The sequence below is a fragment of the Xiphophorus maculatus genome, chromosome 20 (genome assembly GCF_002775205.1).
Source record: "Xiphophorus maculatus strain JP 163 A chromosome 20, X_maculatus-5.0-male, whole genome shotgun sequence".
NCBI lineage: Eukaryota > Metazoa > Chordata > Actinopteri > Cyprinodontiformes > Poeciliidae > Xiphophorus > Xiphophorus maculatus.
In genome coordinates, this window is record NC_036462.1 from 22,099,580 (window position 1) to 22,241,217 (window position 141,638).

At 37.5% G+C, this 141,638-nt stretch overlaps 11 protein-coding genes across 27 annotated transcripts in view; 5 read left to right on the top strand and 6 right to left on the bottom strand.

Moving 5' to 3' along the window:
* Positions 1-800: 800 nt before the first annotated feature.
* Positions 801-4,886, top strand: sys1 (SYS1, golgi trafficking protein). 2 transcript variants are annotated; one of them, XM_023324865.1, is made up of 4 exons: positions 801-954; positions 2,035-2,293; positions 2,377-2,444; positions 4,238-4,478. In XM_023324865.1, exons 2-4 carry the CDS (start codon positions 2,132-2,134, stop codon positions 4,476-4,478), a joined length of 471 nt encoding a protein of 156 aa, XP_023180633.1. In that variant the 5' UTR covers positions 801-954; positions 2,035-2,131. The 2 variants fall into 2 exon arrangements, with proteins under 2 accessions (XP_023180633.1, XP_005804329.1); XM_005804272.3 differs by lacking the exon at positions 801-954 and having other exon boundaries at positions 2,132-2,293; positions 4,238-4,886.
* A 3,079-nt stretch (positions 4,887-7,965) lies between these two features.
* Positions 7,966-15,281, bottom strand: LOC102217026 (neuritin-like). The gene is made up of 3 exons (XM_005804273.2): positions 14,940-15,281; positions 13,014-13,167; positions 7,966-11,717 (listed from the first exon to the last, which is right to left on the bottom strand). Exons 1-3 carry the CDS (start codon positions 14,989-14,991, stop codon positions 11,489-11,491), a joined length of 435 nt encoding a protein of 144 aa, XP_005804330.1. The 5' UTR covers positions 14,992-15,281; the 3' UTR covers positions 7,966-11,488.
* Positions 15,282-17,009: 1,728 nt separating this feature from the next.
* On the bottom strand, positions 17,010-22,656 carry LOC102217270 (translocon-associated protein subunit alpha-like). Its single transcript, XM_014470720.2, has 9 exons — positions 22,514-22,656; positions 21,192-21,310; positions 21,020-21,113; positions 20,780-20,907; positions 20,461-20,595; positions 19,378-19,454; positions 18,712-18,790; positions 17,837-17,930; positions 17,010-17,710 (listed from the first exon to the last, which is right to left on the bottom strand). Exons 1-9 carry the CDS (start codon positions 22,581-22,583, stop codon positions 17,649-17,651), a joined length of 858 nt encoding a protein of 285 aa, XP_014326206.1. The 5' UTR covers positions 22,584-22,656; the 3' UTR covers positions 17,010-17,648.
* An 849-nt stretch (positions 22,657-23,505) lies between these two features.
* sit1 (signaling threshold regulating transmembrane adaptor 1) lies at positions 23,506-30,259 on the top strand. 2 transcript variants are annotated; one of them, XM_023324861.1, is made up of 6 exons: positions 23,506-25,171; positions 28,911-29,021; positions 29,107-29,140; positions 29,248-29,309; positions 29,394-29,485; positions 29,569-30,259. In XM_023324861.1, exons 1-6 carry the CDS (start codon positions 25,138-25,140, stop codon positions 29,827-29,829), a joined length of 594 nt encoding a protein of 197 aa, XP_023180629.1. In that variant the 5' UTR covers positions 23,506-25,137; the 3' UTR covers positions 29,830-30,259. The 2 variants fall into 2 exon arrangements, with proteins under 2 accessions (XP_023180629.1, XP_023180630.1); XM_023324862.1 differs by having other exon boundaries at positions 23,508-25,171; positions 29,251-29,309.
* Positions 30,260-33,387: 3,128 nt separating this feature from the next.
* LOC102226662 (ammonium transporter Rh type B-like) lies at positions 33,388-35,312 on the bottom strand. Its single transcript, XM_023324847.1, has one exon. It carries the CDS (start codon positions 35,227-35,229, stop codon positions 33,784-33,786), a length of 1,446 nt encoding a protein of 481 aa, XP_023180615.1. The 5' UTR covers positions 35,230-35,312; the 3' UTR covers positions 33,388-33,783.
* A 1,030-nt stretch (positions 35,313-36,342) lies between these two features.
* Positions 36,343-50,272, top strand: arfgap1 (ADP ribosylation factor GTPase activating protein 1). Of its 7 annotated transcripts, XM_023324848.1 has the most exons (14): positions 36,343-36,551; positions 41,224-41,290; positions 41,732-41,841; positions 41,987-42,158; positions 42,856-42,956; positions 43,046-43,132; positions 43,227-43,341; positions 43,434-43,490; positions 43,590-43,622; positions 43,833-43,862; positions 45,274-45,330; positions 45,974-46,033; positions 46,474-46,529; positions 46,983-50,272. In XM_023324848.1, the coding sequence occupies exons 2-14, from the start codon at positions 41,231-41,233 to the stop codon at positions 47,320-47,322; spliced, it is 1,278 nt and encodes a 425-aa protein (XP_023180616.1). In that variant the 5' UTR covers positions 36,343-36,551; positions 41,224-41,230; the 3' UTR covers positions 47,323-50,272. The 7 variants fall into 7 exon arrangements, with proteins under 7 accessions (XP_023180616.1, XP_023180618.1, XP_023180617.1 ...); XM_023324850.1 differs by lacking the exon at positions 45,974-46,033 and having other exon boundaries at positions 46,480-46,529; XM_023324849.1 differs by lacking the exon at positions 43,833-43,862.
* Positions 50,273-51,457: 1,185 nt separating this feature from the next.
* elmo2 (engulfment and cell motility 2) lies at positions 51,458-78,722 on the top strand. Of its 6 annotated transcripts, none has more exons than XM_023324820.1 (22): positions 51,458-51,649; positions 56,893-57,021; positions 57,446-57,486; positions 58,434-58,506; positions 58,595-58,645; positions 60,192-60,361; positions 60,518-60,617; positions 60,998-61,149; positions 62,596-62,674; positions 65,253-65,288; positions 65,634-65,684; positions 66,849-66,971; positions 67,400-67,519; positions 67,627-67,731; positions 67,820-67,928; positions 69,441-69,577; positions 72,577-72,740; positions 72,816-72,928; positions 73,008-73,115; positions 73,240-73,322; positions 73,414-73,491; positions 75,188-78,722. In XM_023324820.1, the coding sequence occupies exons 2-22, from the start codon at positions 56,944-56,946 to the stop codon at positions 75,386-75,388; spliced, it is 2,172 nt and encodes a 723-aa protein (XP_023180588.1). In that variant the 5' UTR covers positions 51,458-51,649; positions 56,893-56,943; the 3' UTR covers positions 75,389-78,722. The 6 variants fall into 6 exon arrangements, with proteins under 6 accessions (XP_023180588.1, XP_023180589.1, XP_023180590.1 ...); XM_023324821.1 differs by having other exon boundaries at positions 56,919-57,021; XM_023324822.1 differs by having other exon boundaries at positions 51,459-51,649; positions 60,998-61,143.
* A 1,620-nt stretch (positions 78,723-80,342) lies between these two features.
* Positions 80,343-92,264, bottom strand: LOC102218372 (leucine-rich repeat neuronal protein 2-like). The gene is made up of 2 exons (XM_005804279.2): positions 91,962-92,264; positions 80,343-83,621 (listed from the first exon to the last, which is right to left on the bottom strand). Exon 2 carries the CDS (start codon positions 83,309-83,311, stop codon positions 80,939-80,941), a length of 2,373 nt encoding a protein of 790 aa, XP_005804336.1. The 5' UTR covers positions 83,312-83,621; positions 91,962-92,264; the 3' UTR covers positions 80,343-80,938.
* Positions 92,265-101,637: 9,373 nt separating this feature from the next.
* slc6a14 (solute carrier family 6 member 14) lies at positions 101,638-108,641 on the bottom strand. The gene is made up of 15 exons (XM_023325435.1): positions 108,562-108,641; positions 107,133-107,263; positions 106,896-107,027; positions 106,203-106,364; positions 105,927-106,029; positions 105,675-105,807; positions 104,460-104,600; positions 104,239-104,374; positions 104,064-104,156; positions 103,856-103,981; positions 103,669-103,787; positions 103,490-103,589; positions 103,268-103,377; positions 102,836-103,003; positions 101,638-102,752 (listed from the first exon to the last, which is right to left on the bottom strand). Exons 1-15 carry the CDS (start codon positions 108,579-108,581, stop codon positions 102,609-102,611), a joined length of 1,818 nt encoding a protein of 605 aa, XP_023181203.1. The 5' UTR covers positions 108,582-108,641; the 3' UTR covers positions 101,638-102,608.
* Positions 108,642-116,404: 7,763 nt separating this feature from the next.
* Positions 116,405-123,532, bottom strand: LOC102218621 (fibromodulin-like). Of its 2 annotated transcripts, XM_023324603.1 has the most exons (7): positions 123,435-123,526; positions 122,381-122,419; positions 120,413-120,809; positions 118,902-119,024; positions 118,647-118,787; positions 117,460-117,727; positions 116,405-117,378 (listed from the first exon to the last, which is right to left on the bottom strand). In XM_023324603.1, the coding sequence occupies exons 3-7, from the start codon at positions 120,776-120,778 to the stop codon at positions 117,227-117,229; spliced, it is 1,050 nt and encodes a 349-aa protein (XP_023180371.1). In that variant the 5' UTR covers positions 120,779-120,809; positions 122,381-122,419; positions 123,435-123,526; the 3' UTR covers positions 116,405-117,226. The 2 variants fall into 2 exon arrangements, with proteins under 2 accessions (XP_023180371.1, XP_005804337.1); XM_005804280.2 differs by lacking the exon at positions 122,381-122,419 and having other exon boundaries at positions 123,435-123,532.
* An 11,787-nt stretch (positions 123,533-135,319) lies between these two features.
* LOC102227178 (lumican-like) overlaps positions 135,320-141,638 on the top strand; it is a 6,514-nt gene continuing 195 nt past the window's right edge. The window contains exons 1-6 of one of the 3 annotated variants that reach the window (XM_023324710.1): positions 135,320-135,699; positions 136,949-137,089; positions 137,215-137,546; positions 138,155-138,479; positions 139,314-139,631; positions 141,541-141,638. The exon at positions 141,541-141,638 is cut by the window's right edge and continues 195 nt beyond it. In XM_023324710.1, the coding sequence (XP_023180478.1) occupies positions 137,241-137,546; positions 138,155-138,479; positions 139,314-139,631; positions 141,541-141,638 (1,047 nt within the window). In that variant the 5' untranslated portion in view covers positions 135,320-135,699; positions 136,949-137,089; positions 137,215-137,240. Of the gene's footprint in view, positions 135,700-136,948; positions 137,090-137,113; positions 137,547-138,154; positions 138,480-139,313; positions 139,632-141,540 lie in introns of those variants that run through there. The other 2 variants (XM_023324709.1, XM_005804312.2) reach the window with 2 other exon arrangements.

The window sequence follows — 141,638 nt, forward strand, 5'->3', positions numbered from 1 at the left end:
GAAGGTAAACTGCGAGGAGAAAAATATTTTAAAATTTAAATAAAACTGATTCCAAAGTTTCTAAAGATGAATGAACTCCAAAATCACACATAGCAAGGGACAATGAAGAGAAACAGGCCACAGAAAGGTGCGTTCCTTCCTTAAGAAGAGTCAGGATTAGGACACAGAATGTCAGATTCCACTGCCAAAAACTGACTTGGAGATCTTATCTAAGGCTGATGTAACATTGACATAAATATTAATTTTAGAAAAATAATGACTATGAAAGAATACTAAGAATAAACCTTAATTAGAGGTAATCAGAATCATGAACAGGGAATGATAAAACAAAGAAATAAAGAAATAAGACTTAAAGGTGCATAAATAAGAACATAACAAAACCATGACAGCAGCTTGCAAATTTATAGGTTTTTTTCTTTGTACTGTTAGATAAAAAAATTTTCAAACTACTCAAAAACAAAGGTAAGGTTAACAATGCCATGCAGTATCAATTCTGTTCATATAAAACACGTCGTAGGTCACAACAGTTAAATATCCTATAGAAATATGTTGTTATTATGACTCTTCATTGAAAAAATAATAATAGAACAACATAATATGTTGTTATTATGACTCTTCATTGAAAAAATAATAATAGAACAACATAATATGTTGTTATTATGACTCTTCATTGAAAAAAAAGAAGCATTTTACCTTAACGAAACTAGAAATACATCTTCCTACTGTTCACCGGTAGGTGGCAGTAAAGCACCACAGCGCTGTTTACCCGCTTTCACAGAACAAGAGGAAGTTTAGTTTAGTTTCCGGGTCTTTTGCTGTGACGTCTTTGTTGTGAACTCGGTTTAGTCCACCATCAATACCTCCACCTCATCCCCGGAGAGGCTTAAACCCCTTTAGAAACCAAAAGGATTGTAGTGGAAATTCCTCCTGACGTGTCCGTGGTCCAGTTTCCAGGTGTGTGTCTTTTTGTCTCTGTCATTTTAAAACGGAAGCTGAAGAACATGCTAGCTCTAATCGTTTTCCATGTTGTTATTGTTGTATAAAACCCCAACGCAATAGTACTTATTTTCTTGGATAAATGTTAGAGGATTTTCTCCTTATTTTCCCCGAGGAATCAGGTCTGCTCGTGTTAATGTTTTAGAGGATAATAGCTGTCTGTATGCTAGCAGCTTTAAGTCATATTCCAGTTCAACTAAACCCGCCAAAAAGGCCCTTTAAACATGTTATAGTAACTATAAAACATTCATTTTAATGATGGTTATGAGTTTAAAAAAGTATCTGGTATTTGGTGGAATGATGATACCAAAACGAATGAATGATTTAGACAAAGAAATTAGGCTCACAACTTTATTTTTATGGTTAATTTTCTCTAATCAACACATGAACACAACAGTAAAAAAAAAAAAAAAAAAAAACAGATAAAAACAAAGCCTCCCCCCTCCCCACTATTTTTGTCTCCCATAATTCCTGTAGAATATTTGACCTTTGGTGTTTTTAATTGCACAGCTCCACATCCTGCGGCTTTACGATGATCCCTACTGAGGTTTAATGTTAACCTTTCTTAAGGTCAATGCAAACTCTACAAGAGCAGAGAAATGTATTTTCTCTCCCAGAGCTGCAAGAGCATCAAGACATCTTTCTGTTCTTGTGGTCTTTTTTGAGAGTTTAGATAGTTTGTTTTGGACACATCATGTAAGTAGAAGTATAAAGACAAATGCATACAACACATGCAGATATGACACAATATACTGCTTAAATGTTTGCTATTTCTGCCACTATTAATATTCCAACATCTACCTTATCAAATTAAAGATAACATAACTTGATAAACATAGATAGTCAGATGTTTTTTCCTTCTTTATGAAGATGTATCATGATGCTACTATTACAGTGAATGTCTTTGAGTTTTTTAAAGAAGCTGTGAGGGCAAAGTGTTTCAAAATGTATTCAACTTACCTGAATACCTTCTACCAGATTTGTAGAGCAACTGCCATAAAAAACTGAGTGAAGTAATGCATTTCATTTTGGATGTAGGTTGGAGGGTTGCAGGTGGTACTGGATGGGCCAGCTGTGGATGCTTTGGGCCAGTTTCCAGCACTCTTTGGGCCTGCATGTGGAGCATCAGTGAAATATGGCCAGCAACTTCCGGAGCTACATCTGGGACCCGGTCCTCATTATCTGCCAGATTGTGTTGATGCAGTGCATCTACTACAGCTTCCTCGGCCTGTGGTTGGCTGGCGTGGACAGCCTTGTGCAGAGTAGTCGCTCCCTAGATCAGATCTTCAGCTATGAAGTAGGTCAAATCCATTCCTTGTTATACCTCTTCTCCTTTAAGCCTGCATGTTAAACGTTTACTCTTTTTTTATTTTTAAATAGGTCCTTGGTTTTGCTACCATGCAGGGAAGGCTCTCGATGATGGCGTTTATCTTGAACTCTCTTACATGGTGAGAAGATCTGCTTTCTTTTTCAGATCATACACAAACAGATGAGAGCAATAAGAAGTTTTCTATTCATTACATATAAAACCACCTTCAGGCATCACAGACTCCTGAAGTCACAACTTTATAATTTACGACTCATGGAAGGTTTTTTGTCTTTGTTTTTAAAGTTTTTAAGGGCCTTCCCTTCAGTTCAGCTTTATAGAACAGTGTCAATTCATAATAAATATTTTACACAATAGGGCAGTTTGGTCTAATCATACAAACAGATTTAAAGTGAGTTACAAACATTTCAGTAGGATCCTTGTCCTAACACAGTCAATTTCAAGTTATTCAAACTGATAAAAACAAACAAAATAACTTTTCTATCTATCTATAAACCTGGCTTATATATAAACAAACTGCTTGGAGTCACTGACTTAAAGCAATCAATCCTTCTTGACCAGCATGTAGCAACAGCAGACTGTTGCTTATATGAAGTTGTTCACTTTCAGCAATCTTTCATACTGAGCCATGAAATAAAAATGTGTCTGACATATGACCAAAAGCACCTTTTGTGATTCTGTGGCAACAAATGAAGCAAAAAGCAGCGGAAGCAAAGTGAATGAAAATGTTTTAGTCGCCATCATGAGGCCGTTTCAGCAGTGTGTATAATAATCAGCTGTCAGGGAAGTAAGTACAGTCAAACAGGCAGGGTTTAGTGTATTGTATTGAGTGTATAAAACAAATCATGAGTGGCTCATGATTTGTTTTGAGCCTGATGGGCCACCGGGCTTAGCAAGCTTTTTTTTAAAATACTTACTTTTTTAAGACTTTATAGTTGGTGTTCAGATTTTAATCTTTCATTCTTCCAATAACACATATTTATCAAGCGATATTTTAAAATTTCTGGCTACTTTAAACATTTTTCAATGCCCCAACCACCGGGCTTAGCAAGTTTTCTGGGGGAAACCTTGAGCAGATATTACAGCTCAATAAACTACTTGAAGCTGTACACAAATATTTAAAAGTTTTTCCACTTCTGACTTGGTTTGTCTTCCACAAACATTTCTTTTAAAGGGTTTCTTTTGTCACTCCTCAGGGAAGTTGTGTCTCTTTCTTCACCTCAGGAGCCCTGAGTGCTATTTTACTGGTGTCATTGATTTAGGAGTTTCTCTCATTTCTCTGTTTTTAAGTTGATAGAAAATATATTTTTCCATGATTTGTTTTGAACATTTTAACAGTGATCAAAGGTTATTTGTGCTACATGAGAGTAGGAAATGACAAACTGTTTAAAAAATGCAAGTAATATTACATAAAATAGAGCAGTGAATGGAAAAGTAAATTGCAGCTATTAAGGATCATGAGCTTCAAGGTCAGCTTTTAAAATGCTTTGTAGTTTCAAGATTTATTACATGCAACACAAAATGCTCATCCAGTAGAGCGAAGATTTGTCTGATTAATGTTTTGCTCTAAATTTATGCAATCAAACGTTTTCTCTTTGTTTGCGAGTCGAGTTTATTCCGTTGCCTTGGATTTGTTCCTCCTCCTCCCACTCATCTGTTTTTAGAAATAAATGTGTCAAGTCTCCTTTGTGTTCACCGTTAGCTCTCCATTTGTCATATAGCAGCTTTTTAAAACCCAAACAGCTTTGAAATAAACTTGGTTAGTCTTCAAAACTAAGTTAAGTCAACACCAATTTGTTTTAAAATATATATATATAAATATATATATATATATATTTTTTTTTACATCCAGCAGCTTTTAAAACCCTTCTTTTCCTGAACTTTGCTGACGATGACTTCTCAATGTTCTGGCAGCGCTCTGGGTCTGTGGTTCTTCATCCGTCGGGGGAAGCAGTGCCTGGACTTCACCGTCACTGTTCACTTCTTCCACATGATCTGCTGCTGGATCTATAACTCCCACCTTCCCTCGGCGCTCTCCTGGTGGCTCGTCAACGTGGCGTGCATCGCGCTGATGGCTGTGATCGGGGAGTACCTGTGCATGCGAACTGAGCTCAGGGCCATCCCAGTCAATACTGGACCCAAATCGAACCTGTGAACTGTTCAGATGTTTTTAAGACCCGAGGAACTCGCTGATAAGGTTGTTTCCATTGTTTAGAAACCTACGTGAACAGACCGACTGAATAGTTATGGATCTTATCATAAAGTTTCCTCCAGCTGACTGGATATTTATTCATAGCTGTTTATTAAATGTTTGGCAGTATTGTCTGTGTTATAATGTTTTGGAAAGCACACTATCATCCCTACAGCTGATTACGGTTTGTACTTTGATTCATGTTGATGTATTTATCATCATGATACTCTGTATCCACATTATCATCCTGTTTCAGTTCCTTCTTATAGTTCATGGTGTATGAAATGTAGAATATAGTCGTTTTTACTCCTGTACATCCTGCGCCCCGTGGAATAAAGTCCTGAACTCTCAGGGTTCTGGTTAATAAAGTAACTATACAGTTCCTAGCTTATTACTGGAGTCCTCAACAGCCACATAATTGAATAGAAATTAACACTTAAAAATTTGGCACCACAATGAATCATATTCATCGTTTTAACACCTTTAATGTGAGATGAATCCTGTAAATTCAACTGAAAAACAATCTGTAGACGCTCCAATAACCAGGTTGCAGATGCGTTCACCCTTAAGCTAATGCTTTGTCGAGGCTTCTGATTCTATGTCAGCAAACAACATCTGCACTAGGTAATATTTGTAATGTTCTCTAAATTTATCTGGTCTCTGGTCCACAGCCGTCTTCATACGGATCCACAGATTTTTCTGTCATATTTAGAGGTTCGGTGAAGCCACGAATCAGTTTTTATCTGGCCACACCGCTCTATTTTTAATTTAAAAATATGTTTGGACTCTTTGCGGAGCTGAAAAGTGTCACCTTTTCATATGTATTCATATTTATCCAACTTGACAAAAACACCCATTTTATCTGACAGAGTAACCCCACAGCATGATACCTCCTCCACTCTGTTTCTCAGGGGGTCAAACATGTTTTCCAGATATGTGACCCTGAAGTTCCAGTTTGGTTTAATCCGATTATTTCACATCCTCCCACAAGGTTTAGAGGTTTTTCATCCACATTTCAGAGTCCAGACATCTGGTGACTGATTGGTTTACTTCTTGTAGTTTTCAATTTTCGATCAAATGTCCAGTTTTTATCACTTTGGTCGCACATTTTTTCTTTAGATGAGTATCTTTACTGTATAATCATATATAGTACATAATGCTAGGACTAGTCTTATGCATGTTTTACATTAGAAATCAAAATTTTATTGCGACTGAAATCAGGTTTGGTTTTGCCAGTTGAGATTAAAGTCTGCATATTCAGACTCATCGCAGGACTTTTTCGTTAAGCTTGCACTGCATTTTTCACAGCTATTATTGTTTGGCTCTGGGTCTGCATGTATTTATGTATTATGCAGAACAGTCTGGCCCGTTTAGGGACACTTTGTCAGCCATCATCTGAGCTCTGACAACAGGGAATACGACAAGGGGGGGGGAAACACGGACGTTTTCTGGAGCAGCGCCTCCCTAATGCTTCTGAGACTCCAACTGAATTTTTTAGTCTTGCGATGCGAACTCAGACGATCTCAGTCTTTGGGGTTTGCAGCTTTGAAAGTGCAGACTATGCAGTGTTTTAGTGTAATTAGAGTGCTGTGTCCCATTTGATCAATATGAACAAGACAAAATCTGAGTTAGAAGCCGTTAGGTCCTTCTGTACAGAACAGCGGGGTGTTAATGTTTTCAAAAATGTATTTTTATATCGTTGGCCAACAGATTCATAACTAGTGCTGGTGTCATCTCAAATAAGACTGTAAAGGATTTCACACTATGTTTTGACTTTAAGGTGGGTCATTTAAGGTTAATGCAATAATATACACGTTTAGACACATTTGAATAAAAATATTGGTTGTTAATAACAGTAATTATTTTAAATGTTTTTAAGTTTACTCATTTGGAGCCAGACGTAAAAAAACACTTTCTATAGCTTGTCCATATCACAGCTCATCATTTGTACAGTGAGCAAACCTGGAGATAAATAAGATCTTTTATGTTTGCTTGATATCCTGACTGGATCATATGAAACATTTGTCATTATCAGTATATAGAGAAGCAATTTAGATGCTACCAGATAAGTTAGCGTCTCATTGTGGGGGCCAATGCTGAAGGCCTTATGGTTCACACATTAATGTTGTGCTTCAAAGAAATCCTTCAAAACATCTCATTTAGATTTGCTCTAATGAGAGACAAATAAATTACAATTTGTTTTCCATTTGCAGGGTTTTAGGCATTGTGTATTCAACTTTTTACAGTTATTTTAAAAATAATTAGCAACATGTTTGAATTGGTAGTGTGCATTTTTATCCACTTAAGGTTGGATTTCAATAGATACAGAATTAGGAAATTCCCAGACAATTTTTTTTTATGTTCAAATCATATAATAAGTAGAGGGTGAATTTTGTTTCTACCACAATGTGTTTTCCAGGAATCGTTAGTGTTCTGAGCTAAACATGATCTGGTGCAGTTCAGTGATCTGTCCCTGTTTTTCCTTTTTAAATAAGCAGAATAACATCCAGGATGGAGATCCTCCTGCAAAATGCAACAAATATATCAGTTACTAAGCAAAAAACAGTTTAAACATTGAATATATATATATATACTGCTCAAAAAAATAAAGGGAACACTTTAAGTGTTAAACACCTGTTTAAGTGTTCCCTTTATTTTTTTGAGCAGTGTATATATCTAAGAGATGTTGGAGTGGTCCAGTCTAGTCAAAGACACAAATGGGATTTTAGATGCTGTTGTGTGATGTAAAGCAGGTCAAAAACAATCCATTGTGGCTGAATTAAAACAGCGCAGTGGGACAAAATCCTCCACATTGAAGAGAAATGTAACATTTTTTTCTGGCAAATGTTTGATGGCAGTTGTTCCTGCCGAAGGTGGAACCAGTTGTTAGGTCAGCTGGTATTTATATTTCGTACAGCATTTCTTCTTAGCAAATCATGATTTTAAAAGGTTTGCTTCCCAATTTAAGAGAAGAAGGTTGGAAAGTGTTTGATTTACAAAAGCACAATCCTAAATAAGAAGAGCATGCAACTTGCAGTCATCACCAAATGAGGTATTTTTGAAAAGAAGTTTTTTTTGTGTATATATTAACATCTACTGATCTTTACATTCATATGTCTCATAGCTGCTGCTGCAGTATTGTTCACCAGGAACGGCCTGGAAATCTAATTACGTTTCAGACGGAGATAGTTTCTCTAATGAGGTGCGCATCATGAACATGTCGTTACTTCTTAAGAGGTTTTTCCGCTACAGGGCGTGATCTGTCATTTTGCCTCTGCAGGACGTATCCAGGTGGAAAGCAGCAGATGGGCGAGCGCTAACGAGTGAAAACTAAAGATATTTGTGATCCTCATTACCAGCTCACTGCTGGCTGAAAATCCGAGACTGTGTGATGAATAAGTTGCAGCAAATTTCACTGTAATGCTCTAAAAGCAACCTGCACACAGACGCCTTGTGTTTAATATTTGTGCTTTATTGTTATAGTCACTTCATTTTCCATATATTGCTTTACAGAGTTTTGTAAATGTGTAAAAAAAGAGAAAACATACTGAATTTTTTTTTTTACATTCAGGAGTTCTTCCTATGATTAAACTCTCTTCAAAACTTACTGTACTTTTATTGTGTGCATGATCACAATCATGTTCATGCTTTCATCAACCGCATACGGAAGGATAAAGATTCTCTCTCAAGATATTGCTCATGCTTCAAAGAGATGACTGTTTTTCTGGTTTTCACCACCAGCCACACAATGGATTGACATGATATTTGCTCTTTTAAAACGTCAAATAAGTCAAATCAACTAGAACAAACATGCTCAGGAGACACTGAGGTGATAGGAGTCTGGATAATACAAATTTGCATAACAAAGGATGCTGTTACAATTCATGCACAGGCCACCTTACGTGACGTCCAAGCTAAAATCAACAGTTTTTCTGACACCTGGTCATAAAATATCATGCGAGAAAAACAAAATCAGTTGCAAACACCTGGTAGGACCGTCTGTATTTAAAGAAATATGCACAATTTTGGTACAATTTGAGCAAACACATGCTAAACAGGTCACTGTCACTTGCTTCCTTTTGCAGTGGAAGAAGAAAAGAAAATGGACGATTGCAGACAACTGCAACATTTTATTTGTACCAGATGAGTGGGAACGGTGTGAGTTATGTAGTTGCAAACTGCAGAACTCAGTTTTATTTATATAAAAAACTTGCATTTCCAAGTGCTGATTGCAGAGTTTTTATTACAATTGTTGGGTCTCTCCTATTGCCATGAATTGCTTTTGCTTTGGAGAAAAAGAGTGGTATTGTATAAATCAGGTGTAACTATTCAATATTTCCTGCCCCACATGGCTTTGTCCACGTTATATAATGCTGCCATGTTTTATAAGTACAGTTTGTGACCGGATGGGCCCCACATGTGTTCTGTACTGATTTTCTTAAACACCAACGTGAGATCTACAGTTTGGTTTTAAATTATTTTTGTTGATGTGGCTGAACTGAGAAAACTCAATGGGTTCTTCATACACACTAAATAATTTCACATTTAATTTCTCGTTCCAATGCCCCGACTTGTATTTTGTTCTTATTTCCACTGCAGGTAAGCAACATTTCACGAGACGTGTCCACAGTCACACTTCAGTTATTATACAGGTAATTATTACAATGACAGCTGTGACTTAAGGCAGGAGGCCAAATAGTTTTACATGGGTGGTTAAAAGGGGTATAACCCTGTACACAACATGTTTGATTTTATTTTCATTTTTAGAAATAAGCAAAATGAGCACTTTGTACATGGCCTCCCTGATTCCTTATTAGCTCTGGTTAAATCAATTTAATCGAATGCATCCACTCATCTGGATCTTTAAATCTTTGAAATACATTTTAGGCCTGTGAGGAAAATTTTCTACACCTTGTTGAGTTTATGCCATTAATAATTTAAGCAGTTCTGATGGGAGATGAGGGAAGTGTGTAACACCTCATTAAATCAGATCCATAAATGTCAGGGCCAAATTTGTATAATTTTTGAATTGCAGTAGGAGCAAACCAAGGGCCACAAATGGCCCTGGGGCCACACTTTGTCCACCCCTGATATATGTAATATATAAAGTATTTTAGTGTAGTGAAAACTGTGCTGCTGATAGAAGTTTTTAAAAAGATAGAGACATTTAAATATTATTTATTCTTTGCCTGTGTTGCTTTCAAGGTATCTGTTGGCATCTGAGAAGAGGTAATTAAGTCCAGTTACTGTTTATATTTAGCTTCACGTGGTATGAAATAAAAATGAGGCCAAACTTTCTTTTGCCCTCTAAAAGTACTGATGTGACAGTAGAAATGAGTCAGGAACCAGAAGCAGACATCACTAGATGGCTCTTGAGTTACCAGGATATGTCTGGATATTGCTCAATGCTCTCATTACTCTAAATAAAGATTATTCAGGACATAGAGTAACAATGCACTGCTTTAACCATGCATGTAGTTATTATACTTTCAGTTTCAAGACAACACATGCCTTTTATTTTCAGAAGGTGAGCTCTCCTACTACTGAGATTCATGTATAATATATGAGCAGTGTGTAAACGACAGTGCAGCTTCCTCCCCAGCAGCACGATTTGGAAAATAAATGTTTGATTTAAAACAGATTCAGATAGATTTCTCATTAGAGAGCTCATTTCTCTAAGTTTGAAGTGTTGTTTCTCTTCCAGATGACAGCACAGGGCAAGCAGCAGAGATATCTTACTTTGGAAGTGTTGCTCCATTTTCATCTACAGTGAAAAAATATCCACACCCCCTGAACTGGTTTACATTTTGTCAAACTTTAAAGCATTAGGATTTAATATTCGGATGTGGCATTGCACCCTCTTTACTCTGACGCCACTAAAGAAGAGAAGGAGGCTCCATCTGTTCTGTGAATGTTTCTCAGGGTTTTCAGAGAGCGCTGCTCTTCACCCTGAACACACCAGCCCTAATGGGAGACATGGTGGTGGTAGCATCATGCTGCGGGGATGCATTTCTTCACAGCATGGAGCTTGCAATACAAATACGGCTTTACTGCGAAGGCCTCAGAGGTTTTATTAGAGGACACGTGCAAGATGAAACAAAGATGTGACACATGCAAAGGTTTAAGGGGTATGAATACTTTTTCAAGCCACTGTAATCTAAAAATACGATATTCACATGTCCAGGTTCTGCCTCAGCTCTGAGCCGAAGTGTAGTGTGTGTTTATCTTAGTGTTTAGAAAAGGCTAAAAATCAGGGAAGTGCACAAACAATAAAAAAAAACAAGCTCGTGAATATAAAAATCAACAATTAGCATTTGCTTACTTCGGATGTTTGATATGTTTTATTCTATGGTTGTTGACTTTTCATCTAGTAAATGTGCATCAGCCAGCCAGCATTCACATATGGGGCCCACATGGGTGGGAAATGGGCCGAAAACAGGAAGACTTCAGGTTGTCCCCTTTATTATTACCTCCATAGGTTTGATGTTGAATTATTTGTGCACAAGGCGAAATCCAACAAACCAACAAGCCACACGGGGCCCCACAAGCCATATGAGACCCACATACACATGTTGGCCAGGTAGTTTAAGCTATTATTTACTTATTTTTGCTAAGAAAATCTAGTTAAAACTTTAAATATCAGGTGTGGTAAACTAGTTTCGGACCAAAGGTCACTTACTATAATGCTTTCCATGTTCAAAAATGCACTTCTTTTTCCCCCGAAGCTATTATTTAATAAAGAAATAGGCTTTATCGTTATCAGAAGACTTGAAGCGTTATCGGCCAAACTAAATTGATTGTCCTGCCACACACAAAAACAGCTCAGTGTAAAAAAAAAAAAATCCTTTTAAAACATTTCAACCTTTTAAATCCTTGGCATTAAGTCTGAGCTCAGACGTACTGGAACTCATGAAAAAAACAAACCACCCCCGTCCTTCCTACCCTCATTCTTATCACTCCCATCCGTGTCCCGTCTAAGCAGAGGCCCCGCTCGGCCCAGTCAGGACCAGCACCAGAGGCAGGACGAGGGCAGCGAGAGGCAGACGGGCGGTGGGGGCGCAGCTGGGGCTGCACAGGTCGAACAGGCTTCCCTGGAAGCGGATCTTCCTGGAGTCCTGCTTCAGGGTCTCCCAGATGGAGCTGACTTCCTGCTGGCAGTCGGACAGCGCCGTCAGGGCGCACGTGTGGAAGGCTTCCCAGTGGCTGTGGGCAAAACGAAGGATGGTCAGAAACTGGACCCTCGGCAGCTTTTCGTGAATTCTGCAGCGGCTGTGGATTAATTTCTGCCAATAATCGGTTGCTCAGATGGCCTCACCGGCCTCGAGTGAGTCAAAGCGAGCTCTGGTTGCCACGGCAACGGCATCCGGGAGCGAGACAGCATCGCAGATGATATTACAAGTGGGCAATTTTCGGCCGTGTAAAAGTGCAAATCTTTGCCTTCAGTAAACTGAAAGGGATGTGGAGTTTGTGCCGAAACAACGTCAGGAGAAAATCGTCCCCTGAATTTCACTACAGCTGCACTGGAGTCATAAATAATTTAGCACAATGGCTTTGTGTCTCAATATCACTCATTTCTCCTTTCTCCCTCTGAGATTACAGCATCTGCTCCTCTCTCTACAGTATTTGCTTATGACATGAATATTTATCTTCATTATTACACCCAGTTGTACTTATTAAGCTGAAATGTTGGTAAAATGATTTAGATTTGAATTCACTCCATCTTTCATATTAAACTCTGAAATCTGTTTTAGTTGTCAACAAATAAAGGTTTCTGCACATGTTTCAGATTAAACTCAATATCTTTTGAGAACTTAAGGCTGCTATCCGTCCTTAGACAAATTTTAAATGAGACATAAACATTTTTATTATAAAAAAATCTGATTTATAGACATTATCGTCCAGTTTTCTCAGACCTTAGAGGTTATTTGTAAAATGTGAAATACCATCAAGAATGGCAGATCTTTTAAGCAAGGAGAGAAGGAAGGAAAAGCACAAAATTGAAGGATGAAAAGAAGAAAAGAAGGAAGGAGAGCAATGAAATCAGAAGAAAGAAATAGAGGAAATAAAGGAAATTCTGGATAATGAATGGAAGAAACAAAGACAAAAAAGAAAACAAGAAGAAGGAAAGGTAGAAAAAGAAGAAAGAAAGATAAAAAGGAGTTAAAACAAGGTGGAAGGAAGAAAAGAAGAAGTGAAATAAGGAAGGAAGAAAAGTAAGGAAGGGTCAAAAAAAGAAAAGGAAAAAAGGAACAAAACAAAAAATGGGGAAAACAAAGACTAAAGAATAAATAAGCAATTGGCTGATTAGAAACATTTAGAAAACAAAAAGGAATAAAGTCTGAAAATGAATGTACCCTTTCTGTTCTGATCCAGATCCTGAAAATACTTAATTCAAGTCACATATTTTTTTCAAACTTTTTAGAAAACCTTTCAGATGCTCACATGTCCCCGCCCGGCCTTTTTAAAAAAAACAAAACAATATAAAGTCATTGTTGGTACCTGCAGACGGCCGCCACTCCCTGCTCACTGGTCACGTTCTCCTGGTAGTTGTCCATGCTCTCCCCCAGCTCCAGGACGCACTCAGAAAAGTCCCGATAAACGTTCTCACAGCTCACATCTACGCTGCCTGCAGGCGCCGCAAGCAACAGGAAAACTGCAAAACAGACCGGAGACAGAACCTGTCAGGTCTGGATAAATAAACCCTACAATCTGACACGTTAACAATATAGAAACCATTAAGTGTGTGCACAGGCTCAAAGAAGCTATTCTTAATGTTTTACCACAAATTAGACTAACGATGCAATTTACTAGGATTTTATGTTATAGATTATAAAATAATTAATAATTTTGCAGAGAAGTGAACAAGATTTTCACCTATTTTTCTAAAAACAACCCCCCCAAAAAACTACATAACCCTAAATAAAATCCAGTTGGTAAAAACCAATTTCCTGTAGATCTTTTCTCAAGATGGTTTGCAAGAGTTTTGCCAGAGATCATCAAGTCACCAAAACCAAGGAAGACAGCAGAAAAAGGTCAAAGTTTTGGAGAAGTTTAAACATTTGAACAGGTTCGGACGTCACTGTTCCACTTGTTAAATTACTTTAAAAGCTGTAGCAGTGGGTGCAGATTTTGCTGCCCTGGGACAAACTTGGAAACTGTGGGTGAATCACACTTTGAGTGGAGATGCACCAGCCTCCCTGAAGAGCAGGTCTGTGTGAAAAGTAATGGAGAGGTTTATTTAAAACTGTAAAGGGGACAAAGTTAATTTGGAAGACATATTATTTGACAAAAATAATAGAAAAAAAAGCAAAATAAGGACTCTCCAGTAATAGAGGAATGGATTAGGAAGAGAGGGAGAGAGAATGGAAAATGAAAGGAAAGAAAGAAGCTGGGTTAGATTGGGAACTCTCAGAGCTAATGCACCAGTGTTTTCTTTTTTTGGAAGACTGAGCATAATGCCAGCAAAAACGTGAAGAGGGATGTCATTTAATCTCTAAAAGATATGAAAAAGGTTAAATAAACAGAAGTAGTTGAAGGATATGACTACATTTTAAAGTTTGAACAGCGCTTCTAGCTGGAAGGATGTGGAAGCGGTGAGCCATGAAAGAGAGCAAAGTTTTTAGCAGAATTTTTTTTTTGTCAATGGGGCCCAAGATCAGCCCAAGCTGAATATTTTATAAACCATAGAAGATATTAACATCGAGACATTAATGTCCTGAATGAGGAGAATATGGTAAAAGTTGAATGGTTGAAATAGCAGGAAGTAAAAAGCAGTGTCAGGAGATGCCTGCAGCATTTACACTAACTAACCTGTGTGACTGAAAGCTAACATTGGACTAAAGCCTGAGCAAACATGGCAGCATCATGGCGTGGGGATGCGTTTCTTCAGCTGAAAAACAAACTAAATTTCATTTATCATCTTCCATCCACTTCCCAAGCATGCATTGCTTAATATTAGCAGCACCACCACTTTAAATCCCAGAAAAAAGCTTTGAAGTTTGTGAGGAAATGTGTGAAAGTTTCAGAGGCGTGAATACTTCAGGCGTGGTCTTGCGCTTAAGCTTCATTCGAGGGAGTCTAAAAACAATGAAGTAATCTGCACACCATCCAGGTTGGATGTTTCCTCAGCTTCGTTATTTACCGCTCTGTTGAATGCAAAACAAATGCTAAGCGCATGGATATCAACAAAAGTGGCACAGGAGTTAAACTATGTTTTTGTTTAAATATTAAGCTGTGAATGTGGTGCAGATTGTGCAGGAGAAAGCTGGAGACGGTGCAGGTCTCATATAACCACTCAGTGCTCAGATAAAGATAACACCCACCCAGCCAACAAAGGGATGGGATGCACGGAGGTAAAAATAAATTAAGACTATAAATAGCTACCTTTCTATGGACAAATAAAACCAGCATCTTGCGCTACTTTACCAGAGGCGATCGCAAGAATCCATCCGATCTTCGTCGACATGAATAATCCCATTTCATCCCATTTCAAGCCAGGCGGGATGCTGTCGAGATGCCACTACTGGGACGAGGAGGAATCGCTGGTTCTCATACACTGAGCAGATTAGCTGCCCATGCTTATTTTATTATCGAGTCTCGATAATAAAATAAAATCTCATGAAGCGTGCAGCTCCAGCACAGTTTCTCTCTCTCTCTCTCTCTTTTTTCCGGCTCCGGCCGACAGCTGACGTTACCTGCCCCCCGGGCGGCGCTGAGCTCATCCCGCTGCCCCCCCCTCAGCTCCGGACAGCTCCCACCTCCCGGAGCCGCTCCAGCCTCCTCTGAACACGCTGTGAGTCATTACCCTTCAATCTATTTATCTGTTTAACTCTTTCACACCCTGCTTTTAATTAGCAGGCTCCGTTCAAAGAGCGGGGTTATCGTCATCTCAGCTTTGTAGTGTTGGATGATGATGAGGATGATGAGGATGATGAAATGTCCCGTTTAACTTTTTCCACATTTATCAAATTACAATCAAAAACTCCAGAGACATTTTTGACCAGAGTCCAATTTAGAGTCCCAAATATTAGCTGACCCTTTGAAAAGAGGCATTTTATATTATTATTGTGTAATTTTTAAAGAGCAACTATTTCATTCCTTTTTTTTAGGTTTTAATATTGTCACTTTCCTAAAATAATGGAATAAGTCTTTTTTGTCATATATATATATACCATCTTTTGGTAAAAAAAAAAAAGTGGTATTTTTTTGTATTCTATGAAAAAAGAAAACAACTAAAAACAGTTAATAATAAAATACATTTTAAAACATCCACTTTTATGGCTTAATTTATGTCCTACAAATAAAAATCACATATTTATGATGTCAATTTTAATACTTTGTGGAAACACATGTTGCTGCAAATACAGCTGCAGGTCTATTAGGGTGTTTCTATCACAGATATTTGACGTTTTTTTGTATACTTTTTCTTTCTAATAACTCAAACTCAGTCAGATTAGCTGCTAAAGATCCTCCATTGGATGTAGGTCTGGACTTTGACTAGGTCATTCCAATGCAGAAATATGCTTTGATCCAAGCGTAATGCTGGCTGTGTGAGGTCGTTGTTCTGCTGTAAGGTGAAAGTTCATCTCATTCGGGGGTTTTGCAGCTTCCAACAGGTTTTCTTCTGGATGATCTTTCTTCCATCTCCCCATAATCTGATCAGATTACAGTTCTCCAAAGCTTGGGTTGTTATTTTATGACCAAATGCTCATAACCAAACAAATACTAGCAGCTATTAACTGGGAAAAAGCCACGAGTCCATCTGTTTCACCACTGGTACAACTGGATAAATGTTCTCTGTCTGTACTGATAAATGTAAATGTTTTAAGGTATTCATCATTTTGTTCTCTTCGCTCCTCTCAAGGCGTTCTTACTTTAAAACATAGTTGTAAAATATAAAACCTTCACAGCTTATGGAACAAACTGCAATGCAGACTTTTCAAATAAGGAATGGAAAATCTCAAAGTAAATGCAGATGTCATTTAAAGCAGTTTGTCGGCTTTATTTTTTCTAAATAATAATAAAAATAATAAAATCTAAAATGCTGCTTTTAGAGCTTTGTTTTATTTTTGGACACATTTCAAAAGTTCTACCTGAAAATAAAGTCGTCTCAAGACCAAATGTCTTTACTTTTGAATTTACTTACTGACTTCATAAGCAGACACAAAACACTGATGTGCAAAATCATCCAAATCAAATATAAAGAATGAAGGTTAAACTATCCGCAGCATTTCTTAAACAGATTTCTGTCTAATTGAAAATGGAAAAAAGTCTGGAAAACCAAATATGTTTAGTCGGTTTTGATACTTCTTGGAAACCTATGAAGGGAAAAAATGTGCTTTAAAAAAGAAACGTACAACTGAACATTTTCTGCATAATTAGGGTAATTTAGTGTTATATATTAAACAAACATTTGTGTACTGTAAGATACACTAAATAAACACAAGCAAATGCAATAGCAGTGTCGTGATAAAGTTAAGACAGAAACAGGAAAAGCACCTTCTTTGTTCTTTTATTGCTTTTTCAAAAGGTGGTTTTATAAAAATGACAGCAAACAACCTGAGAGCTACGATGACGCCGCGTAACGAGGCTGAAATGCTGAAGGAGCCTCCATCTTCGAGGGGGAGAAAATAAAAAAACAGGTAAACAAGCCCATGGAAACGCTGGGAGAAGATTGTCATAGGACATGCAGCTGCCGTTATTACTCTCTTAAAGAAACATCTAAACACAAAAGTCCCGTTTTAAAAGTCACAGTTTTAAAACCAGAAGGACACATTGGTGTTTACCATTCACTCTTTGCAGGGCAGCAAACTTAGGGTGCAAATAAGGCACAGAGGCGCTGGATTGACAGAAACTTGATCTATTCAATAGACAAATTCAATACTTCTGGTTTCAAGTCAATTTATCTGATTTATTTAAACCTCCACATTCAGCTCAGGCGTCACAGCATCCATATGGCAGTCTGCAGATTTCACTGCTTAAACCATGATTTTACAAAAATGCAGCTTTAAAACTTGGTTAAATGTCCTGTTAGTGTTTAAAGGCCGCGCTCTGATGAGAGCCGGTCCATAGGCTTCAAACTGTCGATCCTTAGTGAATGGGAATGTGGCTTTTGCCCAGTATGACGAGTCGGGCTTACTGGTCGACCCCGGCTGCCCTTTTGGTTCGTTTCCGTGGAGATGTTTTCGGCGAAGGTTCTGTAAAAATTTATGAAGAATGAGATACATTTTTTAATCATCAAAAAACTACAAGAAAACTAATATAAGATAGTTGAAACTAATAGTGTGTGGTTTTTATTATGTCTGTAATAACATGCAACATACTCATGGCGTTAAGAGTCTCCTGAGGAATCCAGCTGATGTCTACGTCGTTCACGCCAGTCGTGCCCTTCTCTATTTTCACAGGAAGCCGTTTCCTCTGCAGAGAACAAAACCAAACAGGACATTCATTAGAAAAAGGCCCTGCAAAAGTATCAATAACCTCTGAAGTTCAGTGCGTTTAGTTGGGATCTGTAGACGAAAACAATGTAGCGCAGGATCAGATTGTGGTGAGGAAGAAGAATCTCAGTGTCGAGCTTTTTTTCAAATGAAAACCAGGAAAGTGTTGCAATCAGCTGTTTGGTTTGTTTCCCAGCAAGAGCAGATTTAAAGGTGGATGGAGCTAAATAAAGAGTAGGAAATAAAGCATGCCAGACACTTTAGACTGAGGTAGACGTTCCTGTTGAGGATACTCTGAAAAAACTTGCATCTGTAGTTGCAGTAAAAATGTTGCTCTTCATAGTGTTTGGTGGGGCTAAATAAAAGTGCAAGCCCCACTTTCCAGATTTTAATTTGTAAAGAAACCACAAAGAACAAGTATCCTTGTCCATCCACCTCACAATAAGGCACTACTTTGTCAGTCTATCACCTTAAATCTAAAAAAAACACTGAGGTTTGTGTCTTTAAATAAAAAAAAAAACAGTTCATGGGACATGATTATTTTTGCAAGGTGCAAAGTTTTATAAATAATCTCACCACAGAGGAAATACAGACACGATGTGCAAAATTTGCACAGTCACTGACGTCTTACACATCTATTTATTGCATTTCCCGACATAAAGGAAAGGTGACTTCCTCATCGCATCTACTTCAGTCTGTCAAGTTCATGTGTTGATGCATTCACACAACAAAATAGTCCAAATTACTGAGGAAACGCATACCGTTCTGTTCTCCAGAACCTGATACATCCCAAAGAGTAGCAGGGCCACCAGCCCACCCAGGAACACGTACATGAACATTCTGCAAACACAAAACAAAATGATTTCTTTACCTGATGAATTACAGGCACACTGTAATTAAACAGAGCATTAAAGAGCGTGTTGTTCTTCCATAGACAACCCAGAGAACAAATTGTATTTTTTTTTCAGTGAGATTTGAGGAAGGTGAGATTTATTTGCTCATCTCGTTTGCAAATAACGAGATGAGCAGTTTGTGCATTCTGTAGCAGCAATTCAACACACACATCTCGTTTCTTTGTGCCATTTTCACACCTTTTTGAAGGGTTGTTACAAGCTTTTTAATGTTCTGGGGGAGCTGATGCTGTGAATAAGAGCTAAAAGGACAAATAAAGAGACGCTTGCAAAACTAATGTGACTATGAATAATTTAGAGAGAACTGAGTTGCATAAACTGTTTTAATTGCTCTAATTTGTCCACTAATGAGCATGCAAGGTATTTTCTGAGTAATCCACTGGCTTGTTGTCTTCCTTGTATTTCTACACTTTGCAAACTTTGCAGAAGCAGGAGAGAACGCGCCTTATCTACGTGTTCGTATCTGTAAGTATGTCAGTGACAGGATATGACTGACATGTCAGTCAAAAGCCTTACGTTTCTCCATCCAGTCCCTCTTCTCGCTCCGTTATGGTGACAGTCTGGTTGTAAATGGCCGACTGGAACGTGTTGCCCTAAATAAAAACAAAAGGTTAGACAGGAAATGTGTGTCTGGCTTGATCCGCATCAATTCACAAACACAGCAGAGAGACAAAAAGTATTTTAAAGACTACTCTTAATGTCATTTTAAACCATTTCGACATTATTTGTACTTCTTTTATACATTTCTTTTCACATAATATACATTTCTTTATAGAGAGGGGCCAAAAGTACCAATGAAAAAAATAACTTTTCCAAGTAAATAAGTTTATATGTGATAGTTTAAATGAAAGTGTAATGAATGCGTAATTTAATTGATAATATTTAATGCATAATCAAACATGTACCGTAACCCACAATTCAATTTGTAAATAAAATGACTTTAGCATCACTAAAGGCATATTAAGTGTTTTTTGTCCAAGTACCAATCTCAAAATAATTTCAATCATCTCTATAGCTCATCATTATTGGTCATATGTGTCATAATTTTATGAATGATCTTAACATTTAAAAATTAAATTTTGTATTTAAAGCTTAATTTATAGCTTCACTTATGCATTTCTTCTTTAAATTGAATAATCACATACATACTGTATGTGTGTACTTACATACTTATTGCAACTTATTTATTAGATTGTGACCTTCCTGGTTTGATTCTTGAAATCTGATTTATTTAAATATCTGTGCCATCTCTCTGAGCATTATTAAGGGAAATCAACTCAGTGAAATGTACTACTTGTAAAATGCAACCACAACTAATTATAAAATAAACATGTAAAACGGTGCTGTCAGAACTACTGTGTTCAGACTGGATTTTTCTTTAGTTTCACTAATCACAAACATTTCCAGGTGAGCTTTATTGTACACATTATTGTATGTCAAAATAAAACACAAATAAAAAATAAAAAAACACAAAGCGATGACAACAAAAAGGTTTTTTTTAAAAATAAGATTTACTGTCATCTAGTGGCGAAAGTTTAGATTGTAACCAAATCTTGAGCTGCTTGTTCTGCTAGAACAAGAAACTATTTTTCCCCTCACCTCAGGATCCACGTAGTTGAGGAGGATGACCAGACCAAAGGGCCGTCCGGCCATGGGCTGAGCCGGGATGAACGAGTACTCAAAGGAGGCCTGAGCCTGGGGCTGGACGGCCGTGTTCAGGGGCAACGCTGTGAACTACAGACACACACAGGATTAAGCAATCCTACAAGAAAGAGATCAACTAGAAGACCGTAAAAGGTAAGTAGACCATATTTAGTTCTGTCGTTTGTTTATAAAAAAACTGGCAAATATTTTAGATATGAAGGTGAATAAATACATATAAAAATGTGTTATTATGATAGGCACAGATGTCCCTTACATTCTGAATGTAGAACTGGAAATCTTGTGGATAACGGAAAGAAGCCTCCAGCGACTGAACCGTGAAAGTCTGACCTCCTTTATTGGTGAAACCCACAAGGAACCTCACAATTTCATTGGCTGGAAACTCTGAAAAATACCAAACAGCTACATTTACCAACCAGTTTGATCACCTTATGTATGTATTTTATTTTCCTTTATTATTTTATAAAAAAATAAGAAAAATGAACAACTGAGCAACCTTCGCCTGTCGTGAAGATGATGGTAGTGTCGGCATCGGGGTGTGAAGTTACGAGTTTTTCAGCCGCTTCATCAGCGTCATCTTCACCTCCGTCCTGATGGCAAACACAGAATCGCACCGTAACGTATCAGCGCTTGACATTCTGCAACACGACCACAGACGCGCTACGTACCACGTTTTGAATCTGATCTTCTTCGACAGCCATCTCGTCTTCATCTTCCTCCTCGTCTACTGCAGCATCTGCATCGTCAGCAGCGTCCTCGGCGGAGTCTGACTGTGCAGAGACTTGACCTTCAAAAACAGAGAGCAGCAAAGTGTCAGAACCACAGGAAGGCTGCAGGTGGCTAGCTTTAAGGCTTAGAGATGTGCTGTTTATGTGTTCAGATTAAATATTGCACTCAGCAAAATTCTGGTTATTAGCAGGTCATAAGAAGAATACAGCTTTTTCAAATGAAAGTAATTTTCACTTTAATACAAGAACAAAGCTACTTCGTACAGAAAAAAGTCAAATATATGTTATATAAACCAAACAGTGTAAATATTAGCTTACTTTTGGCTGGATACAAAAGTAATTAGACTTTGGTCACAACTACATTACATGGTTAAATAATTAATAAATGAAAACATTGTTGGGTCCAATAAATAGTATACCAAATATTTTGATAGGTGATGATACAAATTTGACGTCTTATCTATGATTTAAATTCAAATAGAAAATAATCAGAAAAATAAAGACCAATTTGAACCCTGAGCAACACAGTGAGATCCCACCCCCACCTGTTGCTGCCCATATGGCTCCAAATAGGCAAAACTTCCCCCTCACTTAAATAACAAATCTGACTTTTTAAAAATAATAATAAAAAATGTACATAATAATCCTAAATTTGGACAAATTGTTGTGAAAAGTTCAAGCACTCTTCTTAACTTTCTCTTTTATTAGCGATACCAAAATCAGTGGGAAAGTTACCACATTCTAGCCAAACTGAAGGTCAAAGTGTTATTATTTACTGTGTACATGCATCTGAAACAAGGTGCCAGGCTGAAATGACCGGCAGAAAAGCAAACCCTGAACGTGTCAGTGAATGGAGAAAGAAACAAAGTGAGGTCCCCTTCTTATCTATGATGACGTGTCCCAGCATGGGGAGCTGCTGCTGCAGCTGCTGCTGTTTCAACCCCAACATCTCTAAACCCAGAAACTCCACAAACCTGAAATACCGCATAAAGTAATTTAATTATGGGATGATTTTTACTATAATTTATAAGCGATGGTCGTTTTCATTCAATGAGCTGCGTTTGAACTCTGCTATAATGGATTTACAATGAAAATAGGCGCACATTCAGTTGTAGGATCACTTCATGCAGCGGTTCAGATGGTTCCCACTGCGCAGCTTAGTGGATGTGCCACGTCAATGTGGACTGATAACTTTTTCTAAAAGGCTAACAAAAAGAGGGGAGAGACCAAAACTCTGCTCTAAAGAGGGAATAAACACTCACCGACTGATATTAATCCGCAGGGGAAGGCCAGCAGGAAAAGAAGCAGGAGTTTTGATCCGAAACCAAACATTTTATCAGACGTGCAGGCTGAAGTTAGTAACACATCAGCGCCTGGGAGAAGAGAGGGCAGCGAGCGAGCAGGAGGAGGGAGAACAGGAGGAGGAACCGCCTCTGGAAGGCGTGCGGTGCGTTCAAAGGCGACTCGGAAATCGGATAGTTTGTTTTTTCTCCTGCAAAAAATAAAATAAAATAAAATAAATAAATTATTACTATTATTAATATGATCACTCATCACATTTACTAAAGACACACATGGATTAATATATAAAACATTTAAATTAAGAGGAAATAACATGGCCCTGCGACAGACTGGCGACCTGTCCAGGGTGTACCCCGCCTCTCGCCCGGAACGTAGCTGGAGATGGGCACCAGCAGCCCTCCCGACCCCATTAGGGACAAGGGTGAACAGAAAATGGATGGATGGATGGAAATAAAATGAAAACAGAAATCACAAATATAAGTGATATATTTACCAAAAGTCATACCAAGTTTATTCGTGTAGCAGTTCAAAGTAATTTGCACTCACCAATTCTGAAACAGACAATAATTATTGTTTGTTAACTATAAAAAATAAATAAATCATTATATCAATGATTTTGGTATAGTCATAAAAATCATTATATGCATCAAATATGTTGATCAAAGTTCCAGTTATTATTAATTAAATAAACTCTAAGCTGGTGTTTTTAAGTCTTGATTTAAAGGAATTCAGTTGCTCAGCTATTTTGTAGTTTTCTGGACATTTTTTCCAGATATGTGGCGCATGGAAGCTGAATGCTGCTACTCCATGTTTGATTCTATTATACGAATTACTTTTTATTATTTTTAATTATGAATTGTATTCATAATTAAATTATTAATAACTCCAACAGTCTTTGGGTGAGAGGCAGGGTAGCCTACACTCATAGTCAAGACAGAGACACACAGCTCAGACGCTCATACTTCAGGGAAATTTCAAAGTATTAATTCATGTTTCAAAATACAACAGATATTTAATACATATTTAAAAACAATAATTTCTGTTAATGTGAGTTCCTAAGTCCACGCTGAAAAATTAAAGGCAATATAAGTGATAGTAGAACAACATGTGAGACTGAGAATTAGATTTATTTGTTTATTGGTACCTAAAAACCCAGTTTTCACTTTGGTTCTAACTTACATCGACCATCGTCATAACTTACGTTTGCACTGTATAACAGCTTGAAAACACGCTGAGATCTGTTTTCGCACTGTTTCGGTGAAGCTAAATTTAATTGTGGTTTCACAAATCTAGTACACTGAAGTTCTCGGAAAGTTTAATTTGTTGTTTGATTTTAGTTCTCTGATATAATTACAATGTTGGCCACCATCTTATGCATAGCCTTAGTGGCTATGAATCACTAACAATGGCTGTAAAACCCATTCCACTCTTCACTTTTGGGTACAACAGAGTGACAAATCAGGCAAAAGGATGTTTGAAAGCTGGTTTCATGGCAGCAACCAGCCATGACCTCTCTTTAAATGACCTCAGTGCTGGTCTAATATCAGGTCAAAGTAATGCCAGAAGTTTGCTGATGCCTGCAAAAGTATATTTGGTTCCTCTGAGACTTACAAAAGGGACACTTAGCACAATGTTAGAAGCGATGTGTGTATAATTTGGACCCTGTTTGGTTTAGAAAATAATTGCTTCAAAATGTCATTACATTTTCTGTGCCTTTGTATTGTCATTTTTCACATGTATTTTCATTGCAGTTGACATTTTGGTCAACCTGCACTTGATTGTTCAGTTCTTCGGTCAAAGCCTGGTGTTGAAGTTGTTGCTGTTACATGATCTTTAAAAGGTTGAAAGACAAGAGTTCAAATGAGCAATTTAAAACCCCAAATTAAAATGGCACTCATGCAGATGGTGACTACTTTTAGGCAAAGGTGTGAAACCATTAATGGGACTTTCCACATTTGGAGGTCTTACAGTCACAGAAACATTGTCGTCCTAGAAACTTGCAGGGCACATTGATAATCATTTTAAATTGGCGTTGTACGCCTCTAAATGCTCTTTAATCACTTATTCCTAAGCAATTTTCTATCAAATCTAGTCTTAAAATTAAAAATTTCACATTAACTGACTAAGTTGTTTGTCACAATTATCTAAATAAAACAAAGAGTTGATGGTAAGCAAAGCTAAGAAAATGATAATAAATCAGAAAATCACCTCATTTCACTCAGTGAGATAAGATTTTATCTTGTTCTCTTTGCAGTAATTTAGCACACTGCTAATTTCTCTTCCTCTGTCACATGTGCATGCAATGTACATGCAATATGTATTTCTGAAGATGCTCCCTGAGATTCTTAGGTTTATCTTGCCTCTTTCTCCTTTGATGCTCTTGGAGTCTAAAAAAAGCTTGTGGCTTTCTGCAAAAGCATACATCCTGTGACAACCCTCTGAGAAAAAAATAAAACACAGACGAGCCTCCTGCATGCCATCAGAGTGTGCAAACAGAAACATGCATCACACTCTGTAGAGTCGTCTAGCTAGCGAAACAATCAGTTTAAAGAGTTGCTAATTTAATTTTAAAACAGTTTTGACCATGGGGAATTGTAGCCATTGGACACAAACAGGAGGTAAGTGTTGAAAGAAGGAATGTGAGTGATCAGGAGATTCAAAAGTTGAATGTAAAATTTTGTTTAAAAATGCCAACCTAGAGATATTTTGTAATTATGCAAAGAATTTAAGAGACATAACTTTATTTTTAGGGAATTTAATGCCACTGTCACAGAATAGTAGACAACATTACACTTTGCAGCAGGTATAGAAGTAACTTTTTCAATGAATGCTACTTTATTTTAGAAAGTAAATTACTGTCTCTATTGTTTCATTAGCTTCATAGTTTAATCGTCTTTTCAATGTTTCGCACTTATTCAGCGTTGCCAAAATCTTAAATAGCTCTAACAGGAAATTGTACCAACTGCATGGTTATTGTGAAATATGAAACTTTGAGCAAAATGCGTAACCACCTGCCAGCATTTTTTATTGTGCAACTCAAAGTTGTCAAACGTCTCTGTCTGTTTCACATTGTTCAGTTTGCTTGTAGGTTTATGTGGTTAAATGAAATACATTAGTGTTTTTTTGATATAACAAAGTTATTTGAAAATAAACTGTTTAAAATGAAAAGTATTTATTGTGAATTGTGGCACAGCAGATAAAAAGTTATTTTTTATTGCTTACAGAAACAACTGGCATATACATCTTAAGAAATATTACTACTTTTCTGCAGTTGCTTGTAAAATTGTTTACTATTTGTATTGGAACAATGTTATTGGAGAATTATAGCGCAAGTGAAAATATGGACATACATTTTTCCAAGAAGGCAGACAATAAAGCAGGAAGTATGAATGTCAGTGATTATATTACTAAACACTGACTGGGCTTTTTTTTATTGTTTTTTTTTTTTTTCGAAAACATATACGTTCCATCACATCCTATTTTTACCTGAACAATTACATAACTATCCCAAGAAAAAGGATGAATAAAACAGACGGATAACTTGCACATTTCATTTTATAAATACACACCATGCAGTTCATTCTAGGATAGATTTTAAAGTTATGGTTTTTACTCTGGGGACGTTCCACAGAAATCTTTGGTTCTAATAATAACTTGCTTTTAACAAGGTCTAGGCTGCTGTGTGGAGCAGCTGCAGCTCCTGAACTCTGGACCGAGCTGTGCAGACAGTTTTCAGCCATCAGTGTTTTTAGATCACATCTTAGAGCAGACAAGAACTCACTGACGTTTAATACAGCATGAGATTTTGTATCTTTATGTTGTTTATTAATTCACTTGTTTTATTTTGTATAGTTAGGGTTGACCAATGCAGCAGTCGCATTTGAGTCAATTTAAACTTGAAAAATAGGAAAAAAAGAAAATATGAGCTGTAGATCAAAGTACATGGAACAACTCTTGTTTGTTGTATATTTGTGGTTACACAGTTGGTCAAAAATGTTGCTAAATGCCCCTCACACCGACACACACCACTCTCACGCTCTGGTGACATTTTCCATTGAAGGAAGGTCTCGTCTATAATGAAGCATAAGTGAATATAATGCAACCATGTTTTGTAAAGCACAAGTACAAGTGTTTAACATCATAGCAAACCTCTTATCACACCAAAAAAACAAACAAAAAAAAACCAGTTAGCTTACAGAGATTTCAATACACCTACACTATACCAACTTTTATTCTGATACTTTGGAAACCATAGCGTACCTTGAAATACAATTACAGTGCTGAATTAAGCTTTAAATAACACCATACAGTGATCTAAACCTAAATGTAGCCTTTTAATAGCTCAGTAAATTAGAGGAAGATGTGCTCAATTAACATTTTTTTCCATTTCCATTTTTGTCACAATATGTAGCAAAATGAGGACATAAATGTTATTTTTTAAAATATATTTATAATAATAACAACAGTAATAATAATAATAATATCCATGTTTTGTTCAATCATACAGTTTGTTGAATAATGTTAAAGAAATATTTTAAAAATATATAATTTTTATCTATCACAGTCCATGATAGCTAATTGACATGATAGTCAAGTTTAAAAATCTTTATTGGGAATTAAACCGTTCTACTGATTTCTGATTAATTTTCTTGAGTTTCTTGAGTTTGAAAGGCTTCTTTGCCATCACCCTAATCTTTAGGAGGTTCACATTCATGTTACTTACTTTCAGAAGAAATATGTTGGTAAAATGTATAACTTTAAACCTGAGTCTGCCAGGGATCATCTTCAGCTCAACTACCTTAATAAATCAACTTTTAATTTTTTTATATTGTGAATTTATTTTTTCTTGCGTGCACAACTCTTTTGTCTTTCATTTAATTTCACCAGTGGCTATTATATTGTTTTCTAATCTGTATAATTGCCTTTAAACTATTTACATGTGGAATTTAAAGGGTTTTCAATGAAGGTATTCAGACTAGCAAGGATTCTTTTATGCAAATCTCCTTTAATAAGCAAGAATTCCTGTTTGTATTATTTTTCCACTAAGGGACTTAATGTCATCCATTCTTTGTATCAAAAGTTCTTAGCTCTGCAAGATTCATGAGCTCCCCTGCACACACTGCTCTTTTGAGATCTCTATTTATGGCGTTGATGAGATTTAGGCTGTAGTGATTCCTCCAGATCTTTTCTGCTAAGGCCCTCTGCTGCACATTTGATGGTACATGTAGTAATCAGTGTTATGGTTACATGTATTCAGAACAGCTTTCTACAGAAAATGGTGTGTTTGAAGGGAACAAACCCAACACTGACTGCTGACAACTTACCTTCTGTCTTATTTAGGTCTGACGCTGTATAAAGTCATCTTTAAATTTAAATTTGATAACTCTCATAACAAACGGCATGCTATTACAAAATCTGAAAAAAATCAAAAGACAGTTCATTTTCTCATCAGTTATGCTTTAATACATATCTAGATAAATCCAATACACAACAGTAGGATAAGTTCAAGCTTCTGCGTAAAATAGTTTAAATAACTGTCATATAATGTAGTGGCGCTGCAAAACAAATGACAGGGCAGTAAATAACCCAACCCATTTAGAATGGTTTTTCATGCAGGAAAGAAATTCAGCATGATCCGCTGAATTTGTTTTCCCGCAACATCTAAAAAAAAGTTGCTTGCACATCCATGCTTGCAAAGGTTTCTGCGAAACCACATCTTCTTCTGCTGACGACTGAACAGAGCTGTGATGTAAACCATTTTGTCAGGATGCAGACTGCATGACTCTACTACTTAGTTTATCACAGTTTTGTTTCTTTCAGTTCAGTATTTATTCATTTGTACCCCGGGATGAGACTCACCTCTAAATGTTTAAATGGATTTTTATAACTGGCTGCAAATCTAGTTTAAAATTAGAATCTGGATAAATAGTTAATGCAAAAGCAATTACTTATTTTATCAATGTTTGGTTTGTTTGTGTTTTAAATGTTTCCTCTCAATACAATTCCATTGTTTCTAACAAAGGCTAGGGTTGACGGTGTGGTGGATTTATGGTAAACACGGCCATCTCATTGAGCAGGTTGGACATTTCTTGGTAAACTTTGTGTTCTGCCTCTATATCATACAAAGTTTGGGTGCCAGCTGTCATAACAAGTCGGGTAAACATAACAAATAACTAAATATATATTCAGAGTACATGTACAGATGGAAGATTTTGCTCCACAATAGCTAATCATTGGTTCTTCATGTCAGCAGGAACAATCAGCTTGGAATATTTCTGCTGCAAATTCACATGAAAGGAATTCAGTAAGGAAATGTAGCATGTCATACCTAATAGTTGTGCGTTTGCTTTTTCACAGATTGTGATTGGTTGAAATTAAATGCCCATAACATCGTCTATGTCCTCTGTACTGTTCTGGCGCTATCGCTATTGTTTAACATCGCATGCTGCTTGTCAAAGATCTGCTCAGGTAATTATAATTTTTTTCTTTCATACGTCAAAGGAAAAGTTGTATTTTTTTTATGGAGAACATATGATTACTTATGTTGCAACAGGGAAAGGAAGATGTCAGTGCAGGAAGAGACGAAGGTATGTAACTAATGTTTAACATGACATTAAGTCAAGCTCTTTCCTTTCCTTTGACTAAACAAGAAGAAACTCATGGGCCTTTTTCATCCTTTTCTCTAACATTCAAGTAGGAGTTCCAGACAAATGGAGGACAATCCAATTTATGGGAATTTAAGCTACATGGATGCAAGTAGGTACTCCGTGTGTACCTGTGCGTATTCACGTGCGTGTTGGCGGAAATATTTTAAATAAATTGTAATGTTGCTGTCAACAGATGTAGCTGTGTATACAGACCCTGCTCCTCTCCACTCCTCACTGAGCTCTTCATCTTTAAGGATTGCACACAGGGTCCATCCTGACTCACAGGTAGAACCTTTACAGGTTCTCCACTGAATAAAGTATTTATCTGCCAAATACTGAAATTATCTTTATTTTTTGTATCCTTCTAGTCCAAAAGTCAGGAATGCTACGCCAACCTGACCCTGAAACCTCCCAGGCCGCAGTCTGGGCGCATCTCTCCACAGATTCAGGTCTCAGATATCGTGCATTTAGAGAAGCCAGAGGAACCCGGAGAGGAAGAGACGGAAGAACCTGTTACCATAGATGATGCTGTCTCCACCATGTCTGATCTGTACGCCTCCGTGCAAACTCAGCGAGCCAAAATAGTCGACAGTGCGGACGGTGAAGAAGGCTACGCAAACCATCTCTGAGACGACCTGCTGACGCTCAGAGGAGGATGGAGAATGTTTTAAAAGCTTCACCTTCCACCACAGGAGGGCGCTATTTGTCACCACATTAAACTGACAGCCTGTTTGCAGCAGTGAAGTGCATCACTCAAAGTGTTACTCAGCCCTAGGTATACTCAGGACACGCAGACAAACAGGTCTTTACAATTCAGTCTAGTATAATTAAATTAGAATGCATTTTAATTCAAGGTTTAAATTCTGAAAGATAAAACATAACCATCTAATGATACCAACAGGATAACTTGAAGCAAACTGAGAACTACTAAAAGGACCTATTATATCTATACATGTATTAATGTCCTAATTTTAGTTTAAGTGCAACTATTCACTTCTTTATGTTCATTACTTGTAAGTTCTATAGTAATGATGCCTGTAAATACTAATTCTTTGAATACTTTTGTTAAATAAAATATGTTTCATACTGAATGATTTCCATCCATCCATTTTCTAACACCCTTGTCTCTAGTGGGGTTGGGAGGTGCTGGTGCCTATCTCCAGCTAACGTTCTGGGCGAGAGGCGGGGTCACCCTGGACAGGTCGCCAGTCTGTCGCAGGGCAACACAGAGACAGACAGGACACACAACCATGCACACACACACACCTTTAGAGAAACCAATTAACCTGACTGTCATGTTTTTGGACGGTGGGAAGAAGCCGGAGTACCCGGAGAAACACAAGCAGGCACAGGGAGAACATGCAAACTCCATGCAGACAGACCCCGGGCCGGGAATTGAACCCAGGACTTTCTTGCTGCAAGGCAACAGTGCTACCAACTTCGCCAGGTGTATTGCAGCCCTGAATGATTTGTTTAAAAGTGTGACACAGCAATCAATGGCAATAATGGGAATCTAGCACCAGAGAAAGCGTTTTAAGTTTTTCTGCTTTCTTAAAAATGTCAGGGGAACTCAAATCAGGTCGGACATGTTACAAATTGTTTAATTTTTTAAGTGTGTATTACTTTATCGGCAGTGCAGAAACTCATTAGACGTTGCAGGATTATAAAACTTTTAAAGGACCAGATCACTATAAAAGCACTTACTTGCCCTGAGATGTCCAGTGGGGAGAAAAAGTGCTGACTCCCAGGAGTGCGATACATTTCTGCTCCTTCTTGTAATCTTTATGAAGTGCACTATGTGCAGTGTGATAGGAAAATGTTGGAACTAGACAATAATACCTGACCTTTGACTGACAAACAGCCAAAGGTGAAATCAATTTTACTGAGTTGAAACATATTTTAACAAAAAGAAAACAAAGACAGCAGTAGTAACGCCATAATGCTATAATGTGTGTTTTATGTCTTTTCCTGGCTCTCCAATGAGCTGATGGCTCATTAACAATAAATCTCTGCAGAACCTGATGACAAACTGAGGAGGCAATTCAAACATTGGATTCAGCTGTGATGGAGCATATCAGCAAATGATCTGAAAGCCCAGATATGAACTGTCACTTCATATCTTAACTGGATATGAAATGTGTGTACACTTCCTAGATCAAAGAGTATTGCTGATTGCATGTTCAATTTATCACAGCTGCACCTTTATCATAGCAGCAATAGCATTTATCGTCACAATAATCACGGTGGGAGATAGGGAAGTGTAACACACAGGGAAAGAATGTTGTTAGTGCATCTTGTTATTAGTTTAAATTTTGTCTTTAGCTGCAAATATTTTTTTGGTTACAATTGATGTGTTTTAGAAATTTGTCATTCTTGTCTATAGTAAATAAATCTCAAAGACAGACTCAAGGCACAAAGATTATTGTAACTATAGATAATTTATAAAGTGTAGATGATATAGACATGCCTTAGTAAGCTTCATGTAGGTTAATTCAGAATATTTGAGTCAAATGGATGAGTTTAAAGGCAACTTATCAAAGGCTTTCTTGTGCAACACTGAGGGAAAATCAAAAGAAAAAAGATTATTTTGCTTGTGGAGGGATAAATGTTTGACCCAAGTCATACAACTTGAAAGGCAATTCTAACAAACACTATGTAATGTATATACAATTATGACTTTGGAAAAAAAGTATTAAAAATGATCTCTCTCCTCTCTAGTTTTTTAGCAATTATAAATAATTTTAGAAATCCTAAAAGACCAAAACAAGAAGAGAGTTTTGTCACATTTAGCACGAGGCAATGAGAGAGAAATGTTACGTTTCTTTTTATACAGTGGGTGTAAATATCTGGCTTCAAGTATTGTTATAAATGTCTAATTATGTTCTTACATTGTGGGTGTCAAAATTGAAACTCTGGCAAGTGTAACAGCAATCTGTAAAAAAAACATTTTTAATAATTTTAAAAATTATTAAAAATAATTAATTAATGAAAAGTGATGGACAGTTGGAATCACACATCCAAAGAAAACATCAACACACTTTATATTAAAATACTTCAACCAAATGTGTTTGTCTATATGGAAAATTCAGAGCAGAGAACTTGACTGTAACAATGTGTTGTTCATTTTCCAGTGTTCTTAAAAAGACTATTAAAATTATGCAAGAAAAATATTATATTTAGCATGACTACATCCTCAGAGGAGGGATTTTCTAAATATAAGAACCTCACTGCACAGGTTTGAAAAAGTACCGTTTACATGCCCAGAGCTTAGAAATAAGTTTCTATGATTAGATAAGTTGACCCGGTCACTTGAAAAAAGGTACGTAACCTTTGTATTGATAGTACATAATGCAACACCAAGAAGCACAAGAACCAGCTCAGCTCATTTTCATTTACAGCCTTGGATGGAGGAAGATGACACAATGATTATGTTCAGAGTGATTTCTCATTTTATTGGTTTCTCTCCAGGTTCAGAGCAAACAAATTCAGTCTAATGTCTGTAAAGGAAGCTAAGGTTTCTCTGTAGATCTGTTGATGCACCCTTGATTAAAAAAACAAAACCAAACTTTTTTACCCCAATAACAACTAAAATTTCATGTTTCTTAATAGATTTTAGAGCAAAAAATATCTTAATTCTACCTGCTGATTTGTGAAAACATATAATCAACGATACAGACGTGACTCAATTTAATCTGCTGAGCAAGGAGCATAGTTGACATTTTACCAATTCAGTTTATAATTAGTGAGATTATAAACTGAATTTAAATGTCAGGCATAAAACTGAACAGTACTCGATTTGAAGGAAAGTGTCTGGAGAAATTGTTGTGAAATTAGCTCTGTAGAAATAATTTGAAATGAACTGTATGTAAATAAAATAGCTTTTCCTTCTACACATTAAAATATTTTAAGGTACTTGGCTAGTAATTGGTTAATTTATCAAAGGTAAAGGTGAAGACTCAAAGATAAACAGCTGGTTTTCTGAACTCAGCATTGGAGGGAGTATGAGTTAAAAATGCTCAGACTCAAATATGCAACAAAGTGTGACAAAAATATGAATAAAGTGGTACACTTTTGAGTAATATATATGTACTGTACATATAATCAATCAATCAAATATTTTTATTTTACATTTTCTTCTAAAGTAAAATAAATTCAAATGCTGAATTGTTGCAGAGGAAAGACACGCTGGGGGCAAAAGGTGGATTTATTAGAATACATTCTAGTTGTAAAACAAAATTAGCAAGACATAACATCAGGGTGAATGTTAAGATACAAAACACAAGAGTCACAGATTAAATGACATTAAGTATACAAGTAAAGCAAGTAAGTAAAAAAAGTTAGTGGGATATTATACAAACAGAGAAAAACACAGATCATGATTAAAAATAAAAACACTGAACCAAGACTAACCTAAAAACATAACATAAAAAACATGCCAATCTGTTCATTGTACAAACTAAAAGTCAATTAATTACAAAACTCTGCTTCTATAGTTGCAAATCTAAGTGCAACTACATGGAAAACAAACTATGTAAAAATCCTTTTTGCATCAAAACCTGACTTTAAGAAAGAGGGTAGAAACATCAGACTTGGGTATTCAAAGCTTCTGCTTTTTCTGTTGCATCAAAGTTTTCGAGAGTCTTGAGAACCTCTCCACCGTCAAAGTCTGAAGGCACATCGAAGAAAAGCTCATCATCAAAGCAGTACTCATCAGATGGTGACGCCATGAATGGCAGCTTCATGACCAGCCCGGTGAGCAGCCCACCAGCTGCAGCTGCAGCGATAGTGGCAAAGACAGCTGCAACCTGAAAGAGAGCTTGTTCCTGAGCAGTGCGGCCCAGACCTGGCTTCAGCCCGGGAATCAGCTTTTGCAGCTCCAGCAGCTTTGGATCTCCCTCTGGTGGAGCGCGATGGGAGAAGATCTGATACATGCTGGGCCCGTAGGTGTCTTCAGTGGCCATCAGGATAGCACAGATCCCTGCAGTGGATGATATGAGTCCGGTAAGCCCATGCAGATTGTGAATGCCACACTGGTCCTGGATCCTCAGGCGCTGAGCCAAAAAGGGAGTGAGGTATTTGTAGCCAAAGAAGCAGGCAGTGCAGCCTATGATGCCCAGAGCATATGCAGCTACTGGGGAGATCATCATGTCCACAGAAGCCCCAACGGTAACTCCACCTGCCAGTGTCACGTTCTGAATATCTGCCATTGTTAGCTTGCCTCTTTTGTTGAACATCGCAGAGAGGGCGAAGGCGGTGATAGTGGATGAGCTCAGGCCTAAGAATGTGTGGAGTACGGCTCTGTGCTGGTCGTCACCTTTAAATGTGAGAGCAGAGTTAAATGAAGGCCAAAACACCCAAAGAAAAAGCGTTCCCATCACAGACAGAATGTCTGAGTTATAACTCGTGGTCTCTTTGGGGTGTCCTTTATTCAAACTTGGGCGATAGAGGACAAAAGTTACCCCCAGCCCAAAGTAACAGGCAAACAGGTGAATAAGAATACTGCCTCCTGCGTCATTGATCCGTAGATATTTGAGTACAGCCCACTCTGTGACGGCAAAGATAGGAATCTCCAGCAAAGCCATGACCAGGAGCTGAACAGGTCCGGTCTTCCCAAGCACAGCTCCAAATGAGATGAGGACCACAGCACAGGCAAACTCTGCATTTATGAGATTGATAACTCCCAAGTGGATTTTACCATCAGAGTAAAACTGGAAGTACCCTTGAATCAGGATGGCCCACTGGATGGCGAAGGTGGCTGTGAGGAAGTTGAACACCATCCCACCAAAGCCGTAGAAGCGAAAGAAGGCCAGCAGGCAACCGAAGCCCAGGAAGATCATCACCTGAATATCAGCAAAGTAAGGGTAATCCTTATACATTGAGTTCTCCATCGGGTTGGTCTCGTTGTTTTGGAGCTTCGCACTGGAGTTATCGTCATAGGTGACAAAGATGCCATAGAGTGTGATCATTACAACCTCCAGGACCAACACAAAGGTTGGCAAACGCAGCTTCAAGCTTGTTGATGCACTCATGATGATGAATGAGTTCAGATGAGAGACATGCTCCTCCAGTTACTCTAACACCCCTTATATACAATTTCTTTCCCTGAGATAAGAGCAGCTAATGGGTGCATTATACTCCTCATATAAGGCTGGCCAGAGTCTTTAACAAAGCAGCATGTCAGATGAATGAACTTCAAACCTTCAGACTCTTTATGATTATCTTATCTCTTCTTCAGGTTTTTATTTGCCTGTTCCAAACAGCCGCACACTGGTCATATATCTGTACATCGTTCTTCAAACAGTGAACTCCAATTTACTTCTAATTCCTATAATTTTGATTATTTTTTGGGATGAAAACCAGATGGCATTTTGAGTCTAAATGTGAAATCAATAATGAGTTTCACAAAGCAAAGACAATGATTTCAAATTATTATCTGACTCCTGGTCAAACTCTAATAGAATTTGCTAGTCTGTTATTAGCAATTTTGGTTTATTAGACAACAGAATGTCTGATATAAAATTTGGTGTAACAAAAACAGACAAACACACTGAATTCATAGCTCTCTATTATTCTTCAGATGTTAAGATTGATATGTACAGTAATATAAAATATTCAATTATCTATATTACCACTTTTATTTACACATTGCATTACATTATTCAAAGCTAAGATCTAAGTTGAATACATTTGAAAATGTACGTTTTCATAGTTAGACTTTTTTGTTGTGTATAGGGTAAACAAAAGATTTTTTTTAGTATTTTATTGAGTATTGAACCTTCAGGACATCCCCTTTTAGTTATTTGTCCTTAATTTCTCCCACATTTGGTGGCAATATATCATTTATAAAATCTGTTTTGTTGTTAGTGTAGTCTATGTTCTACTTGAATTGTTAATAAACTTTTTTTTTTTTTAAAAACCACTGCCTCTACATAACTGCAACTTTTTCTCAGCTCATGATGACACATATTTACTTCCATACAACGTTACTTCCATACAATGGTTTGCTTCACCGTAAATATACGAATGTTTTTTTTTTTTCGTTAGCAGTAACACATTTAGACCAGCAGGTGTCGGTAGTAAATTTAATTTCTGCTTTATCCTCGCACATTCAACTTAAAGAGTAAGAATTGAGGCTTGTCCCGTGATGCATTGCTCTGCCAACGTATGCAAACAGGAACATGGCCACCGGTTTCTAACGTAGGTGCTTTTTATTAGTCTCCTCTGTGAGCCTCACGCAGCCCGTGACAGCCTGTGAATCTGCCACGGAAGAAAACCCCACGGTAGAGTCCAGCCGCGGAACGTCCACACTCTGAAAGCAGCGTCCTGGTTGTTGTTCATCGGTCCCAGTCAGGTAAGGGCCGGTTAGCTCAATGCTAGCACACAAAAAACCCCTCCAGTCAGTAAAAATATTATTGGGTCTTCGTGCGTTTGGGAATCAGGATTTTAAATGTTACGTGACGCCAGAAATGAGTACGTAACTTTAACCCGAAAACAAAAGAGATGAGTTAAAGTGATGTAGCTTTGTTTCACTAAAAAAAAAAAACCTTGACACGACTACACCAGAGCACCAGCCAAAAAAGAAAAAAAGACAGTGATTTTGACGTCATGTTGCAAACATTACTGAAATGTTTAACATTTTCTCGCCACAAAACTGACTTGTCTGTAAACACTGGATGTTACAGAAGAGCTTTTGATAAAACCCTCAAACAACTGTGTTAAAATGAAAAGCCACATTATTGATGTCTTTACACTGACACACTGATTAATTTATGTTTTGGATGATGATTAAATCAGAAACTGAAAGCTGTTTGTTTTGGTGTATCCGTTTTTTCATACTTTTTTCATAGAGATGCACAAATGATGCTATTTTTGGTTGATACCAGTTTCTGGTTTCCATTTTTGAGGTCTAGATTTAAAAACAGAAAGTAAATAAAGAAAAATATTTAGATTAAAATAAGACAGCCAGACTGAAACGATTTATTTTTGATTTTCTTTTAAAATCATCAACTTTCTTCAAATGTAGTTTTAAAGACGGGGGCTGTGATAAACGATTGAAGCTCATCATGAATTGTTAGTTTCTCTTTATGTAAACTAAAAACACATAGTTAGTTAACAATTAATACTTAAAGACAAATAAAAACAGGTTAAAATATTTTCTGAAATTCGGACGTTATAACAATTACACAAAATAAATGGTATCTTTTTTTGGTGCAATTTTAATATAATTACTGACTCAACCATATGTTGTTTGTCCTATTTAGTTTTAAACTAATTTAGGTAAAATTAACACTTGTAAATAATTCCAATAAGAACATGGATATTTAAGTAATGCAGTTAGAGGAAAAACCAGAACAAAAATCCAATGAAAAGAGTAAAATGTACCTGGAAATATTATATAAAATATGCTAACAAAAACCCCCAAGAAATAACAAATGTTAATACTTTTCCAAATTTCCTGGTTTTTATTTGTTATCGTGTGAACTAGTTTTTATCATATTGTTTTCATTATTCTTGTCGTTAATTAAAACAAAAATACTTTAAAGAAACACACTTTTCTAAACCAATAACATCAACAGAGACTGTTTATCACCCTACTTACTCAAAAGATGAGGATACAACAAAATGTGTATCATCTTTTAAGAATTAGAACTAGATTAGAATTAACATAAGTGCATGAAAACTCAATATTTCACTATGTTTTTGTTTTTTCACCATATTCATGCTTTTGATAGTCACTGATTTTGTGTACAGCACTTTAGGCATAATGTTATAGCATGTTCATTCAATTGTTTTCAGCTGTATGCAGTATGGAAACAATGATTTGTTGATTGTGTAACAAACAAATTTGAAAATTGCATTAGTTGCAATTTGTAGTTGTACTTGCAAAAAACCTTTTCACAAAGAACATGAAACGACTTATTCTTTTACTGTCATCCTGTCACCTTGAAGGACCGGACTGACATTGTGGTTTTAAGCCTGCAAAGCAAAGATTGAGCCATCATCACAATGTGTTTGTGGCATTTGGGTCCATTCAAATATTTCTTTCCCCTTTAACTTTTTTTGGCAAGTGGATTTGGTTTGCACTTTTTTTTTTGACTGAAAATGATCAAGACATGTGGGAATACAGAATAAATAAAAAAAATACAGAATGAAATACCCTGTAGTAATAAATATTGCTGATAACTTGATACATGTCTGCAAAATTGTCTGTCAATTTATTTCTGCTTCAACTACAACCCTATTTAGATTGAAGTAATTAGGAAATTCTGCAAACTCCAGTGTTTTGTCAGAAAACGATTTTTATTGTGTAAATGACAGAAGAATAAAGATTGAAGAAACAGCCGCTTTGTGTAACATTGTTTATAGATTTCTCTAGGGATGCTCCAATCAGGTTTGTTTTCCGATACCGATCACCCATGAGGCCGATCTTTGATACAACAAATATAACAGGAGCAATATTATAGATCTTTTCTCATAGTTGCTCCTGAACAATCTGGAGGAGCATTAAATATGTAAAATATTGTGTAATTTCCAAGACCAATCATTTAATAAGACTCACCCATTTGTCCTCATTTATTTCTGTGCATCCACATGTGAGCAACTGCTTAAATCATTAGAGGACTGCTTGAAAGATTGCATCAGTAATTGCAGAATTAAATATCCTCAATTTGTCACGAAAAGAGTCAGAAAAGCAGAAAGTTCATGAACTTATAAAGTAACCAGACGTGCAACGACATGCTGTTTTTTTTTTTTAATGTACCAGAGAGAAACAATAGTCTATAATGTGTGGAAATGTAACATTTTCTTATGTGCAGTACATTGATAAGGGTCAATTCACAGAAACAATGTTCTGTTGGCGTGATCTGCTACCTGAGCGTGGTTCTAGTTTTTTCTGAGCCTCGCTGTGACTCTTCCTGGACATGCCAGCGAGCTGTCAACTTGCTTCCTCCTCTTCCTGAAATAGATCCAGAGGCAGTCTGTACCGCTGCAGGTCCTGGAAGAGCCTAAACTCTCCAAACTGCTTTCGTGCCCTGAGGATATTAGGAACCTATATTCCCCTACATCCGCTCCTAGTTTCTGACTCGTTCTCATTAATAAAGAAATGCCAGGTTAGGAAGATGCATCTTGTGTCCAAATCTGCAGCTAGAAAACTAGTTATTTCCTGGATGTCTTTTGGATCAGAACTAAAATGTGATGTAATTTATGTCAATTTAGCTCTAATGTTCTGCAGCCAATCCCCATAGAAAGCTTGTCACCCTCTGCAGTCTGTGTGATAAAAGCACCTTGACTTTTCAATTTTAAATTTAAACTTCATTTAAGGGCTAATAAATATTCATTTGTGATAATGAATATTTATGACAAATATTCATTATGATGTTGAATTGATTATTTTTTCTTACATTATTTAATGATAGTTTCCTTTTTCCCACTAAAAGTTACTAAAAATCTTGAAATTGCAAATTTTCCAAATGATCAGTAGCTGCAACTTGTCTTCTGATGAATGTAACATTTTGATGGATGATAAAAGGTCCTAGTAGTTATTCTAATAAATTATAACATTGTTGTTTTCAAGACCATTTTAAACTAATATATTGATAATGCCAGCTCACCCTCTAAAAGACCAATAAACACAGCAATCAAAAATAATGAATAAACCGGAAGTAACAATCACAAACAGCTGGAACCATAAATAAAATGTATTATGATGTCTATGTAAACAAGACCTTGTTGCCCTTCAAAAAATATTAATCATCACAATGGAAATTAATCAAACTCATTTTAATTTATCCAGCAATTATTTGATAAATTAGTTATCGTGATAGGCTTAAGTGCATACCAATATATAATATATTAATTTTGACTATGTTATTTTCAATAACAAACCTACATTCAGCTTCTAAGGAAATTAGGGTAGAGCTTAAGCAATTTAACGAACAAATCTGAAATGTTGGTCTAACAAAAAAGGAGTTCATTCATTGTACAGAGATTGGCTGCTGTAAACAAAGCTCTGGATGTTTTAATAACATTAGCTTTTAGCTGGTTGCCATTGTTAACTTTGGATATATACTCTTCTGACTCTTGGCAGGATGAGAAATATTCTTTGAGTTTTAGGCCCAGGCCAGTTTGCTGGCTAATCAAGCACAGTGACACCATCATCGTTAAAGCAAGTATTGGTACCACATTATCCTGGGTAATAAAATCAGCATCTCCATAAAGCTTGCCAGCAGAGGGAATGATGGAGTGCTCTAAAATAGATGGCTGTATTGATTGTGGACTGCAGAAAACACAGCGGACCAACTTGGCAGATAATAATAATATGACGCCACAAATCCTCACTGACTCCTGGCTGAAGTTATTTCTGCTGCTTGTGAACCTTTTTTCCATCACAATTTTTCCTTCCACTCAACTTTGCATGAATAACATTGTTTTGTGAATAACCAGCTAATAATAATTGGGATTACTGATCTTCTGGAGAGAGTTGATGTGTCTTCTGGACACCTGTCAATTCAATTGTCTTTCTCGTGATTGCGTAGGCCAATGGTTTTCAGTCCTTGTTCTCAGGACCCACTGTCCTTCATGTTTTTACTGTAGCACATAATGGCATGCTGAGGAGGCAATGCTTTTGTTTGATTCAGGTCTGCCAGAGCAGGGAAACATCTAAAACATGAAGGACTGTGGGTTTTGAGGATTAAAAACCACTTTTGTAACATTTTAATGTTCTGTGACACTGAAGATTGGCTTTTCTCTGAGCTATAACCATAATCATTGAATGGGATTAGAAATAAATAGTTGAAATATGACTGAATGTTTTTGAATCTGTGCAGTTTCTTTTTTATTGAACTGCTGATATAAATTACCTTTCAATTATATTCTAATTTTTAAATATACACCTGTACCATCACATTGCTTATGTGCAATTTCAATATGCATTGTCAATGGTAATGACAATGACTAAAGTACTGAGGCAGTAGTTCAAACTGGATATTACTTAGTAGTAAAGATCTGGTCAAACTTTGTTTCAGTGTCATCATGGCGAGTCCAAGGACCAGGAGAGTTCTGAAGGAAGTGAGAACCCAAGATGAGAATAATGTAAGTCCTCACACATTGGTGTATTTGTGTGATTTGATTTCATCCAAGAAAAGAAATACAATTTTACCATACTGGAAACAGAATCACTTTACAAAGAAGCTTGTCTTTGTGTTATAGAGAAGCCATTTGATGGTCCTTTCATCAGTGCCTAAATAAGCCAGTAGTCATTTTGACAGTCATTGTTCTGCCAGTGGACATTTGGTTGGCCATCATCTCTGGCAGACATTTTTCCGCCTTGTAACTTTTGTAAAAAAAAACAAAACAAACAAAATCAACCAAACAAGATACTTTGATTGCATCTAATTTGTATTCTGAAATACTAATACTAATACTGTCAGTATCTTTATTTTGTGAAAATTTAGATTGGGAAAAAATGCTGATGCACCACCATGTACCATTTTTAAAAATTGTAACTGACTTTTTCTAATGTTTTCTTTGCAGCTTTGTTTTGAATGTGGGGCTTTCAACCCTCAGTGGGTTAGTGTCACATATGGCATTTGGATCTGCCTTGAGTGCTCTGGGAAGCACAGAGGCCTGGGAGTGCACCTGAGGTAAGAGGGGTGGAGAACATCATGCTTTTGTTAAATCGAGAAATATAATATTTTAAAATCTGTCTGGCTCATGTCAGATCGTTAGTGATTTTCCTGGTGTTTCAAAGCATATTGTTATAGCCTTTGAGTCGTCCTCTCTCTTCAGTTTTGTGCGCTCGGTCACCATGGACAAGTGGAAAGATATTGAACTGGAGAAAATGAAAGCTGGTGGAAATGGAAAGTTCCACCTGTTTCTAGAACTCCAAGATGATTATGACCCAAACTGGACCTTACAGGATAAGTACAACAGCAAAGCTGCTGCACTCTTCAGAGACAAGGTGAGCGGCACAAAACCAACGTTTTATAACTAAAACTTTCCGTTTGGTCTGGAAAGGACACAGCATGTTACTAAATATTTATTTGTTGGAAATGAAATAGCTTTGTAAACTGTCCTGCAAAAACATTCCCACTCCTTTAACTTTTTTACACTTTATGAAATTACTACCACAAAATGCGACGTGTGACTGAATTGTTGATGATAATCCAAAGAATATCTGATTTCTGTTGTGAATTTTAATTCAGACCCCTTTTAATCGGATTCCTGTGAATAAAATAAAGTAAAATTCCTTTTGGACAACCGCCTGAGTTATGGAAAATTTTAAAGTATTCAATTTGAGCTTTTTTGCTAAGAAGGATGGACAAAAAACTTAAGTCTCTATGTACGAAACTGGTTGAGACATTTCCAAAATACTTGCCGCTGTAATTGCAGCAAAACATGATTCTATGTCATGTTGACTCAATGGAGCTAAATTCAATACAATGCACAGTAAAATTGTATGTTTATTTTTAAATTTTAAAGTATGCATGGGTTTTCGACCATTTTACATCTGTCACTTTTAGATTTGTCACATAAAATCCCTCTAAACTACAATAAAGTTTGATGTAATAACATTTTTGCAAGACATAATAAATTAATGAAATGAGTACACTTTTGTCTTGTGGTCTAAAGAATTCAGTCTTGATTTACTTTTCTAGGTAGCAACATTAGCTGAGGGGAAAGAGTGGTCCATTGATACGTCCCCTGCCAGAAACTGGACTCCTCCTCAACCTAAGTCGGGCCTTTCATCGTCTCACCGGTAACTTGGACAATTTGAACACATTAATGCTGGTTGTTACTGAAACAGAGCAGCCATTAAATTTGTTCATTTATGCTATTTACATCCAGATCTGGAGGATCTGGACAGAATCCAGCCAGTTCTGGTGACAAAGCTTTTGAGGATTGGTTGAGTGACGATGTCAACTCTTATCAAAGGTAAGATTTTTCCTGTCTCATTTCATCCTGGTTTGTTGTGCACAGCAAGTTATGTGTTGGTAATTTCATGTAACGTGCTTTTATTGTTCCTCAGTGGGGGAGGCTACAGTGGGAACCAAGAGAATCGATATGTTGGTTTTGGCAACACTGTAACCCCAGAGAAGAAGGATGAGGACTTCTTGAACAATGCAATGTCGTCAATTTATTCAGTAAGTCTCTGAATATTTAACTTCTTTTGTTTCGCTAAAGACTACTTATTATGCTTTCGTTGTTGTTTAATATTATTTTTTGTGTTTTGCAGGGCTGGAGCAGTTTTACTGTTGGTGCCACCAAATTTGCTTCAATTGCCAAAGATAATGTAATTTAAAATGTTTCATATAAAGCTGGAGTTTAAACGTAACTCCCCTTGAAGACTTGTGAAACTCATTATCTTGTTTCTTTTTATGCACTTATACAGACAACAAAACTGGCGAACCAAGCAACTTTAAAGGTAAGAGTAGCATCTCCAGTAGCCTGGTAAAGCCAAAGATTTCTTTGTGCTTTTCAGTCGATTTTATTGAAACATTGCTTCCAGCTTGAGGAGATTGATGGCATAGACATCCAGTATTTTACTGGCTATTTATTATGCAATGTATGTGGTACATCTTAGGCTGTGATAACAGTGTTATTACTAATATCTCCCTGCCCTCTTTGGACGTAGTTGAGGGGCTATAAAGCACCCCCTGAACCGGTAAAGCAGTTTATAGCTGCATGCTCATTTTTGCACATCATTTATTTAAGGCTGCCATATTTTTTTTAATTTATTTTTAAAGCAAATTTTAAATAGAGAGCCATTGTGCAAAATGTTGCTGTATTACATGTTAATGTGCTTCTGCTTGTTAACACTAAGAGTTGCTTGTGTTGGTGCCTTGAGTTTATGTCCTGATGCAGGAGGTATATTGGGACATAAACGGTAATATTAAAAAAGGATTGCAAATAATTCCCACCCTTATTATGGATATGAGCTACTGTTCACTCACTTCCATACATAATGGGTTATCCATTTATGCATGACTTTTTTTTGTCTTTTACAACCATTACAAGAAATGTTAGACGTAAAGATGTGCTATGGCATGTGAAAACATTTCTTTATAGCCCCCAGGATTATCATGTTACTCTGCAATGCATTCAGTGTAGTGCTGGGTGCACTGAACATATAGAGTAATAATAATAAATTCTTGTCCAGTGTTATGGGCCCAAAGTGTCAGAATCAAATAAATACTTTGCTAAATAAGTATTTACGGGGTTAATTTCTATTTCTATTGTCTATCTATTGTCACATTTCCTCAACAATAAATATTATGGATATTTATTCTCTGCAGCTTCTATGCACCATCTCAGCCTTGTCTATCTCACTTACTGATGTTGATGGGGAAAGGCTGACAAACTGAAATAAATTGATATGCTGCAACTCGACTGTTAACTAATAACTGAAATAATTATACGTCTTTTGGATGTGTAACGGATACAAAGTTGATGAGACAGTTTTTACATCAACTACGCATTAAATAAATTAAAATGTTTACTTACACTTTTTCTGATTTTAGTTTCTTTAGAGTGATTTTATTTGTTGAATTGTGGCACTTTTAGCCACTGAAAGCCCTGAACAACATGATGGGGCTGGGGGAGATCTTTTAGCAATATCATGTCAGAGCCACTGGGAACCAAAGCCTCCTATATAATAAAAATTTGCTAAAGATTCTAAGATAAATAAAAAAAAGACAAATCATAGAAAAGTGTATAATGTAAAGCAGCTTAGAAAGTGAGTGGAATCTTAGCTTTAAAAATATGTTCTATAAAACGTTTTACTTCTCAGAATATATTTGATTACACGTCTACCATAAATGACAGCCTGTGTTTGATGAGGACAGAGATGAATCAGTATGCAGTAAGCAGTGCTGCCTCTAAAAAGCAAGCTGATGTAAGCTTTTTTCTTTTTTTTTCCTTTGCGCCATTACTCCCTCTAGAGCTTTTTCAGTGTCATTGTGAATGCTCGGTGTTTACATGCAACTGAAGGACAAGCAGCTCAGTGTGTTGCGCTAATGTGCATCTTTAATTATGTTTTTATTCAAGTGAACTCTCCTCTCTTGACTTCCAACTAGGCCACAGAGTTAGGACAGACAATAAATGAGAATGTTATCAAACCTACCCACGAGAAGGTAACACTGATGTTTGGAGTCGCTGCTTTGGTGGTGGGCTGCAGTGCTTTTTAGACAAAAACAACTTCAGATGTGAATGTGCTCTTTCCTCCACTGCTCGCCTCTGCCAGTTTTTCTGCTCAATGCCAGCTTACACTAAACGACAAAATCTGTGGACTTTAGTATAAAAATGCATCTTCTGCCAATATCTGTGGATGCCTGCAAACTGTCTATGCCGTCACATTTTGAGTGCTTTGAATTGTTTGAGTAAAATTTTAGGACTGTCTTATTTTAAGCTTCTTAGATTAAAAGTTATATTTCTCTAGTCCAATTAACTAATTGCCTTTAATTGTCTAAGTACAGAAGGATATGAACAATGATAGAGGCATGCTTAATCTGAAACCTATTGACTGACACTTTTGACAAAATCATTTTGTCTTCTAATGTAGAGTTGGCATTACTAATTCTAGCTGTCTGTAGTTATTGTGTGTTTGCTTTATTTAAAACTGTTATTACTTTCTTGCTTTTGACTTCTTAATTGGTGGTGCTATCAACTAAACCAATCACTTTTCTCATCCAAATGTTAACCGCTGCTACAACAGTGTGTGCAGTAAATGAGTGCTTCTGTTTTTCGAAGTTTCTAATAATAATTTGGCTCATCCAGGTCAAAGATGGCAAATTGATAGATGAAATGACAGTCGGCATCACTGGGCTGGCAAACAAGGTATGATGGGCAGACCGCTGCCTCTATGTACTGGTGCAAAACCAGCCTCCTGACTGACTGACGGAGGGCTGCCCCCGTCAAAAAGAGATTTTAGAGCAAAAACTTGCACAAGAAAAGTCTGGACAGCCTGAGGAGGCTGGTTTTGCACTGTCGATAAAAGCCTGAACAATGCTAATTAAATGTGATGTTTTGTTTTTCTTGCTGCCATGAATATTCTGGCGGTGAGTACACTGTAGACCAAAATGTGTCCTGTAATGTTAATAAAACAATTTTTATCTTTTGGACAGTTAAACCATAACGGCAATGTTTAAGTTGATTTAATAACTTTAATGTGTTGTGTAAGTCATGATGTATCACCTTTAAATTCTACTTTACATTGTTCACTGTGTATTTAACAATTGTTGTAGTCGGGTTTTAAACTTGGTCTTACATTTGTTTAGGTTCAGGGAGCTGGAGCAAAATTGACAAACCTGTTTACTGGAAAACCGCAAGATGGGTAATTAACTGTCATATCTTTGCCTTCTTTTAAAGGTGCATTTTAATACATTAAAATGTAGTGAAAGTGCATTTATTTTAGTAATTCTGTGTTAAAATTGAAATTCGTGTATGACATTAAATAATTAGAGGGATATATTTGAAATGTTTCTGTTCATTTCGATTATTATGGCTCACAGATTAGCTGACCAGAAATTAGAACATCAAATAAGACCAATAAAGGAAACTTAATATAGAAATGTTATGATGGTATAGTCATGACAACTACTAACTATTCCAGTTGTCATTGGTAACCTTCACAAGGAGAATAATCCTCAAAAGGTCACTATTGAAGAAATTTGCTGTTCAAAATTTGATATTGTAAAAGTTCCTTAAAACCCTCACCTAAAGTACTTTATTCCAATAATATAGTGTGGTTTTTCAGTTAATATTGTTCATTTTCCCCTGTGTTCAGCTCTGGTGGAGAGAGCTACCAGAACATGGATGCTACTGAGGGGTATCAAGGCAGCTCCAGCCAACCTGTGTCGAGGGATTTCTGGGAAACCTTTGGCAGCAACAGCTCCTTAAAGGAGAAGAAATCTCCCAGCAGTGACAGCTGGACCATGGCAGATAATTCTGCCAAGAAGAGCTCTGACAGCTGGGACAATTGGGGCTCTGAAGGAGCCTCCAACAACAAACACAGCACAGAGGAGAGCTGGGAGGCCTGGGACAACAACTGGGAGAATGCGGATGGTAAGACAAAGAAGAGTCCCTCGAAGCCTGCTGATGAAGCCTGGGATAATGCAGGCTGGTGATTGCCTCATAAACTTACATCACCTAAAGTTTTTTTTTTTTCCCCTTTCCACCTTCTGCCAGTTTCTCTCCTGTTATTCATCTCATTTGCACTTTCTGGAAGAGAGTTGCATTAGCTTAACTCCTGTTTATGCATTCAGGATGAATTTAATCAATGAACCCCAGAGATGATTTGAGCTTATCAAATGAACACCTAAAGGAACTGTTTACTGCCAGAGCTATATTTTATTAGGAACTGCCCCCATCTCAAAGAATCACCTTTATTCAGTGTAGATAAAATCATGACTTCCTGTATGGATTGATAAAATGTTTTGGTTGTAAAGTAAAATAAAGCGGTGTGCCAACAATAAGTGGTTTGGCAATACTGTTGTTTTTCAACACTGAAATTATCGCATGGGAAAAAAAAAATCTGGTATTGTAAATGAGTCACTGTAAATATGACAATATTTTTTCTGTTTAGTCTAATTATTATTTTTGAGCACCTGATGCCCATTTAGCCCTGCAGTCACAGATTTAAAATCAATTACAATGAAACAGTTTAAGAGCTTGTCTACAGGTGATTAACCTATCGGAAATTAAAATCGTGATATGTAACATGTGGATCTATTATTTGTCATTTTGAGTCATCGAGACCCCAAAACTGCTTCAAAAAATTTGAGAGCTGCAGAATCCCTTTGTTGTGTGATTAGGACAAGAAAATGAGACAAAAGGATCCTGTTAAAATTGGCTATTGTTGCTAAGATACAGAAAAAAAAATCTAAAACATCTAAATGTTTCTGTACAATTTGAATTAATTCCTTCTCAATAATAAGAGAAAATTGTTTCTTAGTTAATTTTACTGTTCTTGAGCATCCTCCTGTTTAGCATAGAGTGAGCCTGGACACTTTAAGAGTCAAAACCACCATTAGACACCAAATAAATTATTGGTATTCTCTCATTTTCATAGAAATTGCAATACAAGTACAACTGAAGATCTGATTTAATCATCAGATTAACTGTCCATCATTGTAAAGCTATTAAGATCTATTCTATTTTGGGGCTTTTATGCGTTTTGTTATGTTTAGTTTTTCATTTTTTAATATTTGTTTTAAATTAACACTACGTGTCAAAATCACTCTGTCTTTACCGCTCAGATCAGGGTTCTTTAATTTAACAAACTTGTATTATCAATCAGACATATCATTTTGTCCTCATTTTCTACTTTTATGTTTTGAAGACATTATGGACCTTTGGGGGAAAAATTGTATTCCGTATTAAATCATTTTAAGTGAAAACGTCTTGTTGCAGGGAAGCACTCCTAGTACTGTACGTGTGCATGAAGGTTGTTTCAGAAACTGGATCCAGGGCATGAGTGTAGACTAGATTTTCATGAGGATAGTTTGCAAGCAGCAAATCTGTGAGCATTTGTGACATCACCTCAGGAGGTACTTGTATATTTCATCTCATGGTTACATTTAAAATTAGTATCACTATTATTAACATTCACTATGGCCAGTATGCTTGGATTATCATTGGTCTTTAACGCTTGTGAATTAGTTCAATTGCAAATTGGATGAGTTTAGGTGGCATTTGCACTCAGTGATCATCATAGATGCGGGTACATTACGGAAAGTTAACCTTATAACAGAAAAGCATGATGTCATTGTGAAACGGGGTGTCTGTAGCAAATTTAATTGGACAACTAATTTCCTGTGGGGATTTTCATTTTCTGAATGGCCCAACCAAACCACATTGGAACTTGATTAGTTTTTCTATTAGTGCAATAAAAATTTTTATTTGTATCATGATGAGCATTGTAATGGATGTTGTGCCTCTTAGTCTTTGTATTATTATTATTATTATTATTATTATTATTATTATTATTATTATTGTTAGTGTTAATCAGTCAAAAAATGGCACTGAGTTGTTACAGCTCTTAGGATACAGTCTCGTTAGGCATAAAGTTCTGTTATAATCATAGAAGAAATATTCTTAGAAACTTCAATACAAACCCACTTCCCTACCTCCGAGAAGTCCATTGTTTACAGTTTACGATTCTTATTTTCAAGTCCCTCGGTTTTGTTTTGATGGTTGATTTCAACTGATTATTGTTATTATTTTGTGTGTACGGGGTTAAAAACGTGACTGACGGCAAACTCGAGTCTCCAGTGTTGATGTGTTTTCAGTGTCAATGCTGCGCTGTTTAAAAAAAGAAACCTGTAACAGTCGTCTTGCTGAAACTCTGCAGTCGTGTTTATGTACAGTCATGTGTTAAAGCCTTAAGAAGCCTTTGTAACTTTCTGTTAATGATGGATGTTTGCTTGTGTGTGTGTCTCTCTCTGTTGCAGTGAGGTGTACATTTTAGTAAATGTTGCTCTTATTGTCTGCTACATTACTGGCACATTGTGAAGACCCCGTTACTTCTCCTTTTTTGTCTTTCTTAAGGTGGTATAAAATTGAGGATTTTAAGGGAAGACTTTGTGCTGAAACATCTCACCACTTTTTGTTTTTTAAAAAGACACAAGAGCAGTAAACCAGCAAATGTCTTGCTTAGCCCACTTTTTTCTCCATAAAATACAGAATGTGTTGATAAATCAAATGCATTTAACTACTTTTGTAAAAAGTTAAGACTTTTTTAATCAACAACTGATTATTTTTCACATTACAGTAATTTAATTTATACGGTTTCTCTGAGCATCAGTTGATCTGTGCCTGTGCAACATTTGAGATCGAGTATGTGTGTTTAGCTGTGAAACTAATCATGTCAAAATACTATTTTTGATGTCATGCATGATATTTAAAGTGGCTATGAATACATGACGTTGTTTCCTCAGTGAATTAAAGTACAGTTGTCTGCTTGTTTCACCAGCAGCATTCTTATAAGGTGAACCTGTGTTACCCATCACGTTAGGGCTGTGGATAATTTTTCCTGTACACATGGTTCAGTGTAAAATAAAATCGTATCGTGAGTGATTGTGTTGCGGTGTAGTCATTTCTTGAAATTTATAATTTTCATAAATGAAAATCCAGACTTTTTTTTTTATCTGCAAAGCATTTTATGTTAAAGTACCACATGGTGATTCTTTTATACATATGCATCTGAAACATGGTGTCCACGTATTTAGCCCTTTCGAGCCACATTTAGTGCAAGTCTTGCGTGATGCGTTTACTAGTTTTGTGTTTATAAGGACTGAATATTTAGTCCATTCTTTGTAAAATTACCAAAGCTTAGATGGAGATGATAACCTACGTAATGAGTAACTTTAAAATATTGATCTAAGTTGTTCCATTATAGCTTAGGCTGCATGTTTTTGGTTGTTGTCCTGCTGAAAGTTTGAACCTCTGCTTTTCTGTTCCCGTTGAAGAAAATGATTCCCACAGTAAAATACTGCCACCGCCACCATTCATAATAGGAATGGTGTGTTCAGGATGATGTGCAATGTCAAATTTAGCGTTTTGCTTACTGACCAAAAAAGTTTAGTTTTATCTCCTACTCAAGATGAGATAAAACTCATCTTCTCCCTTTTTTAACAGCCTTCTTTTCCTGTGGTAAAGTACAAACAAGATTTATTAGGAATGGGGTTTTTTTTAACAACTTTCTTCTTGTCACTTTTCCATAAAGACCAGATTTGTGTGCTATGCATAACTTATAGCTTTCCTGAGTACAGTTGAATCTTTGCTTTCCTTTCCTAGCTGGCCTGATTAGTTACAGTCATCTCTTGTTGGGTCGTTTGCAGTTATATTATTTCTATTAAAAATAATAATATTGGTGCTCTGTGAGATATTGTGTGATCTCCCATATTTATCCCTAACCTGTCTATTGTGTTCCTTCATGATGCTGTTTGTTCATTGTTTTCTAACAAACCTCCTTCACAGAACAGCTGGGTTTATACCGACAATCTCAGTATTAGATATGAGATTAAATCGGGTGACAACTACGTATTCAAATATGACTACTTTCCAGATTTTAATTTGTAAAATAATGAGAACTCCATTTGCTTCACCTTGCTGTACTTTTAATAAGGTATTTTGAGTTTTGTTTTGCATTTGGACCAGTAATTTAACCAGCAATGATGCATCCAAGGGAGCCTAAATAACAACCCCGCCTTAAATACCCCTTTAACTGTGGTGACGGGGTGATCAATAGAGAAGTACATGTCTACGTACGAGAGGACGATGTCGGTGTGAGCGCACGCACACGCTGAAAAGAACAAGGGTCTGCCTCATTTGCAGACTGTGACATTTAGATCGTGTCCCGCCTACAAGGCGTGGAGTCGTGTCTCCTTTCCACAAGTCTCTCACTGGGGACGGAGGGATTACCGGGTGGACCATAGATGGCCCGGACACGGGGTGAGTAGCACGGATGAATGAAATTAGCCCGTTTGTACGGCGTGATTAAACCCAGGAGGGGGGGAAGCTGAAAGGCATCATCTGCCTCCTTGACGGAGCTGCATCTTGTCAGCAATGGAGGAGCGGACAGGCTAAAATGGATGACTGTGGAAACATGAGCCGCCTTTTGGGGAATAACGCTGCTGCTCACTGTAACAGCGAGTATAGTGAGCAACAGCATCACTTTCACACAAAGAGAGACGACGTCTCATTGTGAATGCCTGACAGCGAGGCGAGTTGTGATTGATTTCTCCACTGAACACTAGCAAACCTTTGCTGCACCGCTCTTTGTGGTGATCATTGATCCAGTCAAGGCTGGCCGATCACCTGTAATCGATCACAAACATTTCCATAACTTCAGTGGTGCAAGATTTATAAACAAAGCGGTGTTATTTGCGCTTTTAAGAGGACTGTCGCAATCAGATAAAGTTGGCAAGTATTAGGACGTGAAATCAGCTGATTTCTGACTCCAACTGATCCCAATGCATCTTCTCAAGTGTAGATATTACAAAATAAATAAATAAAATACAATAAATGTACCTCTTACCAGAGCACCGATCTCGTAATAAACAACATATGGCCAGAGGGGGCGCAGCTGCATCGTCTTTAACTTTTTATAGGAAGTTTAGGCGCCCCACTCTCCAGTTTTCCCTGTCAGTCAGAATCTCTTTATTTCCAGACCCCTCGAGGAAAGCCCCCCTAGCACATTTCTTTTTAAAGGAATGCTAAAATGGCGACAGAAACATCCGGGCCGCAGTGAAAAGCAGCTGGTGGGGGACAGAGCAAGTCTTTTGAGTTGAGGCCACACTGTTCAGATTTCCTTTCAGTCTGGAGCTCCCGGGCGACTGTTGCTAAGATACCGCAACCGCGCGTGCAGCCAAATTAATATTAACGGGTCGGAGAGAAGAAAACAAACATGGCGGAGGCCCGGAATCTGGTGACAGAACAAGGAACGGGAGAAAAAGTTTCCATCACTTTAGTTTGTGGGTTGTCGTCTTGAGGTTAGGGAAGTTATTGTCCACAACCCACATGACAGCTTGACCGCACAGTTAAAAATACGCAAAACTTTACTCATTTTACAGTGCAGTAAATAAGCATCTTTCACACCATGCCTAATATGACATCCAAAGTACTCTTTGTGATGGTAAAGGTCCTCACATTAATATTGTAATAATAACTGAATTTCAATACATTGCAAAGTTCTAAAAGAGTCCCTTTTGTCTAGAAGCTCTTTTCAAAACACTGGAAAAAGTAGACACTAAATGAATCTGAAAGAATTAGAAATGAGTCGAAATGTCCCATCAGGTTACTATAACCTTTAGGGAACGTTCCCTAAATCTCCTCTGAACAAATCAGTTAATGTTCTTGAATGGTTACCTGAAGGACATAAACATATAACTTTTAGAAAACCTTCAACAACAAAGGTTGAAGTTGTTGAAAATAAAAATTAGTCAGACTAATTAAACTAAATTAAGAAATATAATAGAATATTATATTACACAATTTAAATGTATATCAAAGACATACATTATATCTTTTTTCTACTATAGTCAATTTTTTTTTTACATTTAATTGTTGAAATTAAATAAATAATCCTGGATGTATTTAAATTTTAATCAATTTAGATCAAAACAGGCAGCTACCACTGGAGTGAGAAAAGCTGTGGCATCTGCTTGTTTTCCTGAGAATTTCTAACCTACTTACAGGTTATTAATATTAATACCATATTGCTATTTCAAAGTGCATTAATATTATTCTTGTGAGTATGGACCTTCTCTGCCTTAGCATGTAGAATCGTTCTAAGTGATAAGTGTAGTTTTACGCTAATATGCGACATAATTCTATGCACCACTGTGTACAATGCAGCACCGTGGCAGCAGAATTAACGAAAACTTTGAGACAAGCTGGGGAGAATACTGAGAAAAGCAGTATGCTGTCATCCACAATATTGCAGAATTGCTACAAGGAAGGACAACAAACATTTAATCAGAACTGTTCAAAACAGACCAGTGCTGCAGGTGAAAATGATTTAATGTTGTGATTTGATCTGAACTTACCAAAATTTTAGCAGCTTCTTGTTATGGTTGTCCAAATTACTTATACCTCCTTATTTTACTTCTTTTGCCTTAAAACACTGGACAGATAATTTGTTGGAACATTTATCTGTTGAGTTAATTGCATTTAATATTTTAAATGCAATTAATGCTGTTAATAATATTAAGCAGGGTTCAGCCTATAAGTCAAATGGTAATAAACACTCCCCAAAACAAAAAGAGCCTTCAGTGTCACTCTCACTAAAACAGGATGGCACTATAGGAAAATGACTTTGTATTCTTAATACTACATACTCTCTTGAACCCTGTCACTCACTACGACTATTGACAGAAAATATATTTTCCTTTTGTCTAGAAGCTCTTTTTATCAGAACTATGTAAGTGACGTGTCGGCTCTTAGAGGCAAAATTGAAAAAGGATAGTCAGCTATTGTGCTACGAAGTTAAGACTAGCAGTGAGGACAAATTTTCCCCCACTCACCCAAAACAATCTCTATTGGAAACATTTTCTCTTCAGGATTAAGGGAAGAAACAACTCAAAACTGTGGTATAAAGACACAACACAGTTTATGCAGCAGCTGCTATTAGTAGCTCAGACAGCCATACCAACCAAAGTGACTGGGTATTGTTTGTGAGCATAAGGTTTATCAGATAAGAAAACAATTTACATTTCCAATAATTAGTTGTAGCAACATTATTTTTTGTTATCCGTGTCAGAGCCAACTGAAGGACATAACACTTGCCTCTCATGCTAGTATTTTAACTTTCTCTCCAAACTATAGGCCATGAGAAAACTAACTAGAGATACACTAAAAGACTGAATGGCTTGCCAAACTGTGTCTTTCTCTGTGTCACAATAGACTAGCTGCATGGACTCTATAGACAAACATGCGCATCCGTTCAATCTTTGCACATCTAAACATTCAGCCTCAGATGGGGGTGATGATGTACTGCTTCCTAAACTGTCTTCTCAGATGAGTAGAAGAAGAAGAGATCTGAAAAGAAGGAATGAAGTGATTTTTCAGCAGAATATTAATGGAGATTTTGTATCTTTCTTGTGCATGTGGGATAAATTATTCACACAGGAAAAACAGCAGGGGTTTCCTCACTGTATTTGTTGTTTTTTTTTCTTGTGTTCATGGTCTAATCTGTAGTTTATCTGCCGTGTTTGGTTCCAGCTTAGAGGATTTGTTGTTCCTGTTTGTACTCGTAGCCAACCGGGTCACAAACGTTTGGGTTGCATGTGGACATCCTAAGAGATCTGTAATGGAAAACAGTGGGTAGATGATGAGTTGTCACACAGGCTTCGCAGTGAAGTGGATAGTAGAGTGGACTAGGAATTATGTAGGTGACCTTAAGAGTGATATGGAGAAGAGTGAGACATAACCAATCATTACACGGCCTAATATAACATATTGTGGTAACATAGTTGTTTGGAGAAATAGGAGAGCTGAAGCAACAGTGCTGGTTTGAACCAGAGCAAAAACTGGAAGGTCTAAACTGAATTTTAGCGTTAGCAAATTACAGATTGTGTTTTTTATTTTCCCTGCTTTGTTAAGCCTCCAAGCTAGCTGACAACATCCACTTGAAGAATTTGGTTCAGCCTTAAAGCTATTAAAAGTTATTTAGAGAAACAATTTGTCTTTTTAATTGCAACTAACTCTTATATTTGACACTGATGACATTTTTGTGTCTAGTGTAGATGAGAAGACATCGCTGTTGAAAATTAAATTTTGTCAAGTAGGAATCTGAATTTAAATTTTCTCTTTAGTGTCACTCACTGCTACGATTTAAAGCACTTGTGTTGTATATCACCCAGTGTTCATCTGTTATGCTTTGTTGTGACAGATAATACAGAGAGCACACTTCAGTAGTCCCATGGCTCGGAGATATGGAGATCAAAGCACTCAGGCATGCTTGTTATTCTAGACTTGACAGCTTGAATTTCTATTCCAACTTTCCAGGATGTTTTTATCATGTGGAGCTGGTAATGATGCTGGATTCACAAAAGAGCAAAAATACCTTTAGGACATTGTTTTTCTTTATTTCAAAGTGGATCAAAAGGCATGCTTGTCAGACAGCTCAATCACTGTAAACTGGCAGGTGAGGTTATTTATAGAACAAATACCCAAACTCCTTATAAAGTTTGTGGTGCAGAGCTTAATCATACTGCATCATTGATAATTCTCTGGGGAAGGCAATTATTGTTTTTTAAATCCAACAATCCAGCGGTGATAAAAAAAATCTCAAATGAGCCACACAAAGTGTTTTTTATTTAATCCTGAAACAATCAGAATGCACGGAGCCGTTTGAAGAACAGTAGTTTCTTCTCTCTGTTCCAGAAAACAGTTTTCAAATCATCAGCCGAGCCTGTCATCTTTTATTTTGTCTTCTCTCCTTTTCTCACTCTCTCTGTCAGAAAAAAAGCAAACCCACTTATTTGTGCCAAAAACCTGGTCCCTGTTCTCTTGTTTCTCATTTGTTGCAAAGCTGTTGTTAGAGATTGGGAAGTAGGTTTGTAAAATTCAAGCAGTAATTAAATGTGAGCACTGAAAAGATGCTTTGCCTCTATCAGACATGCACAGATTCTGATTTCTTTGTAAGAACTATTATATAAAAAGATGTAACAACATTGAAAATATTTTTTCCAGCCTTGTTGATGTTTGTGTGGTTCTTAATTTTGTATATTAGGAGCAGATGCGACATCATACTGTGTCTGAAAGACCAGTCATGTAAAGTTATGAATTTAAAACTAAGACAAAATGACTAGAGTTGAGATTTGAGACGGTACTTATATTCGCAATAAGCGATTGTTTTTTTTAGTACGACCTGCCAATCCAATTTTGAGTACAGTAATTCGGATTTATTTTAATCTAAAATCTAGAATGCATACAAGAGAAAATGTGTGCTGCAGGTTATTTGATAAAGGTTATAATTTTGAAGCTAGAATAAAATTTAATTACCAGATTATTGCTTGTTCATCCGTCAAGGCATCTTCCTAACCGCTATCTGATTTCTTTATTAAAGTGCATCAAGGTCTGCGTTGTCAGTTCACATTCGGTGTTTTGACTACAGATACATTTTTCCGTTTGAAAGCCATTGATGAGCTGGTGCTAATTCTCCTAAAATCTCTGTTGATGCTGATCAACAGGGATTCTTTCTTCGTTTTTCCTGTAGGGTGCTTTAACCACAACACACAGGTATGCCACCCCCGGCTGACATTGTGAAGGTTGCTATTGAGTGGCCCGGTGCCAATGCTCAGCTTATAGAGATGGACCAGGTATGTAGTAGAGAGAAACTTTAAATGCCTCTGTTAATTCTTTGCCTTAATTTGCATATGGAAAGTAATTTTAGTTAAGCATTGCTATTTATGTAAGGTTGGAAAAACCTGATTTAGTCTTATTTAGCTATTCTAAGTCATTCTTATCATGACTGTGTGGTGACTATGGCTCAGCGGTAGTCATCTTGCAACCGGAAAGTTGTAGGTTTGATTCTAGGCTCCTCCTGTCACATGTTGATGTGCACGTTCACTTGCACTTAACCAAAGCTGCCTACCAATCTGTCTATAAATGTGTGAGCAGTTGTGAGTGTAAATGGGGAGAGTGTTCAGTATTACTGGAAAGGTTTGGTATAAAATCAGATCATTTACCATGACTGAGACTGATTGTTCCTTTTTATCCATTCATTGTGTTTTGCTTTTGCAGAAGAGACCCTTAGCCTCTATAATACGGGAAGTATGTGATGGGTAAGAATGATCTCACTTAATTTTTTATTTAACTTTTTTCAGATTATTTAAAATGGGGAAATCTTTTAGTTTATTATCCAAAATTGTCAAAATTGCAAAATAGCTTTTGCTTTTTGCAAAGGTTTTAATTATCCATTGATTTATATTGGTTCAGCATGGGGCCAAGTTTAGGATGGGGATCAGTGTTGTCATTATCACAACACAGTTATCATTTATTTGTCAAAGAATAAATGATAACTGTAATAAAAATCCTTTCACTTTGACATAAAATATGAATAAAGTACAAAAGCCATGAGCAAAATGTCAAATTTGAAAGGTATGGTATGTGGTTTACTGCTGGAGTATTCTTATGTAAAAACAAAGTTTCTCTTTTTTAAGCTGCTGGTTAAAGAATAAAGTGCCAGCAGCCAAATACAATGAATACAATTGTTGCACCTCTACCTTTGCTTAAATTCAGATTTAAATTTGAATGGGTTTTCTGTTCAGTGTTTGATAAAATCTGGGTTATATGCCTTTAAGACTCAAACATCCCTTACTGTATGTCAGCATATGCTAAAGTAGATGTTTATGCTTTCATTTATCATTTAGGGTTGTTTTCTTCGTACTTTGGTAGCGTGGTAAAAATGTACAAAACATTTTACATTTTTCCTACCAATCCACCTCTGAACATGCCTGCATGTTCCCACTGCCTCCCTCTGCCACTGGAAGCTGAAAATCCTTTGCACTTTTACTGTAAACTCCCACTGAAAACTCCCTTCACAGTTGCAGTTTGCCTCTCATGTAAATACATTTGCCGGAGAGAATCGCCTGACTTGGCCAACCTTTTGTTCTTGCACTCTCGAGTATGCTGTGCTCTCTAACAGTCACACATTTCGATACTTGTAATTACTCACTTAAAATCAATATTAATGTGTATTTACTTTATCTCTCTATATTTGCACCCTCAGGTGGTCTTTGTCGGGCTCTGAGCAGTTCGCTCTCCGTTATGCTGATGGTCCTCAGCTTTACATCACTGAACAGGTTTTGTTCTTTGTTTTTATTTCCCACCACATTGTGTTAAAGTCACAGTGAAGCAATATTGACCCTAAGTTGCCCCTTTATTTTTCAGAGCCGCGGTGACATTAAGAATGGGACAATCCTTCGATTAGCAATTTCCCCAGTAAGTTTGCTTTGTTTCCACAAGCAGTGCTATAAATTAAACTCCTTACAAATTTCCTTAGAAGAGATTCCTTAGAGAAATTTTGACCTACTTAATGTTGTCAGACTAATTGTGTTTTTTTGATTCTACAGGTTCATCAGTAATGAGGATGGGTGTGGGTGTTGAAGTAAAAAAAAATGTGATCACAGTTAATTAATGATTTAACAATCATTGGGATGGAAGAATAGGGATTGATTATAGCCAGTTTAGGTTGGATAGTTTTTTTTTTAACTTTAATAAATAAAGTCAGGGTCTGAAAACTATATTTTGTATTTACATCAGATCAGAAACATTTAATAGTGGCAAAAAATAAATAAAATAGAAGACATCTGTAAGGGCGGAAATATTTTTTCACAACCATGGAATTTGTTTTTAATTTGTTAGAAACTGTTTAACATACACTTGCCTAAAATATTAATGATAATAGTTTATTATGTAATTTTTGCTTACCAGCAGCCATTTCAAGATTTTTCCCAGACTTTACTTTAGACTGCACTTAAAAATCTTCAATCACTGGCAAGTCCTGCAAATTATAGCTTTACCAAGTTAGCATGGCGCGAGGGGCACAGTCTGCTTTCATAAGGTTACGAGGAGTTGAGGACGTCTGTCGTGTTTAATAGCACTAGTCACCGTCTCTCTGTAATCATGTGTGATTACCTGCTTTTTTTAATCCCGCCCTGCATCTAAGTGCTCTGAGAGTGTAGCTGATACCTCTACCTCCAGTTTAACAAAGGTGCTGAGGATTGCATTCCAGCTTACTTTTTATTTTTAGATGCTTTAGCTCCCCTTTCCACATCAGTTTGCTTGTCAAGTTCACTGCTATACCTTGGGATTCTGCGAACATTCACAGAGCGTTTTGGGCCAAGCCGGAAGGAAATCTACCAGGAGGGAAAACATGACAGATAGCTACAGTCTGTATGCACAGGCACAATGGAAAAACCGCGATCAGGAAAACCAGCTAAACATGAGAGGACACAGTGAACATAACCAAGCACAAAGATAAATCAGAGAATGTAAAGAATAAGACAAAACTGAAACAGAAATCTCTAAAATGTACCAAAAGAAGTAAATATTTGACGCAGAACCATAGTTCCTGGAAAAGGTTCATGCAGTAACAAAATGACTTCCAGAAAATGTCTTCCTGTCTGAACTTAACTGTATCTACAGTCAGAGCAATACGTAATATACAAAAGTTTAAAACAATGTCATAGAAAAGATGGTAAGCAAGAAAAAATCTTTGAAGCTTACTGCAGGGAACTGCAGCAAAAGACATTGGGATATTGGGTTCACAGAGTTTCCATAACAACTGGCTATTTTAAGGCTTTTATAAATGTCTTAAGCAGGGGTTCCAATAATTGTGGCTGGTGCTACAGTCATTGCAGGGGTGTCTTCGTCCTCTGCTGCAAGTGGAAGCATACAATATAAAATAAAGTCCCATAGATAAGTCTCTGGTAAACCAATGAGATAAGATAACAGTAGTATCAGTGAATGTTTTGACTTTTACCAGGCTCGTGCTGCCCGTCAACTCTTGGAGAGGATCCAGTCGCATGGTATTGATGCTCGCCTCGAGGCTCTGAAGGAGCTCGCAAAGTTGTCCGCAGACCCGACTTTTGCTGCAGAGTTCATAAATATGGAAGGCATAGGGACTCTGGCTCGACTTGTCGAGAGCGGCACGCAGTAAGCATTCATTTCAACTACCGAGACCTAACTTCAAGCCCTTCATGTTTATGAAATAAATTTTTTTACTTTGCTTTATTTTTATTTTTTGCATATTTCATTTTAAAGTCTCACCTTCTGAAAAATCCTGGACTAATTGTGAGTTTTCTCTCCAAGCTTTGGGGAAATGTTGGCCTTCACTCTCACTGCGTTCCTGGAGTTGATGGATCATGGCATCGTATCCTGGGATATGATCTCCCTCTCCTTCATCAAACAGGTGCTTCCTCTATTGAACAAACATTTTATGTTACTCATGGCAATTTTACACAAACTCTGTGTAAATGTTCAAGTTTGCGACTTCAAGGTTCGTCTTTCTTTCTCTTTTTCTTCCCGCTGCTGTTTTGTGTGATTCTTTGCCCTTCCGCCCGTTTCACTCACATGCCGGAAATGTGTGGGTGATGTTGCCTAGTAATTCAGGATTTTAATCTGCTGCAGTGTGCATGTAAATAGCTTTCCTCAGTGAACCGCTCTGCAGCCTTGAGACTTACTCAAAGGAAACTTCTTTATGAAGTTTTCTTTTATAAAAATGTTTGAATTTTGTCTTGGTTTACAGTTATTAGCTTTTTAACTTTATGCATTGCTTCTGCATTTCCTCAGATTGCAGGTTATGTGAACCAGCCCATGGTGGATGTGTCCATCCTGCAGCGCTCCTTGGCCATCCTGGAGAGCATGGTCCTGAACAGCCACAGTCTCTACCATCGCGTGGCCCAGGAGATCACCGTGGGACAGCTCATCGGGCACCTGCAAGTGTGAGCACACACACATGCACAGGGGCTTCCTGCACTCTGTTTCGGGGGGGATGAGGGGAAATTGTTGTAACATGAGTTGTGTAATAAAACCGATGTAAAAGTACGATTAGGAGTGACACCAAAGATAAGGATTTTTTTTAGACGAGAAAAGACAAACTATATTAAGTTTGGTAGAACTGGGGGTGTAACGGCTCATGTATTTGCATTAAACCACCACAGTAGAGAGATGTCTCTCATAGGTACACAGAGAGAAGAAATCAGAATGAGTCACAGGTGATCACTCCTCTTATTTAGAGACGAAGATTTGTTTTTATTGCTTTTTTAAGTGCCTTAACTGAGAATGAGTACATTAAGCTACTGTATACAGCACTTTAAACTAAACTAGTGCAGGAATGATGGTAATGAAGACATGCTGGAGGCCACATGCTTTTTTCAGTCAGTTATTTGCAGAGTGTATTTGAGTTTCCAGTGCAAAAGCAGCTGAAAGAAAGAAGTATGGCAAGCTGGGTTGTTGTATCTTTCTCGTTTTCACCCATTATTTGTCATGTAATGTGGGCTTAGCAATGCCTGGTAGAGTGGATGTTTGTTATCACACAAGACCCACAGGAAATGCCATTAGTTTTCCACAAGCGCCACAAAGTCTTAAAGCAATTTTATACCAAGTGAATAAGCCGGTTCATTCCAATTCACCGTCTCTAGTCAGCTCTACATCCAGTTACATGCATTTCAATTTGACTCTAATTATATAACAGTACAATCAGAGTCTGTTGATCTGTGACTGAAAACAGACTGAAAACCGAAGTGATAGCTACCGTTACACCCCTAGTAACTACTTTTACTCTTTTCTTTCTAATTTCTGGCTTCTTGTCTTAATCTCAGTGGTTCTTCTTTAAAAAAACAATCTTGAAATAATCTTATTGCATACTAGCTCTGAGCAGCAGCAGAATATACAGTACAGACCAAAGGTTTGGACACACCTTCTCATTGAACTCAATGAGAAGGTGTGTCCAAACCTTTGGTCTGTACTGTATCTGTACGTATAATCAAGTCTGCTTTGAGTTATCAATCTCTGACTCTTATTAACTCCACCTCAGAAATGCTGCAGACCAGGAGCCACCAGAGCAAGATGGCTCCTCTTAATAATAACAAATTTTGATTGTATTTTTTGAAAGACTGCCACAGGTGTATATGTGAAGAAGATTTTCCATTGTAGGAATTAGACATTTGCAGCACCTTTTAAATGCTGGTTTTGGTTCTTCGGTTGCAATAAATTTATACTAAAATAAAATCTTGGTGTCAAAGAGAAGCTTTTCTAAAAGCCTGCATCAGTCCCTTTTTTTTGTGGTCAGAGTAGTTGCTAGCCTATTTTTTTTAAAAAAAAGATCCTGTATATTTGTGGAGCATGATGCTTCTAACTGGTTGTTGCAATCCTGGACATTTCCTCAGGTCAAATCAGGAAATCCAGACCTACGCCATCGCTCTCATCAACGCTCTTTTCCTGAAGGCGCCAGAAGATAGACGGCAGGTCAGTGAACTGCTCTCAGCAGCGTTGGCTGCATTAGAGAGAATGACTGGATACTTACTGCTGTCATTACTTCATGCTACCTCCTAAAGAAAGCCATCTATACATAGACCTCTGTTTTTTTTGCTGCTATAGAGCTGCAGACATTTGCTCACAGTAGCTGCTAATGTTTGCTAATGTTAGTTTGAGCTAATTGAAATACGTTTGTCTGCAAGTGCTTACATTGTGATTTCTGTTTGGTAGCGACTGCCGTAGTAATATAATCACTTACAATAGCCTTCACTCCCCTTTAAAATGTACATATTTGTATTACTGCAGACTTTTCTGTCAGCTGTAACTGTTTTAATTAGAGATGCACAGATCAGGCTGAAATTGAGGTTTTCTTTGAGGTTTGACACATAAATGTAGACTTTCACTAACTCCGACATATTTTTCCAAATTATTATTCTACATAAAAAAGATAAAAGGTTCTTTGATATTAGAAATTTTAAAGCCAACAGAGAATGTATAAATTGTAGTACTATCCCCATTTATCATGAATGCATACAGGATATTCAATAAACTGTAATATTATTAAAAGTGAATTTATTTCTGTTAATTGTGATGATGTTCTGCTTACAGCTAATGAAGCATCTTAAGATTAGAATATTACATCATACAAATGACAAAGACATTTCTCGTATAAAAATGTGGGTGTAATAATGAAAAGTATGTTTAATACCTGAACTGACATAAATTTGTAATAACAGTTTTACTGATTGAACTTTAGCTTTAATAACATAAAGCTACATAATTTTTCAAGTTTAATCAGTTATAGTTTTACAACTATTTTATGTCAGATCATGATTTTTTGGTTAATGTCAAATTGTCATAACAAAGACATTTTGAATAATGTCAACTTTGTATTAAAAGTGTCATGATTTACCGAATGACACTTTATGACAACAGTCATAAATATTCATGAAGACTTACTCATGTTCATGACAGGGGTTATGTTTATGACGGCGTCATGACAGTCTTATTCACAACCCGTCAAATAAAGTGTTACCCACAATTGTTTACAAACATACAACATAGCACGTCTTTGTATATGACACACTGCTAACGTGCTGGGATTTTTATGCACAACCATCTCTCAGGGGTGCTCAGAATGGTTATAAAAAAGAAATAAAAATGAGCCACAACACTTCTGTGTTGATGCCAGATGTCAGAAAATAATGGGCAGAAATGTAGAATACCATCTCACAGCTGTGTGAACCTCGGAGCAAACAGCAGCAGAAGACCAGACTGTGTGCCTCTTGCGTCAACTAAGGACAGGAAACTCGGGCTACAATGCACACAGACTCACCACAAAAACACATGTGATTCACCTCCATAATTTTAGAATAGAATTGAACAAAATTATTTTATAAAAAAAGCGTGTCTTTTTCTGCTTTCCTGTCACAACTCAATTCTCATTCATTATTGAACACTCATGGCCACAGACCATGAGCAGCAGCAGCAGTTCATGATTGCAGAGGGAGCTTTAGGCAGAAATCACTCAGAGTAACATCAAAAACAGGAAAATCATCTCAAATTATATTTTAAATAAGCAAGGATTTTAATTGGCAGTTGCTCCTAGATTACATAAATCAGGGCTAAAGCAAATCCAGAAATAGAAGATATCATTTATTCAACCAGGTTCTAAGGTAAGATGCTCGTTATTGATTTAGTTATGGAGGGCTGCGCGGTGGTGCAGTTGGTAGCTCAATTGTTTTGCAGGAAGAAAGACCTGGGATCAAATCTCAACCTGAGGCCTGTCTGCATGGTGTCTGCATGTTCTCCCCATGCATGTGTGGGTTCTCTCTGGGTACTCCGGCTTCCTTCCACTGTCCAAAAACATCAATGTTAGATTAACTGGTCTCTCTAAATTTGCTTTGGGTGAGGTTGTGCATGGTTGTGTGTTTCTGTGTTTCCCTGTGATGGACTGGCGACATGTCCAGGGTGAACCAACAGAGATAGGCTCTATCTCTGGTTAAGCAGATGTAGGCAGTGGATGGATGTTTGATATGGAAGTGGATTTGATGTTATGTTAGAAAGGATGTGTGGACTTTTTTTCATGGGCGGTTACTGACCACTGGAGGGCGAACTGAGTCAGATTTGATGCCTGAACAAGAAGAGAGGGACTAGAGTACAAATGCGATCTGACTCTCACTGCTCAGCTTGTTGTATTTCCAACCCCAAAAAACCAAAACAAAAAAAACCCCGAATCTTGTTCTAGCTATTCTTTAAAACTGAGATTATATTTTTATTTCTTCATATTTTAGGTGTGTGTCCCTTCCATTTGTGTGTTTTTTATGCGATAAAAAGAACAGAGCGTCATGTTTATTGATTTTTATGACAGGAGGGAGAAGTATCTAGATAAACGCAGTATGTGCAGGGTACACCAGCTGCCATCAGCAGCCTGTTTTCTCATGTGATGTGAGTCATCTTCTTATTCCACTGCATGCTTGTAATGCCTGAGTCTCACGGTCCGTGTGTTTGCACTTTTTGTTTCCATTACTGTGGTACCCATGCCCCTCCTCCCTGCACCCACTCATAGGAGGAGTATACTAACCCACTGGAGCAGCACCTCACTGTGAGTACCCGTCCTCTCAGCTGCTCATGCCGCCCCATAGCCCTTCTCCTCCCTCACTTCGCTGATCGTTTTGTGTCACAATCAGCCATAACATAATCTGATCATGTTAAAATATAACCGCAGCTTGTTGCTGCAGCAGGCAGACTCTCCTAGCAGAATCATCTTAGACCACATTAAATGTTATTTTGCAAATCCATGTCATTCAAACCGCTGATAGAAATGTAGATTTAGAAATTTTTAATTTTGTGTTGGTGTACTTCTGTGAAGTTTCTTCTCTGCAACTTTGCTGTCTTGTAAATCATTTTCAATTATTTGATTTTCTTGTTGACTTGTGTGTATCCTCAGGAAATGGCAAGCACTTTGGCTCAGAAACACTTGCGGTCCATAATCCTAAATGTAAGTATTAAACTCTATGTTGGAATAAACACATGATTGATGGGAGGAGTTCAGTGTTCTGGTCTTATTAAATACAGCCTACAGTAATTCTGAGCATGCAGCTTCCTCAAAATCTTTCCTGTGACTAAAAGTTTGTTTCTGGAAAATCGAACGCTTCACTCACTCGGAAAGCCGAGACCCCAAACCAGTAAATGTGATACGGCATCGAGTCCATGAAGTGGAAAATAATTTGCTCTGAAAATGATTTCTCTTGGCACTAGTCAGGACAGACCTGCCTGAACTGGCTGTAAATGTCATCGACAAGAGTGCTGCGCTCCAGTTTCCTGGAGAAACTCAAACTTTTCTTGGACTAAAACATTGTGATTCTGAGCACTTTTAAATGAGCCATAGCTACCTGAAACAATACAATGTGTGCCATTACCCTCCAATCCCTTGAGTCGCTTTGTACTTCTCATGAATAGTGTGGGTGGGTACAAAGTACTTAAATTTATATATACAGTATATATATATATATATATATATATATATATATATATATATATATATATATATATACAAAGTGCTATGGACACTTTCAAGAGTGTCCATAGCACTTGAAGTATTTCACATTTTGTCATATCATAGTGACAAACTTTAGGGCATTTCATAGATTCTTAATTGGAAACAGCTTCAGACTTTAATTGAGATTTTCTTAGATTTCAATGAGATCAGTTAATCAGAATTTTAAAGATTACATATGAAAGGAAATGTTTGTCTACTTTAAGAATTAAATGAAATAAGGTTAGCATTCAAAGTAAGAATAAACAACCAAAAGCCACTTAAAATGTTGTTGTCTTGTTTTCTTTTTGTTTTCAGTAACCTCAACTGATACACAAGTACAACATCTATGGACTTTTAAGACCTACTGAGCTGGTCTTAAATAATTGCAGTTTTCTAATGTTTTATGGTCTAATTTTAGATTTATTTATCTCTTTATGTTTGATGTCGGTCTATCACATTAAACCCAAATAAAACACAGTGGTCTTTGTGGCTGTAAATGAAAAGGTTCCCGATATTAATTTTTTTAAATTAATTAGAGTCCAACATTTTGTATTGTTGAATTTTGTCTGCAGTTTATTGCAGGAAACATGAATGCGCTAATTGCTGTGGCTCTTTCTCTTTTAGCACGTCATCAGGGGAAATCGACCAATCAAAGCAGAGATGGCACATCAGCTGTATGTGCTACAGGTGTTGACCTTTAACCTTTTGGAAGAAAGGATGATGACCAAAATGGATCCCAATGACCAGGTGAGATTTTCCAGCGAAATATTTACATTTCATATTTACCAAGACATGTTCTATAGTCTTCCTAAAATGCATTTGGGCACCACTAAATGCTCATGAATGTAAAAAAGCCAGCATGTAGACAATCTGCTGTTGCATGTTAAAATGAAAGCCGTGGTTAATTAAATGGGAGTGGGTGCATGCTGCGAAGGTTTAATAGAGACATCTTATTACGTGGGTAGCACACTCGCTGATAAATTTGCTTTAAGTGCAATCAGCAGACCGGAAAATTAAGCCTTTGCCGTTTTTGCCAGTACTTGCTGCAAGCCATCTGCTCATCGCTGATTGACCCATCTACTTTCTGGCTTCTTTGTAATTTTGGTGCTATCATGGTAAATGTTTCCCTCTTTATGCTGATAAGCTGTTAACATGGTTGTTTTTTCCCATCTCAGGCTCAGAGGGACATCATTTTTGAGCTGCGTAGAATTGCCTTTGATGGAGACACTGATCCCACCGGTACAGAGAAGAGGAAAGCAATGTACACCAAGGACTACAAGATGCTCGGGTTCACTGTGAGCTCGCTCTGCAGATTTCACTAGATACACAATCAGATTCAAACAGAAAAACCAAATCGTTGTTTTCTCTTTCTTGTGCCTCACTATCTCTGTCTGAAACACAGAACCATTTGAACCCAGCCATGGACTTTACCCAGACTCCTCCTGGGATGCTGGCTTTGGATAATATGCTTTATCTGGCCAGGGTTCATCAGGATACTTACATCAGAGTCAGTTCTGGCATCACACATGACTTTGACCTACTAAAGGAGCTGAAAAGCCTGGCCGTGCCATAACTTGTCTTTCTATTTACGATAGATCGTGCTGGAGAACAGCAGTCGGGAGGACAAGCATGAGTGTCCCTTTGGCCGCTGTGCGATCGAACTTACTCGAATGCTGTGTGAGATTCTCCAGGTCGGAGAACTGCGTAAGTGGCTTTGTACATCTGACTCTGGGTGTAAAAAGTGTGCTAGGAGAGAGAGAAATAATTAGAGGTTGTGTTTCTGATTTCCCAAATTTTGTAAAGCTTGTCAATATTCATTTTAATTGGCCAACCTTAGAAACCATGAAGAGTATCATAATAATTCTTTACATGCTTTCTGCACAAAATGAATCTTTACTCCTAATAGTAGAATTAAATAATGACGGCAGCCTAGAGTTACAGGGATTTCGCTTTCTGCATCAGAAACTTTGCAGACACATTAAAGTCCTTCAGGCTTTGCGGTACAGAAGTATGTAGAAATAAAACGCCTCCGAACAAACGCACAGCAAATCTCATTTACTGTTCTACCACAAAATCTGTAACTCAATAACTTTTTTTGTTTTGTTTTGTTTAGCATGCCCCACATAAGAAGACATTCAGTATTTTTCTGCAACATCTGTTTAGAATAAATAATAATTTTGTTCCACTTAAAATTTTGAGAAAAAAAGCTTTGGTGTGCTTTTCTGTGTTACTTACATATCAGATTGTTAAATCATACATGTAATTAATTGTAACTTTATTATTCTTAGCATCTTTTCTGTCATAATTAGTAAATAATTCATTCTTATCAGGAACGGAGGGGGCAGTGCGTGTTACACATAGGACTCCAAAACTATTAAAACAAGGACAACATGCCTGCAGAAGTGACATTTGAAATTGTCTTTAATAATAATAATGATAATAATAAATAACATACAACGCTTTTCTAAACATTTAAAGACACTTTACAGGAATCAAGTAAAATTACGAACAGAACACTATGGACATCAAATAAAATCATTAAACTGGCTAGCACTAAACACCATTCTAAGTATATACAGTATATATGGTATATATATATATTTTAAGGTTTCCAAGAGGCTGCCAGTACTTGCAAACCCAGCATATTTCATGACAGTCTGAGGGGAAAAGCTCGGAAGAAAACAACTGTATTCTTGTTTTCTTTTGCTGTCTGGCAGCTTGAAGAAAGCACAAGCATCTCTTGACATGCCTCTGTTGAAAATACAGTGCCATCCTTGAACTTTCTTGCACATTTTAAGCTTCCCGTGACTGTGTCAGCATCCCTCAGTAACAACTTGTCTACTCAGCAGTGGTGTTAGCACGACTCTTTTAGTGCTTTGGTGTGCTCAGTGAACAAAGGAAGAGATTTTCATCTTTAAAAAATCTTTATTTTTGAATATCTTTATTTTCAAATCACTGATTAGGACCGCCAAAGAATAAATTGGCTGATTCTGGTCACCTGGAGATTTTTTCCAGTGTCTCTGCTAATAAACTCTTCCTAACGCAGCTACAGCAGGGCCAATAATCATTTCAGGGCAAGATCAATGCAATAAAATGGTTACACTTTACATGCTGATGATCAGGTTGACCAGTGTGTCTGTGCATCCCCGGCATATAATTTCAGTGCAGCATCTGGCCAAACCCATGTTTACAAATTTGAAATTGTTTTCTGTTTAGCAAACGAGGGCTGCAATGATTATCACCCCATGTTCTTCACTCATGACCGCGCGTGGGAGGAGTTCTTCTGCGTCTGCATCCAGCTGCTTAATAAAACATGGAAGGAGATGAGAGCCACGGCGGAGGACTTCAACAAGGTCTGAGATTGCAGAACGCTCGTATTTATATTCAGATGCACACATTAATTAAAAGCTTTAAATTTTTTATGCCTAAGCTTTCCAAAACAAATCTTAAACCATATGGTAACAGCTTATTTACCCACAGCACTTATGGAGACCTTTGCAAACAGAACAAATTTGATTTGTTCCTGTTTATTTTATTTGTCTGCTCATTTTAAAGGTGAGGTAATTAGCACCTTTGGTTGCCATGTACTTTAAACTGCCTCCTTCCAATTATCTGGCTCTCCCTTTTTATTTGGCCTGAAACCAAATTGTGCTTGCTACATGCTTTAAAAAAACAGAATCAATGTGGATATTAATCTAAAGAATAATGAGTCATCCAAAAGGAAAAAAAAAACTTATTCACTGATAAAAAGTGAATGTTGTTAAGAGTCAAGAACATGTCCTCCAACAGCAGATGTAGTTGCTAGTTTCCTTTAATTATTGGTGCACAATATGACGAAAATGGACATTCCTGGACGAGTTGAACTTCATGACCCGCATGGTAGCCCTCACATAATTGGTTCCAACACCGACCCACAGTGACATCTGCACACCGCTCATGCAGAGCAATTATATGATGCGACTGCTTAATCTCATACAGACCCACAATGTGACCCCTATCAAGCTCCATCAAGTGCTGATAAAGCTGTATAATTTGTCTATGAGGCATCTTCTGTGTCCAGTGACCTTCACTCTCAGTTTTTATGACCACTAAACACTCCAAAATCTGCCTCATAACACAATTTGTCCATGCACAATGCCACTACTCATGCCCACTCTAAACCCGCATTTTCACTCCAAAGAGAGTCATTTACACGTCCATCGCTGGTCTGCACTAATGGGCAGACTGGGAGATTAATATTTGGGCCAGTGAATAATAAGTCCTGTACTTTAGTAGCAGAATCTCGCTTTGAAGACAGTAGCTTCTGTTTCAGAAGAAAATTGCAATTTGCTTTAATAGTAAAACAAAGAATCTAACAAGAAAATAAAATTAACAATTTATACATTTTAATGTATTAGGGCTGGGCCATAAATCAATCATTGATTAATAAAAAATTTATTTATGAAGATTTAATTATTGGAGAATCTGGATTTTTTTACTTTCACTCAACACACTCTGAGATGCTTGTTTTAAAAGAAGAATGATCCAAAACATCTTTCAACAGAAATGGTTCACCATATGGTAACCATAACACAAAATCATCTTTGTTTCATAGTTATCTTGGTCTCTAGACCATGGATGTCCAAAGTGTGGCCCAGGGGCCATTTGTGGCTGATTTTGTATGGCCCCCAACTACAATTCAAAAATTGAATTTGATCTGTAGATGCAGATGAAGACTTATAATTTGTAATCAGGGTAAAAATTGTTACCAACATTATTTTCTTACATAGGAAAATGTAAAGTACAACACAAAAAATTCTTATTTATGTAACCAAGTTTTAACAAAATGTAAAACCAATTTTATCCAGAGACTTTTACTAAAAAGGCAACATTGCTGCACCCAAATCAGCTTTTATTCTTTCTTAAACTTGGCTAAATATAGTAAACGTTTCGAAAGAAAATGACCCAAATCATGTTCTTATTCCTGAAAGTAAATTTACTCAGTCAAGCCCAAAAGAAACTGAAAACTAGATGTCTTTCTTTTAATACAGCAAACATGCAAAATTACAGTAGTAGTAAGCAGTTAATTTTTGCCAAAAAACTCAGAATTGGGTGTGCTGTGGTGGCGTAGGGGATAGCGCGACCCACGTTTGGAGGCCTTGAGTCCTCGACGTGACTGTCGCGGGTTTGATTCCTGGACCCGGCGACATTTGCCGCATGTCTTCTCCCATCCCCTCCCCCTTTTTCTGCAGCCTACTTTCATATAAGGGACACTAGAGCTCACAAAAGACCCCCTGGAGGGGAGAAAAAAAAAAAACTCAGAAATTTTGGGAGTAATCTGAGAAATTTTCTAGAAAACCAACGGAATTTGCTAGAAAAAAACATAAAATTTCTAGATTAATATCAGAATTTTTTTCCAAAAAATCTTATACATTTCTGAATTTCAAATGTCAAACATTTTCTTTTGAATTTGTTTCTAGAAAATTTCTGAATTTTTGTGAGAAATTTACTCCTTTTTTTCTATCTACAATGGCCCTAATGCAACACTGTAAAAATTGTTTTCAAGTATTTGATCTACATCGGCTACTTTATTTGCTTTAATTTAGGTTGTTTCTTTTTTTTTGGCCCGTGATTACTTTGGAGTCTGTAATTTTGGCCCATGTGGCAAAAAACTCAGACACCCCTGCCCTGGACTGAAATAACTGAGAAAACCTGTGGGATGAGCTGAGAGGAGAACATGAGAGAAATCAGGACTGCAAAGATCTTTATGAATGCTCAAACCTCGTTAAATTTTATTGGAGAGGAATAAATTCTTTTTGGTATAAAAGGATGGTAAAATGGAGGCTTACAGGTGATGCAATTATTTCTTAAACTGTGAACTTTTTTCTCCACTGAATAAATGTGCTGAGCAGAAATAAGTCTATTTTGTGTGTATGGTTTCGCATACAGGATTGTGTTTCCCATCTGTTTATATACAGATTAACACAGACCATTGAGTTCGCAGTTGGATTACTACATATTTACATGATTACAGAGAGAAAATGACTTGATAATTGTACACCTCTTATTAAATAGCATTTTTCAATTCTAATTTTCTGCTTTTGGTCCAGACCAATAACGTTAGATGAGCTTTTTATAGTAATTGAATGAGCGCCTTGTGAAGGTAAACACTGGTATTATACATGCAACACGTGACACTAAGTTCAATAAAAAGGGATATTTGAAATAATTATACATAAAGAATCACATAGAAAAACTAATCTAAAGAGTTCACATGCGTCTGCATTAACTCAGCTTTTGAGCCTTACATTTTTATTCCATCAGCCCTCATTATTTGTGAATGTGTGTCTGTGTGTGTGTGAACGCTGCCCAGGTGATGCAGGTGGTCCGGGAACAGATTACCAGGGCTCTGGCTATGAAGCCGTCCTCCATAGACCAGCTGAAGAACAAGCTGCGAGGCCTGAGCTACTCTGAGATACTGCGTCTGCGGCAGTCAGAAAGGATGAGTCAGGACGACTTCCAGTCTCCGCCCATCATGTCAGTCTCAACCTTTCCTACATTATTCATTTGTGTTCATAGTTTTCCAGTTTCTCATGCTGTGTTGTGCTGCAGAGAGCTGCGGGAGAGGATTCAACCCGAGATCTTGGAGCTCATCAAGCAGCAGCGGCTCAACCGGTTGTGCGAGGGAAGCTGCTTCCGTAAACTGGGAAACCGTCGAAGGCAAGGTACCGAGAGGAACCCTGCAGACATTTGTCTCTCTGCACAGTGTTGCTTTTATTGATTATTGTATTTTTTTTTAAACAGAAAAGTTCTGGTTCTGCCGATTATCTCTTAACCACAAAGTTCTGCACTACGGGGATTTGGAGGAGTCCCCTCAGGGTGAAGTGCCTTTTGAGCTACTTAGTGACAAGAGTAAGACACACTTTCGTTTGTTTATGCTACTTTTTGTATTTTTTAAGAAAACACAAAACAATTCTTCTACATCTGGTCACAGGATAAATTTCTGCAATAATTATAAATGTTTTTTTCTATTCAGTCCCTGTCTCAGATATCAAGTCTGTGTTAACAGGAAAAGACTGCCCTCATATGAAGGAGAAAAGTGCTCTAAAACAAAACAAGGTGCTAAAATGTTCATTTATATTCATTTCTAACACATTTTGCTGACTCATGACCTTGCTGCATTGTGGCTGAATTTGTTTCGTTCTGTCAGGAGGTGCTGGAGCTGGCCTTCTCCGTCCTCTACGATCCGGACGAAACGCTTAATTTTGTTGCACCGAACAAATATGAGGTAAGATATTTGCAAGCTATGTCTGTGTGTTCACAGGTTTTTGCTGCAGTGTCTGAATTGTGAATGAGATGAAATAATTGAATCTTATATTCATTTTTTGATTTTGTCTGCTGACCTTGGCTGGCTGCAGTAATGTTTTGATACTGACTGATTTCTCTTTAATCTGAAGACAGTCAGGCTGGTTCACTGAAGGTTTTGCATCTACAAAGTTCACATAAGCCAGAGTCTGAATGTCCATCTTGATCCCTGGGTTCATACACAACCTGGAAAAGTATGGAAACGTCTGACATTTGTTTCCAGTGTTTTCCATGTCTGAATAAGTATCAAAACAGGCAAGGGGAATATCAAATCATTTTTCTATTCTCAAACTTTATTTCTTATCGCATTTTCCTCCCTTTGTTCCTTCATTCCTTCCTTTGCTCTTTCCTTTCCTCCTTTTATTCTATTTTATTCCTTCCTTCATGTTACAATTTGAAACAGCACTGAGACCTTTAGAAAGTTGAGCCTAGAAAAGTTTGCATTTTTCCCATGAAGACGGAGTAAGAACCCTGTGATTGACAGAGCCTTTTTTGCACACTTTGCTAATATTTAAATGGTGTTTCATGCTTGTATTTGGAGGAAACTCTGCCCATATTTATCTAATGTTTGTAAAACGAACAGCAATACTTGAGCCGTGACATTAGCGTGAAATGTGCCACAACCTCTGGGGGCTGGATTTACTTTCACCAAGGAGTACAAACAGGAATTAAAGTAAAAATCAAGACTTTCTGCACTGTTAACTTTGTTGACTCAGGTGTACTCGGGGCTGTGTGCTCAAGCTAGTGGCCAGAAGCTCGGCTGAAGAAGAGAGACCAACAGATCCCATCAATAGGCACACAAAGCAAATGGCGTACGATAGAAACCATTTACTCATTCACAAATGCACACAAATGATTCCAGTAGACAAAAAAGCAAAGGACATTCAAAGTATCTGCTGACATCCCCAGGTTCGGCTCTCCAAGCAAATTGACCGCAAGATGCAAAAAGAAGTCATCAAAACCCTAAAAGGAAGTCATTAGACCTACACCAGTAGTTTGCTGACTTTAAAGTAGATGTCTGATCAATCTAAAAAGGACTGCACACGTTTACGTTTCGTGGGAGGTCTGGAAGGGGACAACCAAATGCAGCATTCCTGGAAAGGAAACTCATGCCAACCATGAAACATAGAGGTGGAAGCATCATACTGTGGGGGTGCTCTTCTGCAGCAGGAGCTGGCAGTCTCACCCTCATAGGTTGCAGTAAACCCTTCAAACATCTCACACCTCAGAGGGTAGAGTTTGGTTGATTACTGCAAGTGTCTTTGAAGTTATTTCTACCAAAAGTGTGAGACTAAATAACTTTTCCCCTCACTAGAAAACACATTTTTCATTGCGATCTTTTGAAAAAGAAGGTGAATTTTTGTTTCTTGAATTCAGTTAAATCTTTCTGTTCCAGAGAAAAAGCTATCAGGCATCAATATTTGAACATCTTTTGATAAAAATCTAAATGTTTTGTTCTAATTTGCTCCCATAACTCTGTGTATAATCTTAGAATGATTCCCATTCGCAGAGCTACTTGGGTCAGTAAATTTGACTGTGAAGGATCCTCACTCACCGAAACTCCTCTGCGTGTGTGTGTGTGTTGGCGTGTGTTTGTGTTTCTGTGCCCACATGTTCAGTATTGTATCTGGACCGACGGGCTGTGTGCGCTGCTGGGCAGAGAGATGGGCAGTGACCTGACACGCAGCGACCTAGATACCCTCATAAGCATGGAGATGAAGCTCCGCCTCCTCGACCTTGAGAACATCACAATCCCTGAAGCCCCGCCTCCAGTGCCAAAGGAGCCTAGCTCTTATAACTTCACCTACAACTACAGCTGAGTTGTGCGTATGCTTCTGTGTGTGCTCGAATGCCATGCATGCATGTATTGATAAAAGATACGTTTACTCATCTGTTGATGAATTTAGCTGCTTATATTGATAACAGTTGATTTTGTTTTCCAGAACTTTACACACACACGTTTAAGATGCAGTACGGTTGTCAGAAAAAAAAATGTGATAATAGCTTTATGGTGAGGCCAGAGGTTAAACTTTACTTGACAGTTGAGAAACCCGACAGCATCTTCATCTCCTCAAATTCACAGGCAGAATTTAAACTGGAGCTTTTAGTTTTTCAGTAAAATGAAGGCGTTCTTGCTAAGTCAAGCTATGCGTGGTAGCCATGGCAACTGGTAATGAAGGGCCTACACTTTCAGTTTAAATGTTTAAAATTTGCTGTGATACTGCTCGTTCCTCCACTTGTACAGTAAAATACAATCAGCTCTACACCTTTTCTCCATTATTGCCTCATTAATATCAAGCTATAAACATATTGGCTCATAATTCAGATGGACAGCTTTCTCTGTAGCAGCCTGTTTCTGCTATGAAATGAAATGTTCATGTGCTAGAGAACCCTTCTGACAGGGATTAATTTTTGTCGACTATAAATATCAGGACTGGCACAAGTCCAGGTGCTGAAACCTGCATTTGTGTCTTCACAAAGTTTGTTGTTTTTCTGAGCATTTGCTGAATCTGCTGATTCAAAGCCCAAATTGGATCACACAAACAATCAAAACCGGACTAAATTTGGTAATTGTTACTGGATGAGGGCTGGTAGTAAACAGTTACCAGCTCAAAGCTGAGTTTACACACCTGGTGCCGCTGATCGCTGATGCTGCCTGAATTAACTTCTCACATTTTCCTTGGCTGCTCTACAGTATTAACTCGCAAAAGGGATTCATTTACCTAATTCAGCTTTCATTCTTTGTGTCTGAGTGTGGGGATCTTCAGATTTTTGTGTGTGTTCATATTGGTTCCCAAACTGTGGTACAAACACCAGTAGTGATGCAGTCACTCCAAAAAGTTTTAGTACCTCTGGTAAACTGGGTTTTATGAGCTTGGTCTTTATTACCAATATAACTTGGTGCAGCATGTTTCTGAACATATGACAAACCTGCTTGATGCAGTTGTAACAAACATAAAGATATTTTAGCGGAGAACATTTCTGTGTATGAAGTAGAGATTCACCAATAAATCTACCAACGATTAGGATCTGGCTGTTTTCTAAAGACAAAAAAACAGTTTTTTCCTACTTATGAAATGTCTTTATTGACATACAGTATGCTTTGACACATAAATTACAGAATATTTTCTGTAGGATTTTAAAGTAAGGCCTCCGTCAAAGAACAGCACATTTGTTAAATCTATAAGATCTTATAGTCCGTAGAATAAGAAAATCTTTATCAATCAAAATTAAAATTTGGAAGTCAGACTTAAAAAAAACTGGAAATTGGTATCAGCCAAAAAAACCCTAATTTCTCTAGAGGTTAGCAAGAGTAATACATAAATTACACAGCATGAGTTTATAATTTACTTCCATAATTAACAGCTTAACAGAGTTAAAAAGTATTAATGTATTTTGTCAGTTCTCTGTTGCGTATAAGAAAAAAGAGAAAACATTTCTTATGGGTAAATTACTTTAATATTTGATATCAGATGACTACAACTACATCATGCTGGATATAAAGTAGGTAAAGATGGTTTTTAATATAAATACTATGTGGTGTTGTGTTTTCGCAACTTAAAGCATGGCGTTTGAGTTTGCATCATAAAGGGGTGCAAACTGAACATTGCTTAAATGAAGGAAGCCGCTTATATTTGTTTTACTTATTTAGCAGTTTAACAGTCTGCTCTCACTGCATAGACCAGGGGATTTAAGGAGCTTCTCTGCAATCTACTATTGAAACTCTGCTAGATTTTCCAATCCAATAAAACTCAAACTTTCCAAAAAGTGAATAAGTCTAGTACTGCTCATGCATCACATGAACACAGGATTGTGTTCTTTATATTTAGCAGTGTTGTCATTTTCAATTTCCCCGTAGTTCCTGGTTATGGTCTTTTAGCTTGTGAGCCGATACTCAGCGCTGCTACTATTTGTTAAAGCTCTGTAGAATTATATTTTTGTAAATGGCTTTACCTTCTTGTCACTAGATGGTAGCTATAACTCTCAGTCTTCTTTCCAGTATTTCCAAGCTTAAATATTAGTTTTTTCAGGCTTCATTTCCCCTTAGCAATGTTAAAATGAAGAATACATTTCTAAAAATAAATTGCACAAAGAAGCAGAATTATTCTGTTTTACATATAAAAGATGAACATTGTCATATTTTTACCTAAGTTTCTACCTAAGTTTGAAAATCTGATTTATGGCGGCAAACAATTTGCTATAAGTTGCACATACACAGCGCTGAAGTGTTTGTTTTTTCAATTTTCCTCTGAGTTCAAACAGATTTACTAAATGAGCCCCTTGCTGTATCAAAGAACATAGCAATGTTCAGATTGCAACCCCAAACTCAAAATGTAAACATTTATCATGTTTAAGACGATTTAAGTCTGTGAAATTAGACTTTTATAATGTGAAGGAACCCTGTGTGTTTTTTGCATTCAACATGCTCAGTATACACTGAAACAAATCCATTATATTGTTTTTTAAGGGCACCATCACCAGGACCTACTGTAACTATGATGTCAGCTTGTGTCAATAATCTGTGTAGCTGTTGATGCGAGTGGGAATAGCAGAATTCAGCCTGTATGCGATTTGCTTTTTTCCAAGTTTGTTTTTAATCTGATTTTGGAAATTCAGAGGGTTTAAAATTGGGTTGTGGCACCGAGAGTTTCTTAAAAGCTGTACATCTTCATCATCTAAACATGTGCTCTGTAAAAGATGCAGTGTGCTCCAGGCCTGTGTGTTTACCAAATGCTTTTCTAATTATAGTGAATTGTGGGAAACAAGCTGACTTGCTCTTCCTTTTATTAATTCTACCTAAAGCATTGTTCTCTTAGCTCTCTGAGCCTCCATGCCAGCCCATAATCAAACCAGTAACTGAACCAGTTGACGATGTTCAGGCATCAACTTCTGTTGCAAAAATAACCATTATCTTCTACAATAACTTTTGCCTCGAATGAACAAAAAATTGACATTTTTAGATCCATTAACTGTTTTTACATGACTTACTTAAAAAAATGTATTTACACTATGTAGTGCTACTAAAGAATGAAAGAGTTATATAAATATTTGAATATGGCATACATATAGATCATTCTATGTATATACAGTAATGTCTTGCCTTATTGAAGAGTTGTATTATGTTTTGTGTGAATAAAGAAGTCCTAACTGATGCTCAAGGTGTCGATTCTTAACACAGAATTACATTAACTTGTATTAATGTCTTTTAAACTTTCGCACATTTTCATCTTGCAACTACAAACTCCAATGCATTGTCCAAAAATGTTATGTGAAAGAACAACATAAAGTAAAGGATAATTATGGAAAAAAAGTATTTATTTACAACTGCTAATCTGAAATGTGCGCTGCGACTTTGTTTTCAGAAAGTCTTACTCAAATACCCCTAGATGAAATATATCACCACTAACTACACTCAGGTGCCTCTTAATTAATAAGTTGATGCTGGTCAAGTCAGCATCATGCTGGGGGATGTTTTTATTCTAATTTCAGTTGTTCTGTGAAAGCCTCAGAGATTCGTCAGATAACATTTGTACACAGCAGACGCGCTTTTCTTTTAAAATTTTAAAACAGTGTTGCACTAAAAAACAATATTTCAATCTTTCCTCTAAAGATGAAGCCAGAAATACAAAGGAAGTGTTACTTTAGATCAAATCATATTCATGTGTTGGAGTGAACTAGTCAAACCAAGACCTACAACCAATTGAATACCACAGAAAAAGACTTAAAAATTTATGTTTTTAGACATTCTCTAACCAAAGTGCCTTTTAATTAGCATTTTTGGAAAGAATGGGTAAAAGTTGGCAAACGTGCTCGAAAGATGCAGCTGTAATTGAAGCAAAGGTTGTCTCTCTTCTACAAACTACTGACTCACAAAATACTCAATGTTTCAAAGTTACATTTGTATGAAATTTAGAAAGCCTCTATATTTTCTGCTGTATTTATATAGTACTTTGAATTCGTCTATAAATCACAATAAAACATGTTGGAAGTTGTGATTCTAATATGTCGAAATGTGAAAAACTGCAGTATATGTGCAAAATGTTTACCTAAAGTAGCGGACTTTAATAGTCTGCTGTTTGGGAACAATGTTGATGGTGCAACTAATCTGACAGAATCGCTGCTGATTTTACTCTATGACCCTCTCCAATTTTAATTAAAAGAATTAAAAGGCAAGATCTTGCATTTCACATTTGTTCCTGTCCGTTTGAAATAGGTTTCTCTTCCAGCTAAGCAGAGATCTGATGCTATCAGATAATCAGAAACTGGACTAAAGTGGATAGATGTATATTCCACCCATCCATTGTCTTTACCTGCTTGTCCTTGCAGGGTTCAGGAAACACTGGTGCTCATCTCCAGCGGTCATGGGGTAACGGATGGAGCCCAGGACATTTTAACATTTTCTGTTTCTTACCTTCGCATAATGCTAAATTGAGTCCTGAAATCCAGTTCTGATAGAAGGGAAATTCAGCAGCTACTTGAGTTTGGGACAATTGCATCTTTGGGCCCTTTAATCTGGCCTCTCAGTTACATTCCTCCTCCAGCAGGGGACATTCTGCGTCTTGTGTTACTAAGAAGGCGTGAGATGTCTAACACCATTAGTATTCATATTGGTTTGGTGGAGAACCTAAGCTTTGCTGAAATGATGCAACACTATTTTTAAATGACTTTTTCTAAATCTCATGTCCTGTCAAATCAGGATTTTCCATATGTCAGTTTTTGATTAAAAGAAAAACACAAAATGATGCAAAAAATGTAATTTAAAGCTCAAACTAGTCACTTTTAAATCACTTTTATTTTAAAACAGAAAGAGATGTTTTATCAGGGATACTGCAAGATGGACGTGTCAGTCCAAGAGCAAAGCTAAAGCGCCGTATACATCAATCACTTTGACTTAAACTGTCCAAACCAGCAGAAAGTCCTTCAGCGCCTGTCGTAATGCAGAATTTTATCAGCTTGGTGAGAGTATGCTTGAGTCCGTGGAAACATGTTGACTATAAACAGGACAAAACCTCAGAGGTCTGAGCTGCTCTCTTCTGTAAATATCCATTCCTGAAATGTATGAAGCTCTCTTTAGTTTCAGTCCAGTGATCATAGGCAGCTCAGGCTCTGTTGTTTCCCCTGTGTTAGGCAGGAGTATGATTGTCCAGTTTTATTTCCCCGGCAAGGGGAGATAAGCAATCTTTACAACACATCTCAACACAGAAACAAAGTCAATATATACTTTATGCTTATATAAAATAAATACAAATCTCTCGTTGCACCATAATCTTTAAATCCTTCATGTGTGTGAGTGCTAGTGTATATTTCATGTCCCATGTTATGGATGTGTGCCAGTTTATCTTGTCTGCATTGGAATGGGTGTAATTATCTCAAATGATATAAAACGATGCCAGCTTCTCTTTCAGATCTGTTGGATCTTCATTGCTCTCTTTTGTCTTCTGAGCGATAATAACAGTCTTGGGACCCTTGATATCCACACAGAGGGCATTGTGATGCTTCCTTGCTTCCTCACCAGGTTCAGCATCCCAGCCCTGCACTGCTAGCAGCAGGATATAAGCAAGAAGCAGTAGTGTGACCGCTATGGAGGTCAGCTCTGGGTTGAGCTGCAGACCAGGCTGAGGCTCTGGCACATCCTTGGTCCTGAACGACACACAACGAGGTTTTTTGCTCTCCTCCGACCCAAGGTTGTCTCTCTTGCCGTCCTCACTGATTCCTAGATGTAGACACACTCTGTAAAATGTCTCTGCCTGCAGGTGAGTTAGGTTGAAGCTCTGTGTGCCAGCAAGTATGCGTGTGGTGTATGTTGGTGTGTGGGAGCTGGGCTGCATGGCCTGCCAGGATAAGCGAGTAGAGGGCAGGTTTTGTCTGCTCTGCCAGGACAAAACAGCATAATGTTCTCCAACCTTGTTCAACTCCAACCTGGCTTCTACTCTCATGGCTTGAAATTTCTTCGGTTTAGTCATCAGCCCCCTCTTTTTATTTTTCCCCCTGTTGTGCACTCCTACTGTAACACTGCGTGTATCTGCTCCTAATGCATTCTCAGCCACACAGGTATACAGTCCTGCCTCTCTGGGGGAGATCCTGCTGATCTCTAGAGTTCCCTCAGGCTGTAGCTGGTAGTGTTTGAAGAACTGGCAAACAGTGTCATTGTGGCCTTGTGGGTGCTGGAAACTGAGAGCAGATGTGTTGTTAAAGCCATCTGAAGTTGTGTTTCTACAGAGGGCAGAAGCTGGAAAACCTTTTGATGTACTGTTTGCTGAAGGCCCAAGTCTCAGGCCAGAGGGAGTCACCCAGTACAGTTCAGGATACGGCTCTGCAAGTGCTCGGCAATGCAAGACCAGTTTTCCCCCTTCTTGAACTCCGACATAGGATGGAAGGGAACTGGCGGGAATAGTTGGGAGGCAGGATGCAGACATCTCTCCTGAAGAGACCTCTCTTACTCTACGTGCTCTCAATTCAGGAGGTGCAGAGCATAATGTCGCCTCAGGTTGGATAAAGCGCACCACTCGGGCTACTTGGGCCTTCACTTGTGTGTCCCTTTTGATGCGAGGATGAGAGGTGTCCTTGGCGGCCCAGTGGAACAGGCAGTCACATCGCAGTGGGTTGGAGTGAAGGCTGACCTCCTGCAGACTTGGCAGGGAGAGCATGATGTTCTGGTGCAGAGCACTTAGAGAATTTGAGTTTAGCATCAGACTCTCCAGTCTGCTCAGCCCGACAAAAGCCTGAGGATGAACATAGGATAAACGTGGGTTGTTGGTGATCTCAAGCTTGGTGAGCTCTGGCAGGTTGTCCAGAGAGGCTTTATCTATAGACACAAGCTCCTCCATGTTGTTCAGACCAAGCTCTTTTAGGTTCAACATGTCTTTAAAGTCTCCCGTCTCGATTAGTTTGATGCGGTTCTTGTTGAGATCAAGGAACTTGAGTCCTGGCACTCTTTTCAGGGCTTGTCGAGGAACCTTGGTAAGATGGTTGTCGTAGAAGGAAAGACTTTCAAGTTCTTCAAGCCCTTCAAGTGCTTTTTCAGCCAAACTTCTCAGACCCATACCACCAAGTACAAGGCTTTGTAGGGATGTTAGGGCCACAAATCCCCTCTCAGGCAGAGCCTCCACAGGGTTGCCCCCAAGCATGAGAACTTCCAGCTGAGGCAAAGCTCTGAACCACCGAGGGTCAATTGTTGTGAGTCTGTTGTTATTGATGTGAAGACGACGAAGGGAGTCAAGGCCATTGAAGGCTCCGGGTGCAATTGAATGGAGGTTGTTGTGGCTGAGAAAGAGTTCTTGTAAAGCTGGCAATGATGAGAAAGAGGCTTCTGGAAGGTGACTGAGATGGTTTTCCTCAAGGTGTATGGACAGCAGAGAAGGCAGGGAGGAACTCTGAGTTATCATCCTGACACGACTGAAGCGGTTCTGTGAAAGGTCCAAGTCGGTGAGGTTGGGGAGCCCATGTAGCACTGCAGTGTCCAGCACTGACAGCAAGTTACTCTGCAGGCGAAGAGTGTGTGTGTTTAGTGGTATGGGCAAGGGGAGCTTCGTCAGCAACAGATTGTTACAGTCCACCGTGGGTGCTTCATGATAGACAGAATCCGGGGAGAACCATGGCTTGATCTGACACACACACCTCACTGGGCAGAGAACATACCACGGCAATGCAGGTGGCAGGGAACCCACAACAATGGGCACACACATCCCGCTAAACACGTACAAGAGACAATGTGACTGTAGGAGAGCTAAAGCTGGCCTCATAATCCTCTCAGGAGGGGATTCAGACAAGGTGAGGAAGACTTTGTTATGGAGATGAGGGATGAATCATTTGGACTGGAGATGTGTGAGCAAACTGTAACTGTAGAGCAGATGGTTTGGTTTCACCACTCAGCATAACATTAAGAGGTATTGGTTTAAGAGAAATATGAGAAATGGAAATGTGAATCTACTCTCTATACAGGTCTTCTGTTAAACGTTTGCAGTGGCAACGCTGTAGGGTGATGATGGTGTTCGTTGTCTGAACGTCCGTCTCAAGTGCTAGCTGCAGGTGGACGACTCATTCCTTGGGTCACTGTTTTCAGAAACACAAGAACAAGATTCAGTAACACGTCATTTTTGTTTTGAAGTACAGTTCTGTGAAGCATTTGCTCATCTTGCATCATCAAACAATTTGGCTCACCAATTGACTGAAGAAAAATAATTAGAATTTAAAAAGAAGTAAACTAAAAGATCTCAAAAAGCAGCACATTACGCCCTGATCTAAAGAATTAAAACAGATTGCACAGAGGTACAATACCATTTGAAGGCTTTGGGACTGTAGAGAAACACAGTAGGAGTCATAATCTACAAATATAGAAAACATAAAGCAGTAGTGGTACTCCTCAGGAGTAATTTTACCAAAATTTTACCAAAACTACTCAAAGGGCACATTGATGGTTCATCCAGGAGGTGACAAAAGAACCCAGTAAAAAGCACTGCAGACCTCACTTTCCTCATTGAAGATCATTGTTTATGATTCAACAATAAGAAAATAAGCAAAAACAAACATATTTATAATCCCCAAGTCTTCAGGGACAATATCCTGAGGATTGACAAAACAGGAGTAAAGCTTTTTGGAAGATATATGTCATGTTTTCTTTGGTTTTTATAATTAGAGTCCTCTGATTTAGGATTTTAGTTGTGAAGTCAACCCTGTTCAACCTTCAGCAGCACAACAATGCAAAAATAATGATGTGAAGTGGCCTAGTCAAAGTCTGTACTTAAATATGCTCTGAAGGCGTAACCTTCAGAGCTGTCTTTGCTTAAAGATCTTCAATGTGGCTAAATTAGAAGTGGGCCAAAAATCCTGCACTGGCAGTTCTTACAAATGGCTGATGGGAGTTATTACTGCCAAAGGTGGCACAACCAGTTACTATTTTAAAGGAGCAATTACTTTTTCACTTAGAGTCTTTTTGGATTGGATACATTTTCCTCTAAAAAATTAAATTGCCATATCAATGCGAGGATGAGAGGTGTCCTTGGCGACCCAGTGGGACAGGCAGTCACATCACAGTGTGTTGGTCTGAAGGCTGTCCTCTTGTAGTCTTGTGTATTTGTGTTTCAGGAAATGTTTGAATTTGATGATCTGATTATTTAAACACACATAACAAACCTGAGCAAATCTACAAGGGGCAAATACTTTTTCACAGCATTATAGTCTAATATCATACCTCATCTTTTCTAAAGCTTTCAGGTGACATGTGGAAGCTGAAACAGTTTGCTCTGACAATGTTGCATCAGTTTGCAAAAGAGTTTTTGTAATCGCACATTTTCTCTGCAACTCAGAACAATAAGAGAAACAAAATCAATCGGACGGAGAAAAGGTTTGAAACGTACAATCAGGAATAGCAGCTGTTTGAAAATAAATGTTGCCGTCAAAATCCATTTAGACAGGCAGAAAAATAGGACACAAATGGTGACGGCTGTAAAAGTTAAGTGACTGTAATTTAAGAAAATGGCATTGGATTAAAGACAGGGAAATGATTTTCTGCTGTAATCTTTCATGTTATTCTCAACCAGAGGTGATGAAATCATCCAACAGGTACATCAATATTTCATGGGAGTATTTCACATGAGCTAGTCAGAATATGGCCTTATTCATTATGAAACATGTAAATTAAACCCCAAGGATCATCAGTCTTCTGTATTTAAGATCTTAATGGGGACAGGAGTGTAAGTGTTTGCTGCTGAGGCACACACACACACACACACACACACACACACACACACACACACACACACACACACACACACACACACACACACACACACACACACACACACACACACACACACACACACCAGAGTTACATCAGCTTCTGGCAGGCTGTCGTATCAGGAACAAATTAGTATTCATATTACAGAATTATCATTTTAACAGATCGTAGATGTTTGGCAGCAATCAAATCAGTAATTGACTTAGTTTTAAAAATGAATGTGCCTTTCTCAACCGTGTCTCAACACCAGATTTTAATAAGAGGAACCAAAGCAGAATATGACATGATCTAGATTATTACTCTTTCAAACAAGGTTACATGTTTTTATTGTAATAGATTTGATGTGCTGGCTTTTTAATCAGCTTGTTCATTAGTTTTTTTTTTAAAAGTTGTACCAAATTACACACACGTCTGTTAAAAGACAAATAATTATCTGATTAAGGAGACATGAGAATCATCATGCCTTTTTGATAGGAGCGCTGCAGATTTGGATGTTCTCACCTCAGCTGTTGCACACTTTAGGGCATCGGATTAGTATGCAGATTTATGTAAAAATTTTATGAAGAACCTTGGTGATGGAGGGCTCAATTAACCTTTCTGTTGCAAACTCATGATTCTTAATATGTTCACAGACATAAAGAATCGGCACTGTTTTATGTAATATTGTTGACAATTTATTCTGTTTTATCAATGCATATAATATTTTTTTATCGTGTGTATCTTCTTATATCTTATTCCCAGCCACACAGCTATTCAATCCTACCAAGGAAGAGACCTTGTTAAGAAACATTTCCAAACTGCATAACTTACATGGCCTGTAAATGTCTTTGAGGCTCAGTTGTAAGATCAGTACATTTTATTATAGCAGCTCAGCTACAGTAAATATCTTACATTTTGGGACCATATTCTACCATAGGAGGATTTCTGATCTGAGATGGTTTTTGTTTATTATTAATCTGATTACTCAAACTAGCCGAGTGAGGAAGCAGGATTGTGAAACAGGCTGTGAGCCAGAAGTTAGGCAGCATTTCTCCAGCAAAGGTTTAGCAAAAGCAAGTTCCCTTCTGTTTATTACTGCTGATAATCAACACTTCTCAAATAATGTCATGGATTTTGATATTCAACACTTAACTAACTCAATACAGCTTCATGTAGACATGCAACATGTACATCTACATCTACAGGTAATAAAACAGTTGTGTTTTTGGTTTTGATTATTTCCACAGCAATACTTTAGATGCAATCATGCTGATTATTTTATCCCTTCAGTATTCAAGGTTTTGCTCTCCTAGCTATCTTTTCACATTAAGCTTTGATACATATGACAAGGAACTGTTCTCAACTAGATTTTTATACTACTGATCTTCATTTAATCGATTCACCAGGCTGGTGTTTTCACATGCGTTAACAGTTAAACTAAAGTAAATTTTTATAACCTTTTGTAAGAAAATGTGGCTACAGTAAGTAGTATTTACCAGCAGGACGTCACTTAGAGTGGTGTTAGTTTGAGCAGGGTTTATAATCTGCTATAAAAGTCAACTGGCTCACCTGGGGCTAAGAAGAACAGTTCATGGAAACAGGGAGTAATATAATTTCTTTTCAGAAAAAAACACCATCAAATCACATTAGCGTTTGTATTTTTGTGTTAATTTACCCCATAATTTACCAGAAATACCTAACTACCAAGTAAAGCAAAACGTAGCGCAATGGTTTAAGCACATTTGCACAAAATAAAATTAGCAGAGCACAAAATGTCAATATGTGGTTATAAAGTGGGGTGACATGAGGGACAAATTAACTTTAAAGATGTACGAGAGGCTTGCATGTAATGTCCTTTCATCCGGTTAAGCTCAAAGAGGTAATGGACGTAGCAGAGACTACCACCACCCATCTGTCAGTACAACAGTTGGTTACCATGGATACTTATTACACACTGGTGAGTCGGCATTATTGCTGACGATTGGAGTTGCACTGATATTTTGGCAGGTCTCTTTGCTGCCAGGTGTCAGGCTTTCATCTTACAGGAGCTGCCTGCTCTGAAGACTCTGCTGCTTTGATAACTTCAAGTTAACAACACAATTCACTATATTTTACTTATTTTTTTATTGTCATTTCAGAATATTTGAGTACATTGTGGGAGTTTGTGTTTAACTTTCACGTTTAACTCCTTATTATGAAAGCTAGAGTTTACAATAACCTGATGATATGCTATTCTTGTGCCTGTTTTTATATATTTAATATTTTTGTGTGAATCTGCTTTGATTTGCTGCTACTTTGGTGTTGTTGCACTTGAATTTCCTCTCTATGGGAAAATAAAGGATATTTCTATTTCAATTCTATTCTATTAAATATAAACAAATCTTCTTGTTTGGGAATATTTAACAACCATTTCCAAACAAACCAGATAATTTTGCAAAGCTGGTTTTCTTTCCCTTGTATCTACAAGGAAACAGAGATTTTGACAAAAGAATATGAGGGATTTTAAAAATTGATCTCCAGAGTGGTTATGTTCAAAAACAGCTTTGTGGTATACATGTGTCTGGACTGGATATCTAGATATTTTTTTAATAAAAGGAATAAGATAGAGGCCAAGTTTTGTAAATGCCTTTTTTCACTTACTGTGCTGAAAACTCTGAAGTCCATCTTTTTCACGTTGTTCTGCTTTCATTAAACTTTAAATGTAGCAAAAGAAATTAATGACTTAGAGGAAATGAGTTACCAGTGTTAAAGAAAACATGAGCCAGAATTGCTCTGGGAGAATCTATAACCTAGCACTGCTTTAGCTATGCTCACAGACTTCTTATTTTGAGTAATGCAAATATTAGCATTACCACCACTTAGAACAGGCATTACTGAATCTTCTGTTTGGAAAGAATCTAATAAAATCATTCAGCAATATCTGGGCCTTAAAATCCCACAGACAAAATTGGAAGTACTCCAGTTTGAGACTCAGTTTGATGTTAAGATGTGTTTTGTTTCAACCACTTCATAATATTGCAGATGTTCAGAAGCATGCCATATCGCCCCACTGAATCTGTTCTATGAAAAATATGTTGATGTACATACTGTATGAAAATTATGCAGTAAAACTTAATGGATAATTAAGTTGCAGATTTTTATTTTTTTTCTGCCGCATGCAAAGGATAAAATGCCAGCATTTGAAACCAAATTTTCATTGCAATTACCTGAAACCAGCTGAATTAATTTTGAAAGCCTCTTCACCTGCCTGGAATATTTGTGCAATCTTCAACATCATTTCCATACTTCTGAAGCTGCAAAATGCCATGTGTTTTATAAACATCCATTTGCACTGCAACAAGAGCCAATTGTTTAATTTCTGTGATTGGGTTTTGTAAGTAGTTAAAAAAGTTATTACTAAAGGATTTTATAACTTCTCCTGACATTTCCAGACTCAGCTCATCCTGCCAGCTGGTGTGCAGAAACTCCACATGTGTGCAGTTTATGTAGCTAATTGGAAGAAACAGAAACACTTTAAAGCTTTGTCAGTTGTTTGCTGATGTTTGAGGAAAGAATGAAGAAAGTCCTTCTGTCAAAGCAGAAAATTACTAAAACAGCCTTTCATCAGATATTTTCAAGAAAATAAATAAAATAATAGTGGGATTTGCGCTTGCTGTATATAAGTGAGTTTATAAAGTGAGCTGTAACAGTAACCGGGTGCAATTTCATCCTCCTGGGACTCATCATATCCCTCCATCATCCATTCACTTTCATCGCAGTTCATTCATCCTTTTACATGTAACCTGCTCAATAATGGATTCATCATTTAATTTTGATATGCTCCCGTTTTTACTGCTTGTCCTGGAAAGCTTGTAGTGTTTACAGCCTTTTCAGAAAAGCGAAATCATGTACTGATTAGTGCCAGTAAAGTGTTGCCTTGTCACTTGAATTGTTCATAAAAGTAGAGTAAAGTAGATGTGTATGACTCAGCAACCCATTCTCACGGCTACCTTTATACCACTGTGCGATCTTTTTAGGTTTGGATAAATGCAGAATATTTCTGCTTTAGGGGCAATTAGTACTCTGCAGACTCCTCTGGCTCAAACTTAGAAAAGCTCAGATAGTCAACAACAGGACTTTGCCTAGTTAAAGGAAAATATGTGGAAGTAATGCTCAGGTGGTCATTCAGTGAAAGTTGCTTTCAGTATTAACCTCAACTAAAAGTTAAGATGTATATTACTTACATTAATGGAGAGGTCTAAGTTTCTATTGTAGATACACCTCAACTGTGAGAGACTGAATCAAAAAACAAACAAATAAAACTTTGCATTTTATTGCATGAAATAAGCATTTGATACAAATTAAAAATACAACTTAATATTTGGTACAGAAACATTAATTTAAATTCCGGGTACCAGATGTTCCTGGAACTTAAATTAAATAGTTCTCAACCAGGTTTTCATTCACTGCAGCAGGGATTTTGGCCCTCTCCTCCACATAGATTTTCTCCAGATCTGTTGGGTTTCATCGGGAATCCTGCTGGAAGACCCGGAGATGGTCCATCTTCAGTGCTGACTTTGTTACCCAAAATCTTGCGAGCATTTTGGGATAATCCATGACGGCATGATGTGTTTGTAGCCTTTGCAGCTGGTTCCAGCTCTCTTCAGGTTATTGATTCGGCCCACTCGGGATCCCTCTCTTTTCTCATAATCACTGATGCTCCATGAAGCGACATAATGCATGTAGCGTCAGTCTGAGCGAGATTGACTGTCTTCCATAATTGCACCAGCAATTGTTGCCTTCTCACCAAGCTGTTTATTGTCCTGCAGCTCATCCCAGCCATGTGCAGGTTTCCATTTCAGTCCCTGGTGTCCAGAGACAACTCTTTGATCTTGTCCGTGGGGGAGACTTTGGAGTCTCATTGAATGTTTGGACAGGTGTAAACAGGTGCAATTAATGCAGGTACTGAGAGGAGTACAGGAGGGTTTCTTAAAGATGAAATAGCATAAATAATAATATCTGTGAGAGCCCAAGTTCTTGCTGGTTGCTATGTGACCAAATACATATTTAAAGCAATACAATGCTAACTAATGATTTACAAATCATACAATCTGATTTTCTGGAATTTTCTTTTAGATTTTGTCTCTCACAGTTCAGGTGTACCTGCGATGAAAATTACATGCCTCTACTCTTTGTAAACGGTAAACTAGAAACATTAGCAGAGTGTCAAATATTTATTTATCCCTCTGTATGAACCCACTTCTGTAAAACACCCAGCAATAACCTGAACTACAGCTAAGGGGTCTCCAACCTGTGGCTCCAGGGCCACATGTGGCTCAGCATAATTTCCAAAGTGGCTCCTAATAACATCGACCCAGAATAATATGCAGTTGTTCAGCGTTTTTAAATTAAAAGATAATTAAAAGAATAGATTTTGCAGTTGTCTCATCATGCAGGTTCTACCTATAACCAAAATCACCCTGTTGATCCAATTAATACTTTTATTTTTTTAAATTGTCATTACATCCCAAACTGTGCTTTTTTTTTCTCTATTTGTGAAAAAATTTGGAGTTCTAGAAAGCTTCTTTTGGGTTTTTCACCACTGCTCTAACAGTGAATTTGCTCTGTAGAGGGATACTTTAAAAGCCAGCTGTTTTAGATTACTGGTACTAAATTATATATTTTGTCTTTCTTCAAGTTCTGTTTTGTTTTTCTCTATTCTTAAGATCAATAATAAAAGATCAACATTTTTCCTTTTCATGTTTTATCTTGTTTTTGATTTTTCAAGTTTTTGTTTTTTAAAGCTGGTTAACATTGCTCATGCAGTTGAATGTGTTTGATTCCTCGAAACATGTCCACTTTTAAATTGATGCCACTGAGATCAATTTAATAATAATTTTTAAAAAAATCGGTGTGATTGTCAAAGATGATGCAAAAATAAATGAGCAAACAGATCTCATAAATATCTGCCTAAAAAAACAGATAAAGGAAATTGTTTATTGGACATGTGAAACTAAAACTGTGGCCCCAAGAGACGCACATTTCTTTTAATTTCTCCCTACTCAGCTCTACATTTAGATCAGCGGTGGGATAATTTGATGATAATCCGTTATAATCTCCAAGCTCTGACAGAAAACATTGGGCTGAAACTACATGAGAACTGTGAGCAAAAGAACAAAAACATGAGGAGGATTTAAAGTCATTTCAGAACAGTCACACATTTTCTCCTTCGGTTCCTTTTTTCTGTTCAATTCAGGATTAAGTCAGAGGCAAGCAGAGAGAAAATGGTGTAAAGCAGAGCTGCATGTATGTGGGCTGTGTAGCTCCAGCACAGAGAAGCTGAGCAACAGGGCAGAATGGAGAGCAGGAAGGAGGGATGATAGGACAGATAAAGGTGCTGGATGCAGACTGAAAGAAAAGAGAAGAAGAAGAAGAAGAAGAAGGAAAGACACATTGCTCCAGAGCTGAATTTGTGTCAGCATTCACCCAGACACCCTCTGACACAAACATTTATTTTCCTACAAGCCTCTTCATTTAACTCATACACACACATCGACGCCCACACACACGCACACACACCTGCTGTCATCACCTTTAAGTGGCTGCGCATGCATCCAGTGCTGCATGTGTGCATGTCCCTGCGCGTGCTGGGATGCCCTCCTAGCTCAGAAAATATCAACATATTTCCAGTCTCTTACCGCAACAGAAGCATTGACTACATCTCTCTCTGTCGCTTCTTCTTTCTCCATTTGTTCTCTGTCTTGTCTTTTTGGATGCTTCATACGCCAAGGCACCTCTTGTCCTCTGCTTCTCTCTCTCTCTGCCTCTGTCTGTTGTTTATCAGATAAGATTTCTGAAATATCACTTCCCTGGCTCTCTGTCTCTGGAGCAGAGGAGAAAATTGGCACAGACTGAATCTCTTTCTCCCTCTATCCCTCCAGCTAAAGAGGAGATGAGGTGTGTTCTGCAGCAGCGCTTCTCATCTCTCCTTCTCTCTCTCTTTCTCTCGCACTGCCTGCCTGACTCTCAGCCTCTCTCTATTTTCCAATTTCACAAGCCAATAGAAAACCTCTTGTTTTGATAACAACATGCTGTTTTTTTTTTTTTTTTTTTGTATTTTTTGCTGGATGAAAGGTTTGCTTGGGCTCTCAATGGCATTCTGAATGTACACTGAACACCAAGGCACAATGCTTGATGCAATGCATTGTGAAAGCCAGTAGACATAATATGAGATTTGTTCAGCAATTGTTGCATACAGGTAATAAACCGGAATATAATCCAAAAATATTATTTTTTTCAGTAATTCAAATAAAAAGCTAAAACTTACACATGGATTGCTACAAATGTTTCTCAGGAAATTAGACTAAAAACATCCAAAAGAAATAATAATAATAAAAGAAGAAATGTTATGGTATGTTAGTAGAAAATTAGGTGGAAGGAAAAAGTGTGGGTGTAAAAGATGCACATGTGTGTAAAGAAAAACTACATCAAGAGTTCGAGAGAGATTCACAAGGTGTTAAGTGTGGATAGTCAGAACTCCAAAAGCAATTAGAGTCACGGACCTAGTAGCTTTAAAGCACCAATACCTGCTTTATTAATATCACTGTGATCGACTGGCCAACAAACTGGCCTAACCAAAATCCTGTAGAAAATCTAAGGAGTATTCACAAGAGAATGATGAGAAAAGAACTCCACCTGGATGCAGTAATTCATGAAAAAGAAGCCCACACTAAATCCTGTGTCTTTGTACTGTGCAGTACATAGACACGCTTTTACATGTGTAACTTTTTCAACCACACTTTTTCCTTCCACTCATCTTTCCATTGACATACTGCACTCTAAATAACCAGCTTCTTCAGCAAATACGTTGTGCAACTTATGTCACTTGTTGAAGGCGTTAGTTGCTTCTTGTCAAGTCACCACTTTTCCTCATAACAGTGTGAAGTGACAGGCCATTGTATAAATATTTTTTATTGATTTTATGTAATGTTCTAATTTTCTGTGAAACACAGTTTTGGGTTTTAATTAGCTACAAGCGTCGATCATAAAAGCCAACTGAAGTAAATAGTTAAAATAAATCACTTTTTGTGCTATGCATCTGCATAATAATTTTGCTTCTTGCATTTATTTGCCAAAATAAACAAACTTTTTAATAATTATTCCAAATTAATGGGATGCACATGTGTTTAAACTCATTTTACAAATTTAAAGGGTAGAAAGTGCAGATGGAATTGTGACAACATTAAATCTGAAAAGTGTTCCTATAATCAACTTGTTCAAATTTATGTAAATTAAAGTTTTGATGAGGACTCTCGGGTCTTATCCTATATTAATGCAGCTCTCTTTGAACAAGCCTTTCTCTGTGATGACACTCTCCTGGTCTCTACAGGGATTGCAAACTGACTTTCCCAGTTGCCATGTTTTTAGTAACATTCCTCCCATGTGTCCCTTCTCTGTTTTTTTTTAGATTCACAGCCAAAGGAGATCTCGGAGTCTGTATGCAACATTAACAGCTACGGCTACTGGTGGTAATTTATGTATGACAGTAACGTAATATGACTACAAACACTGAGAGGCTCTTACTGCAGCAGGTTTATACATCAGCAGCAGTGCTATAACTCTGCATGGAATAACTCATGTCATTACTTTGGCTTTATGTTGCAAATGAAGACAGCAGCAGGGGGGAGCTGAGGCATAACCTTTTTACTCTGTAAGGTGCACCAGGCCTCTGCAATCCTCCTCAGACATGATGAACAGTTTGCATGCAGAATAACGTAGGGTCACCTGTGAAAATTAAAATGTCCACCATTCATATGCTGCAAACGCTCTTGTTTCTGAACAGGTGGAACTGGACATGAGGGATTTGTGTCTTCTTGCACCTTGCATCAAGTGCTGAGCTTAAAGGTGATTTGAAAACCTAAATAGGATTAATGAAGAGAATTGGTGATGAGTGAGGAAGTGCAAATACTTCCTGAGATGCAAAGTGCTTTTCATGTTTGCTGTAAATCACAGAGAAGCACAACCTCTGCTCTTTAGAGAGACAAAAGATCATGCTAGATGAATAGTAGCGAGTTTCATTATGCACCTCTACAAGGAAAACGGCACTTTGCTTTGATTCTTATGTTTGCTCACCTGAGGAGATGAAGTCCTCTAGTGAACATACTGTAACTGTTCCTATATAACATGAACGAAAACTGATGGTGTCAGTTTTTGACACCATCAGGGCTGCAGGACATCATCTTCAGTCCGTCCTCACTGATAATTTCAGCTCAATTTGTTTGGATATTAAAGAAACAGTGTGCACAAGTAAAGAAGCAGATCGCAGTTAAACAAATATAAACATTTTGAAAACAGAAGTAGCCAATGTAAAAAATTATTATTGTCCAAGTCTGCTGAATCTAGAAGACAAACACTATCTGAAGCCACAGGGACTAGCTCTAAAAATCACTGTGATTTTTATTTTCTTTTGGTATTTTTTTACTCCAAATCTACCCAAGTTAAAGTGTTTTGTAAATGTATTAATACCCGCTGGAAAAGGAATCATAGTTTTCAACATTTTCCACAAATACAAAATCTAAAATATATGGTATGAATTGAATTATTCAATAAAATCTGGTTTAACCAAATGTCTTCAGGAGTCACAAAACTGCTGAATACAGCTGTTTTTATGACAATATGTTTTGCATTATTTATACTAAATATTTGTATACATTTGGTTTAAAGTTAATATTTGTACTAACCCTGTTGTGACTGCCAAGAAAGTTTGTTAGAAAACATTAATGGACAACCAGCATCATTAAGACTAAGGATCACATGTCTCCTTGGTCTTAATGATGGAAATGTGCAAAGCAGAGTTACATTAGAAAACAATATTCCAAGCTTTGAACATCTCACAGAATTCTGTTTTATTTATTATTTAATATGGAAAGAGTACAGACCAGTTGGAAAACTCTTAAGAAATGGTCATCCACCTAAACTGACAGAGAAGGTAAGCGAGCATTAATTAGCAAAGCAGCCAAGAGGTGAATCTGTCGACAGGATGACTATTAATTAATCACTTTTCAAATGTATGGCCTTCATGGAAGAATGACAAGATTGTTCAGTTGTTGAAAGAAAGCCAAAAGGAGATCTATCTGCAGTTTTTATATTTGCAGGAGAAGCAACTATGGTCAGTTTATAGAAAAAATTAAACCTTTTGCCCAACATGCAAAAGCTAATGCTTAGCAGCAAGCTAAAATCTGAAACATGTAGAAGGAGGAATCATGCAGTTGGGATTAATTTCATCAGCAGGGACAAATGCTGGCTAGAGTTGAAGGTAAGATGGAAGGAGCTAAATAAGGAGCAATTCTGGAAGAAAACTTGCAAAAGACTTGAGACAGGAGGCAAAGGTTAACCTTCCAGCATCCTAACCAGTCAGGGCTACATGGAAAGGTTTAGATTTAAGGATATTATTGTGACATAATTGTGGAATGGTCAAGAATATTTCACAGATATTCTCAGGTGCACCAGAGCTCAAGCTCAGGTTTAGATATTTTGAAAACATCTGCAGGTCACTGTAGAAATGATCAAAACTAATTTCAGCTAATGCATGTTTAAAAATTTGACTTTTAATTAGAAAAATGCTATGTTTTAACACATGAATGTAAGCAGGTATGAAACTATACATTCATAAAGTGACAGTGAGGAACAAAGGCTTGTTTAAATAAAGATACCATAGAAACTGTCTGACAGGAGCGGTAATGTCAGCTGCATCTGGAACAAGAAACAGCCTTCTGGGACACTCAATAGCAAAAAGCAGGTTGTACTAATAGATGTTGGCAAGGGTGGTAACGGCATGTTATTAATCAGGCAGAGTACACAATCAATTAGTTTAAAGTGCCTCATTTTTAACCATGCATCTGGCCAAAATGTCATAAAAGAGCAAGGCAGTTTGTTAAATAATAGCGGCGGTTCTTGAGTCGGTGACGGTCTGTTTTCAGCTCAAGGAGAATAAGCCTTGGAGATCTACAGCATTCTCCAGATTTATAGACACTCCAGACTTTTACTTTAGTTGAAGCACAAACCTTTAGTTGAAGCAGATTTATTCAGTGGTTAAGAAAATTTATATTAAGAAGTAAAAAGAAATTAGTTTTTTTTACTGAATCATTTTTGTCACAGTTAGTCAAACCTTTAATAGTTTCAAGATGAGAAATTTAAATGTTTACTTATTTTAGGATTGATCAGAGTATCTGCAAACTTTAACTGGCTATTCATAATTTAGTCATTCTTTGGGGTTTAATTGAGATATGAAACAGAAGCCTGTTTTTCGGAGGTCCTCTTCAGAATGGGTAAGACTAGAGAACATGTTATTAAAGTGAGGCAGATATTTGCTGATCTGCATCAGGAAACGGTTACAAAAGTATCTGCTTGCCTAAATTTCCCCAAATATATCACTTAACTTAACATATTTTAATTAAATTAAACTCAACACAGATTAGTACAATTTAATTTAATTTTATTTAATAATGATTCACAATTGCTTTTTAAATGTTTCCATCTAAAGTGGATTTACAACAAATGTTATTTCGCTTTACGAGACAAACAAATTAATTTAAAGTATATTAAAGTATATTCTAATTTATATGCAGAAATATTTATTCAGTTTAATCCAGTCAGATTGAAATTCAACTCCACATGTTAAATTTGATGTTAGTTATAATACAATGCTGTCAAAGTGTAAGCATGTGGTGACAGTGGGAAGGAATGACTTCTTTCCATCAAGGAAAACCTCCAGCTGAACCGGGTTCAATGTGAATGGAAACAGACGGTGAGTACTGAGCGTGTTCACTGCACAATCATACGACCTTTTATTGTGTTTATTTGCTGATGCATTGAATTAATTTTAATTAAATTAAATTAGTAGTTGTTGCAATATGTGGAAAGCAGTATAAGCAAGAAAATTCGCACAAAACAAAGAATGGCTCTGATTCAAGCTGAGGTTCAAGTTCTTTGTCCAGAGTAAGAAGTTAAGTAAAGACTTGTTCATAAGATTTGGATCGTTTGTAAATGTCAGTGACTTTGAAGAGGCAAAACAGCTTTCCCTGATTGAAGTCATCAGTTGCAGCAACATTGCCTCTCTGCAGCAAAAGAAACATGGCAGTGTATACTGTTGATTGGTCAAGAAAGCAATTTATTTTTATCAGCACTGTGAAATTCAGAAGATGTGTTTATTTGTGCCATGTTTACCTTCGATTTTGAAATCAGTAACATCCGCTTTTCAAAGTTGAAAAAAATACTGACATCCATTAAGTACTTTGAAAGACTTTGCAGGCAGCTGTCAAACACTTACACTCTGAGGTTATTCATTAAACTTGAAATGAAAAAAGCCGACTGCTGAGTGCCGATGTTGAGTCACTGATACATTTTTAAGTTTCTTCACAGTGTGAAAACAAACAGAATCGATGTGTGAGCTATGGTATGCACCTCTGCAGTCTTGTTGAAAATAATGTACAACGCTATAAGAAAGTGAAGGTGGGAGTTCATTACTTATATAAAAGCCTGGATTATATATTTAGGTATTTTATTTGGGTAGTTTTAACCAAATATTGGGCCAAAAGAAGACCAAAAGGAAAGTTATCTTTAATCACTGCCATTTTCACATAATCAGACTTCACTGAACTTTTCCCACAACATGAAATATGAAATGTAAAGATGGAAAAATGATGCTGTAAAATTATATTAATACCAAAGGGTTCAGTTTTCTACTTCAGTTCACACCAAAACTAGAGACAAGTTTGTTCACGTAAAATATCGCTAACCTTTTATCTGCTAACTGGTTAGCACAAGCTAGTGGCAGTTGTGTTCTGCAGGCCTGTTTTTAGCTGACAGTCGCAGCGCCAGGTGTGGTCACCTGTTGCTGTGTCTCAGCTGTTTTAAGGTTTTTGTGTTCAGTCACTTACGCTGCTAGTTCAGTGATTCTAAGGAAAAACTAAACCTTCAACATTTTTTTCACTTGGAATAGAACAGAATAACTCTTATTGGTCCCTGAGTGGGGAAATCCCTCCTGCAAGCAGCAAAACTGTGTGACAAATACAGGCACAAACAGTAAAAAAAAAAGCAATAAATCTTTCTTTTCAAGAAATAAGGACACAAACAGAAAACAACTGCAGAGTGAGGAGTAAGTAGTAAAAAATTAAATTGAAGAAAAACATCCTCAATAGAATAAAATGCACTATATCTTTGCAAATTATTTATTTTGAGCAGCAAATGTTAGCTTGTAAATATTAAGTTTTGTTCTATGTTCTTTGGTGTGTTGGCAAATTTGATATATTTGTTTTGTTTTAACATATTATACAACGTGTTCCCAGTACATTTGCATGTATAGAAATGACAGCTTTTACAAGGGTTTTCAGTCTTATTCACTCTTTTAAGTGCACCTCTATTCTCTTAAACAGATTGTATGTTCTGTCTTTGCCTCAAATGTTTTGTTTTTTTACATGAACAGAAAACTGATCTACTTCAAAACGCCTTGTAACAATAATGGGGCAAAACAAAACAAGCTTATTAAGTTTTTCATTAATGAAACAAAAGGAAGAGGAAAGGGGAAAGAAAGAGGTTAGATAACTTAAATTAAAGAAACTGCAAACTTGGCTCTCTAAATGCTCTCCCTTTCATTTGCCTGATTCATTCAAGAGCCAACACACAAAAGCACACACACCCACATGCCCTGCTGACTGAAAGGCAGCAAGGATAAGTGGTAGCTCGCTGAAGAGAGGATAGCGAGAGCAGGTCGCCATGGCAACACGGGGGGGTTTGTTGCTTTCACTGGCAAAAGAGAATCAGCTTTGACTGTCCCCGCTTCTCCCCCTCATCCCCATCCCTCTCTCTCTCTTCCTTCTTCTTCTTCTCCTTCCCCCCGTCTCACCTTTTCTCCCTCTCTGTGTGTTTTCTTTTCATCTGACGTCAGCTTCCTGGGACATCTGCACAGTACGTGAACATTCAAGTCACGTCTGTTGTTTCAATCTCTTCATGTCAGCACAACAAGTGATGTTCAGCGTGTGAACAGAGGCGTTGATTTGAGTCTCATATTTACAGATTATGAGTAATTGTTGCATTCTGTTGTTGCAGTGTTAAAGCCACAAATTGTTTTTTTTTATTTCCCATGCATGCAAAACTAGCGTTATCTCACTAAAGAGTACTTTGGAGGACCGGCTTGCACATGAACACCTACACACATGTCTCAGTGTCCATGAGGGATACGTGTTGATGTGTGGCAGAGCATGTCTCCCCTCCTGTCAGGGCATTTGGATTCTGTTCACAGGTGGGTGCACCCCCACACCCCACCTCCACGCCGGACCTGAGAAGACTGAACAACCCAAGGACAACCCTCCTCCCACCACATCACACCCACCTATAACGGCATGCGTGGACGGGGGAGTCTGTGTACGTGAGAGTGTGCATCAGTAAAATAAAGGGGGGGTATAGGGGGAGGATGATGGAGCATTTGCTGCCATGGTGACAAGCTCAGCGGTATCTAATAGCAACAGGCTGTTGAGAAGCCTGACTTATCTGGGTGAGTGGGAAGGTGGAGGGGAGGGAGGCGGATGAAGGCGGACAGAGAGGAGAGGGACGGAGATGGAAAACAGAACTGAACCTCGGCTCAGGCTTTTCTTCACCCACAACATCCACATTCAGATTAAAAAACAACATTTCACTTTTGCGCATTTCTGTTTCCTTCAGAAAAAATACGCATCTGTCACAATTCAAGAGACTAAAATGATTTTAGTGGCTTTTTCTACATTCTGAGAAACTTAAAAACAACAAAATTAATCTGGATTCGTTTGATTTATAACATACAGTTCAAACAGGGGTCTATGTCTCACTGCCTGCTGCTTCCCTGCACATGGAGAGAAAGAAAGAAGAAGAATCTGATTTGAGGTTTAATAGGTTCACTGTAATTTCATTTTGGGAACAAAAGACAAAAAAAAAGGAGCAAGATTAAATTTTTTTCTTTCTTTTATATAAAGAGAGCTGTTCTGCATGCAGCTCACACAGATATTCTGACCATTTCACAGAGTTAATATAAAATCTTTTGGTTTGGGTTTAATGGAAATCTGTCGTTAAGGAATATCTTATATAAAATATAATTGGACTCCACGTGACTTTTCAGCTCTATCTGGTGGTCAGATGTGGCGATGCAGCCATAAAAACATATTTTACTACTCATAGAAAATGGTTTGTATCTTTATAGCACTCCTCAACAGATGACAAATTTTGTAAAAGTACATTTTGAAGAAATAAAATCTTCTAGTATTTACGAATTGTTTTGTAAAGAATTATTTATTGCTGTTAAATGATCAAACCCTGCCTGTAATTGCTGACCAGGTCTTTTGCTTGCTACCAAGGTCTCCTTGCCTTCACCCCAATTGTTAGCTTCCCCCACATCTTCTCAAATGAGACAACCATGGTTGACCAAACACTACATTCACTTTCTTCCATGGTCTTTTTAGTTCCTAGTGCTAAATCAGAAAGCCTGCAGATTTAGCTAAAGAATAGAGATGGGAGTAACTCTGGTTACAAAAGGACACATGGATAGAGATTTTACTTGGGCATGAGCCTCAAAGTGTTTCTTTTGTGCCTGAGTAAAATTCCTTATCAGTATTTAGCAAAACATTGCATCCATATAAAAACAAAGTTCTTAAAGATCCACTGTGCACTGGTTGTGTGATTTGGAAAGCCGTTTACCCCTAAAAATGGAGAACAGCAGTTCAAAACAATCAATAAATGTTACGTGTTCAAGTTAGGAAGCCATAAGTGAGCCACAATTTTAACTCTAAGTGGCAATGCAGTTTTACTAAAAGATGTTCTTGTGGTGGTAGAAGAATACAATAGGAAACTACTTTTTTTTCTTCTTGTGTACATTTCTTTTTATGTGCCATCTAATTTCTGTAGACTTTGGAGCACATTGATAATTAAGCCAAATAAATAGGATAAATGTGTGTATTTAAAATATCATTAATATATATATATATAACATAAAAAACTTTATGTCTATCATACAATCTCACATGTAGAGTTTCATTTATGTTGTAGCCATGGTGTGACTTTCAATGTCAAACATGAACATCAATCTTGTATTTCCCTTTTCTTCACAGACCAACACATGATGCAATCGCTGATGTCCACAGCTGATTCAGACCTTAGTGGACAGGATCATGAAGCTCATTGAGACACATTAAATCTTTCTGGGAAACAAAACAACATAAAATGTGGAACAAACACAGGGAATTGTTTTATATCAGAGTTTGATAAAGGCATCTGATGTTGGCTTTTTATTGACATCTTAAACATTAATGGTACAAATGAAACACTCATTTACAAAAATCGGTAGATTAATTGAAATTTCAAAATAACATGCACAGTCAATCACATGTAAACAACAAAGTTATTAGATAACAAACATATTAGTGTAATACATAAAAAACTCCAAAGAATTACGTATATAAACAGAAGGTGACATTGGATCATATAGTAAACTTGTCTCATATCTGATGCAGCTAAACTTGTGTTTAACCTGGGAAGGATGTTGTTGTTATTAGGAAACCTAGCAGAGCAGAGTGTGTGTTTGTGAGTAGAGCAGCCAGCAGTGAGGTGTATTCTCACTCTGGTAATTAGGTGGCAGATACAAAGGCCTTAAAAAAGACCCTGCAATGGTTATCTGACCGCTCAGAAGAGGTTAAGAAAGAAAACAAAAACTTTCTTTTTCTCCTCTGCAGATCTAGATGGAATAATAAAACCAAATTGTATGTCAGATGAGAACCAAGGAGGGTCACCTAAGTCGCTATAAATGGATTTAAGCCTCAGTCCTAAAAAATAACTCTTTTCCACATTTTTGCATATTATTCACAAACTTTTACAGGGATTTTATTTGAGACGCCAGGACAAAGTAGTGTATAATTCCTCACGCCCACTATGGAGTGAAAATAGTGTGGTCAAGTATGTTTTGACTTATCTACTTTTTTTTTTGTCTGCAAAACTTTGGTTGTTATTTAGGCTTCATGTACATTTATCCACATGACAATACAATGTTGCTGATCAAGATCATCACAATGAGACAATGGCAAATTATCACCTTGTTAGATAAAATAAAATAAACAAAACATACATTCAAAATAATCAGATTTTTTTTTTTACAATGCTACAAGTAAGTTTAAGTTTAGATTACAAACACTATTTGGTCCCACAATGCATTTAAATAAAAAGTAAACATGTTAAAACATTTTTTTGATCTATTTTAAAACATTTCTATAGATTGCGAAAGATGCCACAAATACTCAGATGAACAGATAAACAGAACAGCAGACACATCAAAGCCGGTAGTCAGAGTTGTCGTCAGCCTCATTGGGATTGTTTGCTCTGTGGACACCTTGATCTTTTGGGTGGCTCTCTTTTCGGTGCCTTTCCAGGTAGGGACGCCAGTCCTCCGATGGGGCACACACCGATGTCAGTCGCTGCAGATATCAACATATTTGAAATTATGAAAATGCAGAAAAATAGTACACATACGACTTCAAATTATGACACGCTTACTTACATTTAAGAGGCTTCCTTTAGCTTTTGTCAGATGATAGACGGCACCAATAGGGAGCCACATCAAGACAAAAACAAGCATGCACCATCCCAGAGACAACCCCCAGGATGGGAAGTGTATATCTCCATATGTCGGGGGTGCAAAGGTCCATAGAGACCATACCAAGATAACCTAAACAACAATGAAGTAGGACTTTATAGAGAAAGAAAATGCTGGGATCTTCTGTATCTTTATCTGCATCTTCAGATAAATGTTGATCAAAATTACAGTGGCTGTGAAAAATTGACATCCAAATATTAGGTGCACAAAAGTTGACCTAAGTCTAGGTTTTTCATTATTAATCCATTTAAACTGTTCTTTTATACGTTGTTACACTTAAACATGATAATTAGAAGAAGCAGAAACAATGTATAAGTTCTATTTTTGTTTTTTTACCAGTAAGATGAAGGGGGTGAAAAAGAGCCAACATGCCTTCCACCACAGCCAGAAGCGGGGGGATTTTTTTCCAATCATCATTTCGATGTCGTCTATGAAACGGTTCACTCCTGTTGAATGTAAAAAAACAAAACAAAACAAAAAAAACACACCCAGACTGGGGTTTGAGGGAGTCTCTCGCTTTCATAAATGTGTGCACAGATCTTTGGAGGTCACGTTTACCGTATAAATAGGAAACACCAACGATCTCTAAGAGAACCAAAAACAGCACAACCCAGGTGGCAACAAACGAGTCGATGAGTGTCACCCAGTAGATTCCAGCCTTTAATTTAAAGGAACAGATAGAACGCATTGCCAGGTTTTAAAATAGACAACAGAAAGCTTCAGTGAGACAAACTTACTCTTGTGACGCACGGCAGGCCCAGAAGGTAGAGGAATGAACATGTTGCTATTGTCAGTAAGGGTCGCCTGGATTTTAAGACTTTGGGATAAGCATCCTGCAGGGAGGTTAATATCACCTCTATGGACAAAAGGAAAGGCTTTAGAAAATGAAAATCCAACAGGTTAAGTCTGAGTTAAAGGTCTAACCTATTTCTGCAAACAGAGAGTCCAGACCGACAATCAAAGTCATGAAGAAGAACAAAACGGACCACAGTGGTGAGATGGGAAGCTTAGTGAGAGCTCCTGGATAGGCAATGAATGCCAAGCCAAATCCTGCAGAATAACACAATGGCATCAATGCTGATAGTCTCATACACAAGACCTCAGGGTTGGCCAATCACTTTGAATGTCTGACCTTCCTTTACCACTTCCGTAACTGGTAATTTATAGACGTGAGCCATATGACCCATTATGGAGAAGATTGCAAAGCCAGCAAAGATACTAGTTGCTTTAAAGACAAGAAAACACGTCACAAATTGGAGCCATTTAAAAATGTCTTTACCAAATAGTGCCTCAATCTGGGCTCCTACCAGCATTAGTAATAGACACAACTAATGTGTCTGTGAACACATTGTTGTGGAACTCATTATAGGAAGAGAGGGCCATGAGTCCTCCCAAGCCAATAGAGAGGGAATAGAAGATTTGGGTTGCTGCATCTTTCCACACCTACAACACATACACACACAATGCAGCTGAAAAGTATAAGCTAGTGTTACATGCTGAGACAGACATTGGATGATTGGACACCCACCTGGGCATCAGACAGCTTTGTCAAATTGGACTGTGAGCCAATGTAGAACTCAATCCCCTCACTAGCTCCCTCTAGTGTCACACCTCTGATCAGCAGGATAAAAATCACCACATAAGGAAATGTGGCCGTGAAATACACAACCTTTAGAGAAAGAAGATGAGTTTGAAATCAGAGGCTAAATATAGTCTTAAAATGTACATGAAATGTCTTCACACATGTTTGATGCCAGACATTGGACAACAGAGAAACAACAGAAAGGATGAAAACATAAACTGAAGGTATGTTGCTCAGAATTAACTTGAAATCTCTTTGTTTATTAATTCCATCCATCCATGTTGCAGAGGTCTGTAAGGGAAACCCAGACATCTCTCTCCCTGCATCAATCTCTAGCTCATTCCTGGGGTCAGATGATACGTTTAGTAAGACGTGTCAGATTTACCCAGGATTCATTGTTATCAGACACCTGATTCACCATAACTGATTCCTGTCAACACATTGGGGCAGCAGCTGTAGTTTATTCTCCCTCTTGAGATGTATGAACTCTGCACCCTTTATCTAAGGTTGAGTCCATACCCTCTGTTGTTAAGGGATATACAGTATAACCAAATGTTAACTGGGTGGTGTGGAAATATTTGGCAGCACAGTGAAGTAGTGCTTAGTACTTTTGCCTTGCAACAAGTAGGTGATGGGTTTTAATCTCAGTCTGCAGTCCTTCTGCATTGAGTTTTTATGTTCTACAGTGATCAAAGTTGGATTGAAGTCAGTGTCTTCAGTCAGAAGCTTCTTCCGCGTTGCTGCACTACAGACGGCTACAGGAGATCTTACCTGCCCACAGTCAGTAGCATCTACAACAACTTTTTGAATGTAACTGTATAAAACTAGTTGCAACATTTATTTTTCTTCTGGAATTAATAAGGTGTTTTTTTAATTAATTGGATTAAATAATACATTCAAACTTCTTTGAAAATCATTAAAGTTGTATGGAAAGTTACATTAGGTAGTTATTCCACCCTAGACAAAGATAAGTTCAAATTAATCATTAAAAAAAATAAAATTAACATGAAATTTGCTCCCTTGAGTGAACCTAAACTTCTTTGGAGAACTGCATTCTGCATTGTGCAAGAGTTCTTCTTTAGTCAAATATTACAGAACTTTTGATTTTCCACTTCAAATTATGGACAAGCTTCTCCATTTGCTGTAGATATGAGGACATACTTTTCCTGATGACTTGATGCCTTTGATCAGAGATGCACCTGCAAGGAGGGTGCTCAACAACAGGCAAAGAGCAAGGTGCCAAACTACTGGTCCTGTTTCCTCCAGGCCACTGGATCTCTGCAGAGCCACATTGCTAAACATGACAAGAGAGACAACTTTAGCATGCTAGCATATGTTCAGGTCTACATTGTTGTAGACCTGAACGCAGTAGGGTCAATTTTAGTATGCTCATTAGAAATGTGTAGCTCTTACTCCCAGTAGTACTCGCTTGGGCTCTGGACATCCATCTTGACTTTGTTGGCTGGATTACAAGTCTGGACCATTTCCGTCAAAGTACCATTGATATTACAATACACTAAAAAAAGATAAACAGTTAGTGAATGGATCAAACGTGTTTTGATTGGATTGTGTCATCTGTCACAATGCAACCGTTTGACATCTTATAATGTTCCTAAAGGGTTTAAAATCTCAGAGAAATGGCACCTCCTTCCAAACCGCAGATGCAACTATGACATTTTAAATAAGCACCTAAAGGCGTTTCACTGCAGGTAGTGACAGTGGTATTTGGGCAGTTGGTCCATGGAAGAGGGCTCTGCATGGACGCAAACATGTAGTACAGGCTGTAGCCAATGATGACGTTGTAGTAAATAGCTATTAAGAGAGTCACAATCACCATCCCTATGCCGACACCTGGAAAGACAGGCGAGAATATAAACTATAAAATGATGAAAGCCCATAAAACATAAACATTTCATTAGTTTTATCAGTGTACAGTATTTCAAAAGCAAGGATTCAAACCCAGGACCTTATTGCTACGTGGCTGAAGTACTAAGCTGTGCAGCCCATCAAAGTGTTTCATTACATATCAGTATTTACATGTATAATTGACTTGTTTTCACAGACTGCAGCAAATTTTTGAATGGTGAATGACTTGTCTAATGGCTGATAAAATATCTATATTTTACTTAAATTGTACTTGTTACAGTGCTCTTCATGTTCTTTCACCAGCTAAAGGAGAATTTGCATGATCAAAGTCTTAAAGAAGCCAGCGTACAACCAGAGCTGGGCTGAAGTTAATTGTTGCTTAATAGAGCTGTTCACTAACAGCGGGTCTCTTCAAATATGAGACAGCATTCATTTATGGATACAGCATTGACCATTATCCACATCTATCTTTCATCTCCCTGAAATGAATGATACATGCTTTTTTTCTAATCTCACCCTGCAGGATCGGCACTGCTCTCCAAACATTGATCGGACCCTGACTGCAGAACTGACCGAAGGAACTTTCAAGGAAGAAAAGGGGAAGACCAGTCACCAGAAGCATTGTGAAGTATGGGATGAGAAAGGCCCCTATATGACAATGGCACACAATAAAAAAAATGATAGCATAATTAATAACAAGACTGAAAAGGAGCCCTGGTGGATTGGATAATTTATCTGAGAATACTAATGTACCCCCTCCATTCTTGTAGGTCAGGTAGGGAAACCTCCAGATATTTCCCAGTCCAACAGCATAGCCGATCATGGAGAGGACATAGTCACGCTTGTTCGACCAGTTTTCACGGGCAATATGTCCACTCCCTTCACTGGATTGTATTCAGATACATCAGAGTAAAAAGGGCTGAATTCAAATGCAGATTATGCTGTATAATTGCACATAACAAATGAAATTTGATAAAGAGGGTCTATGCAAAATTCACATGTTTTATAGTTCCAGTTGGGTCTCAATTAGGCGTCGGTACTTATTGTATTGTTTACCATGTATCGTGATAAATTACTTATCATGATAAAAATTTTGATTTATTGTTGTGATCATAAATTCCAATTAAGTATGATTGGAATTTCCTATCAATCCTATCTGTGTCAGGATTGTGAGTTTTAATATTTTCTCCAGTCAATGAGTATCAATAAAAATCAATTAATTTGAAAATATGATTAAATGCAACTACTGTGTGCAGATTAGTGATATAAATTACACTCCTTTATGTGACTGGTGTCCTAAAAAACTGTACATGTGAATGTTTTTCAAGAGCAGCATTTATGTTTGTGGGGCTACGATTGCTGTGACATGCAGTCAGATCCATGCAGTTACCTAATAAAGATAGAATAAGTAGCTGTTATTGCTATTGTCACAGCCCAAGCTCTTAAAAAAAAAAGAAACTGCTATTTTTGGCAATAAGTTATTTTTGGTGTCTGAAAAGCCGTTCAAAAACCTCTTTAACCTTGTTAAGAACAACCAGGAGCTTCCTATGTCCTGAGTAAACAGCCAGAGATCCCGTTTCCCAAGCACTGCAGTCTGTCTCACAGTCCTTGTTCATCCTGCAGCAAACCTTCGCCAATAGTCAGAGTAAAGGAGACCCATTCCGCTCTGTGTCCACATTGTGAATAAACAAATAAATCACACATTTGGAGGCCATCATCACTTGTTGCTGCGGCCACGCTAACTCTTCCAACTCCCAAGTCGGTTGTGTGTCTGAGTGAGATGGTTGCGGGGCTTAGTGAGAAAAACCTGAAGGTTTGAAACAAATTGGATAATTCAACTGCTGGGACCGTTAGAGGAAAGGGGCCGCTCTGAGACGGTTTTAGGCAAAAAATAATGCGAAACTAAAGAAATGTCAAAATACAAAATAAAGATAGGACCATACATAACTTACTTAGACAGTTTATCAGCAAAATAAAAGCTGATTTGGGTCTGATTACAAAACTATCTGTGTTATCTGCCGTTGATTGTAGCTTAAAATCAACGGCCCTGCGCCGTTACCTAGCAACTCCCAGCCCCTTACCTAACCAAGCGGAGCTCCAGCACTATTTATCAGTTGGTTTTGCCGCTGTATGCAAAGCACAGTGGGTGGTAAGAAAGGCAAGTGTTTTGTTATTGACTTACCTTTCAGAAACTACTTGCATCACTTCAAAATGTATGGTTATATAGTAGCGCGTCTAGTTATAGCCATCCTCAAGTGCGAATGTGAACGTTGAATTGGGGGCGTGGCCAACTACCGCTTATTTTGATTTAAAGTGACAGGCGGCCCTCAAGCATAAAATCTTTCTGAAAGGATCTCAAAATATAGAGAAATCTATCTATCTATCTATCTATCTATCTATCTATCTATCTATCTATCTATCTATCTATCTATCTATCTATCTATCTATCTATCTATCTATCTATCTATCTATCTATCTATCTATCTATCTATCTATCTATCTATCTATCTATCTATCTATCTCTCTCTCTCTCTCTCTCTCTTTTTATATATATATATATATATATATATATATATATATATATATATATATATATATATATATATATATATATATATATATATATATATACAGTGGCGCAAAAGGTGGCTATGCAGTGTATGCAACGCATAGGGGCGCTGCACTAGAGGGGGCACAAAAACGATGTGGGGAATTTATTTTTTATATAGTCAGCATTTTATGTACTTAACAGCTGTTTGTGTATGAAATGATCAATAACAGAGGAACAGCACTGATTAGGCGCCCCCCTCCCATACAGGCAGCTTGGGCAGCGGCTGAGGCGCGTTTTGTTTTCTTTTAAATTTGTAGTAATGCCTCAACAACAGGGAGCTAAAGATGGGGCGCAGAAAAAACTCCGGGGCCCAAAACAGAAAACGGAAGAGGGGGAAGGATAAAGATGTTGGAGAGACGAAGAAAAGCTTTTCAAAGTGGTTGAAAGACAGAAGGTAAGAAATGTCCGTGTATCAACAAGAGAGTTGTAAATATTCAGGTTAGCTTAAGCTAGCCTACAATGATGATGTTCGCATCCACCTCAAAAATATGTAGTTGCGGCCCTGGCTGCAGCAAACACAGTTTGACTCTGATAATGTGTCGGATGAATGAGGATGTGACGTCAGCGCAGCAGGTGCAAAGAGCCCATTGGTACATTGATCTTGTAGCCAGAGAAACTGTAATCTGTTTTGGATTCTTTAAAGTGGACTGCAAACATTTGTTTTTGTTTTATATTGGCAATAAAAATAAAGGTTTTAGGAGCAGAGCTAATGGTGCATTTGAAATCCATGAAGGCTATGTGTTCCTCTGTTTGATCAATTACTATTTAATAAGAGAGTTAGTTTCAGTTTCACTGAATCAATTAAAAGTAAGTCCTGTAGATTTAATATTTCTCTATCTTAATAAAGTTTTGTTCATTATTAAAAGAATGTTAAGATGTCCAGAATCAGCTGCAGCTTGTTGTTTTTTAATCTGCGCAAAGAAAAATTAACATTCTTATCTAATATTTTAATTCTTATAATTCTACATAATTATTACTCAGATTTTTATAAACATCCTTTGGACCATGCAAAGCATTTTAGCTGTTTCTCTATAAGATCTATTTTCTATTTCCAGTTATTAAGTTTTTCCAAACTGCTATGAGAGCAACTTGAACACAACGATCATTTTAATTTGATATTTGTTCAAATCATCTTTCCATTCTCTTACTTTGACTCACTTGCTCCTTGCCTTTCTCCTTATTTCTAAATCACCACATATGCCTACTTACCAAACTACTCAGTTTATTAATTCCTGTAGTTTTCATCATTATTTTTCTTTCTATGAAACTTTAACTGTTTAAAGTTTCCTCATCCTTTTCCTTCTTAAAAAAACTTTCATATTCCCCTTTCTTGTGTTTCACATTCCTGTCTGTTACTTGTTTTCCTTTATGACTTTTGTTCCAGTTTTCAGATATGTTTTTATTTATTATATTCATCTACTTATTCCTGTACTCATTTAGTTAGTGTTTCATTTAGTCATCTATTTATTTGCCAACACACTGTTATCACAATCTTCTGTTTCCTTAATTTCTTGGCTCTTTCTTTAGTTTTTTATTTTATCCTTTAGTTCTATTTTAGTATTTAATTAACCTTTTAACCTGTACTTTACTATCCATTTATTCAGATATTTTGTATTTTATCAGGGTCCTGCCCTTCAACACACTCCCAATATTTTCACTGCTGTTAATCTTTTGATTTACATTTACTGTTGAAATATAAAGCAGTAATTCGTTCAATGGTTGCTATGCCGCCATCTGCTGTGTATTCTCCAGTACTGCAGTTATTTTTCTACCATTCCGGACAATTTAAATGAATTCATTTATAAAAGAAATTAAACGAACACATATTGAAACACTTCTCTCCACTTCCTACTATTTTTACCCATATTAAACAATTTAGACCAGTTTGTCAACACCTAGGCTGTTCTAAAAACTGGTTTCTTTTTTATAGTGGATAACAATTAAAAATACCAATTGTGGTAATCCTTTCTTGGACTCTTACGAGTGGAGGATTCTTGCCTCTGCATCCTCAATTGGTTTGCTCCTTCCAAACCCGCTACTTTAAATGAGATAAAATACCTAAAGGTGTTTATACCTCCAATCACACTTCAGTTCCGGAGCTGAAGCGTCTTCACGCAGGACTCCGCCGCCCTGTTTTTTACGGAATGAAACTTTTAAGACGGATTTAAGCGGCTGCTCGCTGGACTCCGCCATCCAATTATCACCACAACAGCATAAAGTTAAAGCCGTTTAGTTTCAGCTGTTAGAGCCCAGGATTCACAGCGTTTCTTACACAGGATTTCTTTTAACGCGAACGCCATCAACTCATTCACGCTTTTCTTTTAAAAGACAATTTACTCTCAGTAAACGGAGTCCCGTCAAGCGTCAGATTCCAGCTGGTAAACCAAATACCAGTCCCGGAAAAAGATCTAAACTCATTCTGAAGAGTTTAGCCGTGCGCACGGTCCTTCTGGATTCGGTCTCACCCGCTGGAATCCTTCAGGATCCTGGGATCCGGCTTGGAAGGACCAAATTAATGTCAGGTTCATCTACCTAAGTAGACCTCAAACTGAAAAAGAATAGAGAGACAAGTGAGTTTTAGATTTACTTGCAAGGAGAACGGACAGCAGCGTGCTTTAGTTACAATCTACCCGCTCTAAAACAGCTCCTCCCAGAGACTTTCTTTTTATTTCCTTAGGGCGGTCCTAGTTACAGAGCCTATTCAGGGGTCTCAAACTCCAGTCCTCGAGGGCCGCAGTCCTGCAACTTTTAGATGTGCCTCTGCTGCTTCACACCTGAACAGAATAATTAGGTCATTAAGGCTGTGGAGAACTGATCTACACAAGGAGGAGGTCATCAAGTCATTTCAATCCAGTGTTTTGTACCTGTGGCACATCTAAAAACTGCAGGACTGCGGCCCTCGAGGCCTGGAGTTTGAGACCCCTGGATTTGGTTATCTTGAGTTAATCACATAGCAGCTGCTTCTTCTGTTCTCTTGAGTCACAGGTGTGTTGCACCTGCAAGCTGCTGTAATGTAGAATGCAAAATTCAGAGTTCTTGTTTATTTCCTTCTGTAGAAACGATGCAGGAACTGATGAACCCACAGAACAAGGAGGTGTCACTTGCTCCTTGCCTTTCTCCTTATTTCTAAATCACCACATATGCCTACTTACCAAACCTACTACTCAGTTTATTAATTCCTGCAAACCATGAGCTAGTAGTTTTCATCATTATTTTTCTTCCTATGAAACTTTAACTGTTTAAAGTTTCCTCATCCTTTTCCTTCTTAAAAGGAAAAGGACAGTTCCTCTGTTTCTGGTCCATAAACTTCGACCCTTAATCATCCGTCAGTCATCACTCTTGCTGCAGACCATCTGGTGTCAGCTTCCAGTTTGACCCGTTTAGATGTCTTCCTGCAAGCATCTCTCACTAGGCACAAATTCCAAAAGCAAACAAGAGTATTTATATTTGTAATTAATTTAAACGCATCACTATCCCACAAACATCCTGTTTCCAGCAACCCAAAATATCCTTTTCTGTTAAAAAAAAACCCAGGGTGGCACCCAATACGCCACCGTTGAATCGTACATCTGCATAAAAATTCTCCCTACTTTCTGACATACTGAAAGTTCCTCTTCCTGGATATTTTCCCTGACTGGTTCTTCCCTTTGCTGGACATCTTTGCTTTTTTCCGCCAGTCTGGATTCGATTCTGTCATTTTTAATCTTCAGCGATACAATCTCTTTATTTAATTCTTCATTTTCTCTCTCTAGCCACTCGAGTTTTTCTGTTTTTGCTCTTAATTTGTCCGCTGCAGTGTTTCTCAGTTTTTTCCGGTCCTCTTCCAGTTTAAGTGTTATTCTTAATTTGGCTTCATTATCACATCTCAGCTGGTGTATAGTTGCATTTTCTTCCTCCAGGTCCAGATTAATTTTTCTGATTTGTTTCTTGTAAAATGCATTTGATTTTAGTAGTAAGCAATTTTCCTCATGCCAGTTGATTGTCTTGTCCGTTCTGTTAAGTCTCTCTAGTTTAGTCTTCAGACTTTCTATGGTTTTCTGAAGCTCTTGGTTCTCCTCCTGCAGCTTGCTGCGGTTCTTCTCTAAATTGTTTATTTTTGTCAACACAAAATTATCCTCTTCCATCTTTGCTCTCTGGTTCAGACTGCAAATGAATTTCTCTGTGGAATCTGGCAATACAAAGGCAGCCGCCAGTGATGTCATAGACAGGATGAGTGACATCACTATGACATCAAAGCCACAAGAAGTCTGTTGGGTGTGGGGGAGGGGGGATGTTTTTTTTTAAAACTTTATTCACAGACACACTGTACAACGACAGAGTGAAACATTTGTTCTGCCTCCAGAACAAAAACAAATACAGATAAATATATTCAAGATGAAGAAAAAGCTACGGGGCTTCGGTTCCCAACTGTTCATTCAAAGCAGTACAGAGTTCAATTGTTTTAATAGCTATTTTCTGTCTTTGATAGTGTGGATATAAAACTTAAGTTCATTGTAAAATGCAGCAAAGCATGGCTTCCCCTACCTGGAACAATGAATATGATATTTAAATAGTGACAATAGAGGATTTATGAGAAACTCTGAACTGTTGGGCTCTTTGCACCTCAGCTTCCGCGTTCGGGGCAAAGCGGCTCAATCTTTTCCGATCTATTGAAAAAGGCTCTTTACACTGGGCGTCTGCAGGGCTTGTCCAAGGTAACAATTAATGATGAACATCTATCCGAAGCCCCGACAATAAGCTGGAGAAAGGTTTTAACATGTTCGCCTCGTTATACACAGATACGAAGGTGAGTTTTACTTCCTTTAAACTTTGTGGCTAACATTAGCTTTAGCTTATGCTAGACATTTTTCTTGTAAAAATGTGATATTTAAGTAACATTTTTCATCCATTCTAACGAACAATGTTTTTACCTTGTTTTCAAGTATATTACCTGCGTTTATTGTCGTTAGTGTCAGAGACCAAGTAACGGTCTAGGGTACTATAATGTCCCTCCAGTTCTCCCCGGTTCCTACGCCTACGGCTCTGACTGTAATCCTGGACCTGTGCTTCTGTCTGCTCTGTCCTCTCAACCCTCAGCCGATCACAGTACAGTCACAACGCTCATACTGCTGTTCCTTCCTGTTGAAAGGGAGTTGTTCTCCACCACAGTCGCCCCGTGCTTTAGATGTAGAAATTGTTGGTTAATCAACAATCAGATGGGCTTAATTTATATCCACTAATCAGTTTGTAACAGTGATGAACTAAAATTGTGACTGGATCTGAATCTAAGTATTTTTTGTTCAAATGAATTGAATTGATTTAAAATGAATTTAGACCAAACCAGAGAAAAACTGGTTTGGATGAATTTGACCTGGTTGAATTATAAAGTGGACTAAGCTGACAGCAGTGCAGTAAATTTCCTGGTTGATGCTTTGCTGACTTTATATTTGATAAAAACAAAGTGGACATGAACAGCGGATGGCGTTGCTGTCCAAATCCTCTCTGACTGTGGAATAAACTTCACACTGGACTTCAAGCACGGTCGATTCTGTGCCTCCACACTTTTCCTTTAGGTTCTGGGACCTTAATTCCCAAATTAAAGTCAAACTGTATTTTCATCTATAAAGGCAACTGGGCAACTTTATATCCAAGTATGACGCTCATGATGTTGTCAGATTACTTTGCGACTAAGAGTCTTCAGTCAGAGGCTTCATCAAGTTTGCTGTAATGCAGACTGCTACAAGAGATCCTTCCTAACAACCATTTGAAGAACCTTGAATAACATGATATTTAACCATATTTTACTTAGTTTTAGGATCAATAATGTATTCTTGAATTCAAATTGAATTTAACTTTGTATGTCTCTTGAGACTCCAGTGGTTGTCTACACCTTCTGAATCTCTCCCAAATTCTTTATTGGGCTTCGTTTCACAATCCTGACAAAACTGTGATTGTCCTAGACAGATGTGCACATTGTCCTACCACACTTTCTTTCTTCCACTCAACTTTCCATTAACACGCTTGCATATAGAGCTTTGTGGCGAACCCTTCAACATTTTTCTGCATAATTGTCAAGATAATAAAAATAACATATTACATAAATCAAATATATAAATGAGTTTACTTTTTCTAACTCAAGTATTCAAATAAAACTTTTAGACAATCTTCTAATTTATTTAAACCCCTCCACATGCTGGCTTGCACGCCGAACCTCCCGACAACTTGCAGGTGGCTATTATTAAGTCTAACCCTTTCATGCATAAATTATGATCCTTTGTCTCAAATTTTTTTTCCATTTTTTAAAATTTTTTTCTTAAGGCATTTAAAAGGTAGGAATTGTTTTTGTTAAAATGTATATATTTTTTTATGTGATCAATTGTAATTTTGTCCAAATACACAGTTATTTGAAAAATACATCAGTAGTATTGTTCCTTAGGGGTTATCTGATGTAACAATATTTTTTTTACTTGCAAGACTCGTCTACAGTAGAAGGAGGGACCTGGTCGGTTCTCATGCTTTTTTGTCTGTCGGCCATATTGTATTTAACAAAAATAATTTCTTGCATTTGCAGCTGATGGCCAGTAGTTGATGGTATATTTTATGATGCATTAGTGTCCACTTCAGTGGTCTGTGTGCATTTATAACATAAAAATCCACAGGAAGCACAAGAAAATGGCTTTTAGATAGCTGTCCACTGTAGTGACCACTATGCATGAAAGGGCTAATAATAGCCACGACTCTTAGTCGTAAAGTAATCTGACAACATCATGAGCGTCATACTTGGGATATAAAGTTGCCCAGTTGCCTTTAAAGATGAAAATACATTTTGACTTTAATTTGGGAATTAAGGTCCCAGAACCTAAAGGAAAAGTGTGGAGGCACAGAATCGACCGTGCTTGAAGTCCAGTGTGAAGTTTATTCCACAGTCAGTGGCGCAAAAGGTGGCTATGCAGTGTATGCAACGCATAGGGGCGCTGCACTAGAGGGGGCGCAAAAACGATGTGGGGAATTTATTTTTTATATAGTCAGCATTTTATGTACTTAACAGCTGTTTGTGTATGAAATGATCAATAACAGAGGAACAGCACTGATTAGGCGCCCCCCTCCCATACAGGCAGCTTGGGCAGCGGCTGAGGCGCGTTTTGTTTTCTTTTAAATTTGTAGTAATGCCTCGACAACAGGGAGCTATAGATGGGGCGCAGAAAAAACTCCGGGGCCCAAAACAGAAAACGGAAGAGGGGGAAGGATAAAGATGTTGGAGAGACGAAGAAAAGCTTTTCAAAGTGGTTGAAAGACAGAAGGTAAGAAATGTCCGTATATCAACAAGAGAGTTGTAAATATTCAGGTTAGCTTAAGCTAGCCTACAATGATGATGTTCGCATCCACCTCAAAAATATGTAGTTGCGGCCCTGTATATATATATACATATATATATGTGTGTGTGTGTGTGTGTGTGTGTGTGTGTGTGTGTGTGTGTGTGTGTAATCCTGCTGAATATATACTGTAGCAGGAGAGACTTACAGAAAAAACATTGACGTATATAATTTCACCACCAGCCATACTGGAAGTACTGACATCAAGCATGTCTAAAATGCATTTGTGAAGTGAACAACACTTGAATAAGTGATCAGCAAGTTTTAAAGTTAACAGAGTTAAGTGTCATTTTATGACACTAAACTCTGTTTTAGATGTAAATAGTAGTGAACTTCAGTCATAATACCTGCATTTTTCCCACTGTATTAGTTTTTTCCCCCCTTTTCTTCTTTGTGTTTTACATTTTACTTAAATCCTGTATATGATCAATGAGCATGAAATTTGAATGCTTATAATGTTTTTGCAGTCTTAAGATTTTGAGCAGGATTTTATATTATGTATCAGAGATAACAGAGGAAAACAGAGTAAAACAGAGAGAACTATAGGAGAAGACGCATAAAGAAAAATTGAAATTAAAGGCAAATATAAGGCTATAAATGATCCTCACAACAAAAAAGGATCATAGTCACAGACATATCATATAATACACATTATATTAAAGCTCCTAAACTGATTTTGAGTACAACATGTAATCATGATCAAGTGACTGTTATGTATATCAATATTTTCTGACCTTTGATGCAGCGTAATACTGAAGAAACATCTCTTAAATTTCACATTTGTACAACAATCACAGCGGTGTGTGCGATAATATCACAATATGTCACTGAGCCTGCACTGATTTGGGTTTGGCAATTCTCGAACAGTGGTCTAATGCACATGGTTAGATCTGGATGCTGGAAGCCCAACGCAGACAGAGAGCAGACTCTGACGGGATGTCCTCCTGACTGATCTCGTTCCCATCCAGTCGCAGCGTCTGCAGTCTGGAGAAATTTGTCACGTCCACAACGGAGCAGAAACTTCCCAGGGAGAACTCTGCAATGACAGGACAGTGACTTGTAAAATATCCCTGTGAGTGGAGTAATTTCCTCACAATATGCCTGAAAGGCCACTTACCTTTGATCTGATTGGCTTGCAGGTAGAGATGGTGCAGTGTGGTGCTGACAGTAGGGATTCTCTCCAGTTTGTTGTAGCTCAGGTCCAGCTCCACCAGTCCGGTTACATTGAAGGTGTTGGATGGGATGCCTTTGTCTTTCAGCAGATTGTGAGACATCCTTATATACTGCAGCTGAGCTAATCCCCCCAGGAAATCCTCGGGCAGCGAGTCAATGGAGTTAAACTCCATGTAGAACTGGTGCAAATGTTCAGGAAGAGCATCTGGGACCTGAAGCAGAAAAGAGAAGGTTTATTTGCACAACGTCATTCGGGCACAATTCAAAGTCCTTTGTAGGAGAAAACGAAAAACAGTTTAAAAAATGTACATTACAGACTAACATAAATAGTAACATATGCCAAGTAAAAATAGTAAAAATGTAAATTATAAAAAACCCTAACCCAGGAAGAATGTGGATGTGGGAAAGCCGCTCTTTTGGTCAGCTTTATGGGAGCTAGCTTAGTGTGCTAATTGTTGTAACATGTTTAGGTTAACAAACTGTAACAAAGATTTCATTTAATTACAAATTCATAAACATTATAAGACTTAGGAAAATAAGTTTAGATAGCTAATTCTATTTTGAATTAATTGAAATGAACTATTCAAAATAGCAGAGATAACTTTTATTTTGAAACAGGAAATGGAAGTGAGAGATGTTTTGTTTTGAGCTTGATTTGTCTTGGCAGTTTGTGTTATTTTCTATTATTGGTCCTGTGATCGGTCCTCTGCAGTGTCTGATTTAACTGCTCCCTTTGCTTTACTTATTAATTAGTCTTAAATAATGAACAGCATCTCTGTCATCATTTTGATACTATAATCTCAAGAATTTTTGTTTTCTACCTTAAAATGAATGAGAAACTGTCCTCTCACTGATCCCACCCACATACAAATTGTGTAACTGGAAGGGACTTTGGCAATCTTCTATCACAGACATATGAAGATGTATGTTATCAAAATAGAAATGCTAGGATATATTGTAGTACTCTGATAAAAATTGAGCAAGGGGAAGCATGTAGACACTGAACAAAAGAGGTCCAGAAATCTCGTCCTGAAGAACCCCACACTTGATCTTTTTTTGTTCAGATTCATGCTTGAAAAAAAACAACAAAATTTTGTTTATTTTTACTCAAACTTTTAGTTGTCTAAATACCTTTATTAGCTTGTTGTTGCTGATGTCAAGTAGTGTGAGGGATTTTAGAGCCTTCAGTGATGTAGTCATGTCTGTAACAGCATTGTCATGAAGATGCAGGATAGTGAGGTTATCCATTCCTTCAAGGTCTGTTGGGATTACCTAGACAAGAGTGAAATTATCAAAGCCAATTTGTTTGTCATGATATACAACCAAAGCACGCAAAAGTGAACAACAAAATGGATGTTTGGGAATATAGGTAAAGTGAAGCAATGCCTTTTCAATCCTGTTGTGGTCAATCCTTAAGTCCCGCAGCGAGCGAGGAAGGTTTGGTGGAATGCTGGTCAAGTTATTGTGGTGTAGAAACAAACGCTCCAGTCCTACCAGCTTTAAAAATACCTAAAATGAAAAAGCATGTTTGCAATAATGGCATGTAAAATTAACAGTTGTACCTGCTATTTTCCTTCACATGTTCTTTGTATTTGTTATGTTGTTAAAGGGCTATTTGGTTGAGTCAAGCAGTCACTGCTCATCTTATTAGAGAGAGGAGAACTTGGTCTTTCCAATCTGAGATCCTGCCAGCAGAGACCACTTCAGGAGGCTGTCAAGTAACCTGATGTAATTTAGTTTTTTCTTAGCAGTCGAAGAAACGTGCGTCTTCAAACAACAAGTAATAATTTTACATCTTTGGTAGCTGCTGAGCATCTAATTAGTCATTTAGCACAAAAAGATGAGTATTTTGAATATTTGTTTTACTGTTCAACTGGCTGTTGCAAAATATAAACTAAATAAAGTGTCTTACAAAAGTATTCACACCCCTTGAATTTAGCACATTTTGTCTCATTGCAACCTCATTGTTTAATTTACTTTATTGCGATTCTATGTGATGGACTGAGATGCATGTTTTACAATTATAAATCAGAAATGCATGACATGCATTCATATTCAACTCTCAAGTGAATCTAAAGGTCCAAGTGTTTTGGGATGTGATCCCATTAGCTTTGCTCATCTATTGTTATGCTTGCATATTGATCATTGCAAAATAAATCAACCTTAGTCCCTCTGAAGAGAAAGTGCCTGAACATAATCTCCTTTGGTCTTGGTGCATATAATCAATAGGAATTAGTTGTTGACCTTGACTGGGTCAATATCTAAAACATTTCTTTGTAGTCCTGGCAGCATGTTTAAGGCTACGGTTCAGCTGAAAGGTGAACCTATGTGATGAAGAAAAGCACTCCCCCCACGGCAGGATGTTCGTTTACTGTTTTCCCTGTGGCTTGTAAACCTGAAGCCTGAAAGCTACAGAATGGACTTTATGTGGTTTCCTTCACTAATAGCGTTTTTTATGACAAAATAGTTCAAACTCACAAAGATCATGTACAATATATGAGCAGCAATCTTAAAGTCTTATTACAGATTCTCAGTTGAATTTAACTCTGGACCTTTTTCCTTGTCCATTCATTAATATCACTACAATATGTCAGAGAAAAAGGGAATGAAGTATAATGCACATAACACTTTTTTACATATTTATTTGTTAAAATACTAAAATCCAATCAGAACTTATTTTAGTCAATCCATTCTCTCTTCCTTTGAGAGAACAAATTGATTCAAGGTTTGATAGGATAAAGAATCACTTAACTTCTCTAACATAGACAAGAACAAAAGTCAAACGACAGGCCGGCAGACATCTGCGGGCCATCTGTCTGCCTCTCAGACCGGCATCATTGCATTTAGCCTCGCACAAGCACACATCTGTGCGTAGTTTTGTGATCGCATTACGTTACCTCCTTTCCAATAGCATCAGACGTCAACTGATTGTGATGCAACATGAGCCACACTAGATTTGTTGCGTTGACCAGAGCTGAGTCAGGCACAGCTGAGATGGCGTTGTTTTGGAGGTACAGGTACTTGATGCGGGAGGGAATGGATGGAATAGCAGTCAGGCCCCGTCCATCACAGTACATGGCTATGGGGAATGTTGGCGGGCAGTCGCACTCATCAGGACACGCCCCTCCCACTGTATCTGCCCGCAGGAAGCCAACCTGTTGTGTTTGGCTGTGGCGGTGAAACAGCCAGGCTAGAGGGTCCCATCCATGAGAGAGACAAAGTGGAAGCAGGGCAGACAGGAGGATTACAGTCTCCAGACGCATTTTCACAAAGCACAAAAGCCTTCACAGTTGCCTGAGACAGAAATGGAGAGAAAGTATTCAGAGAAAGTTCCTTCACGCTGCACTAATTGATGGAGATTTTATTAAAAAAGAGATTGCTAATGATAAAAATATCAAAAAGAAAGAAAGAAAAAGAAAGCCACTGGCATACGCTGTTGAAACACAATGTTTTCAGGATGTAAAGAAATTAAACCAAAGATTTTTCCAACTTTAATGTGTCACATATCAGTGTCATTCAACTAAAAAGTGTTTGAGGGAAAGTTTAAAAACTAAAAAAGGTGAAACAACCCTGGTCATATAAGCTGGCACAGTCTCAAACTAAAACTTTGCTGAACAGCATCTTGAGTTCACTCCTGTTGTCAATTACACTGAATTTGACCAACATAAGATAAAGTGTACATATCCCTGAACATTATTTTATTTTATTTATCAATTTTGTTCATTTGTATCTGCTAGCTAAATCCTGCAGAGAGGTTACAAAGTATTTAGAAGATGTTATTCTACAAAGGAATCAATCAGGATCAGAGAAAAAAAAGAAAAGAAGCAGAAACAGGACAGAAAGGGAGCAAAGCAGCAGCAGCACTGAAGGAGCTGCAGGCATTTCTGGTCATTGCTGGTTGTGTTCCACATGTGAAACATATTGCTGGCAGAATCATGCTTTAGGGTTCCATTTTTTTGTTAGATAAAATAAATGTCAAGGTGGATGAAGTAATGAATAGTTCTAAATATTGTTTGGCACAATTAGTTCATTTCATTCATACAACTCTGATTCAAAACTTTCAGAAATAAAAAAAAGAAGGAATTTTAATTTTCACCATCACTGAAAGTCCAAGCACACATCAAAAATTAGAATAAGACTAGCCTCACTCCAAGAAAATTCAAGTGCAGGAATGGCCTATTCAAAGTGACAGAAAATATGTGGGGTCATCTGAAGAGAGACCATCACAACTTCATTGCTTTTGAGAATGTTTGACATACTAAAATAGATAGATCAAAAGATTTATTCACAAAGTGTTAGCCATAGGATGCACACACTGATGTAACTTCTGGCTTCTGGCTTTAAAAAATCCCCAAAACAATCTTCTTCTTCATGGTATATATTTTTAAGTTACATTGTACAGAATAATTAATTAAAAGTAAGAGAAGTTTTGTCAGTGCCGGATTTTGTATGTTACGAAAACCTGTGATTTTTACAGGCATGTTTATAGTTTTTGATATTTTTCAAGAATATTTTTCTGCTGAAAAGCTTCTATGGCTCTCCTGCTGGGGTTGAATTATCAATCAGAGGCGTTGCCTTTGTTTTTAGACATGTGTGTCCACAGGGAGGCACATTTTTGGAGGACTAGGATCCTATGAGGAAAATATGTAAAAGTTCCAGGTTCTGTTTTTTGAAAGTTATGTGGTTTTTGTATGTATTTTGTACAAAGCTTGAATTGAAAGTTGGTTAAAATCAAATCTTTTTATATTCATATGGTCACATTTTACAAATATTATCTAGTACACTTAAGCTGCTAACTGTCTAAGTGTGTTTATGTTTGACTGTGTGTGTTTTGTGCATTTATTTCATAAATTTTTAAAAAGTACCTTGATTAACTCGGCACAAAAGTCTCTGAGATCAGTATCCTGTGGTACAAGAACGCTCAGTGTCAGAAAACAGAATGCACAAAGAACAGATCAAACTGCATGTACACACACACACACACACACACACACACACACACACACGCACACACGCACACACACACACGCGCACACACACACACACACACACACACACACACACACACACACACACACACACACACACACACACACACATACATAAGTACCCCTAAACACACATACTTAATAAACATTTTTAGCCAGTTTGGTAAACCAGATAAAGACAAATGATTCTGCCTCTAAGTCTTTGAAAGACCACATCCTTAATGTGCATGTGCATCATTTTCTTCTAACTCTGCTTAAAAGTTTGATACAGACACAAAGAGAAAAGTCAAAGTGGAGGACAAAAGAAAAAGTACACGGTCATCTAATACCCATCTAATTCAGGTGAACTGAGTCTGAAAGTCATTTCTTTAAGAAACAGAATAAAATAAAATCAAAAAGACAAGGCAGGATTTAAGAGACGCCTCATCTCTCAGTTGATTACTGCAGATGAAAACCAGCTCTTTATGAATCAGCTGGTTGGTGCTTATGAATTATTTTCTGTGACAAACCGTTATCATTGTTGTTATTTGCAGACTCAGTAAAAGAAACTGGAACACATTTAGCAAGAAAGTGTGAAAAAATCCAATTAAAAGTTGTTGCTTAGTTGTCTGTAATCTTGTAGCACAACACTGTTTTATCCCTTTATCTGCCTGAAGGATCAATGGGTCATGATTGAACATCCCAATAGAAAAGTTGAAAACCAAATTACATCAAAATGGAGCAAAAGCCCAAATTAAAAGCGCTCAAGTGTTCAAGACCTCCAGTGAGCCTGGAGAACCTGCTGATCAAAACCAACCAAGATCTAAAAGTTTGAATAAATTTTAGGTTGAAACTTCTTCCACTGTTCTGTAGTTAAGCAGAAACACAAAACACAATTCTACCATCATTACCTTCATTCTTCTCCTTAAAGCCACAGACACACACTCCTCACCTGATCAGGGAGACTGGTCCTCCTTGCCTCTGCTTTCTCTGTGTGCTCAGGAGCGGAGGGGCCCCTGAGAAACACTTTATTAAAAAAAAAAAGAAAAGAAAAACTTTCTCCCCTCCCTGCTCTCCTTTTCATTATTCCACGCCTCTGACTGTTCTCCATCTGCTGGTCACTTACTCCCCTTTATCCAATCGCCGGCACCCCACTTCTCTCAATTTAGAGAGAAGCAGAGGGTGTGAAGGATTGTTCCCATCTGTGTTCCCCTCACATTCCCCCATTTTGTCGGCTGAATCCCACTGCTTTCAAACATTTTGTGGGACCTTGTCTCACTGGATTAGATTTTTTTGTTTTCTGAAATGAAAGGCTGGACAAAACCACACATCACTCATCTAACCCAGTATCCTATTTATCTAACCAAACTTTTGGATGGTCAACAAAAAGATTAGTGTCACAATTATGACAAACACTGCATGAAAAATGTGTGCAATATAATAAAACATGTGAAGACAATAAAAATTATACCAAGTACATTTTAAAGGAAACATGCTGAATATAATTCATTTCTTCATTAATATTCCCAGACATTGAACTACAATTTCAGTGCAAAAGTATTCATACCTCTTGAAAGATTTTATTTATTTGGTAACAACGTCAAAATTCAATGTATTTTTTATTTTCTGTGATTAACCAACACAGAGTAGTGCATGCATAATATGTGGTTTTAAAACTATTTTATAAATACAAATCTGAAAATACTGCCCTGCATTTTTATCCAATGCTTTCTAGAAACTTGTGCAATATGTGCAACATTTGCTTGCCCTGCAGATCCAGAATGAGATCGTTCCCATTCTTCTTCGCAAAATAGTTCAAGTTCAGCCAGGTTGGAGGGAAAACATCTGCAGTTTTTAATTGTTGCTACAGATTCTTAGATCTTCCGTCCTCACAGCATTCCTACAGTAAAATATGGTGCAAACGTTATGTTTTATTGTAGAGTTTATTGTACATGGAAACATGGTGGAAGAATTGCCTTTTAATGAAGAAAGAAGTGTGAAAGAGAGGTATAAGTTTGCCGTTTCTTGGTTTTACTCATGACCAATGAGCCAAAAATGTATTGTGTTTGCTAATGCAAAATATGCAGAAAAAAATCAGAGTTGTTTTTTTACTTCATTTTTTGGAATTGGTTTCTGCTGCATGCAAACATAAAATGAAATGTTTTTCAGCCGCATGCAGTTTTTGAGCAGCGTATGAGACTGCTTCAATTAAAATATTCCAAATCTATTTTTGTGTAGTGATATTATTTTCTGAAATAAATTTTACTAACCTTTACCATGTAAATTAAACATACAAAGGGTAAAGTCTGAGTTTTATGGTAACCCTAACACTGATATCTGTAGAAATAGAAGCATCACTCCAGCCTTACCATATGAAAGACTGCGTAGGTTAAACCACAAAAGGTTATGCCAAATTACTTTGTAAATTATATTCTAAACTTTGAGAGTATAACCATAGTGCTGCAGCAGGTAAAAATACAGACATCAGAATGTTTCCATTAATAAAGAACTGCAATTTTAGTAGAAGTAAAACACGGATTCTGTTGTAAAGAAGTTAGTGAGCGGATCAATAATATTTAAGCAGGTGATTCTGTAAAGACAAACACTTGATGAAAAGATAAATCCCTTTTCATTTTTATAATATTGCAGTTAATACTTTGCTCTCTTCAGTGGTCATCTTTGCTCTTTTACCTACATTTGTGCAAACTGTCAGCACCTCATGTGAAAAATGTCAGCTAAACTGTAAAAAAGACCCACATATTTTGAGTTTTGATGTGGGATGGATCCAGCTTTCTTTGACTCTGCAACACTTTCACATCTTGTAGAGAGGTAAATGAAAACAGCTGTCAGCCCATCCTCTTATGGTGTCTGTCTGGTTTTGATGTGGGCCTCTTCCTGCCACAGAATCCTTCACACTGGTGCCCCATCTGGACCGAAGTTTCGATGCATAGTTTTGTCTTTCATTTCTCAAAAAAGTAGTAAATTTCAGCTTGTTTTGTCAGGTCTGACATATGTTTTCATGTGTTTTATTCTCAGAGGAAACATTTTACATCTATGATTATCATAAAGGAAGACAGGTCTTGCTTCTGAAAATTGACATATTTACACTTAATGACGGAGCGACTAGTCAGATGAGAAAAATTCGGATGATCTGAAAACAGAAAAACCACAATCTATGAAAGATAGTATAACTTGAATGAAATTTAAGTCAGCCAGAGAGATAAATAAAGGCGCAAAGTTTTTCTTGCTACTTTTATGGAGGAAAAACAATGGACAACCATACAGTATTCTAGATGATATACTGTATCTCAAAGTTGTTCTATGGATTTTGAGGTCAAGACTCATCCATCTCTCCATGGAGCTTGCTTTGTGGACATGTAGAAACAGGAAGGACCAATTCACAATAAAACTGGGTGCATGAAATCGTCCATTAAGTTATACATGTCCAAGCATAAAGTGGGGACGTATTATGCAAAATTCACTACGTGCATGTTTTTTGTACTTGACCTTGGATTTCAGCTGCTTTTAGAAACAGTCCAAGTGCTTAAAAACTCCACTTAGCTGTTTTCTGACAACATGTTAATGTTTTTTAGGTGTCTGGAAAGCTTCTGAATATTATGTCACAAATCAGCAGGTGCTGTGCCTCTCCTAGAAATTCAAGAAGATTTTAGACATGTTTGGTCATCTGGTTTTACTGCTGTATGTGATGTACAATGGCTGCTGGAAAGGACAAGTGCTTTGCAATCTTCTTGGATGCGAAGGAGGCTTTACATCTGCTTCAGGGTCTAACTCAAGGTCAAAGGTGAACCTTTGTATGTTTAAAGTGACTTGAGACCATAAAGCAGCTCATTCTGAAAGGAACTGAGAACTGAGCAAAGTGAAATCTCATTATCTCTGAAGTATTTTCAAAAATGTAAAGCGGATGTTTCATATAGCCCGTAGGCCCATCCTAATTTGCTAAAGGAAGCATAATCGCTTCCCTTCAAGAGTTTCTTTCACTGGACCTAAGGATCCAGTCCCAACTCCAGAACAGACATAATCCTCTGTGTACCAGAATATATACTTAGTCAAATGTGGTCCGGAAAAAGATTTTCAAACAAAAGCATGGTTCATTACTTCAGAAAACAAATCTCCAAAGAAAGCAGACTTCACATCAAGGGGTCCAACACTTGGTCATGTAAGGCTTGCATGCAGCTGCTCAGCATGAAGCTCTCTACTCCCTGTAGTTGAGGTAATATGTAGGTCACACAAGGCCTGGAGGCCCGTAGTTACTTCTTCACATCTCTTCACCTCAGCATCTGCTGGACTTGCTTTGTGATTTTATAGTACAAGGCACGATACATTGTAGCTAAGTTGACGCTGTTCCTAGTTGCTTACACTTTGCTATAGCAACACCCACAGTTGATTGTATATTCTTAACAATGAAGTGATTTCATGACTGGACTAACTGGCCTGGCCCATCCTGCCAGAGTACTATGGTGGGATCCAACGTATTGCTGAGAGTGACCAATTCTTCTTCATTGTAAAAGAAGTCTTCATGCCTACCAACTGGATTTTAAATAGCTGTGGCTGTGAAAGTGGTCAGAATGCATTAATTCAATCAGTTGGATGGCAGCCCCAGTGCTTTTTGCAATGAAACAAAGACTCTCCTCCAATCTGGAGAGCTGCATTGAAAAAAAGCTCAGTCTGGTGCAGAGGACTCAAAAACCAAAGCTTGTACCCTGAGACCAGATAGCCAGTTGAAACAAGTCAAGAACCTCACTTTCCTGCAGCACGCCTTGCAAAATATAGCTATATGTCTTCTCCATGCCCACAAATCTGCCATTTGAATTCCTCTGTAAATTTGCAAATATAAACATAATATTTGCTTTTGCCCCACAAAGATAAGAGTCAAGCTGTTCCTCCTTTGAACAAGGCTCTTTTCCAACACCGGAGTAAGATTTACCTCTGGAGCAGAGTGACCTCTGTGCATCTGTAGCAAATACCACATTTGTGCTTCAAAAGTATTAAACTGGTAAAGGTTTGTGGCTATATAGATCAAGAAAAACCTAGTGAGAATTATATTTGGATGAGGCACTTGCACACACTGACCACTTTATCTTGTACACTTTGCTAGTTCCCTACTGAACCAACTTTGACCTTCAGAATTGCTTTTACTCTTTAAAGCATCAGTTTAATGCAGTGTGGAAAGCATTCCTTACGGACTTTGATACATATTGATACCATCACACAGTTGACTCATATTAGTCTACTGCATATTTGTGATGCAAACCTCCTGCTCCTCTACATCCCAAGGGTAATCTACTGGATTGAGATCTGGTGACTGTAGAGACCATTGGAGTGAAGAGAAATTACCACCAGCACCCTGAATAATTGACAGACGGGAGGATGAATGCACACTTTCATGTTGATCTGTCAGTCCATCCCTCCGTCCATCCATCTACCCATCCGTCTTTCATTTCAGGGTTGCGGATTGGTTGGTGCACATCTCCAGTGGTTCTGAGGCAGGATTCGACCATCACGTGTTGTCTAAGCAGAAATCGGACTCTATCATCAAAATGTTGCAACAAAAACTGAGACTCATTGGACCACACAACCCATTTTTGTTCTGCATTTGTCCAGTCTTAGTGAGCCTGCTGTCTCTGTTTCCTCTAGATGACAGGAATGTCACCCAGAGTGACATTCTCAGTGGACATCTTAGATTTTCTGGAGCGTTCTCTTTAAACCTGGGAGATGATGTCAATATCCATGTCAATATTTCCACTGATCCTGTGAAAACATAAACCTCCTCTCCCCACACATTCATCATAGAGTCAGACTGTATATTTTGTACGTCTAAATTTGTTTTGCCCAAAAAGTTACACAACTGACTAAACAGCCTCCACATGTTGCGATTCCTTATGTTTTACCATCAGCTTTTCATCTGGAGATATAAGGATGAGATCATTGACTGATTTTATTTAAATTACATCAACTTATGTTTTGGTCTCAATGATTAAAGTCTTTTAGTAACACATAACAGATCTGCCCTGTAAAAAGCTTGTCTATTGATTTTTTATCTTTTCTTTGGCTGTACCCCCTGCAGGGCCATCGAGTGGCTGTGAGGGGGAGAAAAGGCTTCATTGTAACAGCCTAACCTAGTCAAACAAAAGAAAAAAAAACAACTTTTGTATTTTGATTGTGGAAGTAAGAATCTATACTATTGACTACATAGCAAGAGCTGATATACATCTATGAGCGGGTTTTGGACACTTGTCTCAGCACTGCAGCAATCAATCCCAATTGATAACAGAGCAACCTAAATTGTTACTCAAACACTAAACATAAAGATCTACGCACCTTTCATCATTTCAGTTGCTTATTTTTGACTATAGAGTTTGTGTTCAACATCAGACAATAAAAGCCTTCATACAACAAACGTGAAGACGTCTGCAATGCATTAAACTGTTCCAGACATTTTGCTTGTTCTTTTTCAATGCCTCGGGCCGAAAAATTCAACAGCCATGCAAACCTTTGTGCAAGAAGCAGTAAGACATGATATTATATTCACCAGTTTTAAAGTGTTTTGTGTGACACATATACTCTACTCAGCATCACAAGGTTATTTAGTTTCCAAATTTAACATCTGTCATGGCTTAGGAGATGGTCAAGCTGATAAACTTGTGAGTATTGCAGAGAGATAAGCTATATAAATAAAGAACACAAGGAGACATAAACAAGTGAAAAGGAAAGAATGCAATACTTAAACAATTGATTTACTTGACTTCAAAGAAAAATGGCTAAAAAAAATAACCGTATCCTCAAAACATCCGTCCTCCATTGTATGGTATGTGAAGGACTAAAATGAGAGATGGGAGATATATGATTTTATTAATGTTTTAGAAATAGTCTGAAAACTGTGGTATACATTTATAGAGGAACAACCTTTGTATTTATATCTGTAACTATACTTCTCTGGCAAGTTTGTATGTCCAGACAATGACAGTTTCATTTGTTCTTCTTTACAGCTCACTCTCAGTCAGAATTGATGGAGAATATCTGCAAAGAAAGACTTTCCCACAGCATGATGCTGCTACCTTCATGTTTTACAACCTGCATGTGTTTAGAGTGTATTATTAGCTTTCTCCCACACATTGCTTCTTGTACTCAGGAATCAAAATTTAATTTTGGTTTTCATCAGACTTTTTTTTAGTATGTTTGCTGTCTCCCCTACATGACTGATGGCAAACTGAAATACTTTTCCCCACTTTTTGCAGGTTTTCTTCTCATACCTTTCTACAAAGCCACATGTGACTGTAGAACTAATACTTGTAGATCTCTGTATCTAGTCGTCAAGCAGCTTTTTGCAGTTTCTATGCTCAATACTCTCTGTTTTAGGTGCACAGCTGTTTCTTGGTATGTTCTCTTTCCATTTTCATCTTGTGAATTCAACAGTCCTCTGTGGACTGCTTAACTTTCAAAAAAATCAGACATATAGTCAGACACTGTGTGCATGCTTGTACACAAAGCATTTATATCTCTCAGGCTTCCCTACACAATATTGCAACAATAAACATGCTGTGAAATTTAAGATATGCCGTTTAACAAATTTGTTATTTAAGAAATAACACGATAAAAAGGGAAACAGAGGAATGAAAACTTTTTTTTGTCTTTATTGGAAAATATCAGTATCTTGTGTTGCTAAACAGAGCTTTAGATGTTTTTTAATTTTATAGTTTTCCATCTTGAAGTCTCTAATTTCCTGAGTTTTAGCCCTATACTTAACCTTCATGCTCCTCAACCTGACCCTGGCCTTAGCCATAAGCTAACAAAGGTCTAATGTTTATGGTGCATGTGTGGGTTTCTTTAACTCACACACACAAAAAAAATACATCAACGGTCCCTTGGATGGCCTCCTTATGCAGGTGATATTCAAATCTATCCATCCTCCTTTCCAAACATACAGTTATACGTATTAAAACATACACAGGGAGAAGGCACACCAAAGGAATTTTTCTAAGGAATGAAGTTTTCAGCAATACTCGGACACCGTGGCTCCTTGAGGTAATTTGAACCGTGGCCCTCCAGGGCACAGGGGCAGCACAACCATGCAATAGAAAGCAGATGTTCACCCATATGCCGAATCACACAGATGTTCAACGTTTTGCAGGATCTTATAGTTTTATGAAGAAAAACAGTTAACTTCCATGTGCATGACTTAATTACAGCGAGTTCATACCGTTCCTGTATACTGGCTAGTTTTACCTGCACTAACGAGCATCTGGAGATCAAACATGATGTTTGAAATACCAGAAATATTCCACTTAGAAAATAATTACAGGTAGTACCCAGCTAAGCAATCAGGATGATGAATCTGAGGTCAGTTTTAATGGAGGGTTTTGCATTTAAAAAGAGGTAGTCTTAATAAAGAGGGTTGGTTTTTATCTCCCCCACTTAAAATGTTATTATACATGCTATTTAAACATGCTGCACTGTGAGAACACTACGGTTTATATAGAGCTGCACAATATCAGGAAAATATGTGATTGCAAATTGCCAACAGATAATTGGAAGTCATTAAATTAATAATGTTTCTCTGAGTCTTTCATCCATTACATAATGTTCCCTCCAATGTCCTGGTGCTTCAGTATCTACAATGCATATCAAATCATTTAGTTAGAGTTAATCTAATAGATCATATATTCTCCTACCAGGAAAAGAGTAAACACGCAGTGCTTAAAGTGCTGAATCCTACAAAATGTTGCTCCCAAGCAGTCCTTTGTGATTTTACACACAGACACTGCCCTCTGGTGTAGGCGACAGGAACTGTCATGCATATATGTGGATGTAATCAGTAGATAAGAAGCAGCAGGCCGTTTGGTTGCCTGATAAACTTTTCAAAGATCACATATTGATGTTTGCACTCTGGTATATTTCATCAACAACTTTTTGTTAGAAGCTTTTAATATAAAGACAATTCACATATTTTTTTCTTGTCCTTTTCTCCTAAAAGCATTTATCAATTTTGAATATTCTTCTTCCTCTGAAGAACAACAATAAAACCATAAGTGAAATTATTTACATTCAATAATATCTTGTCTTTTATATTGTTTTACTGTGGCTTCGTTCTGATGTTAAAGTTTTAGGATTTTAAGGCAATACTTTAGAATATATATCCTATTGAGTAACAAAAATCATCTTAAGCAAAGATCATCTCAATAAAATTTAAATATTAAATGAGTGAAAATGTGAAAATATGCAGGTACTCTTTTTATTTTTTGTAAAACTGCTACAAATTGACAAAATATTGGACTGGATTATTTTATACTCTGTAATAATCTCTTCAGATTTACTCACTTATATTTTTACAGCTGCACTCTTCTGCTCCTTTGTTGGAAACTAGAAGATAACAATAGATGGAGTAGATGCCATCTACTGTATGTAATAACTTGTGACTGGATAGCAAAGGAAACCAAGATATTTGTAGAAATGACTTGGGTTACGTCATCCACGTCTCAGTGGTGGATTCATGTTTTGATTTATTCAATATTTATACCATGTTGCACAATGACATCAGTTTTAATCAACATTTTGAAAATCTGCTTAGCTGAAGTTGGCATTTCCTACATGCTTAAAACCTGCTAGGCCTGATTTTTAAATATTCCGGTGGCGTGCCAAAAGTAACCTGCCTCACTAGTGACGTGTCAAAATCTCCGAAGAGCAGCAGAGCTCACCGTAAAGAAAAATTGCAAAGTCAGACCGGTTAAAACTTCCCGGAAAACCCGCATGTCATGTGTTCCTAACATTATCAACAGGCTGATGACAGATCTGCTCAACAAACAGGGTCCAAATCTGCATGAGCAGAAGACTGTGCATTTTTATTAGATTATGTATAAACCTAAGATAGAATAACTAGAAGAGAACTCCATTACTTCCTATTCATACTATTGTTCTTTTATGTTGCTTTGTAGAAATTGTTTATCTCCTTATTTGTTAAATATGCTTTCTGTTAAGCAATTTATTTAAAGGAGATTGAAGTGAATTGTGAAAAGTCATATATTACTACCTTTTAAATTGTAATAGATTTTGATACTGACATTCTCACTTTACAGCTCATCTGATGCTAAAAAGGGAAAAATTTGCAGAAATCAAAATATTAATGTGATAAACCTAAAAAAAAGACAGGAAACTTTATCTTTTCAGTCCTGTTTTTGACTTTAACCAGTGTTTGGTACAAATTTCCTCTAAGTATTAGGTCTATATATAATTTCAAGCTGTACCAACTTTTCTGACAATTTATAGCTGAAATTTTCTTAGTCTTTTAAATAGCATGACTACACATTGATATAATTTAAAATTTAGCGTCTCATAAGTTTTTCATTATGGCTTTTATTAAAACTTCAAATGTGACATTACCAAAACTTTGAATTATGACCTTGGTTAACTAAGCTCTGCAGTAAGTTTTTCCAAATTTCCCTATATAACAGAACTTTTATCCATCACATGTGTTTGATTGTAAATCTATACAGTCATTTTATGTGTTGCAGGTATCAAAACCCAAAAAAGTGAGTACCGGTACTTGTAAAAAAAAAAAAAAGTATCCGTTTGCATATTAAATATCTTGTGTCTGTACTAGATTCAGTGGAAGGTTGAAAAGGACTTGCAAATCATTGTACTGTGTTTTTATTTATGTTTTAAACTTCATAAGAATTGGGATTTTGAACAATGATGCCTCTCTATAGTTTATATTGCAACTTTAAATTACCAAAGAGATCGTTGATGTTCTGTGAGTCACATTAGATCAAATATGGAGCATAAAACTTACCTGAGTAATTAAAACACTGATTGATGCACAACTACTGAAAGAACTTTACTAAGACTAGAAAAGGTCCAGAAAATACTTAGCTACTCATTAATTAAAGATAAGGAATCACATGGCAGCAACTGGAAAACATTCAGTGACAGTGAAGAAGCTTTAGTTCAAATCAGCAGGATTTATGTAACTTTGGTTTGGTTAACGGCATCATATGTCCTGGGCTGATGATTTAAGAAACTGCGGCTCTACTGGGATTTTCAGACACATCACGTTGGGTTTATAAAGAATGATTAGTCTTGAATGAGGTCAGTGTTAGTGGTTTCTATTACTCTGCCAGTGTGATTGTTCCTGATTACAACTTATAAGCCAAATGAGTTTCATGAGCCCTGAAACAACATAAGTTTCAGGGCTCATGGATGAGAGATGTAAAAGAGACAAGGATAATAAAGAGTTGATGGATGCAAGCTGAAAAGTGTTTGTGAGAAACCATCTGATCAAACAACGTCACCTATAATTGATGCAACTTATCCTGTTAAATTCATAATAATCACAGAAAGTTCTTTGAGCTCCATAAAAATGTCCTTCTGTGGGAAAGAGACATTTTATTGGAGGGCCAGTTTTAATGTGGATCATTCCTAAGACTACTCTTTTCAAAAGTTGATTTTATTGGTTTATTACCAGCATGCCTGAGGCAATACAGTTAGCAGTATATTCAAGCTATCCAAAGGAAGAAATCCCTTTGAAATTAATCAGACACAGAGGTAGCTCTGCTGGAAACACTTCTTCATTATGTTTGGAGGAATATCAGTGATTGGGTAAAACTAGGGTCAGTACCAAATCACTATTTTATTTGTAAAATAGGACCATTTGTTGAAATTACACCAGATGTGTATTATTCTGTTCTCTGGGAAAAAAAGCTGGGAAGCAGAAGATCCAGAAGACACACAAACTATCCTGAACAGTGTGTGACTACCTATAAACGTCCTGCATAATCAAAAAAAAAGGCTACTTTTGTATTCTTGCCAAGATTTGTACAAAAAACACTTTTTGTTTTCACAATAAAATGTTTGACTGAATTCATTTGATGCAGATCTCCACCTTCATTTGCAAAACTAATGAAGAAACTTTTTCTACATTTTGTACAGGCATAATTGCTGACATTTTCTGGCAGTAGGGCAGTTTAGCAGGTAAAGAAGATTTGTGAATTAGTTAATACGTCAATGCAAATCTAAAAATATTCCAATTTTACACACAACCTCGAAACTCTCTGTGAAGTGTGTGCAAAGGTGATGCAAGTCTCATTTCTGCAGCGTGAGTCAGTTTCTCACGCTGTCATTCTAGTCTGTGCCGATGCACAGACTAGAATGACAGCGTGATTTAATGACAGTGTATTTAAAGTAACAAGCGCTTTAAACCTGGTTAAAAGCAGCAGGAAGCAGATTAGAAAATACCTGTCACAGATACATTATGGACAAATCTTTGATGGAAATCATCTTTTTTCTACAGACTCCATTTTAAGTGCACTGTGACATACAGATCCATACTTTGTGAAAATATGGTGAAACTCCGGTATTCTTCACTTGTTATGTGACAAAAGCCTGTTCTCCAATAATGATGAAATAAAAAATATCACAAGTGTCTGTGTCTGCTCGGCCTTCCTAGAGGGCGCTGTTTTTTTTCAATAACTGCTTGTATTAAAATGCTCCCCAGGTTTATGGAGTGAAAATAATCTGGAACCATTTTGCTCTCTTTTGCACAGATGTTTGCAAGAAGCTTCGGTTCTTCCTTTAAGACACACTTGCCCAGAGCATGCGGTAACACACATACACACACAATGGTCTCTTTGGCTCCCCAGGTACTCTGTGGCTTCTGTGCCTCCAGGCAAGAACACATTTTACACACCCCATTCACACACACACACACACACACACACGCACACCCACGCACACACACACCCACACACACACACACACACACACCCACACGCACACACACACACACACACACACACACACGCCCACACACACACACACGCCGAGACACGCAAACTGAAATATGTGCTTATTAAAATGTCAGTTTTAATATCTGAAACGACTCACACTAGCTAGACACCAATGACTTCCTTAATTGATCAGGCTTTTTAATATATTTCTGTGCATCTCTTCGAAGATGTTGCCATAAAAATAATATAAGTTTACCAATTGCTGCAGGGGGAAAGGAAGACTCAACTTTGTGAAAAGATTATGGAGGAGGTCTGGTGTCTGGGATGTGGGGAGTGTTTGGAAAGGAGGACTGCATCAGACAGTGGGCAAACACCACTGGTAGCTTGAAAATATACCCACACACATATATGTCTCCCAAGGGCTTCAGTGAGAACAAGACATAGCCCTGTCTCTGCTGTGTGTAGCTTCTGATCAAACAGGTAAGTGTCACTTTCTTTGTTTCTTTTGTGCTACTGTTTCCTCTTTGTGTGGTTGGTTAAGCTGGAAATGATCACCACTACAATGCATGCTTGCTTCATTACAGTAAACTCTTGACAGTGTTCTGAGTTGTTGTTGCACCGCAAAGCAGCACGGTGCAATCATGTTAATCAAGTTCTACTTCCTGATTGTTCAGACCTTTCCTGCAAATTACCTCTGCCTAAAAACTTTTTGCTTGCGAACCTGTGGGAAACAACTGCTGTGTGCATGTTACTGTAACCCGTATGCTATGCAATCAGGAAATTATTACACTATTTCCTCTAATAGCTGATGCATGTTTAAGAAGCCATCTGCTACTGCAACTCAAACCAATGTTTCAGCGTTTTTTTCCAGTGTTTCAGATTAATAACTATTGTTGAACCTCGTCTTCAGAACGGGACTTGCAGTTCTATGTGAAATTGTGTACTTTTGTGTAATAATATTCTAGATGTACATAATATTATAATTTAATCTGGATTGTTTAAAGGGGCAGTATTACGTGTTTTCCAGCTACATAGTATCACTTTATAGCACAATCAAGTAACTGTTAACTTGAGTTGTTATGAAAATTTGGTATTTACTAAGTGTGACTTAAAAGAAATTGAGCTTCATAATTTAGCGTCTTGAAATTGGGCCTCTGTCTGTTTCAGAAACTCCCCCTTTTTCAACACTCCACCTTCAGATAGTCATCACATCGTCTCTCCTCTACTCACCTCTTACATACGTTTTTTCCTGCGTTTAACTGAGAAGTAGCTTGTATAATAAGCCTAGCAGATGCGCTGTTCCATCAGGTGTTTGCTAATTGTAGCTGGCTAGTCTGAAGGAGCAGAGTGACCTGTCCTGTGGGAGGGGTGATCTGTGACATGAAAATTGACCCTCCAAGGGGGAACTGTGTCTTGAAGGTGGAGGTAGGTCCACCCTTGGCATTTTGCACAACTAAACGGTTGCCACGGAGATCAAATGATTTGTCAAACATGCATGTTGGTGCAAAACTCCAGGGACGTTTTTGATGACATTAAAACATGATATAAAGCTCAAAAAGATAGATTTTGCATAATACTGCACAACAATATTCCTCTGGCAAGACAAGAAACATAGAATCCATTATCTGATGTCCCAGATTAGAGAGCAGCTTTGATGATCTGTTTTTGAATTTTATCACTTTATGTTTAAATTGCTGTTCTGATGGGAGACCCATTTCCTCTTCCTCAGTCTTAAAGCTTCTGCAGCCTCTTAACAGTTGTACTTCCATGATTGCTCTTTTATCCTGAACCGCACTCATCGACTCTGATCAGCTTTCCTGTTGATGCTCTCCACGCTGGTAACATGAGAAATAACCCGCCTCCAGGAATGGTTTGAAATTATTTACTGACTTGGCCAATAAACTGTTATATGACTTACTTTTCTTGACTTTTACCATTAAGCTCAGAGACAAAAACATTAATCAATGATTATTTTCTTGTTTGATTCATTGACAGAATTGCGAGTCTCGTCCTCTGGCTCCATGGCTGCCCTGCTTTGTGGCGTGTTGGTGCTGCTGTGTGGCCTAGACTCTGCGTGGGCCACATTAGTCACTGACATGGACTATGGTGGCATTCCTCTGTGGATTAACCGTCTGCTGGGTGAGCCCAGCGTTTTAAGTCTGCAGGGAAGGATTGACCCGGCCTGGTTTCGAGCTAACAATGACCAGGTCTGTCCCGAGCAGTGTGACTGTCCCATCCACTGGCCGACGTCGCTCTACTGTGACAGCAGAGGCCTTGAAAACATCCCCCAGGGCCTGCCGCAAAGAACCCAGTACTTGTTTTTACAGGTAGAATCAAAACACAGAAATGTTATTCCTTTTCCATGATGTTGTCCGTTCACCAATCTTCTTTACCTGCTAAACCACCCTACTGCCAGAAAATGTCTATGATTATGCATGTACGAAAACAATATTCTTCAAGCAGATTCAAAGTTAAGCAAAGATTGTTTGAATATTGCACATACAACAGATTTAAATTTAGGTGTTTAATATACAAAATTAGAGTAATTAAGCATATTACAGCACAACTCCAGTCATTAGACAGTGGCGAATTTATTCCAATACAATTCCTAGTACTTCAAAATGCATAAATTGGCATTAGTAACATACAAACACATCCTGTTTATGAATAAATACCTTTTGCTTTTTTAGCAAATTCACATAGGTAAGTCCTGTTTGGGTGATATTCATGTTTTAAACTGTGCAGGCAAGCCAAAATTTCTGAAGTGAAAATTTCAGAACATGGAAGGTCAATGTAAAAAGACCTAAACCTCTTACATTTAAACTGAAAGCCTCACCGATGGAGTCACTGTGGAGCCCTGTTCATTTTTACTTCTAGTACATCATTAAAAAAAAAAATCTAGCATCTTCAGGGATGCATTTTCTTTTGTTCCCAGGGCAACAACATCTCATCCCTGTCCTACCCCGTCCTGGCTAATATTACGGGTCTACGTTGGCTAATCATCGACAACAACCAGCTGGAGAGCAACGAACTGGAGCTGGCCTCTCTGCAGAACCAGACTGAGCTGCGATACTTTTTTGCGAACCGCAACGACCTGACGTTGGTGCCTGGTGGCTTACCGGCCGGACTCAAACAGCTGCGGCTGGCCTACAACCGAATCAGCAGCATCAGCCCCGGAGCTTTCCAGAACCTGCAGAATCTGATGCTTCTGTTGCTGCAGGGAAACAGGCTGCAAACCATCACAGAGGGTGACCTCAAAGGTGGGGTCATTTGTTAGTTCTGCTCTTCGTACATTTGGACTCAACCTCTGACATCTGGAAGGGAAATAGATCAGTCCCATATCCAAAATGCATTCAAACAGCAAATTTAGATTCAAGTTTTTCTTAAACAAAGTCACAACTTTTGAAGAAACTATTAGGGTTTCAGAATTAAATGAATAAATCATTTTTCATTTTATTGAAATGTTAATCAAACATTAAAAAACTTTGGTGGGTAAAGCTCATAATTACATTTTTCTGTCGCAAATGTTGGTAGGTGCATAGACAGACGGTTTAATCTGACAGAAATTGAGCTGATAAGGTTAAAAGATCCAGAGATGAGAAATGAAACATTTCTAATAAATTCAGGAAAACATAAAGGTCAGTAGTTTCTAATATTGTGCATCTCTTTCTGCACATTAGAGAAATAAATCTGTCATATTATTTTGAAGCACTATCTCGTCATTCATTGACAGAGGATATTTTGTGCTCTTTATTGTAATCACAATCTGGATTTTTACCCTCTGAAGATGTTAAATGAATTTCCTCGTACATCATAAATAAGAAATTAACTATACTCATAACCTTTTAACCGAAACAACACTCAAAAATACTGATCTATTCCATTTATATCTTCTGCAGTGTTTGTAGACTTGTTGGGTATTTATTGCATGTTTTAAAAACGTAAAGAGCAATATTTGCAGTAAATGCAAAAAAGAATAAAATAAATTAAGCCTGTTTGTTTTTCATCTGTTCTCATCTTCCTTCGGTATAACAAATCACATTTTGTCTGGATTAACTCCTGCATGTGTGTGAAGATGTTCTTCTGTCTTTTAGGTCTCATCAGGTTGAATCTGTTGGACATCAGTGGAAATTTGTTCTCAGCTGTCCCCAGCCATTTACCTCCCTCTGTCCAGCAGCTTTATTTGTCCTACAACAATTTCTCTGGGCTGGACGAGGGCAGTTTTGAGGGTTTTCTCAACCTGAAGTATCTGCGTCTCAGCCACTGCGGCCTGCAGAGCAGCAGCGTCCACCCGCAGGCCTTTAACCACTCCAGCCTGGTGGAGGTGGACCTCTCTTACAACAAGCTGATCACCACCCCCACGGTTCCAATAACCCTGCAGTACCTCTACCTGGAGGCCAATAACATTCAAGGTAATGCGCTGACTCATTGATACGCACATGCATCATGAATACAGATGCTTTGATTAAAGCTGTGATTCAAAGAGGGAGAAAAGGTAGCAAAAAATTGCTTGCAGCTTCAGCATTTTGTAGACATGTTGCTGCATATGAATGTGGGAGGAGTTTGGGCTGCGACAAAGATGCAAGAAGATGGTGGAGAAGGGGAGAAAAGTGACTAAATATTAATTGGTTGGATGTGAGGAAAGTAGGTTAAAAGCAGGGAGAGGGGTAAGAGAACATCTGGGAGAGATTCAGAGGTAGAAGCGCCAGATGGAGCAGAAGCTGAAGCTGCTCCCCTCCCCAAACTGTGTTGCTCTGTGTTGTCTGTCTGCTCCCTGTTGCTTTAGCTGGTTTGATGGTGCAGGACTCTCGGAGTCAAAATGTGCCTGACAAGATGTCCTACAGCGCATTTCAAAAGTATTTCTGCTCTTTGAACTTTTTCACATGGTCCTGTTTATTAGGGTTTTATGTAAACATCACAAGTGCATAATTGTAAAGAAGGACAGAGACACCTAATGGTTATTCCACCAAATATTGATTTCTGAGCTCTTCCTGAGTTAAAACATTAGTTTTGTTGTTTCTAAATGAATATGAACTTGTTTTCTTTGCATTATCTGAGGTCTGAAAGCACTGCATCTTTTTTGTTGCATTTCTCACTTTCTGCAAATAAATACAAAATTTTTGCTTGGAATTTCAGAAACATGTTGTCAATAGTTCATAGAATGAAAGAACAAAGTTCATTTACTCAAACATTTACCTATAAAGAGCAAAATCAGAGAAACTGATCATTTTAAGTGCTCTTAATTTTTTCCAGACCTGTATATTCATCCTTCTTTACTCTGAAACCTCTGAATATATTCTGTTTTTTTCAGAACTGACCTAATTTGTAAACAGAATCCATCTGTGTGGAATTTAAACCCACGATGCCCTGAAAACGAAATCCACGTGGTGTTGGCAGCATCATGCTATGAGAATGCTTTGCTTTTCAGGATTATTAAAGACATGGTGTGAGATAAAATCTTTGCTTTTGTAATTTGTGCATTCACATTCATCAGTTTAGTTAGATGTAAGGTTGGTTAATGTTTATCTCAAAGAAAGCTTGGACAGGTTGAACTTGCTTGGCCTCGTCCATGTTCCTATTTGTCTTAGGATTTTGCACACTTCCTGCTTTTGGGTCCCTTTATTACAACGTATGACAACCAGAGGGGATGCCACAAAGTATTTACTGGAGGGGCTCAATACATACATATAACACACTTTTCAGAGCTGTATTTGCAGAAAATTTTAATAGAATACATTGAAGTTTGTGGTTTTAATGTGACAAAGTTTAAAAAGTAAGGATATTTTTGCAACGCTCTACAATAGCAGGAGTTACACAGTCTGTTAGTGAGTTCTGGCAAAGATAAAAATATGCTCTGGTTTTTTAATCTGCTTTCGCAAAGAACAAAGGAACTTTATCCTAATGAGACAGAAAGTCTACAGAAAAACTTCAGCATAAAAACACCTCACTGTCTCAGAGCTCCTCCTGACTGAAGCCAACAGAGGGCTGGAAGAAGCTCTGCGGTGGGTTAAAAAGGAAATGGGTTGAGTAGTTTCCACAGCTTCTTTTTTCACCTCTGCACCTGAGACCTCTAATGGTAAATGCAGACTCTGTGAGTGGAGGACCAGACTGCAGCAGGCTGTTTTTGATAGACAAATTGCATAATATGTCTGAGCTAGTCGGACTTAGGGGGTCACACATGCAAAAGAAACGCTACAGTGTGAAACTGATGCTCCGCTGAATATAAACAATGTCCTGACAGATCACCGACTGTCACCCTTGGGGATAACAAGTTTCAAAATATAAAGTAACCATCTGAATAATGCCATCTGTTTCCTACAGAGTTCAACGTGAGCAGTTTCTGCAGGGAGGTGGGGCCTCTGTCCTACTCCAGGATGAAGATCCTGCGGCTGGATGGAAACAAAATGGCACAACACCAG

Excerpts from the sequence above, each read along its gene's own strand:
- sys1 (XM_023324865.1), top strand. The coding sequence starts at position 2,132 with ATGGCCAGCAACTTCCGGAGCTACATCTGGGACCCGGTCCTCATTATC. Across the intron at positions 2,294-2,376 it reads ATCAGATCTTCAGCTATGAA|GTCCTTGGTTTTGCTACCAT; the intron begins GTAGGTCAAATC and ends ATTTTTAAATAG. Across the intron at positions 2,445-4,237 it reads ATCTTGAACTCTCTTACATG|CGCTCTGGGTCTGTGGTTCT; the intron begins GTGAGAAGATCT and ends ATGTTCTGGCAG.
- LOC102217026 (XM_005804273.2), bottom strand. The coding sequence starts at position 14,991 with ATGGGATTATTCATGTCGACGAAGATCGGATGGATTCTTGCGATCGCC. Across the intron at positions 13,168-14,939 it reads GATTCTTGCGATCGCCTCTG|TTTTCCTGTTGCTTGCGGCG; the intron begins GTAAAGTAGCGC and ends TCTGTTTTGCAG. Across the intron at positions 11,718-13,013 it reads GGAGTGGCGGCCGTCTGCAG|CCACTGGGAAGCCTTCCACA; the intron begins GTACCAACAATG and ends TTTTGCCCACAG.
- LOC102217270 (XM_014470720.2), bottom strand. The coding sequence starts at position 22,583 with ATGTTTGGTTTCGGATCAAAACTCCTGCTTCTTTTCCTGCTGGCCTTC. Across the intron at positions 21,114-21,191 it reads AAGATCAGATTCAAAACGTG|GACGGAGGTGAAGATGACGC; the intron begins GTACGTAGCGCG and ends GTTTGCCATCAG. Across the intron at positions 17,931-18,711 it reads AGGTTCTGGAGAACAGAACG|AGGAAACGGCTTCCTGTGAA; the intron begins GTATGCGTTTCC and ends TGTTCTCTGCAG.
- sit1 (XM_023324861.1), top strand. The coding sequence starts at position 25,138 with ATGGGGAATTGTAGCCATTGGACACAAACAGGAG. Across the intron at positions 25,172-28,910 it reads CCATTGGACACAAACAGGAG|ATTGTGATTGGTTGAAATTA; the intron begins GTAAGTGTTGAA and ends GCTTTTTCACAG. Across the intron at positions 29,486-29,568 it reads GGGTCCATCCTGACTCACAG|TCCAAAAGTCAGGAATGCTA; the intron begins GTAGAACCTTTA and ends GTATCCTTCTAG.
- LOC102226662 (XM_023324847.1), bottom strand. The coding sequence starts at position 35,229 with ATGAGTGCATCAACAAGCTTGAAGCTGCGTTTGCCAACCTTTGTGTTG.
- arfgap1 (XM_023324848.1), top strand. The coding sequence starts at position 41,231 with ATGGCGAGTCCAAGGACCAGGAGAGTTCTGAAGGAAGTGAGAACCCAA. Across the intron at positions 43,863-45,273 it reads ATAAAGCACCCCCTGAACCG|GCCACAGAGTTAGGACAGAC; the intron begins GTAAAGCAGTTT and ends ACTTCCAACTAG. Across the intron at positions 45,331-45,973 it reads TCAAACCTACCCACGAGAAG|GTCAAAGATGGCAAATTGAT; the intron begins GTAACACTGATG and ends TGGCTCATCCAG.
- elmo2 (XM_023324820.1), top strand. The coding sequence starts at position 56,944 with ATGCCACCCCCGGCTGACATTGTGAAGGTTGCTATTGAGTGGCCCGGT. Across the intron at positions 65,289-65,633 it reads CACTGGAGCAGCACCTCACT|GAAATGGCAAGCACTTTGGC; the intron begins GTGAGTACCCGT and ends GTGTATCCTCAG. Across the intron at positions 67,732-67,819 it reads ATCAGGATACTTACATCAGA|ATCGTGCTGGAGAACAGCAG; the intron begins GTCAGTTCTGGC and ends TATTTACGATAG.
- LOC102218372 (XM_005804279.2), bottom strand. The coding sequence starts at position 83,311 with ATGAGGCCAGCTTTAGCTCTCCTACAGTCACATTGTCTCTTGTACGTG.
- slc6a14 (XM_023325435.1), bottom strand. The coding sequence starts at position 108,581 with ATGCAAGTAGTTTCTGAAAG. Across the intron at positions 106,365-106,895 it reads AGCAGTGCCGATCCTGCAGG|GTGTCGGCATAGGGATGGTG; the intron begins GTGAGATTAGAA and ends CTGTCTTTCCAG. Across the intron at positions 103,004-103,267 it reads TCACCCCCTTCATCTTACTG|GTTATCTTGGTATGGTCTCT; the intron begins GTAAAAAAACAA and ends ATTGTTGTTTAG.
- LOC102218621 (XM_005804280.2), bottom strand. The coding sequence starts at position 120,778 with ATGCGTCTGGAGACTGTAATCCTCCTGTCTGCCCTGCTTCCACTTTGT. Across the intron at positions 117,728-118,646 it reads GCAACAACAAGCTAATAAAG|GTCCCAGATGCTCTTCCTGA; the intron begins GTATTTAGACAA and ends TTTCTGCTTCAG. Across the intron at positions 117,379-117,459 it reads GCAAGCCAATCAGATCAAAG|AGTTCTCCCTGGGAAGTTTC; the intron begins GTAAGTGGCCTT and ends CTGTCATTGCAG.